This window comes from Rana temporaria, chromosome 8 (genome assembly GCF_905171775.1).
Source record: "Rana temporaria chromosome 8, aRanTem1.1, whole genome shotgun sequence".
Classification (NCBI taxonomy): Eukaryota; Metazoa; Chordata; class Amphibia; order Anura; family Ranidae; genus Rana; species Rana temporaria.
The window spans coordinates 162,598,852-162,726,544 of record NC_053496.1 but is presented as its reverse complement, the minus strand read 5'-3'; the positions used below and the strand labels follow the sequence as shown (position 1 = coordinate 162,726,544).

General features: G+C 44.2%; 1 protein-coding gene across 1 annotated transcript; it reads left to right on the top strand.

The window, feature by feature from the left end:
* Positions 1 to 6,626: 6,626 nt before the first annotated feature.
* LOC120910461 lies at positions 6,627 to 72,093 on the top strand. The gene is made up of 8 exons (XM_040322219.1): positions 6,627 to 7,313; positions 7,822 to 7,906; positions 21,658 to 22,145; positions 27,625 to 27,744; positions 34,986 to 35,042; positions 37,776 to 37,919; positions 43,627 to 43,803; positions 70,678 to 72,093. Exons 1-7 carry the CDS (start codon positions 6,627 to 6,629, stop codon positions 43,765 to 43,767), a joined length of 1,722 nt encoding a protein of 573 aa, XP_040178153.1. The 3' UTR covers positions 43,768 to 43,803; positions 70,678 to 72,093.
* The last annotated feature ends 55,600 nt before the right edge of the window (positions 72,094 to 127,693 follow it).

Below are 127,693 nucleotides of genomic sequence, written 5' to 3'. Positions count from 1 at the left end.
TGTAGTTAAAGTGGAGTTCCACCCATAAATATAACATTACATCAGTAGTTTTAAAAAAATGTCATTAGTCCTTTACAAAATATTTTTTTTTTAGATGCCTTCAAAGTGTTGTTGCTAGGCAGAATAGTTAATTTTCCCACTTCCTGCACCTAGGTGCTTAATGCTTCCTAACCTACACCGCACAGACTCCTGGGAATGTAGTGGGTGTAACTTTCCAGGAGTCTGTGCACTCCCCAGTCTCGAAGAATCATGTGGAAAAAAATTTGTGGGAGCAACTGCGCTAATAAATATAAAAATGAACAAACTAATGCTCATAAAAAATACACGTGTATAAACAAAATCAATGTAGAAAAAGCTGCACCTTCCTGTAAATATTGTACAGTAATAACATAAAATGGAAAAAACAAGATGCGCTATATAAAAAAGAAAAAAAATTTTTTTCTCTAAAAATCATGACATAGATCAATGTCCATATATGATCTGAAAACATAAAGAAAGTCCAGATCCCCAGTGAAGTGAAGGAAACGGAAAAATTAGTCCATAAGTGATGATCTAAGGCTGTGGTGACGATCCAATGAATAGAAAAACCTCCACCAAAAATCAATATGTCTGCTTACCAGATGACCAGCGGTCTCTTAGTTAAAAGAAGACCATAGAAGGCGTGTAGATAAACACTATGGCAGTTGAATTGTAGAAAGACTGTATAGCAAGTACACCTCCGTCTCAAGCCAATCGATGGAAAATTGGGGTCCCGATAATCATGAAAGACACATAAGGGCCACAATAGTGTAGTAACGTAGGTAACATTTATTAAAAAGAAGAAAAAAACGCACTTACATATAAACGATGTAAAATAGGCATGTCAAATTTGGAGCTCCGGCCGGAAGCCAACCAAAAAGACCCGTCCAGGTAGGTAGGGAAAGGTGCAGTCAACGGGGGGTGATCCGATACGACACTCGTTCCGCCCGACCGGTTTCGCGAAAACTCGCTTCCTCATGGGGCACGGGTAGCATACCGAATCACCCCCCTTAAATAACAAAAAATAGTGGCCACTGGGCGTCATCGTACACGCGTGAACGCGCATGCGCGCGCACCGGAAGCAATACAGGTCATACCAAGTCTGACTCTAGTGTGCCCCAGGCGCCATTGCGCATGCGCCCGCGCTCCGCGGAGCCCAGGGCCGCAAAAACATGGGGAAAGGCCCGATCCGGATAAACAGGCATTAGATATAAGAATCTCCAGCCGGATACCACGAAAACGGGGCCCGTGACTGAAGTATACCTGGCCCCAAGACCGCACCGTGACGATCGAGGTGACCTCCGCATCACATGACCGAGACGCCGACGTCACACGTCGGCGTGCGGCCACAGTGATCCCAAGCCACCAGAGAGCACGGCGCGGACCAGAAACAAGGGGGCCAGGCCTCGTTGTGGATTGCAAGCTCCACCTCCCTGACGCACTGATTGGTCAGAGAAGCCAAGCCTCGTTGTGGGTGCGGTGAAGCTGCCGCACAGTCACAATAGCATCCCCAGGAAACAAATGGGGAAAATAAATGTATAGAACAGCAGAGCACATCAATACTCTAGCGGACTAAAATTATGGCTGGCACAGCTATGCACCGCAAGACCCAAACGAATAAACAATAAATGTAACTAAAAAGTTAATAAAAACATTAGTGATGTTTAAAAAGTGCTGACATTCTCTAAACATATATTAACCCTCTCTGGCATGACCAGCATGCATACAGTGAAGATTAAACAATAATACCTAGCCAATACAGTAAAATTATATAAAAAGTCGTTCCTATAATATTATGAGCGCCAAAATATAAAACTGTATCAAACTGTAACTAAAAAAATTAATACAATTTAATACATTCGCCAGATTAATAAAAACAGCTGGGCGCAGCAGATGGAACTGAAGGACCTACTAAACACAATGGCTCTAAATCGCATATTGTCAGAAAGATCTCTCGGGATTAGGCACATATGGATACGATAGAAAAAATTTCTTTTATGAATTATTAATGAAAGCATTAATATCCGTATCAATATTCAGCCCAAAAGGCGTATAGGTTTTGACCCGATGAATCCAGGCCATTTCCTGTCTCGAAATCTCACGGACTAGATTGCTACCTCTCCAATGTGGGCGATATTTATCAATTCCGATGAACAAAATATTGGAGGGATCTCTATTGTGCTTTAAGTCAAAATGTCTGGAAACAGAATGCTTGTCAAAACCACTTCTGATTTTGGCAATATGCTCATTAAGCCTAACTGACAGGGCCCTCTTAGTGCGGCCGATGTACTGAAGGCCACAAGGGCACTGGATAAGGTATATCACACCTTTCGTCGAACAGGTTATAAAAGGTTCAACTTCAAATGTTTGTTGGGTGGCTGTGGACTGGAAAGAACAAATTTTCCTCTCCCTGCACCTATTCAGGGTACAAACCTGGCAACGTTTGCATCTGTAGTATCCTGTAAGATTCTCAAGGAAAGTCCTTGATGCCTTCGGAGGGTCATGTACACTAGGAGCGATACGACTCCCAATTGTAAATGCACCCCTGAACACCACACTAGGCCTTACTGGGAGAATTGGAGCTAACACCTGGTCAGTAGTAAGAATATGCCAGTGTTTCTGGATGAGTTTCTTAACACTAAAGTGCTGTGCAGAAAATGTTGTAATGAAGGGTAGAGAGAATCTGTCACCTTGATCTCCCTAATTTTGTCTACAAGGAGTGATGCTCTGTCAATGCTCCTAACCTTCTCCATTGATTGGAGTAGACTGGTACCATCGTATCCCTTCTCCTCAAATCTTTTGGAAAGAATCGAGGCCTGCCTCTCAAATGTCAGGGGATTGGTACAGTTTCGTTTAATACGCATAAACTGTCCCAGAGGAACAGATTTTAACCAAGTTGGTAAATGGCAGCTGTCTAGAGGTATATAGGCATTGCGGTCAGTTGGTTTGAAAAAAGTAGACGTAACATATCTGCCATCCTCAATAGTAATCTGGAGGTCCAGAAAGTGAATAGAATGTTGACTAGTCTCAAAATTGAATTTAATTCCCCTAGTATTCTGATTCAGCTCAGCCATAAAGTTGAGGAGATCTGCCTCGCTACCATCCCAGAGGAGGAGGACGTCATCGATATACCTCGACCAGAGTAGAATCTCGGGTCGGCGGTGATCATCGACGACGTCCTCCTCCCACTTGGCCATGAAGAGGTTGGCCAGACTGGGGGCATATTTAGCCCCCATGGCCACACCCCTATCCTGGCGGTAAAACATGTTATCAAACATGAAATAATTATGGGAGGCTGCGTATGTTAGCAAGACCATAATGAAACCTATTTGGGCTTGTGCAAGGTCAGACTGTCTAGCCAAGTACATCTGCACCGCCTCAAGACCCAAATGATGGGGAATAATAGTGTACAAGGAGGTCACATCAGCTGTGACCATCCATATACCTGTCTTGGGGAAAATGCTAGCAAGTGTATTAATAACCTGCTTCGTATCCTTGATATACGAAGGAATCTTCTGTACGAGTGGCTGCAAAAAAGAGTCTATATACTTGCCCACCCGGGACGTGATAGAATCAATACCACTGACAATAGGTCGTCCCGGGGGGCAAGTCAAGCTCTTATGGATCTTAGGTAGGTAATAGATCACGGGTGTCCGTGGGGCACTGGGCACCAAATAAAGGGCTTCCTTGTTAGTCAAGATGCCACTTTGGAGGCCCTGTTTGACCAAAACCTCTAGTTCCCTTTTATATCCACTCATTGGATCCCTAGCAAGGGGGGTGTAAGTGTCAACATCATCAACAAGCCTATGCAATTCTTTAAGGTAGTCACACTGGTCGAGAACAACTATACCACCCCCCTTATCCGCCGGTCTGATGACCAAAGACTTATTCTGAAGAATCATGTGACTTGGACAGCACAGGTGCTGAAACCTGATCTGACACTGCTTGTGCAGCACTGAGCATGTGCGAGATCTGCAAGGCTGAAATGCAGGAAGTCATACAGTCTGGCTTCATGATGCCCACACTTAAGATGGCCCCAGTCAATTTCTATTTTATAAAGTGTCTAAATGCTGTAACAACCTAACAAAACTGACCTTAGTTTACAGACTAACTTTACTAGAATACATTAAGCTTGTGTATTACAGGGGTATTTATATTTAAAAAGTGAAATTGTGGCCGGAACTCCGCTTTAAGTGAGTAGGAGAATGGGTAGTTAGTAGGAAAAATGGATATCATCCCATCCCCATGATTAAAGCAGGGTTCCAACCACAATTAGCATTTTTTAAATGTATGTCCTTTCATCATGCGTTTTTATAATATAAATCTGGTCACTTACTATTCTACAATCCGCCGCCGCTCCGCATAGTTATTCAAAAAAGATAGTTTATAAAACTATGTCCACACCGTTGTCATTTTGCTTGTGGGCATTGTGAAGCCTACAGGCACTTACTTCCTGGAAGTCTTGGATGGGGAGTGATAATTGGACAGTGCACTGCATCCTGGGAAATGATGACACACATTTCCCAGGAGCATTAGAGGGAGATGATGTCAGAATCCTAGGTGGATCCAAAGGCAGATTTCGTGGGACCGCATAGCAACAGGCATTTCCAAATGAGTAAAAACATTTTTTTTTTCTTTTTTTCTTTTTTAGGTCTAATGAGCACAATAATGAAAAAATATTTTTGGGATGGAAACTCCACTTTAAGCACCAAGGGGTGGAGCGAAACACGTTGGTTGAGTAGCCTTGCTGGAGTCCGGGCTGAGGCTGCCATTCATCTTTCTCCATGCACATGGCCCTTCATGATGTACGGCTTATGGATCTTTTCCTACTGTAGGAAAATGGATAGTTAAATACATAGTTCTATGTAGCTCGGTGGCTATGAAATGGATAGTTGGGTGAGTAGGAAAGTGGGTAGCTAATTCTATGTAGCTGGGTAGGGGAGCAGGTACTTGGGAATCTAAGAACATGAGTAGTTATGTAGTTGGGAGGGTAGGATGGGTAGTTAGTTGAGTATGTAGAAGGATGTGTAGTTAGGTGGGTAGTTCTTTGTAGCTGGGTGGATAGAACAATGGGTTGTTAGGTGGGTAATTCCATGTAGCTCAGTGGGTAGGAGGCTGGGAAGCTAGGAATGTAAAAACACAAGTAGTTATGTAGTTGGGAGGATAGGATGATTAGTTAGTTGAGTAGGTTGAATGATGTGTAGTTAGGTGGGTAGTGTGGTGGCTGTGGTATAGAAGCTATGGGCCAGATCCACATATAATTGGATAGGCGCAGCGTATCAGAGATACGCTACGCCGCCGTATCTTACCTGGCTTTAAGTCAAATCCAGGAAGATTTTGCGCCGTAAGTTATGGCGGCGTTGTGTATTTATGGCGGCGGAATTCAAATCGGTGGGTAGGGGGCGTGATTCATTTAAATGAAGCGCGTCCCCGCGCCGATTGAACTGCGCATGCTCCGTTTCTAAATTTCCCGCCGTGCTTTGCGCGAAATGACGTCGCAACAATGTCATTTTTTTAACTTAGAAGTGACTTACGTTCATCCCTATTCACAGACGACTTACGCAAAAAAAAAAAAAAATTCAAAATTCGACGTGGGAACGACGGCCATACTTTAACATGGCAAGTCTATCTATACGCCGCAAAATAGCAGCTTTAACTATACGCCGGAAAAAGCCGACTAGAGACGACGTAAGAGAATGCGACGGCCGCGCGTACGTTCGTGAATCGTCGGAAAAGCTAATTTGCATACCCGACGTGGAAAACGACGCAAACTCCACCCAGTGGGTGCCAAAGTATTGCACCTACGATCCGAAGGCGTACGAAGCCGTACGCCTGTCGGATCGAACCCAGAAGCCGTCGGATCTTGGTTTGAGGATTCAAACTAAAGATACGACGCGGGTAATTTGAAAGTAAGCCGGCGTATCAGTAGATACGCCGGCGTACTCGCTATGTGGATCTGGCCCTATGTGTTCTATCACACTTTGGAAAGCTGTATGACAGGAGCAAAGCTTGGATTGTTTCACATTAGGGAGAGCTGTGTGATGGGAGCAAGCTTGGGTTTTATCACACTATGGAGAGCTATGTGATGGGAGCAATGCTTGGGTTTTATCACACTATGGAGAGCTATGTGATGGGTTGCTATAATTAGGTTGTATCACACTAAAGACAGCTGTGTGATGGGTGCAATGTTTGTGTTCTATCACACTATGGACAGCTGTGCGATAGGTACAATGCTTGGGTTCTATCACACTATGGATAGCTATGTGATGGGAGCAATGATTGGGTTGTATCACACTATGGACAGCTGTGTGAGGCCCCGTACACACAACCGGATATGTCCGCTGATATTTGTCCGCAGACCAGTTTCAGCAGACAAGTTCGGTCGTGTGTACGGCCTATCGGACCGTTTTCCGGCGGCCAAAAATTTCTTAGCATGCTAAGAAACCTGTCCGCTGGAAATCTGTCCGTCGGACATGTCCGGTCGTCTGTACAGACTCACCGGACATGTCCGATCGACCGCCATCCCTCGCATTCGTCGAAGTTTTCATCGGACAGTCCGTCCGTGTGTACGAGGCCTGATGGGTGCAATGCTTGGGTTCTATCACACTATGGAGAGCTGTGTGATGGGAGCAATGCTTGGGTTGTATCACACTATGGAGAGCTATGTGATGGGAGCAATTATTGGGTTGTATCACACTATGGACAGCTGTGTGATGGGAGCAATGCTTGGGTTCTATCACACTATGGAGAGCTATGTGATGGGAGCAATTATTGGGTTGTATCACACTATGGACAGCTGTGTGATGGATGCAATGCTTGGGTTGTATCACACTATGGAGAGCTGTATGATGGGAGCAATGATTGGGTTGTATCACACTATGGAGAGCTGTGTGATGGGAGCAATGATTGGGTTGTATCACACTATGGAGAGCTGTGTGATGGGAGCAATGATTGGGTTGTATCACACTATGGAGAGCTGTGTGATGGGAGCAATGATTGGGTTGTATCACACTATGGAGAGCTGTGGGACAAGAGCAATGCTTGGGTTATATCACACTGTGGAGAGCTGTGGGACAAGAGCAATGCTTGGGTCATATCACACTGTGGAGAGCTGTATGATGGGAGCAATGATTGGGTTGTATTACACTATGGAGAGCTGTGGGACAAGAGCAATGCTTGGGTCATATCTAACTGTGGAGAGCTGTATGATGGGAGCAATGATTGGGTTGTATCACACTATGGAGAGCTGTGGGACAAGAGCAATGCTTGGGTTATATCACACTGTGGAGAGCTGTGTGATGGGAGCAATTTTGGGGTTGTTTCACACTGTAGAGAGCTGTATGACGGGGGCAATGATTAGATTTGTATCAAGCCTGGAGTTTCTGTTTTACAGGTGCAGAAATTAGCTCAAATTGTTTACAGCAGTGCGATATGCTGTCACTGGGGGTGTAGCTTCAGATTGACAGGTTCTGTAATAGGTGGACACATTGTGGTATGTTGCGGTGACGCAAAATGCTCTAGCTGCGTGGGTACGCACAGTTGTACTTTCTGGGAGAATCCGTTTTGAAGGGTGGCTACGGAGAGTGAAAATTGCAAGGAAATAGTTCACAGCCACCATTAAAGAGGAACTTGCCCACCTACCAGAATCCATTAGTAATATATGAAATATATTGGAACCATTTTACTAACCAAGGCACTGCCAGAGATTAACATGCAAAACAGAAATGTTTAATGTTTGATGATAAACTGTAATGAGCGATCTTGTCATAGTTGTAATTTGAGTCAGTTATAAAGGTGTGACAGAACGAGGCAACAAACTTCACTCATAAAAAGGTGAATTCAGTTCTTCACGGAATTCAGAAAGACAGTGACAAGCGACTTTTTCTGGGTGAGTACATCCTATTCTTACATCTCAGGTACAGATTTCATATAGTTTGATGACAGCTAGCTGAATATGAATACCAGTTGTGATAATAAAATAAATACTGATAGATTAGAAGGTCTGTACACCAGTGGCTTAACCCCATGGTGCCTGGCTATGTTCCATAGAGCCTGGCTATGCTCCATTGTGTCTAACTGCCTATCAATGACTGTGTTCTACAGAACTTTATTAATAGCATTGGGTAGAACACATCAGAAGAGAAAAATGTTCTCCTTCATCCTATTAACATATACGGTGGTTCATATTCACTGATGAGTACAAAGGATCATAGGGCCAGATTCACAGTCGAGATACGACGGAGTATCTCAGATACTCCGTCGTATCTCTCAGAGTATCTATGCGACTGATTCATAAAATCAGTTACGCATAGATAGCCCCTAGATCCGACAGGTGTAATTGTTTTACACTGTCGGATCTTAGGATGCAATACCGCGGCCGCCGCTGGGGGGAGTTTGCGTCGTAAACCAGCGTCGGGTATGCAAATTAGTAGTTACGGCGATCCACGACGGATTTTCGCGTTCGCTACGTCGCTGCTAGTCTAGTTTCCCGTCACAAAGTTAGTCGTCGTTTTAGGTGCCCTAACTTTAGTCAGCACACGTATGTGCTGTATAAAGTATGGCCGTCGTTCCCGCGTCGAAATTTAAAAATTCACGTCGTTTGCGTAAGACGTCCGGGAATACAGAAGTATGCTACGCATGTCGCCGTTCGAAAAAATTACGTCACTTCACGCAAAGCACGGCGGGAATTTCGAAACGGAGCATGCGCAGTAGGTCCAGCGCAGGAGCGCGCCTAATTTAAATGGCACACGCCCATTTAAATTATGCGGGCTTACGCCGGAGGCCGCCAGCGTAGGTTTTCATTGCAAGTGCTTTGTGAATTAGGCACTTGCGATGAAAACTTGCGGCGGTGTAACGTATCTACGATACGTTACGCCGCCGCTAGTCTACATGAATCTGGCCCATAGTCACTGACATGGAGGCCTTCTGATTTATTGATATCCTGGAATCAGGGAAGCTCTTGGCCTGGTTCTCATAGAGGGAATTCATTATCATCAAGGTTCCATTATATTCGGAGCAGCTGTGTTTGAAAACTGCAAGGTCACTTGAAACAATTCTTTACTACGTTCTTGGTTGCTGATGGTCATTTTTACTGTTTTGTATCCTTCCAAGAAGCCACAAAGATGATTAGCTGACAAAGAGTTGAGTCAAGCATGAGCAATACCAATTATTCCCAAGTTGTGATTCTGCTGAACAATTAGCAAAAAAAAGGGCCTCTTCTTACCCCTTAATTACGCCTATTTGTTTTTTCTTTACTTCGACATCTCCTTTTTCCCTTAACTTTTTTTTTGTTCTGACTTTCTTCTGTTCACAATTAAACCTCTAAAATTAGCATTTGTTGCTTTTTGTAGTGCCAGATTTAAAAATGCTTTGCAGTAGAAACATGATTCTACTATCTTTATAATAGGGACAAATCATATAAAAAAAAATGTACTTTTAATGAGCTTTTTTTTCCCCAAAAGATTTTATTGAAAAAGAAATCCATACAGAATATAACAATAGTATTAAGATCAAATCACAAGTTAACAGGAGTGAGCCTTGTAATCCAGGGGGGTCTGTATATGGGTCGGATAATTGCAGAGGTAAAATACAACAAACCAAGATAATAACTACCATTTAGAGCAGTGGTTCTCAACTTGAGGGTTGGGACCCCCTCGGGGGTCGAATGACAGTTTGCCAGGGGTCACCGAATCCTGGGCTGTTCCTGAAGCCCGCACCACTCTCCCAGCCTTTTCATGTCCATTCAGCAGGACTATCTCCATGGAGCTTGTGGAAGCCCAGATGGGCTGTCCCTGGATTCTGTGGCCACCCACTCAGCCTTTTTGGATTCTGTTCCCGGCAGGGGTGGGGGGCAGAGACTAGAGGTCAGCTGACTGGGAAGGGCTGGAGGAGACCCTATCTTCTGATTTCGGCATAGGGGTCACTGCTGGAGAGCTGGAGACACAGTGAAGCCGGAGACACAGTGAGTAACACTACCTGTGATTAGAGTTGCCATTAAAAGTCCCCATTACAGTTCTCAGGTGACCTTGATCAAGATCACCTAAGTTGGCTGATCAGAACTTCCCCCATCACTGCCACTGATCCCAGCCCCCACCAGCACTGCCACTCATACTAACTTCCTACTAGCACTGCCAATCATCCCAACTCCCCGCCAGCACTGCCACTCATCCCAACTCCCTGCCAGCACTGCCACTCATCCCAACTCCCCGCCAGCACTGCCACTCATCCCAACTCCCCGCCAGCACTGCCACTCATCCCAACTCCCCGCCAGCACTGCCACTCATCCCAACTCCCTGCCAGCACTGCCACTCATCCCAACTCCCTGCCACACATCAGGAACAAAAATTGTTCTGGACAGCCGTACTCTGAACAAGTTGTAGCCTTTATTAAAAAAAAAGGACAGTACTACAAGTCACAGCAACATACAAAAAAACCCGACTGCTGATGCGTTTTGCACTGAAACTAGTGCTTAGTCAACTTTATGTTGCTGTGACTTGTGGTGCTGTCCTTTTTTTTAATAAAGGCTACAACTTGTTCAGAGTGCGGCTGTCCAGAAACAATTTTTGTTCCTGCTTTGCTAAGTGCATTGCCTGCACCTGAGTTGTCTGCAACGGAGGATATTCATCTGGGTTCCCACCTGGAGCAGCTACTCCTACACTGCCACTCATCCCAACTCCCCGCCAGTCATCAGGAGGGATGTGCTTGAACTGAAGAGAGTCCAGAGCAGTGCAACACATCTAATAAGGGGACTAGAGGTTATGAGGAATGATTGCAAACAAACTTATTCTGCCTGGAGAAGAGACGCTCAAGAGTGGATATGAAAGTTACATAGTTACATAGTTAGTCAGGTTGAAAAAAGACACAAGTCCATCCAGTTCAACCACAAAAAATAAATAAATAATAGCGATAGCGATAGAGGGCTAGATTCAGAAAGATCTGTCTATCTTCAGGCAGGCGTAACGTATCTCATATACGTTACGCCGCCGTAACTTAGGGCGCAAGTTCCGTATTTATAAAGAACTTGCGCCCTAAGTTACGGCGGCATAGCGTATGTGGTTTGGCGTAAGCCCGCCTAATTCAAATGTGGATGATGTGGGCATGCGCCGTCCGTGAAAGAATCCCAGTGCGCATGCTCGAAATTATGCCGCAAATCGCCAATGCTTTCATCGTGAACGTAAATTACGCACAGCCCTATTCGCGAACGACTTACGCGAATGACGTAATCGACGGAAAATTTGACGCTGGCCCGACGTCCATACTTAACATAGGATACGCCTCATATAGCAGGGGTAACTTTACGCCGGAAAAAGCCTAACGTAAACGACGTAAAAAAATGCGCTGGGCGGACGTACGTTTCTGAATCGGCGTATCTACCTAATTTGCATATTCCTCGCGTAAATCTACGGAAGCGCCACCTAGCGGCCAGCGTAAATATGCAGCCTAAGATACGACAGTGTAAGACACTTACGCCGGTTGGATCTTTGGGAAATCTATGCGTAACTGATTCTATGAATCAGTCGCATAGATACGACCCCGCAACCGGAGATACGCCGTCGTAACTCCTATCTGAATCCGGGACATTGTTTTTTTGAGTTATTTTTTTAACCAGCACTTGTTTTGTTTCATTAACAACTAGCGCTATCCCGAATTAAACCAAACGGGTGCCGAAGATACGAAACAAATTCTGAAAACGAATAGGTTCATTAACAAATGCATTCGAAAACAAATTTTTCAATTCATGAATGGATCTGAAAACGAAACAAAAATTTCTGGTGTGCACATGTCTAATAATGGGTGTTTGCGGATTTTGGAAGAACCCCTAGGGTGAGCAAGATTTTTTATGACAACCCTGAAGCCTCGTACACACTGGGCAGAATCTCGTCAGGAAAAAAACGTTGTTTTTCCTGATGAGATTCTTGGCAAGAATCTCTAGCCGCCCGAGTGTACAGACACTCCTTTCAAAAGAACTGTGGTTCTTTTGAAAGGCAAGAACGCAGTGACGTCATTGCGTATGACGAGCATGAGCTCATCACATTTGATGCCATCGCCGCCACCTTGCTGCACCCTACTACCTATGCCTAGGAAGCTACGGGGCATGCATCAAAGTCATTTTCAGCATTCGACAGGTAAGTATACACACTCGGGTTTCTCGGCAGGAAAACACTGCTGAGAATCACAACAAGAAAATAGAGAGCAGGTTCTCTATTTTTCTCGTCAAGATTTTAAGCATTTTTTTTGACGAGAAACCTGAAAGCCTCGTACACACGCACGGTATACTTGGCAAGATAGCTCTGCCAGCAGTTTTCTTGCTGGTTCTTCCGAGCGTGCGTACGAGGCTTCAGTGCCACATTGTTGGTTTATTCATTTCTGGCCCCGGCATTTCAGTATAGGTATTTTTTAGTACAGGTTTTTGCATGGTTAGGGTAAGTACAAATTTGAGAGGATTAATCTGACATTAGAAATTAGGGTAAAGATTTATCTATGACTGTGCTTATAAAGTTTTAGAACAAGTACAAGCTTCTGATTGGTTACTGTTAGCTAGATTCACGTAGGGCGGCGTATGTTTGAGCCGGCGTAGCATATCGTATTTACGCTACGCCGCCGTAAGTTAGGACGCAAGTGCTTTGTGAATACAGCACTTGCCTCTCTAAGTTACGGCGGCGTAGCGTAAATGTGCTGGCATAAGCGCGCCTAATTCAAATTGTAAAGAGGTGGGCGTGTTTTATGCTAATGAATCGTGACCCGACGTGATTGATGTTTTTTTTTTACGAATGGCGCATGCGCCGTCCGTGGACATATCCCAGTGCGCATGCTCCAAATTACGCCGCAAAGACTTATTGGTTTCGACGTGAACGTAAATGACGCCCAGCCCCATTCACGGACGACTTACGCAAACAACGTAAACATTTCACAATTCCACGCGGGACCGACGTCCATACTTAACATTGGCTAGGCCAGCTTTTTGTTGGACTAACTTTACGCCTGAAAACGCCTTACGTAAACAGCGTATCTTTACTGCGACGGGCAAGCGTACATTCGTGAATAGGCGTATCTCGCTGATTTACACATTCTAGGCGTAAATCAGTGTACACGCCCTTAGCGGCCGGCCTAAATAGACAGCTAAGATACGACGGCGCCCGCCGTCGTATCTTAGCTACATTTAAGTGTATCTCAATTTGAGAATACACTTAAATTTAGGACGCCGCAGATTCAGATTTACGACGGCGTATCTACTGATACGCCGGCGTAAACCTCTCTGAATCTGGCTATGTGATTCACTTAGAAATAGAAACTCATAAAACAACAACAGAATTTTCATCTCCACATATTCCTATTCTTCACCTTTCAGTCAGTAGTTTTATTGCAGCAGTGGAATGTACTTATAAACAACAGTACACACAATATATCCACCCATACAAATCTATACAAGTTCCTTGTTCTCTGTGCTGGAAAATTCTCTTCCTCAAGTACATTCATAATGCAAGTTGTAAATGTGGTCCTATAGATCAGTATATCCGTTCGGACTTGGTACAGGTTTAATCAGCCACCACCTACATTTAAACAAGGACTATTGCCTCCCAAAGAACTTTAGTTATATGCGGGACCTTAGGACAAACACTAATTTAGTCATTTAAACAGTACATATTTTCTTCCGGTATCTCCAACATCTGACATGTGCTTTACTTCTCAATTTCGTGACTCTATCACCAGCTTAGAATCTCTATATCTAGTGGAGACTCATATCAACGTTTTGCAACCACCTTATGCTGCCCCCTGCTACCACACTGGCCTACCAATTGAAGCCCCACTGGATGATGGATGTAGGGAAGGGGGACGTGGGAGGAGGTTTTAGCAACATGTAAAACTGTACCCCCCAAGTTGTCTGACCCTCTCACTCATTTACAGTATACATACTACACAGGTCCTATTTAACACAAACCCGCCTCTCTAGATTACGGGCGGTAGCGGCATGTTGGCGCGCATTCGCGGTAGCGGCGCGCGCTGATGGCTCTTGGCGCCAAACGGAGCTATTTAAAGGGACTGACGCCTGGGCTCCTTGCTGTTCGGTCTACAGCGTTCCTGAGACCCACCTGCTACCCGTTTAACCTGTTTGCCTATCCGTTTCTGTGACCCGGCTTGTTCCTGAATGTTCCTGACTTCTGCCTGCCTTTGACCTCAGCTTGTTTGACTACGCCTCTGCTTCTCCCCCTGGCCTGACTGCTGCCCGCCTGTTGCTGACCCGGCTTGAACCACGACTCTGCCTTTGAATCTGTACCTGATCTGTCTGCCCGTGTATGACCCGGCCTGTCTGGACTTGCTTGTGTCCTGTACTACAGAACACCTTCCAGCTTCCTGCACCTCTGCCTCCAGCTTGTCAGCTGTTCTAGTCACCACCTGTACCACTGACATCTCTCCAGAATTTCCAGAAGTCCAGCTCAGCTCCAGCAACAGTGTTCCTGTCAGGCGTTTGTGCGACTCTGCACTCTCAAGCTCCCTATCCGCACTACCAGGGGTTCTGGAGTCAGAGGAGTAAGAGTAGCCACTCCCTGCATATCGGGCTCTACCATCAGGTATGTGACAGGTACTGGACACAGGTGGTCAGATTTCTACATGACCGAATAGCTTCACCCTTGACCTTATGTCCTCGCCAATGCATACTTGGCCTCCTCTCCACCTCTGAGGAGGACAAGGCCAAAAAAAAAAATGGCATGCCCCCCCATAAATCCATACCAGACCCTTATGCGAGCATGCAACCTGGCAGACCGCAGGAAAAGGGGGGGACGAGAGAGCGCTCCCCCTCTTAAACCGTAGCAGGCTACATGCCCTCAACATGGGGAGGGTGCTTTGGGGTCCTCTCCAAAGCACCTTGTCCCCATGTTGATAAGGACAAGGGCATCATCCCCACAACCCTTGCCCAGTGGCTTTTGGGGTCTGTGGGCAGGGGGCTTATCAGAATCTGAAAGCCCCCTTTAACAAGAGGGGGCCCCAGATTCTGGCCCCCCCATGTGAATGGGTATCGGGTTCATTGAACCCCTACCCATTCACCAAAAAGATGTTAAGAAAATGTAAAAACGACAGGAGACAGCCTTTGACAATTCCTTTATTAAAAAAAGTAAGAGTCCCGCGATGTAAAGCTGTAAATCACGACATCCAAAAGTCCTAAAAAAAAAACACTCTGCCTCCATGGGAGGCTTCCCTGTGACTGCTGTCTTGTCGCATTGACAGCGGTTATATAGGCAAGGGCAGGGCCACCCGGTGACATAAACTGGTGACCCTGTCCCCTCTGACGTCACTCGGTTAAGAATGCCTCTGCTCCAAGTCTGAACCACAACAGCATGATATATCTATGCTCTTTGCTGACAGATCCACTAATATCGGGATAATATGTATAGCCTGGGAACATGACCTAGGTATAACCATCTCCCCTGAAGGATGGGAAAACATCTTCAATAACACTCATAAAGAGTCTATTAACCACTTAAGACCCGGACCAATATGCAGGTAAAGGACCAGACCCCTTTTTGCGATTCGGCACTGTGTCTCTTTGACAATTGGGCGGTCGTGCGACGTGGCTCCCAAACAAAATTGGCGTCCTTTTTTTCCCACAAATAGAGCTTTCTTTTGGTGGTATTTGATCACCTCTGCGGTTTTATTTTTTTTGCGATATAAACAAAAATAGAGCGACAATTTTGAAAAAAAATCTATGTTTTTTACTTTTTGCTATAATAAATATCCCCCAAAAATATATATAAAAAAACATTTTGTTTTTCCTCAGATTAGGCCAATACGTATTCTTCTACATATTTTTGGTAAAAAAAAACCAACACAATAAGCGTTTATCGATTGGTTTGCGCAACATTTATAGCGTTTACAAAATAGGTACTTAATGTCGGCGGTCAGCAATTTTTTTCATGACTGCGACATTATGGCGGACACGTTGGACAATTTTGACACATTTTTGGGACCATTGTAATTTTCACAGCAAAAAGTGCTATAAAAATGCATTGTTTACTGTGAAAATTACAATTGCAGTTTGGGAGTTAACCACTAGGGGGTGCTGAAGGGCTTAAGTATGACCTCATATGTGTTTCTAACTGTAGGGGGCGGGGCTGGACGTGTGACGTCATTGATCGTCTTTCCCTATATCAGGGAATAGACGATCAATGACAGCGTCACTGTGAAGAACGGGGAAGGTATGTTTACACACACCTCTCCCCGTTGTTCAGCTCCAGGGACCGATCGTGGGACTCCAACGGCGATCGGGTCCGCGGGTCCCGCGGCCGCGGGTCACGGAGCTTTGGGTCGGGGCGCGCGCCGGCGACCCACAGCTGGGCATTTAACAATCACATACAGGTACGTGATTGTGCCCTGCCGTGCCATTCTGCCGAAGTATATCAGCGTTAAGCGGTCCTTAAGTGGTTAATGTCTCTGCGCTTCTCTAGAGACTTTTGTCACAGGGTCATTTAAAAAATGACAGGCAGATGAAGAACAGGCCTTTCCGCAGGGGTGGTAGGGGTAGGGCAGGAGCACCAGGCCGGAGCCAAAGTGGGAAGTGGCATACTAATCGTTCGATTACGTCAAAGGACGCACCAGACTTGGTTGAGTGGCTCACCACCAACACCACCACCACCACCACCACCACATACCCTCCGCTTGAGTCACAGGAATTATTTTCCGATCCATCAGAAGACATTTCGGATGCACAGTCATTCTTGTCATTGGATCAGGAAGAGGAGGTAGCAACAGCCGGCACTCAGCAGTCTGACGACAGTACTCAGATCATCCTAAGGAGGTTGGTGCATGCTGTTACTGCCTACTCCGAGATCTCTATTGTTAGTGATGGGGAAGGTGACGTCAATGATGACGTGTCTACAGACGTGACGTGGGTGCCCACAAGAGAGGAAGAGGAGGGGAGTTCAGAGGGAGAGATGGACCAGCAGATAGGGAGGAGAAGCAGGCCAAACTTACATTGCACAGGAGGGACAAACCAGACTCATAATGTATCAGGAGTGAGCCATCAACCATGTACGGTCACATCTGGCGCTCCCAGGATGCTGGCCCATGGCTCTGCAGTGTGGGCTTTTTTTAAGTGTCCGTTGCAGACAATAGTGTTGCCATCTGCAGCCTTTGCAGTCAACGCATAAGTCGCGGTAAGCCCAACACTCACCTAGGGACGACCACCTTAAGAAGGCACCTGGCCTCCCATCACCGAGCCCAGTGGGAGCAACGCCATCAGAACCAACAAAGTCACAATCCAGGCTCTCACCGTCCAGCCTCTTCTCCTTTCCCTCTATGCTCACAATTGTCCTCCACTCCACCTTCCATCATGCCGTCCTCATGTTTCTCTGCAAAAAGGCAGGCTTCCGTGGCCCAAATGTTCGATCATAAAAAACAATGACTCTGTATAACCCTCTTGCCCAACGGTTGACCGCTGACTTGTCAGAACTGTTAGCCCACCAACTACTGCCATATAAACTGGTGGACTTGGAGGCTTTTTGAAAATTTGTGGCCATTGGAACACCACAATGGAAGGTCCCAGGAAGGAATTTTTTTTCACAGAAGGGCATCCCAGAGCTACATGGCCATGTTCAGCGGCAAGTGAATGTATCTCTGGCACACAGTGTCAGTGCCATGATACATCTGACCACAGACACATGGTCTAGCAAACACGGGCAGGGAAGGTATATAACTTTTACTGCCCACTGGGAGAACCTTCTGACGGCCGTCAAGCATGCAACCCGTGGCACCCATGTAGATTTGGTTTTACCGCCACAGATTGCATGCAGGCCTGCCCCTTCTTCTCCTCCTCCTCCTACTCCATCCTCCCTCTCCTCCTCGGCTGACTCCTCATTTTCCGATGCTACCGTCTCTTCCGCTGCGCCGCCCAAGATCCCCAGAACCTATTCGACATGCCAGGTAAGACGTTGCCATGCTGTGCTGCGTCTGTTGTGCCTGGAAGACAAGAGCCACACTGGTCCTGCACTCCTTTCAGCTTTGCGTTCACAGGCAGATCAGTGGCTAACACCGCTCAATTTGACAGTTGGTAAAGTGGTGTGCGTCAACGGTGCCAATCTGCTGAGCGCGATGAAACAGGGCAAAATTACACACGTGCCATGCATGGCACACGCCCTGAACTTGGTCGTGCATCGATTTGTTGTCAAATACCCTGGGGTCCAGGACCTCTTGCGGCAGGCCAGGAAAATCTTGGGCCATTTCAGAAGATCTTACACGGCCATGGCTCGCCTTGCTGACATTCAGCAGTGACACAACCTGCCCATCAGACGTCTTATTTGTGACTGCACAACACGATGGAACTCAACATTGTATATGCTTGATAACTGCATGTTTCTGCTGGAGCAGCCTAACGACTACCTGTACGAACTCAGCAGCAGGACAGGTTCTGGGGGGGCTTGTTTTTTTTTCACCACGCCAGTGGCTGCTCATGCGCGACTCATGCAGACTTCTGCGGCCATTTGATGAGATCACCAAACTGGTCAGTCGCAGCCAGGGTGCCATCAGTGGCATCGTACCTTACGCCTTTTTTCTGGAGCGGGCATTGCATCGTGCCTTCGAGGAGCAGGAGCAGGAAGATGAGGAAGTCGCAATGCTGGATGAATTCCCAGGGGGGGGCTACTCCACCTGAGACAAGTCAACAACGGGAGTCTGAAGAGGAGTCAGAGGAGGATGGTGCCGGGGCGGAGGAGGAGGAGCAAGAAGAGCATGCTTTAAACCTTTCTGGGATCCCTGGTGTTGTCCGTGGATGGGGGGGCGACATTATCCTGGATGATGAGCAGGAGCCAGGCCAGTACAGCGCTTCCAATTTAGTGCAAATGGGGGCCTTCATGCTCCAGTGTTTTAAGAGGGACCCCTGTATAAAAAGCATAAAGGGCAAGGACCAGTACTGGGTGGCAACGTACTTAGACCCCCGGTACAAACAAAACATGGCGGAAATGTTACCACCATCACAGAGGGCTATCAGAATGCAGCACTTCCAGACCTTGCTTCGAGAAATGCTGCATTTTGCTTTTGCGTCCGCTGGCAGAAGAATTTCCACTCACAGAGAAACAGTTTTGGGTACCAATCCAACAGCACCTGCAAGAAGAGGGAGGTTTGAAGATGTCTTGGTCACTAATAATATGAGATCATTCTTTTAGCCGACCCATCAACAGCTGTCCTCCGGATCCAGCATCAGGGAACACCTAGACCGACAGGTGTCCGACTACATCGGGTTAACGGCCGTTGTGGACGCACTGAGAAGTGATAAAACCCCCTGGACTACTGGGTGGGCAGGCTTGACCTCTGGCCAGAGCTTGCACAATTTGCAATGGAACCGTTGGCTTGCCCCTTGTCCAGTGTCTTGTCCAAAAGGACATTCAGCTCAGCAGGGGGGGTCATGACCGATAAGCACACTCGCCTAGCTCACAACAGTGTTGACTACCTCACATTTATAAAAATGAATGAGGCATGGATCTCGGAGGAATTCAACACACGTGACCAGAAGACCATGTTTCATTCAAATTCAGGTGAACACCTGTGGGCTAATTTTTTGGGCCTGTACTGGCCGACACTTACTTCTGTATCCGGTGAATGCCTAATGTACCACCAGCCACAGAATACAAAGTTGTTTGCTGTCAGGTGAATGCCTGTGGCCGTGGGCTAATTTTTTGGGCCTGTACTGGCCGACACTTACTTCTGTATCCGGTGAATGCCTAATGTACCACCAGCCACAGAATACAAAGTTGTTTGCTGTCAGGTGAACGCCTGTGGGCGTGGGCTAATTTTTGGGGCCGGTACTGGCGGGCACTTACTTCTGTATCCGGTGAATGCCTAATGTACCACCAGCCACAGAATACAAAGTTGTTTGCTGTCAGGTGAACGCCTGTGGCCGTGGGCTAATTTTTGGGGCCTGTAATAGCCGGCACTTACTTCTGTATCCGGTGAATAGCTTAATGTACCTCCAGCCACAGAATACAAAGTTGTTTGTCAGGTGAATGTCTGTCGGCTAATTTTTGGGGCCTGTAATGGCCGGCACTTACTTATGTATCCAGTTTTTCACTTAATACTTCTGGTAGGTCAGTGTCCATGTTGTGGGACTATTTGTGCACAGCTAGTAAGTATTTTGTGGCTGCAAATATGACCTGCAGGTCTTTAATATTTGCCTGCCATTAAATTGGGCCCACCGCAAACTTCCGGTTCGCAGACATTTGTGAAAGTTTGCGGTTAGCGTTCGCGAACCGTCCCATCAGATGTTCGTCCATCACTATTCTCCACCACACCCCAGCACAACTTCTTCTCCAGCACACCCCAATTTCCCACAAATTACTTGCTATGCACATGATAAACGCCAGAATGTGTATTCCGATTCATTGGGGTACAACTCACACGCCCTCTATAAAGAAATGGCTCAGACGCCTACAAAAAATTGCTGACATGAAAGAACTCATTAGCCTAGCTAAAGACTCTCCTACTAAATGTTCATCCACCTGGGCCTGTTGGCGTCACTTTCAAACTACTGATCGATATAAAAAAAATTATAGGTCATACCCCTTGAACCATCATTAGATAAGGTCTCTTACATTAAATCAACAATGGCAAATCTCCGAATTGGGGCTTTCTTAAAAGGCAACCAACATAACAACCATGCATATATGTAAAAAAATATGGTTTTATTGAAACACTGAAAAAACTACCACATGGGTCAATTTAAAAACAATGTAGTACTGGAGCTGAAGTGTAGAGGTATACTATACAGGAAGTGTATATAGTTGTGTCCTGTATACCTTCCTCAATCAAGTAGGCATCCCATACTCCCTTACCCCATCCAAGTTTAACACCCCTCAATAAAGAAACAAAAACAAAGTTCAACTGATTTCCTGCCTGAGGGTGAATGAGAACTGTGTGCCTAAATAGGCAGGGTGACAGATCGACCACAACACTCAGCAGCCTTTATGGGGATACCACTACAGGTTAAAGGTTTCATCAACATTTGGTGGAGGACTATGAACTTTATTGAGCGCTGCTATGATTATTGTGACATTTGTATTTCTGACAAGTAATATTGCTTTTTAACTAGCTGACTCCTAAGCCTCGTACATACGACCGGTTTTCCCGTCTGGAAAACTGCCATGAGAGCTTTTGGCCGGGAAAACCGGCCATGTGTATGCTCCAGTTTTCCCGACAGGATAACTGACAAAAAAAAGAGAACCAGCTCTCTTTTTTCCCGCCGTGATTCCCGGTGGTTTTTAAGCTGGCAGTTTTCTCATGGGAAACACTGCGATGGAGCATACACACGGCCGGATTCCCGACCAAAGCTCCATCGCAGTTTTCCTGTTAGAAAACCTGTTCATGTGTAGGGGGAAAAAAGTTACCGAGCAGGTTCTCGGTTTTCCCCTCGGGTTTCCCGACCAAAGCTCTCATGGCAGTTTTCCTGTCGGAAAATCCGGTCATGTGTAGGGGGAACAAAGTTACCAAGCAGCTTTTTTTAGCATATATTGTAATTTGTTGTTACTTTTTCATACAATGCCTGTGCAAATCAAAGTTTTGCATTTTTATTTTGTATACAATTGGTTCTAAATAATTTTCATGGGTAGTACTTGCCACTATAGATATGATAACATTACATTTTGTTCTATCTTACAGAGTTATTACTGGGAATGCCAACACCAATGCATGACGCAGTCAGCCAGGGCCAGCTTCAACAAAATATTGCAACATCTGCACCTCCTGCTTACTCTGATTCACAAGTGTGGATTGTCCCTTTAACACCATGTGATAGTCGACAGTGGCCTGAATCTCCCCCGGCTTATGACACTCTTACTGATTTACCATTGTGGTGTGTTATTCCCCCAGAATCCCAATTACAGCCACCAGCCGTTGTTCCACAACGGTGTAGGCCACCACAAGTTGCCTCACACGATGCATCCTCAAATGTATCAGCTAGGTATCCTCCTCAAGGTTTGGTCAATAACACACCAACTGCTCAACAACACAACACACCACCAACAATCCATGTCAGCAATGTCTCCAATTCTCCAACCAGGAATCCCCGTATTGTCAACACAACTGAGAATTCCATGGTTATCACAAGATTCTTGAAAAAAAGGCATTGCAACCCAAGAATTTTTGGGGTAAGCAATGAGTAATTTTTAAGCATAAATGTTACATTTTAATTTTCAACAGGAAAGACATTGGGATGGGTAAAAAGAGAAAAGTAGGTCTAAAGACAAAGATGGGCCCACCTAGCTCAAGAAGTGTAGGAATGCTTAGTGGGTTTATAACTAGGGATGAGCTTCAAGTTCGAGCCGAACTCATGTTGGACTCGAACATTGCCTGTTCAGCGAACAACGAACAATTTGGGGTGTTCGCGGCAAATTCGAAAAGCCGCGGAACACCCTGTTAAAGTCTATGGGAGAAATCTAAAGTGCTAATTTTAAAGGCTAATATGCAAGTTATTGTCCTAAAAAGTGTTTGGGGACATGGGTCCTGCCCCAGGGAACATGTATCAATGCAAAAAAAGTTTTAAAAACTGAAGTTTTTTCGGGAGCAGTGATTTTAATCATGCTAAAAGTGAAACAATAAAAGTGAAATATTACTTTAAATTCCGTACCTAGGGGGGGGGGGTGTAAAGTAAGCATGTGAAATATCGCATGTTTCCCGTACATAGAACTGTCCCTTCACAAAGTGTCATTTCTGAAAGAAAGCATTTAAAACCGGACTTGCGGCTATAATGAATTGTCGGCTCATAGGGAATTCATTCATAAAAAAAATAGCGTGGGGGTCCCCCCAAATTCAATTACCAGGCCCTTCAGGTCTGGTATGAATATTAAGGGGAACCCCGCCATCAATTAAAAAAAAAAAAAGACGTGGAGTCCACCCCAATTTTTTTTAAAAAAATGGCGTGGAGTTCCCCCAAAAATCCACACCAGACCCTTATCCGAGCACGTTAACCTGGCCAGCCGCAGAAAAGAGGAGGGGACAGTGTGTGGCTCTGCAATGTCATCAGTGTCTCTCCCTTTGGGGTTTTTTTTTTTGTCTTTGTGAGGGCTTCTCTCACCCACTCTCTGCAGTTCTGCCAGGTAAAGGACTTAACTCAGATTCTGACTGAGTCTCCTATCTGTCTCTATATGTGTTGTCCCTGCTCCCTTGTGTACTCCTGTGGGTTTGACAGCCTGACTGTTTTTTGTCTCAGACTCTAAAGCCTCGTACACACGATCATATTTTTCGACAGCAATTGTGGGATGGCAGGGTTTTTCTCGGATAATCCGACAGGTTGTACACTCCATCGGTCAATTGTTGTCAGAATTTCCGACAACAAATGTGGGATTGCATGCTCCCAAAATTTTCTGACAACAAATGTGTGCCATCAGATTATCCGATCGTGTGTACACAAGTCCGTCGGACTAAAATACCAAGTACAAACAAGCACGCTCCGAACCAATGCTAACCATAAGACAACTGTAGCACCTGGCTACTTTCAGAGCCGGTGCTATTGTAAATTTAGGGGAAGTTCAGAGAGGTAGTTGGCTCTGAATCTGTTTATTTTGTTACATTTCGGGCCTCTGCTCCAGCTTTGGCTGTACTGTCTGTGCATACTGTCGTTGCCTGGGGAGTGAGTTCCACCCCAGGCCGACAGGTGGCAACAACGAGCCGAGATCAATGAAGTTCAATAGGTAGTTTGGCTCTTTGGCTTGATTCTGAGCATGCATGCTTTTTTTCCCCGTCGGAAATTGCATACAGAAGATGCTCTTAATCTTTTGTTGGCGGAAATTCTGACAGCAAATGTCCGATGGAGCCTACACACGGTCGGAATTTCCGACCATAAGCTCACATCAGACATTTCTTGTTGGAATTTCCAGTCGTGTGTACGCGGCATTAGTCAGTTAAGGTTGGTCTTCTTGTCATTGTCAAGCTGAATCAACGGATATTCCGACCGGGTGTATGCTCCATCAGACTTTTTCTGTCGGAATTTCCGCCATCTGAAAGATTGAGCAGGTTCTCAATTTTTCAGATGGAAAAAATTCCTATCGGAAAATCTGATCGTCTGTAGCAATTCCAACACGCAAAATTCCTACGCATACTCGGAAACAATTTGACACATGCTCGGAAGCATCAAACTTAATTTTCTCGCCTCGTCGTAGTGTTGTACGCCACCACGTTCTTGACGGTCAAAAGTTCATAGACCTTTTTTGTGTCCATGTGTATGCAAGCCAGGCTTGAGCAGAATTTGGTCGGAAAAACCATCCAAGGTTTTTCCGACGGAAATTCCGATCGCGTGTACGCGGCATTAGGCTTGGATCTGAGACCACCCTTTGCTCCAATAGGTTTCATTTCCATTGAAGTACCTCATGGTAAAACTAGTTCACACAGAAGGATGTTGAAGATTGCAACACTTTCCTGCAAGGGCTATTTGGTGTCTTTTTTTGTTTGTTTTTTTAACAGAGATAGGGATCTATCTCCAAAGTTCAATTTAAAAGTGGTATCCAGTTTCCAGGAAAACTGGGAAGTAGTCCCTCTGAGTTTTCACACGAGAGTCACTGAGTGCACAGCAGGGAGACTTCAGTTTTCTTAGGCCCCGTACACACGAGAGGATATCCTCTGGCGGATTTGGATCTGATGGCTGTACTCACCATCAGATCGAAATCCCCGCGGAATCCATCCGCGGTGACGTGTCGCGCCGTCGCCGTGATGATGACGCGGCAACGTGCGCGACGCTGGAAGGTAAAGACTTCCACGCATGCGTCGAATCATTACGACGCATGCGAGGGAGGGGAGCGGACAAATTGATCCGGTGAGTCTGTACAGACCACCGGATCAATCCGCTGGACAGGATTCAAGCGGATAGATTTCTTAGCATGCTAAGAAATTTTTATCCGCTTGAAATCCGTCGGCTGGATTTTTTTTCGCCGATAGATATCCGCTCGGACGTACACACGGCCGGATCTATCCGCTGGAACTGATCTGCGGATAAATCCCAGCGGATAGATCCGGTCGTGTGTACAAGGCCTTACACATGGTTGAGTTACTAACAGTGTACTTGATCAACGGAGGAAAGTGTACAATCTTTTTATTTAGCCATCAGGCCCTTAGGAGTCATCCACTCTTGGGTTACCAGGGTGATTAGATTGACATGCATAAAGTACGCTTTTCTGCAAGCCTATTTGACTAGCGGGGTGGCAGCCTTTGAGGCGGTTATGCCAGGATTGCTTGGAAGATATAGGTAAGGGCTAGCTTGAAGGTCTGGTGTGGCCTTCATTCAACCTTACAAACTATGGGCTAGATTCACGTAGGGGGACGCAAGTTTGTGTGGGCGTAGCGTATCCTATTTACGCTACGCCTCCGCAACTTAGACGGGCAAGTGCAGTATTCACAAAGCACTTGCTCCGTAAGTTGCGGCAGCGTAAATCTGCCGGCGTAAGCGCGCCGAATTTAAATTGTCAAGAGGTGGGCGTATTTTATGTAAATAAAACATGACCCCACGTAAATGACGTTTCTCACGAACGGCGCATGCGCCGGCCATGAACGTATCCCAGTGCGCATGCTCCTAATCACGTCGCAAATAGTCAATGCTTTCGACATGAACGTAATTTACGCAAAGCCCTATTCGCGAATGACTTACGCAAACAACGTAACATTTTCAAAATTTGACGCGGGAACGACGTCCATACTTAACATTGGCTATGCCTCATATAGCAGGAGTAACCTTACGCCGAAAAAAGCCTTACGCAAACAACGTAATAAAATCCGCCGGGCGCACGTACGTTTCTGAATCGGCGTATCCAGCTCATTTGCATATTATACGCTGAAATCGACGGCATCGCCACCTAGCGGCCAGCGTAAATATGCACCCTAAGATACGACGGTGTAAGAGACTTACGCAAGTTGGATCTTGGCCTAATTTCGGCGTATCTTGCTTTCTGAATAAAGAAAGAAGATACGCTGGCGCAGATTTGAATTTACGCGGCGTATCAATAGATACGCCGGCGTAAATTCTTTCTGAATCTAGCCCTAAATGTGTGACCAGTATGTTTGAGACCAGAGAGATCAATTCCTTCTGGCTTTAGCAGCTTTTCTTTGAATGTCAGTGTCTCCAGGAAAACGGAAAATTGCTATCAAATACTTACCGTAATTTTCCTTTCCTGGCCCATCCTCACGTCAGCACAGGACTCCCTCCCTAGTGACCTTTCGCAGGCAAAGTTATCAAACATCTTAGTTGGGGGGGGCTGTCTTTTATTCAGCTAGGTACAGGTGGTCATGTGGGGCTCCAGAGGAGATGTTAACCCGTTGTGTGTTGACATGAGGATGGGCCAGGAAAGGAAAATTACGGTAAGTAATTGATAACAAATTTTCAGTTTTCCTGGCCCATCTCACGTCAGCATACAACGGGATATACCAAAGCTAATATAGGGTGGGAGAGAGACACCGTTTTTCTGTTTATTTTATTAATATTTAATGCTAGTAATATATTCAGGTCATACGTGCAATGACATTACTGGTTTACAGTTTTTTTTTTGCACTTCTGTTTGTCAAAAAAGCTATATATATATTTTTTTTTTAATAAAACCAAGTTTCATAAACAGACAATGTAATTTATGTTAATACGGTTTGAACGTGCACTACAGACACAGATTTATCCTTTTTCATATATAACAACATGTGATTTTATTTTTAACCCAGGAGTATAGAATGAGTTTTGCAGTTCTAGAGAAATGCTTAAAAAATGCATTACAATATAGCTAAATCGAGTCGACTAAAACATACTGGAAAATGTAGTCGACTAAAATACGACAAAAACTAAAAAACAATTCAGATGACTAAACTACGACTAAAACTAAAATGTCATTTTAATCAAAAGACTATAGCTAAAACTAAATCAAAATTTGACATAATAACAAAACAATACTAAGGCCTCGTACAAACGAGAGGATATCCACTGGAAACGGTCCGCCGGACCGTTTCCAGCGGACATTCTTCCTCCGGATTTTGATCTGATGGCTTGTACACACCATCAGATCAAAATCCCAGCGGAAAACATCCGCGGTGACGTGCCGCGCCGATGACACGGCGACGTGCGCGACCCTGGAAGGTAAATACTTCCACGCATGCGTCAAATCACTTTGACGCATGCGAGGGATGGGGATCACTTGGACTTATCCGGTGAGTCTGTACAGACGACCGGATCAGTCCAACGGACAGGTTTCCAGCGGATAGATTTCTTAGCATGCTAAGAAATTTTTATCCGCTTGAAAACCGTCGGCTGGAGAAATCTCCGCCGAAAAATGTCCGCTAGGCCGTACACACGACCGGATTTGTCTGCTGGAACTGATCCGCGAATCAATCCCAGCGGATAGATCCGGTCGTGTGTACGGAGCCTGACTCTCCACTGGAGCATATTGGATCATGCTTTATAGGGTTTGTTTTGCCTTCCTCTGGATCAACTGTGGATATAGGGTTCTGTAATAGGTTGACTGAACTAGATGAATTTGTGTGTTTTTTTTTAACCTATGTATCCATAAAAGATACATACAACTGTAAATCACTGTGTCTTAAATAGTCATATTATATTATTTGATGATAGAGGAGTTAATTACTATTTTCTTTGACCTGTAGAAATTGCTGAGTTTTGTAGTCTTTATACAGCTTGGAAATGCCATTGCATTGTCATTTGATAAATCCAATGCTGGGTCTCGGTCACGATCTTCTGGAATCATCTTCTGGGCACCGGTGTTTGTAAGTATTAAAAGCAAGCTGTAACTTACATTTCGCTGGCACATAATCTCTTTATCTTTTGTTGTTTTTAAGGCTAAGTCCATCCGAAATTGATATTTTAGATAAAGGTGGAGACTGGTGGGCCGGGTCAGCCCCTGGGTTCTTATATATCTTGGATACTCCAACAGTGAGATCTCCCTGCCGTAATTCACAACTCTATTCCTGACCACCTAGAAGTTTTGGGTGTTCCCCCAACTCCTCTTGTTACTTTCTCCATAATATCAAATACATATGTAGTGCCCTGCTCCCAACAATGGGGGCACTATTGTAAATTTAGGGGTGTCTGAGCCAATAGTTGGGCTCAGACTTTACTAACTCTATGCAAATTAGCCTCTGTTCTGTCTATGGTTGTGCTTGGTAGAGATTTCCCCTGTTGCCTGTAGGTGGCGTTACCACCTCAGGCCCATGTTGGGCAAGACAGTCATACGAGTGTGGATCCGACTTTGCCCTACGACTTGAAGTACGACTTCAATGACCAGGGACGCAACTTTGATCCCCCAATAATTGGGGGGGGGGGGGAATGGCGTGGGTTCCCCCTTCATGAGCATACCAGGTCCTTGGTGTGGGGGTCCCCCCAAAATTCATACCTAAACCTTATTCGAGCATGCAGCCCGGCAGGTAAGGAAAGGGGGTGGGGCAGAGCAAGCGGCCCCCTCCTGAACCATACCAGGCCCGTGCCCTTAACATGGGAGGGTGGGTTATTTGGGGCAGGTGAGATTCTGCGCCCCCCCCCACCCCAAAGCACCTTGCCCCCGTGTTGACGAGGACAAGGGCTCCTTCCCGACAACCCTGGCCATTGGTTGTTGGGGTCTGCGGGCAGAGGGGCTTATCGGAATCTAGGAGCCCCCTTTAATAAGGGAGCCCCCAGATCCTGCCCCCACCCTATGTGAATAAGTATGGGGTCTACCGTTCACCCGGAAAAAAAAGTGTCAAAAATAAGGTTTTTAAAGTCTTCTTCTCTGCTCTCCCCGGCCTCTTCTCCACACTCTCCGGTTCTCCTCCCGCCATCTGGTCATCTTCTGCCGAGTTCTTCTGCTCTTTTGCTAGCTCTTGCCCAGTCTTCTCTGTCATCTTCTTCCCTTTTCTCTTCTTCCAATGTTGACGCAACGCTCTCTCCTGCTGTAATGCCGTGTACGCGGTACGAAATTCAAATTTTGGAAGATGGTTATATTTTATTGTGTTCTATTCTCTTGTTTTCTATTGTATTCTTTTATATTATTTTCTATTCTGTTCTAATCATTTCTATTGAAATTCAAATTTGATTTCATGCTATTTGAAATTCTGATTTAAAAAAATAAGTTATATAATTGTAGCGCTACCCCCTCAGGAGCCACTGATTGTTGTTGGGATCTACTATCTCTATTGCTTGGCTCACCCCTATTTAATTGTCTCGAACCCTCCCTTGACACATCAGAAGTCTGGTGGGAATATTGTGACCTCTGCTGGGCTGAGGTCACAATAGCAGACATGCAATATTCTATAACAATGTAACAGTGATATTACCTGCTTTATGGATGGTCCCTCCAGACGAGAAAATACACTTCACACAGTAGTATATTTAAACCAAAAGAATGAGTGTACTTTATATGAACTTGAAGAAGATAAGAATAAGTTTGAATTAAACAAACAACTGTTAGGTAATAACTCACTATGATTCAGCAAGGGCCCTTGCAGGAATCAGCAATTAATATAGGTAGGTAAAGACATAAACTAAAGAATGGTACCATTCACTGAAACTAAAGTAAGCAGTCTATGCTCGCGAGCACCCTCTAGCGGGCAATCCTACAGACAGTGAATATCCACGTTGCGGCCGGTTGGTGCACGTTAGAATTTGTAATCCACAAGTGGCAATCAGTGAAGGATTACACAACAAAGTATCTTGAACAGCAAACGTTGGTGAATTGTTTGCTCGTCAGCGTCAATCACTTCCGTAAGGCGCTAAACAATTAACAGGGCCTCCAAGTTTCAGCCGGAGGCAAAACACGTGTCTCCGGCCTGTGAGGTGGCTCTACAGTGTCTGTCTAAAGGGAGAGTTAGAAGTTGAGCATGTGCTCTCTCACCCGACAGGCCGATCCGCCTGAGTTCCTCTCAGAAGGCGTGTTGATAAGTCACTGCTCCACAGCACAAGGATCCCGAACGAGGGTTCTCCACTGTTTCAGTTGTCAGCTGGGTTACCTCTCCGATCTTCGGGAACACGGGCTGAATACTGGAGTCTTGTTTCCTTCCTGATGGCTGGCCTCTCTGTGGATTTAGGCCCAGGCCTCTGGCCTAGTCGCACGGCTGGGCTGTGTCAGCAGCTCCGCAGAGGAGAAGATGCAGGTCCCCAGAGAGCGAGATCAGCTGCGCTTTCCTTAAGTAACCTCCCCCATAAGTCTGTGCGGAGGTGTCACATGTTCCAATGCTGCAAGGCATTGTGGGATGTATAGTCTGTTTCTCCTAAGAGTCAATGGAGTCCATATCTCCCGCTACTTGCAATCCCACAATGCATAACTTTCTTAAAGGTATCATACATATTTACAAGCGTGAGCAAAGTTACGGTGGGGATGGCCTGTCATTAGACTCTGACAGGATGACCCCGCTACATAATTCTATTATGTTCTTTTTTATTTTATTCTCTTATTTTCTATTCAAATTGTTTCTATTCAAAATTAGAATTTCAGAAGATGGTTATATACTATATTCTTTCTATTTTATTCTATTGTTTTTCTATTCTATTGTATTCTCTTATTTTCTATTCAAATTCATTCTATACAAATTTTGAATTTCGGAAGATGGTTATATATTATTCTGTTGTATTGTTTTTCGATTCTATTCTATTCTTTTTATATTATTTTCTATTCTGTTTTAATAATTTCTATTGAAATTTGAATTTGAATTCATTCTATTTGAAATTCAAATTTCGGAAAATAAATGTTTATATATATTTTCTTTCTATTTTATTCTCTAATTTTCTATTCTGTTTTTTTCCATTCTATTATAATCTTTTATATTCAAATTCATTCTGTTCTAAATTGGAATTCATTCTATTCAAAATTCTAATTTCAGAATATGAATATCCTTTCTATTTTATTCTATTCTATTATTTTCTTTTCTATTTAACATAAATAAAGCAGTTGTTTGATTTAAAGTACTAATTTTCGAATTACCAGATAGTCATCAATAATAATCTAATGCAAAAGCTGCATTTTAAATAAAAATGCAAATTTGAATGCGGTTTCAAAACCCGATACAGATTCTATACGTTTTAAAATTTGTTAAATTAGTTTGAATTTGGTTGTTTTTTTCTAATGCGGTCAATTTTCTTTAGAGTCCAGTACAATTATTTTCAAATGCAGCCGAATACAAAACAAAATGACAAAATGAATTCCGAAAACGAATGTAACTAATGCAACTAATTTAACTAAACTAATTTAGTAAAACAATGAATTGAAACAAAATGAATGTAAACTATTTTTTTCATTCTGCACATATCTACTGGTAACGTTGGACTCAATGGTTTCTTATGAAGCAAGTGATGCCCCTCTCCTCCAGCTCACAGAATCTCTCCAACAGCCCCAAGCCAATGTGGAAAAACTTAGCAGCACTTCAACGGTCTCTTCTCACTCCCTACCCTTACTACGAAAAAAAGAAAAAAATCAATTGCAGCCTCACTGTGCCCATCAATTGCCGCCACTGTGCCCATCAATTGCCGCCACTGTGCCCATCAATTGCCGCCACTGTGCTCATCAAACGCAGCCAATGTGCCATAAAATTGTCGCCACAGTACCATGCCATCAAAGGCACCCACTGTGCCATGCCAAACGCAGCCACTGTGCCCATCAATTGTCACCACTGTGCCATGCCATTGTCGCCACCGTGCCCATCAATTGTCGCCACTGTGCCATGCCAAATGCAGTCACTGTGCCATGCCATTGTCGCCACTGTGCCCGTCAATTTTCGCCACTGTGCCATGCCAAACGCAGCCACTGTGCCATGCTATTGTCACCACTGTGCCCATCAATTGCCACCAGTTTGCCCCTAAAATTGCGCCAGATTGCCCCCCGTCTGGCACTTACCTTCCTCGGTCAGCCATCCTTGAATCCTCCCGCCCTCGATGTCGCTTCAGCCAATCAGGTTACCTGTCACCAGATCCGGTGAACCTGATTGGCTGAGATGCGTGTAAGTGTTAACCAAGGAACGCGCACCCCGTACGTCCCCTGGTTAACTATTTGGAAGCGGAATTACAGCCCACAGGTCAATATGATGAATATGGTGATAGACACTTCCACAGCCAACCAGCTGCATGAATCTATGTATTGTTTTCAGTGGCAGTGCAGGAGCGAGAGGAGGCGGCGCTCCTGCGCCCTCTATGGACGCACCACCACTGCTCCTGGGACTGGTAGTCCCATACAGTTCTCCAGTTAATAAAGGCTGCCTCCCGGGACTACACCCTACATAATTCCAAGTGGTTTCTAGCAGTCTTTTTACAGTTTTCTTGGATGGGCTCTTTCTTTCCCTGGCTGCACTGCAGCCAATCACTGTGTCCTCTGTATTCTGAGGGCTCCCCTCCAGGGTCTGTGGCTGCAAATGTATCTTTGTCACAGTTCTTGTATCCTCTCTTTCTTCCTGCAAAGCCGCTCCTCACACTTTACTTGTGACTAAGAAGAGGGGAATGACAGGTGCAGTGTGAGGGCAGAAATGACATCCCAGACCATGTAGCAGTAATCCGGGCAGTGCAGCGGACCTGAGCTACATACAGTTACTTGCAGTTCCCTCAGTAAGAGGCTGACTGTAGCTGTTAGTTCAGTGGGTTGCAGGGATTCTCAGGAAGGATCCACAAGGCAGTATGGAAACAGGTGCATTTGAGCTGCTACCTCCTGTGCAATGCCTGGTGAGTCTCAAGAACAAAGCACTTAGCCTGTGAAGTCTCTGTAAACCTTCGTGTAACCCATGCAAAAAAGAGAGAAAGGCTGGTGCCATGAAAGTGATGAATCTCAAAATACATCCCTGGGAATTAGACCAGTTAGCCTAACATCAATAGTATGCAAGCTCTTGGAGGGGATGATAAGGGACTATACACATGATTTTAGTAATGATAACGGTATCATTAGCAGTAATAAGCATGGATTCATGAAGAATCGTTCTTGCCAAACCAATATATTAATCTTCTATGAGGAGGTGAGCTGCCATCTAGATAAAGGAAGGCCAGTAGGCGTGGTGTATCTGGATTTTGCAAAAGCATTTGACACTGTTCCCCATAAACGTTTACTGTACAAAATAAGGCCCATTGGCATGGATCATAGGGTGAGTACATGGATTGAAAACTGGCTACAAGGGCGAGTTCAGAGGGTGGGGATAAATGGGGAGTACTCAGAATGGTCAGGGGTGGGTAGTGGGGTCACACAGGGTTCTGTGCTGGGACCAATCCTATTTAATTTGTTCATAAATGACCTGGAGGATAGGATAAACATCTCTGTATTTGCAGACGATGCAGGCAATAACTTCTCCGCAGGATGTGGAAACCTTGCAAAAAGATCTGAACAAATAAATGGGGTGGGCAACTACATGGCAAATGAGGTTTAATGTAGAAAAAATTAAAATAATGCATTTGGGTGGAAAAAATACAAATTCAATTTATACACTGGGGGGAGAACCTCTGGGGGAATCTAGGAGGGAAAAGGACCTGGGGATCCTAGTAGATGACAGGCTCAGCAACAACAAAGCAAACAGAAAAATGGAATTAACTCCAGAGATAAAATGATAATTCTCCCACTATCTCTTCTTATCACTGATACCATCGGAGAGATATCATTTACAAACTTTTCTTCCATCGTATGTCTTCCTATCCTTTGGAGTATTATCCTTTAGAGAACAAGATGTGTATATCAACATACCTCTTGCTTTCATGATTGAGAACCGTAATTTACAAGCCTGATTTGACTTCTGGCGACATACGTCACCATAAGTCCACTAGCTCTGGTAAGCCTTCATTTCTACTGGTGGTGGTTAATTTCACATAAAGAAGAAATCATCATTCCATGTTTTGATCAACTTTCATTCACGTGGTGGAATCCATCTATATGGACTTTATTGTGTTGTACTTTCCACGTATTCCATGTTTTGATGAATTCATCATTTCATTTGGTGGAATTCATTCACATGGACTTTATCCATTTATAATATTGTGTTGTACTTATTATTTACCCAGTGATATACTATATATCACATATATAATGTTCATTGTCACGATTTATATTGCATAAGTGCTACACTCTTTTGTACTCTCCCACTCTACAAGACTCTGGTCCGACCGCACCTGGAGTATGCTGTCCAGTTCTGGGCACCAGTCCTCAGGAAGGATGTACTGGAAATTGAGCGAGTACAAAGAAGGGCAACAAAGCTAATGAAGGGTCTGGAGGACATTAGTTATGAGGAAAGGTTGCAGCCATTGAACTTATTCTCTCTGGAGAAGAGACGCTTGAGAGGGGATATGATTTAAATTTACAAATACCGTACTGTGACCCCACAATAGGGATAAAACTTTTTCGCAGAAGGGAGTTTAACAAGACACGTGGCCACTCATTAAAATTAGAGGAAAAGAGGTTTAACCTTAAACTACGTAGAGGGTTCTTTACCATAAGAGCACCACAGGCGGTGGTTTCGGCGGGGAGCATCAATAGTTTCAAAAGACAATTAGATAAGCACCTGAACGACCGCAACATACAGGGATATACAAGGTAATACTGACATATAATCACACACATAGGTTGGACTTGATGGACTTGTGTATTTTTTCAACCTCACCTACTATGTAACTATGATGGTACTTCCCTGGCACCAGCTTTTCTTATTTTTTTTCCACAAGGCAGTATGCCAAAGTCAGTTGGCACAGTATCCACTGTGACTGGGGCCTACACTCTGGTTGGAAAGTTGAAAAAACATGACCTTGGAGACAGCTGATATGCCCAGTCACCGCTGTCCCATCAGGCATGGTCACTTTGAGCATCAGAGGGCAGGAAAAGCTAGAATCTATATCAACTGCACATGTCCAGGAGTTCAGGGGATTGTGTGTACATATCCCCTGTGCCCACTGCTAAGGAAAGCAAGTGAAGAGGCACTCCACTACACTATATGGATTGTATATACTGTACAGTATGTATTGCATCTTTCAGAACATGTAGAATCATTATAAGCATATTAACTTTTTTTTTGTCTTTTTACAGAACCTAATTACAGGATCTTTCACTGCTTTAGCAAGCCTTAAACCCACAGTCTGCAAGGTAAGCCAGTCACAAAACTGATTTAATGAAAGAAGTAAATAAATTGGGCCTGATCAAGATTTTTTTTGTTTTTTTGCATTATTCATACAGAATAACGTAATTCTGAGCATGCGCATTGGGAAGCGTCCACGGGACGGCCCATCAATTGCATGGGGTCACGGTTCATTTAAATGGATCACGCCCACTTCCACCTACTTTGAATTAGGCTGGCTTACGCCGAAGAATTTACGTTACGCTGGCGCAACGTCGGGAGCAAGTGCTTTGTGAATACACGGCTTGCCTCTCTGTGTTACGTCGGCGTAGCGCATATGAGATGCGCTACGCCGGCAGAAATATGCGACCAATGTATCTGAATCCGGCCCAATATGTACAGTGGGGATCGAAAGTTTGGGCACCCCAGGTAAAAATTTGTATTAATGTGCATAACGAAGCAAAGGAAATATGGAAAAATCTCCAAAAGGCATCAAATTACAGATTAGACATTTTTATACAGTAACATGTCAAAAAAAGTTAGATTTTATTTCCATCATTTACACTTTCAAAATTACAGAAAACAAAAAATGGCATCTGCAAAAGTTTGGGCACCCTGCAGAATTTATAGCATGCACTGCCCCCTTTGCAAAGCTGAGACCTGCCAGTGTCATGGATTGTTCTAAATCGTCGTCTGGGAAGACCAGGTGGTGACAATCTCAAAGGTTTTAAATGCCCAGACTCATCTGACCTTGCCCCAACAATCAGCACCATGGGTTCTTCTAAGCAGTTGTCTAGAAAACTGAAAATAGTTGACGCTCACAAAGCTGGAGAAGGCTATAAGAAGATAGCAAAGCGTTTTCAGATGTAAATATCCTCTGTTCTAGATGTAATTAAGAAATGGCAGTCATCAGGAACAGTGGAAGTTAAAGCAAGATTTGGAAGACCAAGAAAAGTATCAGACAGAACAGCTCGCAGGATTGTGAGAAAAGCAATTCAAAATCCACGTTTGACTGCACGATCCCTCCAGAAAGATCTGGCAGACACTGGAGTTGTGGTACACTATTCCACTATAAAGAGATACTTGTACAAATATGGTCTTCATGGAGGAGTCATCAGAAAAAATCTCTTCTACGACCTCACCACAAAAATCAGCAAAATAGACAAGCCTGATGCATTTTGGAAACAAGTTCTGTGGACCGATGAGGTTAAAATAGAAATTTTTGGCCGGAGTGAGCAAAGGTATGTTTAATGAAAAGAACCTCTGTCCAACTGTTAAGCATGGGGGTGGGTCAATCATGCTTTGGGGTTGTATTGCAGCCAGTGGCACAGGGAAAATTTTACGAGTAGAAGGAAAAATGGATTCAATAAAATTTCAGCAAATTTTGGATGGTAACTAGATGCCATCTGTGAAAAAGCTGAAGTTAAAGAGAGGATGGCTTCTACAAATGGATAATGATCCTAAACACACCTCAAAATCCACGGGGGATTACATCAAGAGGCGTAAACTGAAGGTTTTGCCATGGCCTTCACAATCTCCTGACCTCAACATAATTGAAAATCTATGGATAGACTTTAAAAGAGGAGTGCATGACAGACAGCCCAGAGATCTCAAAGAAATGGAAGACTTTTGTAAGGAAGAATGGGCAAAGATCCCTCAAACAAGAATTGAAAGACTCTTGGCTGGCTACAAAACATGTTTACAAGCTGTGATACTTGCCAAAGGGGGCAGTACAAGATATTAACTCTGCAGGGTGCCCAAACTTTTGCAGACGCCATTTTTTTGTTTTCTGTAATTCTGAAAGTGTAAATGATGGAAATAAAATCTAACTTTTTTTGACATATTATAAGAATGTCTAATCTGTAATTTGATGCCTTTTGGAGATGTTTCCATCTTTTCTTGGCTTCGTTATGCACATTAATGCAATTTTTTACCTGGGGTGCCCAAACTTTCGATCCCCACTGTATATATAACAAATTATATGCCCATTGGGCGGCACAAATTATGGTACTTAGAAATCCCCATTGGCGACGCTTTATTTTTATTTTTTTTAACACTTACCAGTTAAGAGTTACAGAGGAGGTCTAGTAATTATTGCTTTCGCTCTAATGATTACTCACATGTGTGGTTTAAACATTGTTTACAATTGCAGGAGCAACTTGCGTATGCATTCACTTCTGCCCACAAGCACAGGTGGATGAAGTGCTTTAATTTTTGTTTGTTTATTTTTTTCTTGTTTATTTTATTACATTTTTTTTTCTTTTTCACATTGTCCCTTTCAATTTTTTTTATCACTTTTATTGCTGTCACAAGGAATGTAAACATCCATGTGCACGAGAGTCACTGTTAACAGATCTGAAGGAATGGCACATGTACGCCATTCCTTCAGAATGCACGCACCGATGACGGCACCAGCTGCATCTAAAGTAAAAATTTCCTAAACGTAGCACATTTTGGAGATATTTACTGTACCCATAGGTAAGCCTTATTATATATATTTTATATATAAGTAAAAATCATACCAGGGAGTTTTCTCCCACTTTAAGTGAGATTGTTGCTTACCTGTATGGGTAAAACATAGGTTTTCTTCAAGTTTGCAGTAATGGGTTTGGGTTAATTCTTAAGAGCTCTGGCTCAAATTTTGCATCAGGCACGTCAAGTTAATGGGTGAGGTGGGGAAAGGTGATACCTTGTGGTGGGAGGTCTGATTGATGAAGGGGGTTAATGCTGTCCTTACTGATGCCTTAAATTTCTCTCTGTAGGTCAAGAGTTTGCTTTCCTTGAACTTAGTGTCATTGGCTCTCAGTTGTGTCGGATTGGCACTCAGCGTCCTCGACCTGCAGGACCTGAAGAACCTTGAATGTGCCCCCTTTTCTTATTTCCAATCCATGTGCGAATATCAATTTGTAAGTTATTGATACATATGTAGTGCACCCCCTAAGGAACCACAAGTATACTGGGTGTTAGGACTCTATGTTACACTGGATTTGATCTTTATGGAATTGGATCTCAGCTGAGGAGGCCTCTCAGATATCAACCACCGGTTCACTCTCGCAGTATAATAGAGAGTTTGGGGTTTATAGCATCACATCCTCCAATGAGAACAAACCATAGAAGTAATAACTTAAATACTCTTAGGCTACTCTGAGTAACCTTATATATGAACAGTCCTGGTAATACAAAGGAAACGTAAACATTGGATAAGGTCAGCAACTAGGATAAACGTAGCAGTCTCTGTTGAATATCTCCTCTCTTAATGAATATCATGCAGAAACACTGAAGTAACATATCACAGTATGTGAGTGACAATAGAAAGGTATGATCATACAGTCCTGGACAGCATTAGTATTCACTGTAAGCATGAGATATTAGCTTGAGAATACTTGCGGTTAGCAGGTTATTCTTGGGTGGTTCTCCTGAGTGCAGGATGGGACTACAAGGGTGTTCATCCAGTAAATGATCTGTATCAGCAGGCAGTTCAGGGAGAGTCTCAGTAGGGAGAGATCCAGGAGGTTGGATGAGCAGGGATCCTCAGTCTGGGAGTGTGCAGAGAGGAGGTTCCAGGGCTCAGAGATCAGGGAGCGAGTCCAGAGAAGAGGGGTGCTACAGAGGAACTCTGTAGCTAGGTTCCGGGTTCCAGGTGGTGGCAGGGTCCAACGAGAATATCCGAACACCCTGCCGCCAGTCCTGGGAGTTTAAATAGCCCGGGCAGTGGGCAGAGCCGAGCGCCGCACACTGGAGCGCACTTCCGCGTTCCAGCATGGAACGCAGACGTCCGCGCACCGGAAGTGACGTGGACGTCTTTCTGAATGGAGCGCAGCTGTCAGAAATGACAAGGCTGCGCTCCTTGCGTGAGAATTAACGCTGACGGCGTTACACTGGGATTCCCCCCTGCACAGCCAGGGACACCAAATTTCCACAGACACTCAAAATGAGAGAACAGTCCATGATTTTTTATTTTTTTTGAGGCATATAAACTTGGATTGGGAAGGGAGATTATGGGATGCCCACTTGACTTCAACAACACTTCAAGGGCAACTCTTCCTATATACAACTCCTCTTCTTTATCCAGCACTCACTCATTTGTTTACAGAACTCATCTGGGACACTGAATTATCCAACAGTTACTCAGTCAGATGAACCCGGGGCCCCTTAGTTGTGTAGCAAAAGTTCAGTGTCCAGCATACGTTCCTCCTGTGGCTTCTGGTTCCAGCACCCCCTCTTCAGGCACTGCCGACCAGCCTAGCTGCTGCTGCCCCTTTCACTAGCCCTCCAGACTATCTTCCCTCCACAGTCCTCCAGCCTGACACTCACCAGCCCACCCGGCTGACTCTCAGGAGATATCCCAGACGTGCTGATCTGCTCCTGCTTTCCTCTCCTTGCTCCTGCGCCTCCAGGAAGTATTTCCTCTATGTGTTTTATGGGAAATCTTCCAGCACCCGAGCCCCAGGCCCAAGGTCACCCCCCAGACTAGGGGCAGCCTCAAGAGCCACCGACAGACACCATCTTCCACCTCACTGCCCCTTGCTGGCATGACTCATGCCCATTTACGAGGCCTGGCCCCTGCCAGCCCTATACTGGGGATTGGCTTAGGTCCTTATGAATATTCCTAACAGCCCACTCTAGCTTCCACCCACTATGTCTAGAACATTCTCCAATGTTCCAGAGAAGAGGATGAGCCATCCAGCCCGAGTCACTAATCCCTGACCCAGGCCTGGCTCTCAGCCGAGCCAATTTGCCTACACTAATAAACCAGGTATTGGTATTTCTGGCAGTGTGGGCAGGTGCCGAGTCCTGCTGACAAATAAAATCAGCGTCTCCATACAGAGGGAAGCATTAAGTGCTCTAGAATGTCCTGGTAGGGGGCTGTGCTGACTTTAGACTTGATAAAACACAGTGGACCAACACCAGCAGATGACATGGCTCCCCAAATCATCAGACTGTGAAAACTTCACATTGAACCTCATGAAACTTGGATTCTGTGCCTCTCCTCTCTTCCTCCAGACTCTGGGATCTTGATTTCCAAATGGAATGCAACATTTTTCACAGTCTGTGATGATTTAGGGAGCCATGTCATCTGCTTGTGTTTGTCCACTGTGTTTTATCGAGTCCAATGTCAGCGCAGCCCTCTACCAGGAGATTCTAGAGTACTTAATGCTTCCTTTTGCTGACCAGCTTAATGGAATTGCCGATTTCATTTTCCAGCAGGACTTGGCACCTGCCCACACTGCCAAACCTACCAATACCTGGTTTAATGATCATAATATCACTATGCTGGATTTGTCAGCAAACTTGCCTGACCTAAACCCCATAGAGAATCTGTGGGGTATTGTCACCAGACACCAGACCAAAAAGGAGCCCTGACCATGTATTGAGTGCATACTATACTGTACATGGACATACTTTTCAGTAAGCCAACATTTCTGTATTAAAAATCCCTTTTTGTTATTGGTCTTATGTAATATTCTAGTTTTATGAAATGTACCTGTATATAAATATATACAGTACACACACACACACACACATTTATCTGCCAAAGTATTTGTAAGCCATGCACCCCTGTTGTGTCATATTGCTACAAAAAATGCAAAGCCCTGGCCTGGTCAGTGCCACTGTCCAAACCTCTGTCTGTTCTATGGACAACTAATGAAGAACACCGTTACAGCGATGCTTGCCTGAACTCTGTTACTCTTGAAATTACAGAATATATTTAACAGTTGCTGCTGAGAAATGTAACTACTAGTGCCACGTACACACGATCGGAAATTCCGACAAGAAAAGTCTGATGTGAGCTATTGGTCTGAAATTCCGATTGTCTGTATGCAATTCTGACGCACCAAAAACCATGCATGCTCGGAATCAATTCAACGAATGCTCAGAATCATTGAACTTTATTTTTCTCGGCTCGTTGTAGTGTTGTACGTCACCGCGTTCTTGATGGTCGGAATTTTGTGTGACCGTGTGTATGCAACACAAGTTTGAGCCAACATTCCGTCGGAAAAAAATCCACTTTTTTCCGTGTCGGATTTTCCGATCGTGTGTATCCGGCACACGTACACACAATAGGTTAACCAGAGGACAACGGTCTAAAGGACCGTTTTCATCGGTCAAAACCGATCGTGTGTGGGCCCCATAGGTTATTTAACCATAGGTTAAAAAAAGCCAACTTGCTTTAAAATTAACCTATGGATTGGTAACCGATAGGTCAAAACCGATCGTTAGTAGGCACAACCATCGGTTAGAAAACCCACGCATGCTCAGAATCAAGTCGACGCATGCTTGAAAGCATTGAACTTTGTTTTTTTTCAGCACGTCGTCGTGTTTTACATCACCGCGTTCTGACACAATCGTTTTTTTAACTGATGGTGTGTAGGCACGACGGACCATCAGTCAGCTTCATCGGTTAACCTATGACAGCGGTCCTTCAGACCGTTTTCCTCTGGTTAACCTATCGTGTGTACGAGGCTTTAGTGTGCTGGTAATCAGTCAATGTTAGAAAGCGGTAGAGAATAAAATTGCCCTAGCTTTAAGTGCCTCCTAAGTCCACCAGTCCTTTTATAGAGGAGGGGGCAGATCCACAAAAGAATTACGCCGGCATATCTATTTATACGCCGCGTAATTTTAAATTTCCTGCGTCGTATCTTTGCTTTGTATCTACAAAACAAGATACGACTGCATCTCGGATCGATCCGACAGGCGTACGTCTGAGGCCTTGTACAGACGGACGGACTATTTGCTGAAAACGGTCCGCCGGACCGTTTTCAGTGGACATGTCTGCCCGGAGATTTCTGTCTGATGGTTGTACACACCATCAGACAAAAATCCGCGCGTACACGATACGTGGGGATGTGGCCGCGCCGTCGTGGCGACGATGGCGCGGCCCTGGAAGTTCAAAGCTTCCACTCATGCGTCGAATCACTTTGACGCATGCGAGGGATGGTGGCCGATCGGACATGTACGGTGAGTCCGTACAGACGACCGAACATGTCCGACGGACAGGCTTCCAGCGGACATGTTTCTTAGCATGCTAAGAAACATTTGTCCGCTGCAAAACGGTCAGCTGGACAAATGTCTGCTGGAAACCTGTCCGGTCGGCCGTACACACGACCGAACATGTCTGCTAAAACTGGTCCGCGGACCAGTTTCAGCAGACATGTTCGGTCGTGTGTACAAGGCCTTAGTACGCTGTCGGATCGTAGATGCATTTTTCCGCCGGCCGCTAGGTGGCGTTTCCATCTAATTCCGCGTTGAGTATGCAAATTAGCTAGTTACGGCGATCCACGAACGTACGTCCGGCCGGCGCATTTTTTTACGCCGTTTGCGTTCGACTTTTTCCGGCGTATAGTTACCCCTGCTATTATGAGTCGTACTCAATGTTAAGTATGGCCGTCGTTCCCGCGTCGAATTTTGAATTTTTTACGTCATTTGCGTAAGTCGTTCGGCGAATAAGGACGTACGTCACTGTCAGAAGCATTGGCTTGTTCCGGTTTATTTTCGAGCATGCGCACTGAGATACCCCCACAGACGGCGCATGCGCCGTTAAAAAAAACGTTGTTTACGTCGGGTCACAACGTATTTACATAAAACACACCCCCATCACATCCATTTGAATTCCGCGCCCTTACGCCGCCAAAGATACACTACGCCGCCGTAACTTTCGGCGCGAATTCTTTGAGGATTCGAAAAAAAAAGTTATGGCGGCGTAGTGTATCTTAGATACGCTACACGTGGCGGATATATGCGCCAATCTACATGGATCTGCCCCGAGATATTCAATTTACAACCCATTTGATAGCTTAACATAAAGATAGGGTTCTGTCAAATATGCTAGATCAACTGAAAAACTAGTTAATGGATGTTAAAAAGAATACATAAAGCATGAGCTTTTCTGTACAGTGATAGATATATACAGCAGAGGGCGCATCTGAGTATAGTGGGTTAAAACATATTAAATGAAGTAGCCATTAGCAACTTACACAAATCATAAGAAGTAGCTTGCGCATCAGAAAATAAATGCCCCTGAGGTGAGTCAATACGCTGTATGCAGTTCCTCAATTGGGACAAGCAGCACATGCAGCTGAAATACCAAGAGGACACCCCAGGGAGGGCAGCAGACTAAGGCTGGCCATGCATTACAATTTTTATGTACAATTTTCATTTATATTAAACACTTTTTAAAATTGTATGCAATCAGGCAGGACCTTGCGCTACATTTGAAGGTAAGTCTAAAGGAAACTGAACAAGAAAATTGTATAAAATGTATGGCAAGCTTAAAGCGGAGTTCAACCCAAAAGTGGAACTTCCACTTTAACCACTTAAGACCTGGCCCAATATGCAGGTAACAGGACCTGGCCCCTTTTTGCGATTCGGCACTGCGTCGCTTTAACTGACAATTGCGCGGTCGTGCGACGTAGCTCCCAAACAAAGTTGGCGTCCTTTTTTTCCCACAAATAGAGCTTTCTTTTGGTGGTATTCTGCGGTTTTTATTTTTTGTGCTATAAACAAAAATAAAGCTATGGGATAACGAAGAGTCTGGCTGTCTATACTTAACAAAATGAATGTTAAATGTAGTTAAACTATGTTATAAATCCATAGTTTTTTTTTTTTTTGCAGACGAGTACATCAATACCTTACTATATTTTAATCGTTGTGAACGTGCTGGTCATCACCTTATCCTTGTTGACTGTCAGTGTTTCAAGCTGCATTTTACACTATACCTCTAAGCGTTATCCTCCGCTAAGGACTTTTTCATAAGAAGATCCGTTGTTTTTAAAGGATGTGAAAATATCGGTAGGTTTCATTTTTATTTTTAAAGGGTTAGTTTATCTTTACTAAACAAACTGCCTATGCAGGTAAGGGGTACCTGTAGATCAAAACAAACTGTCTAATGTTGCCAAGAAACTCGCAGCCTTTACTGATCACCCCCCACCATCACAGGGTTCTCAAATTCCCCCCGCCCCCACATATATGGTTCATTATCTCGCCTATAGCCCTGTACACACAGCCGGGAATCTCGTCAGGAAAAAAACGTTGGTTTTCCTGATGAGATTCCAGGCAAGTTTTCCTGCTCGCCGAGTGTACAAAAAGCTCTCCCAGCAGCTTTCTTGCCGAGAAAACCGTTCGTGTGTACGATGCTTATCGCTGATTTGCTGAGCTCAGAGCTCCTGCGACGGGAAAAAGAGCACACGCGAGGGAATTTAATTTGGCTAGGGTGTGTTAGCAATGTCCTAGCAACAAGGCAGGACGGGATGATGCCATCTCTGGGAGTTTTTCAACAAAGGCCTTGGGAGGTACATAGTGATAGCAAACAAATACTCCTCCGCATAAGTGTGATAGCCGGGCAATATATTGCATTACTGTATGGCAAACCGTTAGACAACATCCTTAATACTCATGCTGCGGGTATCATTTTAAATGGTGCTCACGTTGAAAACGCACTAAGGACACATTATATAATAAGAACTAAGTGTCATCATTCATTCATCACGATACTCCCACCCCTTTTAGTGGGAGGTGGCTTGAGTCTCTTGTGGGATGTGTCTCATCAATGTACAAGTGTATATAATAAGTTGAAGAAGCCATTACTGCTAGGCTCTGAGGAAGAAGGTACTCCTTTGAAACGCATCAGCCAGCAGTGGTTCTGAGGTCTTCTCCTCTGCTTTCTGGAGATGATCGGTTCCAGGACTGATTGCCACATTTTAGTGGCTTCTACAGGCTTTTGTGTTTGTGAGTAGTATTTTACAGTTTTTTTATCAATAAATTATCTTGGGATAATGAATAAGGCTGGTGCCCCTCTTCTTTGTATCTTTCTTGGGAGGTACATAATTGACCTACACCTATAGTGAGGGCATAATCCAACTTTAGTTAAAGCTGAATAGTATTTTTTTTAACTTACCTGCATTGGTAGTTTTTTGGTTAAGGTTAACTATCTCTTAAAATTATCTTTTATGCTCACCCTAACCTTTTTATACTGTTCTCTCACCACTCGTAGTACCAGTAGGTTATCTCTTTAAATAAACATTCTCATTTAAACAGATAACCTTAAAGTACTATAAGGCACAGAGAACACAAATGCTTTTTTTGTAAATGATAAAACAGGTGGGGGAATGGCGTGACCTGGGGTACCTAAAGTGACAGAAAATACCCTATGTATAACATATCAAATAAAAAGTGGAAACCGTATCCCTAAAAGGGATACCTCAGTGTAAATACAAACCTTCTATTAACAGTGAATGAACTGTAAGTGATTATGCATAAATAATCTGTGCAACAAAAAACCTCTATAAACAGTGACCATAGAGCCAAAAAACACAAAGGGATTGCAATAGACAGTTGACCAGGCAACCAGCCAAGAGAGAGTTAAAAAGTTAAAAATGAAAAAATAGTCCGACTAATATATACACTACAGACCAAAAGTTTGGACACACCTTCTCATTCAAAGAGTTTTCTTTATTTTCATGACTATGAAAATTGTAGATTCACACTGAAGGCATCAAAACTATGAATTAACACATGTGGAATTATACATAACAAAAAAGTGTGAAACAACTGAAAATATATTTCATATTCTAGGTTCTTCAAAGTAGCCACCTTTTGCAGCAGACACATCTCTAGAACTGGTAAGAGGAGACTGTGTGAATCAGGCCTTCATGGTAGAATATCTGCTAGGAAACCACTGCTAAAGAAAGGCAACAAGCAGAAGAGAATTGTTTGGGCTAAAGAACACAAGGAATGTACATTAGACCAGTGGAAATCTGTGCTTTGGTCTGATGAGTCCAAACTTGAGATCTTTGGTTCCAACCCCCATGTCTTTGTGCGATGCAGAAAAGGTGAACGGATGGACTCTACATGCCTGGTTCCCACTGTGAAGCATGGAGGAGGAGGTGTGATGGTGTGGGGGTGCTTTGCTGGTGACACTGTTGGGGATTTATTCAAAATTGAAGGCATACTGAACCAGCATGGCTACCACAGCATCTTGCAGCGGCATGCTATTCCATCTGGTTTGCGTTTAGTTGGACCATCATTTATTTTTCAACAGGACAATGACCCCAAACACACCTCCAAGGTGTGTAAGGGCTATTTTACCAAGGAGGAGAGTAATGGGGTGCTGCGCCAGGTGACTACCTCTTGAAGCTCATCAAGAGAATGCCAAGAGTGTGCCAAGCAGTAATCAAAGCAAAAGGTGGCTACTTTGAAGAACCTAGAATATGAAATATATTTTCAGTTCTTTCACACTTTTTTGTTATGTATAATTCCACATGTGTCCATTCATAGTTTTGATGCCTTCAGTGTGAATCTACAATTTTCATAGTCATGAAAATAAAGAAAACTCTTTGAATGAGAAGGTGTGTCCAAACTTTTGGTCTGTACTGTATGTATATAAAAGTGAATGTCCAGCAAAGTTGATAAAAAACAACAGAAAAACCCCAAAATGTAATTGAATTGAGTTGGAAAAATTCTCATAACAAGTTCAGTGAAGTAATCCAAAGTGACTTGGTGTAGTATGAAACAGGTAATCAGGTAACTAGCGTGCTCCCCCTCCTGGGTCCTCACTCACCAGATGCCACCATTCCTGCAGGGGTAAATGGCGTGTAGTATCTGAAGCTGCTGGAAACCTAAGGCTCCATGCACACTGGGCTTAAAAAAAGTCTGTTCTTTTTGGAGTAAAAAACTTCCATATAGAGCATTTTGTGTACAAAGTTTAGACGAGTTTAGGAGAGTTTTACGTTTTTTTATGCCAGTGAGCTCCAATCAGAAACGCGAATGAGAAGGTTTTTTTTTCCTGCCTCTAAATATTGTTTTTAAAAAATATGCTTGTAAACGTCCTAATGTGTATGGACACAAAGGATAACATTGAGTTGCTTCTACAGGTAGAACACAAAACTCCTGTAGAAGCAACGTTTTTTATTCCAGTGTGCATGGAGCCCAAGGCTTCTCCTCATCAGCTCTCCTCCAGCTGTCCCGCTAGATATCCTGCGTTACCGAGTCCTGAGCGAAGCTGGTATGATGGTAGCAATTCCTCAGCAGTAAATCCTCATAGGAAGAGACAAGAGCTCCAATAGTGTAGTACCAAGGTGTTTATTAAAAAAAAATTAAAAACAAGGGGTTTCCCAGCAACAAAACATAAATACCAGCTGGTACTAGCCCCAAGGTATACACTAAAAAAACTTGGGTTAAGGTAAGCGTGTCGGAGGCCAGGACAAGCAGCGTGATGTTTTTTCATTGAATCCTTGCAATTTTTTTACTTACTGTTGCTGGTCAGATGACCAATGCTTCATTGTTGGTCACATGGTGACAGGTTGTGCCTGAATGTGACTCTTTAAGGTGCCTTTAGCAGAGACCATATAAACGTTACTGAGGGATTAGTCAGGGTGCCTGGCATCCAGAAGAAGTGCAAAGACGCCACTAATAATAATATAGACGTGACCTCTCTGTACCTATGTATTGGTTTTAATTGCTAGTAGTATTTTAACCCCTACAGTGGAAACATCACACTAATACAGTGATAAAGTGAAACAACTTAATAAGCAAAGGTTAATATGCAAAAGTTAATGTAACATTATCACCCTGTGACAAGTGAAAAAAATATATATATAAAAAGTCCATAAGAATAATCCAATGAATCGATTTATCCACCACACCAATATTATGTGCAAGTGATTCCGCTCCCTTCAGATAACGCACTCACTAACTTTAAATGCCTTATGCCGCATACACACGATCATTTTTCGGCATGAAAAAAAACATTGTTTTTAAAAAATGTCATTTAAAATGATCGTGTGTGGGCTTCACATTATTTTTCGGCTTCTGAAAAACGACAAAAAAAAATTCAAACATGCTGCATTTTTTAACAACGTTTTAAACAATGTAGTTTTTCAGGTTGTAAAAAATTATCGTGTGTGGGCTAAAACGACGTTAAAAACCCGCGCATGCTCAGAAGCAAGTTATGAGACGGGAGCGCTCGTTCTGGTAAAACTACCATTCCTAATGGAGTAAGCACATTCATCACGCTGTAACAGACAGAAAAGCGTGAATCGTCTTTTACTAAAACGGAATCAGCTAAAGCAGCCCCAAGGGTGGCATCATCTGCATGGAACTTCCCCTTTATAGTGCCGCCGTACGTCACCGCGCTTTGCTAGAGCATTTAAAAAAAACGATGGTGTGTGGGCAACGTCGTTTTAATGATGAAGTTGGAAAAACGTTGTTTTTTTTCATGCCGAAAAATGATCGTGTGTACGCGGCATCACACTCTCGTGCTTGGCTCAAACGCTTTAAACCACCCATAAAGGGTTAAACTATCTCCGATATCCAGTCGTGAACATGAGTAAGGATCTTTCTACATGTAAATAATAAAGAGTGCTCCAATAGTGTAATACGTAAAGACTGTTTAAAGATCGCTGTCTGCAGAGGAAGGAGTCTAGTAATGGTGTGGATGAGGCTACAGAGCACGTAGCGGGAATACCTGGTCTCCTAACCCGTCTGCCAGATGAACCAAGGAGAAGCAGCTTGACCCCCCGGAGCACCACCCATAGGTCCTCTCCTCACCCCCCACTACTCATTCCCTCCCTGTGTGCCCCCACTTGGTGTGTACCTTCCCCCGTTATACCCGGCAGCATGACGTGGGGATGCTGGTTTGAGCCCACTGCAGCATCAGACGGCGGGAGGTTAGAAGGCGTTCCCTAGGGCAGGCGGATTCTCGTGGAGCTCCGAGGCGGGGATCTGCACCTAGCCGCAGCCACGGCTTCATCCATCCACCTGGTCACCTCTCCCCCTTCTTGGCCGGATACCACCGAGTGATAACAGCACCCGGGGAACCGAATCGGAGGAGTGACGGCTCGCAAGGAGACAGCGTGGAGAGCGGATCTCAGACGGGACCCTCGGCCCCTGCACGTGGAGGATGGGAAGGAGAGGAGAAAGGGGGTAACCCCTGTGAGGCACCCCTGCTTGCCCCCCACCCATGAAATAACTGCAATAACTCCCAAACATCTCCCTCAAATGGAGGACAAAGAAATAAGAAAGAACACCTAAACTGATGTAACAGTACTCGTGGAGATGGCGAGTACCTCAAAGAGCAACTAATATGTATACTGTATAAGAATTACCACACCATTAGAATATTGTGAACAGATAAAAAGTTTACTGTGTAGTGATGCTGTGCTGATACAGAGACACTGAGATTATTGGAATTGTCTGCACACATTTGGAACTGTCTGCACACATTGCTGTATAGTGTAAAATGGACCGGGCTCAGCAGCAGAACTTTGTCTTCTTTCCCTTGGAGCTTGGAGGACAGAGGTTTGTAGGGACCCTACACACATACAGCTAAGCAGAGAATCTGAGACCAATTGCCCACCACCCCACTAACGTACATAAGAACTGGGAGTATACCTCCATATGCAGAGCTGTTAAATATAAAAATGGACAGAGGAGAGAGGGAGCGGAAGAAGAAAGAGGGTAGAAAGGGCAAAAAGCAGGGGTACACATGAGGAGAGGGGCAGTAGTGAGAGGGGGAGCGATCCCTAAATCACCCCGTCTGACACCTAGCCCGAGCCCAATGAACAAATACGTTACTCATGCAGTAAATGGGGATAAGCCCATAACGAAAAAACAGCAAGGAGCTAAAAATAGCCAGACGGAAGGTAAAGAGAGTAAGGAGAAGAAGGAAAAGAACAAAGGTCAAAACAAGTGACACACTCTCAGAATCCAGAATAGAGCAAGATTCAGATATAAAAGACGAGCGCCAAAACAAAGAACTATTACCAACTAAAACTGAAATGGAATTTATGTTTGCGGCTTTGGAAAAATCACTAAAAGCAGAATTGGAGATGCACAGAAATTTTGGTCATGTGTTTGAATGAGTGGAAGTAGTTGAAAAATTAACAGACTGTAATGAAACCAGAATAAAAAGTTTAGAAGGAGAAATAAAATCCATGAAAAGGGACCAACAGGAGCAAGCATACAAATTTGATGATCAAGAGAATAGGGACAGAAGAAAGAACTTGAGAATCAGAGGAGTTCCTGAGTCCACTCAGCAAGGATTTAACAGAAATAATTAGGAGGATTTTCAACCCAGTGATGAATAAAGAAATAACAAACCCAATAAAAATCGAGAGAGCACATAGACTAAGAAGACCGAAAGATCGTAATTAGCAAAAGTACAAGAGGGCATTTTTTTAACCAAAGCAGACCCTGCCCAGACCACTTTTTAGATTGTGTAGTTCTCAGATACCATAATGTATTTTTAATTATGCAGAATACAGAAGTGGTACCTAGTGTCCCCGATTCCTCTTGGGAAATAAAAACATTCAGTTGGGGGATGTGACCTCTGTTTCTAAGGACACATGTCATGGTCTACAAATGTGATACCCAACCCCAGCTCAGTAAACTCCTCAAACAACCTTGGTGCCTGTGTTATCATTCGGATCAGTCAGCCAGGATTCATTGCAGGTGTGTTGTCCTGCTTTAGGCTGGGTTCACACTGGTCCGACAAACGCTCTGACATTGGGAGCTCATGTCGCATGATGTGTGAAAGTCATTGTTTACCTATGAGAGCCGTCTTAACTGGTCCGACACATGTCGGTCCGACTTTGAAAATGCTACCTGTACTACTTTGGTCCGACATTGATCCTACTTCAGCCCATTGAATATCATTGAAGTCAGACCAAAGTAGGAGCCTTGTCCTTAACATCCGAATTTGACATCCGACATGTGATTACAGCAGCAGGAATTTATCTCACTCTGGGATTGTTTTGATTGGTCAAAGAACAAGTCAGACTATCACAAAGTCGGATCAAAGTAGTATCCTATTCATGAAAGTTGGATGGATGTAGGACCAATGTAGGACCGATGTCGCAGAGCAAAGTAGGATGAAAGTCATACTGCTGTCCTGTAGTATAGTGTGAACTCAGCCTCAGCTGTTTTTGCATTACCAGAGGATAGAAGCAGTTTTGAAGCAAGCAACCAAAAGCCTCTTCACACTGGCCCTTAGTATTTTTCTAAACAGACAGCAGCTAATGTAGTAAGATGCTGTGTAAGTGCAAGTAAAATGACAGCATCCATCCAAAAAGTCTGTCTTGTAAATTGGAACTGAATGTTTCAGGACTGATACCAGATGACATTATGCCTACAGGAGACCCTAGGGTTAGTGCTTCTACTTGTCAAATCATACCTGTATTAGTTGTATTGTATTCTAACAGTCCTAGATTGATTAATCTTTCACCGATATGCTGTGTCCTTATAACACTGTAAAGAAAAAGACACTATAGAAGTTGGTGTAATGTTAGCCCTGTCCATTTTTATACATATATATATATATATATATATATTTAGTACTTGCCCAATAATTTGTGTTACTGTATATTACCAAACGTATAGGTGTATTTTGTAGATGCTGTACTACATTGTGTGTATATATATATATATATTTAAAATGTATTGCATACATAAGCTTAATTTTTTTGAGGATGAAAAACACAAGTGGCAAGCAGTGCTATGATATTCTGCTTTACTTCTTGGAGAAGAGCAGTGCATTGGTCAGTAGGTTTTATATTCCTGTTAGCAGAAGTTACGTTTATTTGCTGAATTTATTAATAAAAAGTTCCCCCCCCCAAAAAAAAAAAAAACAGTTTAACCACTTGCTTACTGGGCACATATACCCTCTTCCTGCCCAGGCAAAATTTCAGCTTTTGGCACTGTCACGCTTTAAATGAAAATTGCGCAGTCGTGCGACGTGGCTCCCAAACAAAATTGGCTTCCTTTTTTCCACAAATAGAGCCTTCTTTTGGTGGCATTTGATCACCGCTGCGGTTTTTATTTTTTGCGCTATAAACAAAAAAAGAGCGAAAATTTCGAAAAAAAAAACCACAATATTTTTAACTCTTTGCTATAATAAATATCCCATTTTTAAAAAAAAAAAAAACTATTTTTTTTCCCAGTTTAGGCCAATACGTATTCTTCTACATATTTTTGGTAAAAAATTTTTTTTTGCAATAAGCGTATAGTGATTGGTTTGCGCAAATGTTATAGCGGCTACAAAATAGGGGATAGAATTCTGACTTTTTTTTATTATTATTTTTTTTTTACTAGTAATGACGGCGATCTGCAATTTTTGTCAGGACTGTGATATTATGGGGGACACATTTTTGGGACCATTCACATTTATAGAGTGATCCCTGCTATAAATATGCACTGATTACTGTATAAATGTGACTGACAGGAAAGGAATTAACACTAGGGGGCGAGGAAGGGGTTAAATGTGTACCCTAGGAGTGATTCTTACTGTGGGAGGAGGGGATTGACTGGGGGAGGTGATCGATGCTGTGTCCCTATGTACAAGGGACACAGCATCGGTCTCCTCTCCCTGACAGGACATGAATCTCTGTGTTTACACACAGAGATCCACATCCCTGCTCTGTCACTGCCGATCGCGGGTACCTGGTGGACATCGCGGCCGCCAGGCACACGCATCGGCATCCCAGTGATGTGCCGGGTGCGCACGCCTCCCAGTGGCCGGAGGACCCAAGGCCGTAAAAAGACGTCTTTTTTACTATGGCACGGGTCTGAAGAAGTTAATAAAACAATGTGCAATCTTCAACTATTACACTCACATCAAAGTATTTCAAAGTAAGCAGAAAAACCACAGCAAATCTTCTATTAGATACCTATAGTGGTGTATTGCGGACCCGAGGTGTGCAGACTCAATCTTAGCCAATCTCTCACTTCCTGGTTTAGTGTATTGCGTCAAATGTTACAGATGATTGTCGTACAGCCACACCCCGACACGTTTCATCACACAGACTTATTCATGGGATTCAATGGAATGGTGTGGTAGATGAATAGAGATATACTGCACCAAATCAATTTATTGGATTATTCTTATGAACTTTTTTTATATATATTTTTTTTCACTTGTCACAGGGTGATAATGTTACATTAACTTTTGCATATTAACCCTTGCTTATTAAGTTGTTTCACTTTCACTGTATTAGTGTGATTTTAGCACCATTATTTGTTTCCACTGTCTAGTTTTGATAGGGGTTAAAATACTACTTGCATTTTCCTAATTATTAAAGTGGCAACTTTATTGTTAATATTCACTTATTCTAGGGGCACAGTGGTGGGACTTAAAGTGTGGGCGTGTTAGACTTGCTCACCATCAGTTATAGTTTTCTGTTCAAAGTTTTTTATTAAACATAATCGCAAAATACATCAACAAATAATCTCAATGGAGATTGGGAACAAATCTTACGGTACATCTTGTGTGAGGATTGTACAGTTATGGCAACAGAACATTCTAAACAAACACAACGTTTAGTATAACAGTTCAGAGTTAGTGTTGAGCAGAATATGCCATATTCGATTTCGCGATATATCTCGAATATATATTCGAATATTCGAGATATATTCGCTAAATTCGAATATTCGTGATATTTTATCGAAATTAATTGAATGCGATTTTTCGCTATTGCGAATGCGAAAATAATTGCGATTTTTTAATAACTGCGGTAGGAGCGCTCTGATTGGCTTAGAATATTCGTGATATTTTATCGAAATATCGCAACATGCGAATGCGATATTTATTGCGCAATTTCGAGATATGCTGGAGGAGCGCTCTGATTGGCTCAGAATATTCGTGATATTTTATCGAAATATCGCAACATGCGAATGCGATATTTATTGCGCAATTTCGAGATATGCTGGAGGAGCGCTCTGATTGGCTCAGAATATTCGTGATATTTTATCGAAATATCGCAACATGCGATTGCGATATTTATTGCGCAATTTCGAGATATGCTGGAGGAGCGCTCTGATTGGCTCAGAATATTCCTGATATTTTATCGAAATATCGCAACATGCGAATGCGATATTTATTGCGCAATTTCGAGATATGCTGGAGGAGCGCTCTGATTGGCTCAGAATATTCCTGATATTTTATCGAAATATCGCAACATGCGAATGCGAAATTTATTGCAGATATTTCGAAAACTGCTGTAGCAGCACTCTGAAATCGAATATGTATGATATTTTAACCAAAATACATATTGCGATTGCGATTTTTCGATCGCGCATGCGCAATTGCGCGAACAACACGCGACCATTTCCTGGAGCCTTGCCAGTTTCCCAATATTACAGCAACATGGTGGGAAGCAATTTCTCAAAGTCTGAGGAAAAGTTGCTGATTTGTGTAAGTATTTTGACCACTGTTATTTCATCATCTTCAACTGCATTTAAGTCTAGTTTAAAAGTTAGTATATATGATCAGATATTAGTATTTAACCAAAAATGTGTCTCCTGCTTTTACAAAACTACAAGTCCCAGCATGCCTGGACAGCTGCAGACACCCTGGTTGGCAAATGTGTATTTAGGCACTTTTCCTTGTTATTTAGCATAATGAATTTAAAATTTTTTTGGACATAGGACGTATGCGAACGTCCTGACTTCAGTGTCCTCAAGGCCCAAGGACGTTCGAATACATATTGCCCTTTAGATGTTGCAGAACTACAACTTCCAGCATGCCTGGGAATGCTGGCACTTCTAGTATTGTAAGTTCTGCAGGCCCACATTTTTCAGGCCTTTATGCACGGGTCTCTAAACTGTGGCACCCTAGATGCAGCAAAAGTAAAATTCTTAGCATGCACTGACAGACCGTGGCTGATGGGAGTAGTAGTTTTGCAACAGCTGGAGGTGGACTGGTCTTGAAACCCAGAGTTAGGTAACAAACCCGTAGTGTTTTGCAACCATTCTGCCTCCAGCTGGTTATTTTCTGTTGAAAAGCCTGTGGCGTGCAAAACACAACCCAAAAACTCCACCCGGTGCAAGGAAAAATTTGCACACACCTAAAGAGTGACATCACAAAAAACTGCGACGGTTGCATACGTCAGTGGTCCTCCGAAAAGGTCCCGTCTCTGACCCCCCGGGGCGTTAGGCTCCTGACAGGGAAAAGAGTTACTGTGGTCCATACAGCCGAAGCCATATGGACCCATCTCGGTCCAAGCAGCGCAATCAACACGCGAACAACACGCGACCATTTCCTGGACCCTTGCCAGTTTCCAACTTTATGATCGCAACGCAATCGCAGAGCAAGATGGTTGGAAGTAATTTCACTGTATCTGAGGAAAAGTTGCTGATTTGTGTAAGTATTTTGACCACTGTTATTTCATTATCTTCAACTGCATTTTAGTCTAGTTTAAAAGTTAGTATATATTCATAATTATGCAAATGATAATGGCTGCTATATTTATGTAAAAAAGGTGGCGACGGAAATGGCAGTATATAAAATCTGTCATGTTACCCCTGTCATTGATTAATAAGGCGAGAATGCTTCCAATTGTTGAATAGCATACATTTATGTCATATATCCATAAGGCTGTCAACAAAAGTATTACAATATACTTTGTTCTTCATCTTGCAGAAGTTCCTGGAAACAGGATACGATGAGCTGCGGAGGCAGCAAGAAAAACAGGGAGTTATAAGCTCCCTGATTGAGGAACTAGGCGAAGAACACACTCGCATGGCGATCCTCAAAAAGTGGTCCGACCTGAAGAGGCGCCAGATGAACCGGGTCAGGCGTATCCGGAATAAATATCATCCTGGTAAGTTATTGGTCACAGTTATGTTTTTTTTTCCCTAAAGTGTATTTTGTGCGTGTACTCGAGAGAGGAGCCGGACTGCAGGAGTTGGGAGTAGGCAGGCCTCCCCCAGAGGTAATCTGCCACCTTTCTCCATGCCCCGGGTGGCAATGGCGGGTGTGAGGGGGTCCTCCCACACAGACCGTCCTACCTGCTCCGCTTCGAAGCCCCACGGGGCAGAGGGACTCCCTATAAGGGAGTGAGAGGATTTGCCCGCTCAACCAGCCCCGTTAGTCCTTCGCCTCTCTTTTTAGAGACCGCATGGTCAGAGTGCGTGCATGTTAACCCAATTGCGAGTGCGTGTGTAAGTGTGGTGGTTTTTGTGGGAGGGAGGTGGGCATACTAAGCGCAGGCTTACCTCGCATAGCACACCCACCGGGGGCCGAGCTGAGACCACCAAACTCAATTCACATGTAGCCGAGAGCGGGATCCGAACCCCTAGCTGCAGAGGTGAATGGCTTGTCAGCGCAGTGGCAATCGCGTTGAGCCAGCCCGGGTCCCTTGGGGACAGTTATGGAAGGTCATATGTAATTAATGTAAGGTCAGATGTTGTTAACCAAGACGCCATGTTGTTGTAACATATATCACCACCAGCCAAGGTATTCATAGTACTGTTGGAAAAAAACATGGGACAGCAGACAGGAACACAGAAGTTATGTGGGAACATACTTTTCCCATTGCTTTGCATGGGACTTTAAACAAAAAGCCCGACCCTCACCAATGGGGTTAGTTAAGGGATAAATTAACGATCCTATACTTTAAGTGGACGTATAGATAACATGTGACCAAGTGTTATCGAAATATCTACAGCTGTTATGAAATAACATGTATTTCCCATAGAGTTGAATGGGACTTTAAAGAAAAACCCTGACCAAGGCAAATGGGGGTGGGTATGGGTTAAACCACCAATCCTATATTTGTGGCTGACATATAAGTAACCTGTGTGCCAAGTTTCATGTAAATATCTTTAGCCGTTTGGACGTGATGGTGGAACATACATACATACATGCACACACACGTTGAGTTTTATATATATAGATTCCCACTAAATTCCTGTGTTAGGCGTGGGGTTGTTATAGTAATCCTGTGTACTCCATCAAGTACTTTTTTTTAACATGAGATCGTCTGAACAAAACAAAGGAGACAAAAACAGCTCATTTTACCATGGTGGCAGCCCAGCTCACGCTCAGTCCCCTGTAGTGCCCACAAGACCCTTTAATATAACATTGTCCCATTGGTTAACTGTCTATATAAATTAATTTGTATTCATATACAATACAGTAGAGTACACAGAATTTGCATACGTCATTAGAAAACATTTTTATAATATATGAACATTGTGTTATTATAGGAGCTCCGCTACCAACTGTGCGCCCCAAGCGCACAAGGCGACAGGCCGCAGAGGAGGAGCAGGAGGAGGATGTGGAAGAGGAGGAGAGGGATGAGGAGGAGCAGCCAGGGCCATCCACATCACCACCCCCAGTTCCTGTGGAGGAGCAAGAGGAGGAGCTGCACCCCCCCCCCGAAACTTCTGGTGGAGTAGTGGGTGACGAGGAAGAGGAGCAGGATGAGACGGTTAATTATACCGTCAATCAGGAGGGTAAATATGTGCACATATATTAATAAAATTTCAACAATAAAATGTAGCTCTAAAAATGGACAGCATTTAAAGCAGGGCTGTGGAGTCGGTAGATAAATTTTTCGACTCCGACTCCTCAGTTTTATGTACTTCAGACTCCGACTCCCCGACTCCCCGACTCCGACTCCTCTGTATTAATATGCGAATGTATTTTATAGATTCCTTGAGGGAAAGAAACGCAAACTACCACAGGACTACTGGCTGGGAAGCCAACAGTCTACTGTATTGCACAGTTTAAGCAAAAGACAAACACAATGAAAACAATCAAGTGACTGGATAGTAGCAGCAGGCTTAAACATCAGGAACATGATCTTTAACAGTTCAAAAATACAGACCACATTATTTGGCTGTTTTAGAACCAAAACAAAGCTTATCTATAATGAACCCAAAAAAAAAAATATGAAAAACCTAGAAATGGTTTATATTAATCTTGAAATGTAGTTCTAGGCTTAGCAAATGCAAATAAATGCAATGTAGAGTTCTAAGGAAGAGAATTGCCTCTGCCAGATCCTCTTTCATAGAGTCTCTTAAGTCAGACTTTATTATTTTTATGGCTGAAAATAATCTTTCGTAACGGTCTTTGAAATCCAAATGTTTTTTTCTTATATCCTAACAGTTCTAAAAAAGCTAGAGGTGAAGCAAGCTGCCATGAAAAACCTCACGAAGAGAGTAATGGCAAATGAGCAGCAGATACTGTTTTTGATGCGCCAAAATCAACAACTGGTGCAACAACTGGCGAAAAACATGGATGAGGTGACAGAGCTTCAGAAGTTAATGTCCTAATTTTTTTTTTTTTTTTTTAATAAAAAATGTTATATTTTGCAAAGGTTTCATTTCTTATTGAAATTGTTAGTTTTTTAAACACATCTAACTTCACATCTAACTTCACATCTAACACATCAACATCAACATCAACACATCTAGCTTAATAATAACCGAAAACATTTTATACTATTACTAGCTGAATACCCGGCGTTGCCCGGTCTTCCTATCTTAACCTTTTGGGGAGGAAAATCATAGTAATATAAATATACCCATCTTTTATATAAGGGTGTTGGTAAGGGTTAATTTAACTGTTATATATTTTTATTTGGCATATAAGTAATATGTATAGCGGGTATTATTGAAATATCTCCAGGCGTACAGAAGTTATGTGGGAACATACATTTTCCATTGATTTGCATGGGACTTTAAAGGAAAACCCCGACCCTCACAAATGGGGGTAGTTAAGGGATAAATTAACTATCAGTGGTATCAGTGAACAGCAGTGGTAATAGGAGTATATATAGAGTGGGAATTAACTTTTTACATAGGTGTCTTGACAGAGCAGCAGCAGCAGCAGTAGTAGTAGTAGTAGTAGATACAGAGTCATATCACTTGGGCAGGAGGTGCCATGATGAACAGCAGTGGTAATAGGAGTATATAGAGTGGGAAATTACTTTTGACATAGTTGTCTTGACTGAGCAGCAGCAGCAGCAGCAGCAGCAGTAGTAGTATTAGCAGTAGTAGTTGATACAGAGTCATATCACTTGGGCAGGAGTTGCCATGATGAACAGCAGTAGGAATAAGAGTATATAGAGTGTGAAACAACTGCTGACATAGGTGTATTGACTGGGCGGCAGCAGCAACAGCAGAAGCAGCAGTAGTAGTATTAACAGTAGTAGTTGATACAGAGTCATATCACATGGGCAGGAGTTGCCATGATGTACAGCAGTCTTAATAAGAGTATATAGAGTGTGAAATAACTGCTGACATAGGTGTATTGACTGGGCGGCAGCAGCAGCAGCAGAAGCAGCAGTAGTAGTATTAACAGTAGTAGTTGATACAGAGTCATATCACATGGGCAGGAGTTGCCATGATGTACAGCAGTCTTAATAAGAGTATATAGAGTGTGAAATAACTGCTGACATAGGTGTATTGACTGGGCGGCAGCAGCAGCAGAAGCAGCAGTAGTAGTATTAACAGTAGTAGTTGATACAGAGTCATATCACATGGGCAGGAGTTGCCATGATGTACAGCAGTCTTAATAAGAGTATATAGAGTGTGAAATAACTGCTGACATAGGTGTATTGACTGGGCGGCAGCAGCAGCAGAAGCATCAGTAGTAGTATTAACAGTAGTAGTTGATACAGAGTCATATCACATGGGCAGGAGTTGCCATGATGTACAGCAGTCTTAATAAGAGTATATAGAGTGTGAAATAACTGCTGACATAGGTGTATTGACTGGGCGGCAGCAGCAGCAGAAGCAGCAGTAGTAGTATTAACAGTAGTAGTTGATACAGAGTCATATCACATGGGCAGGAGTTGCCATGATGTACAGCAGTCTTAATAAGAGTATATAGAGTGTGAAATAACTGCTGACATAGGTGTATTGACTGGGCGGCAGCAGCAGCAGCAGAAGCAGCAGTAGTAGTATTAACAGTAGTAGTTGATACAGAGTCATATCACATGGGCAGGAGTTGCCATGATGTACAGCAGTCTTAATAAGAGTATATAGAGTGTGAAATAACTGCTGACATAGGTGTATTGACTGGGCGGCAGCAGCAGCAGCAGAAGCAGCAGTAGTAGTATTAACAGTAGTAGTTGATACAGAGTCATATCACATGGGCAGGAGTTGCCATGATGTACAGCAGTAGGAATAGGAGTACATAGAGTGTCAAATAACTGCTGACATAGGTGTCTTGACTGGGCAGCAGCAGCAGCAGAAGCAGCAGCAGTAGTATTAACAGTAGTAGTTGATACAGAGTCATATCACATGGGCAGGAGGTGCCATGATGAACAGCAGTAGGAATAGGAGTATATAGAGTGTCAAATAACTGCTGACATAGGTGTATTGACTGGGCAGCAGCAGCAGAAGCAGCAGTAGTATTAACAGTAGTAGTTGATACAGAGTCATATCACATGGGCAGGAGGTGCCATCATGAACAGCAGTAGGAATAGGAGTATATAGAGTGTCAAATAACTGCTGACATAGGTGTCTTGACTGGGCAGCAGCAGCAGCAGAAGCAGCAGCAGTAGTATTAACAGTAGTAGTTGATACAGAGTCATATCACATGGGCAGGAGGTGCCATCATGAACAGCAGTAGGAATAGGAGTATATAGAGTGTCAAATAACTGCTGACATAGGTGTCTTGACTGGGCAGCAGCAGCAGAAGCAGCAGTAGTATTAACAGTAGTAGTTGATACAGAGTCATATCACATGGGCAGGAGGTGCCATCATGAACAGCAGTAGGAATAGGAGTATATAGAGTGTCAAATAACTGCTGACATAGGTGTCTTGACTGGGCAGCAGCAGCAGCAGAAGCAGCAGCAGTAGTATTAACAGTAGTAGTTGATACAGAGTCATATCACATGGGCAGGAGGTGCCATGATGAACAGCAGTAGGAATAGGAGTATATAGAGTGTCAAATAACTGCTGACATAGGTGTATTGACTGGGCAGCAGCAGCAGAAGCAGCAGTAGTATTAACAGTAGTAGTTGATACAGAGTCATATCACATGGGCAGGAGGTGCCATCATGAACAGCAGTAGGAATAGGAGTATATAGAGTGTCAAATAACTGCTGACATAGGTGTCTTGACTGGGCAGCAGCAGCAGCAGAAGCAGCAGCAGTAGTATTAACAGTAGTAGTTGATACAGAGTCATATCACATGGGCAGGAGGTGCCATGATGAACAGCAGTAGGAATAGGAGTATATAGAGTGTCAAATAACTGCTGACATAGGTGTATTGACTGGGCAGCAGCAGCAGAAGCAGCAGTAGTATTAACAGTAGTAGTTGATACAGAGTCATATCACATGGGCAGGAGGTGCCATCATGAACAGCAGTAGGAATAGGAGTATATAGAGTGTCAAATAACTGCTGACATAGGTGTCTTGACTGGGCAGCAGCAGCAGCAGAAGCAGCAGCAGTAGTATTAACAGTAGTAGTTGATACAGAGTCATATCACATGGGCAGGAGGTGCCATGATGAACAGCAGTAGGAATAGGAGTATATAGAGTGTCAAATAACTGCTGACATAGGTGTATTGACTGGGCAGCAGCAGCAGAAGCAGCAGTAGTATTAACAGTAGTAGTTGATACAGAGTCATATCACATGGGCAGGAGGTGCCATCATGAACAGCAGTAGGAATAGGAGTATATAGAGTGTCAAATAACTGCTGACATAGGTGTCTTGACTGGGCAGCAGCAGCAGCAGAAGCAGCAGCAGTAGTATTAACAGTAGTAGTTGATACAGAGTCATATCACATGGGCAGGAGGTGCCATGATGAACAGCAGTAGGAATAGGAGTATATAGAGTGTCAAATAACTGCTGACATAGGTGTATTGACTGGGCAGCAGCAGCAGAAGCAGCAGTAGTATTAACAGTAGTAGTTGATACAGAGTCATATCACATGGGCAGGAGGTGCCATCATGAACAGCAGTAGGAATAGGAGTATATAGAGTGTCAAATAACTGCTGACATAGGTGTCTTGACTGGGCAGCAGCAGCAGCAGAAGCAGCAGCAGTAGTATTAACAGTAGTAGTTGATACAGAGTCATATCACATGGGCAGGAGGTGCCATCATGAACAGCAGTAGGAATAGGAGTATATAGAGTGTCAAATAACTGCTGACATAGGTGTCTTGACTGGGCAGCAGCAGCAGCAGAAGCAGCAGCAGTAGTATTAACAGTAGTAGTTGATACAGAGTCATATCACATGGGCAGGAGGTGCCATCATGAACAGCAGTAGGAATAGGAGTATATAGAGTGTCAAATAACTGCTGACATAGGTGTCTTGACTGGGCAGCAGCAGCAGAAGCAGCAGTAGTATTAACAGTAGTAGTTGATACAGAGTCATATCACATGGGCAGGAGGTGCCATCATGAACAGCAGTAGGAATAGGAGTATATAGAGTGTCAAATAACTGCTGACATAGGTGTCTTGACTGGGCAGCAGCAGCAGCAGAAGCAGCAGCAGTAGTATTAACAGTAGTAGTTGATACAGAGTCATATCACATGGGCAGGAGGTGCCATGATGAACAGCAGTAGGAATAGGAGTATATAGAGTGTCAAATAACTGCTGACATAGGTGTATTGACTGGGCAGCAGCAGCAGAAGCAGCAGTAGTATTAACAGTAGTAGTTGATACAGAGTCATATCACATGGGCAGGAGGTGCCATCATGAACAGCAGTAGGAATAGGAGTATATAGAGTGTCAAATAACTGCTGACATAGGTGTCTTGACTGGGCAGCAGCAGCAGCAGAAGCAGCAGCAGTAGTATTAACAGTAGTAGTTGATACAGAGTCATATCACATGGGCAGGAGGTGCCATGATGAACAGCAGTAGGAATAGGAGTATATAGAGTGTCAAATAACTGCTGACATAGGTGTATTGACTGGGCAGCAGCAGCAGAAGCAGCAGTAGTATTAACAGTAGTAGTTGATACAGAGTCATATCACATGGGCAGGAGGTGCCATCATGAACAGCAGTAGGAATAGGAGTATATAGAGTGTCAAATAACTGCTGACATAGGTGTCTTGACTGGGCAGCAGCAGCAGCAGAAGCAGCAGCAGTAGTATTAACAGTAGTAGTTGATACAGAGTCATATCACATGGGCAGGAGGTGCCATGATGAACAGCAGTAGGAATAGGAGTATATAGAGTGTCAAATAACTGCTGACATAGGTGTCTTGACTGGGCAGCAGCAGCAGAAGCAGCAGTAGTATTAACAGTAGTAGTTGATACAGAGTCATATCACATGGGCAGGAGGTGCCATGATGAACAGCAGTAGGAATAGGAGTATATAGAGTGTCAAATAACTGCTGACATAGGTGTCTTGACTGGGCAGCAGCAGCAGCAGAAGCAGCAGTAGTAGTATTAACAGTAGTAGTTGATACAGAGTCATATCACATGGGCAGGAGTTGCCATGATGTACAGCAGTCTTAATAAGAGTATATAGGGTGTGAAATAACTGCTGACATAATTGTCTTGACTGATCCAAAGGAGTCATGGGAGAAAATCATGTGGTCAGATGAGACTATAATATAATTTTTTGATCATAATTTCACTAACCGTGTTCGGAGGAAGAATAATGATGAGTACCATGCCAAGAACGCCATCCCTAATGTGAAGCATGGGGGTGGTAGCATCATGCTTTGGTGGTGTTTTTCTGCACATGGGACAGGGTGACTGCACTGTATTAAGGAGAGGATGACCGGGGCCATGTATTGCAAGATTTTGGGCAACAACCTCCTTCCCTGAGTTAGAGCTTTGAAGATGGGTCGAGGCTGGGTCTTCCAACATGAGAATGACCCAAAGCACACAGCCAGGATAACCAAGGATTGGCTCTGTAAGGAGCATATCAAGGTTCTGGCGTGGCCTAGCCAGTCTCCAGACCTAAACCCAATAGAGAATCTTTGGAGGGAGCTCAAACTCCGTGTTTCTCAGCGATAGCCCAGAAACATGACTGATGTAGAGAAGATCTGTGTGGAGGAGTGGGCCAAAATCCCTCCTCCAGTGTGTGCAAAGCTGGTGTAAAAATAAAAGAAATTTTTGACCGCTGTAATTGCAAAGAAAGCCTACTGTACCAAATATTAACATTGATTTTCTCTGATGTTGAAATAGTTATATTCAGCACTGTAAATACATCAGGTCCGGGGCTTCATCAGGGAATGCATGGCAAGGGACCCTTCAGCGCCCTGAACCGACGACGGGTGCCAGAAAGTCACCGCCGATCCAGGACTCATTCATCTTTATGAATGTGAGTCTGTCCACGGACTCTGTGGACAGACGGGTCCTCTTGTCCGTGACCACCCCACCTGCCGCGCTGAATGTCCGCTCAGATAGTACGCTGGAGGGGGGGCAAGACAATAACTCCAGCGCATACTGAGCGAGCTCGCGGCAGGTGTCCAATCTGGCAACCCAGTACTCCATGGGGTCGTCGGTGCTCATACTGTCAGAAGCACCGACGGACGCCATGTAGTCTGCCACCATGTGGGCCAGCCGCTGGTGGTGACTGCTGCTGCTGCTGCTGGTGGTGGTACTGGGTCGCTCGGTTTGGAAGAACATCCTCATCTCTTCCATTAGGTCCCCTGCTCGGCTGCAGCTGGGTGCAGCCACCTGCTGGGTGAGATGAGGGGGGACAACTGGAGGCCGGGGAGTTGCCTGCTCCAACCGTCTGACAATGGCTGCCTGCAGTTCCTCCATCCGGTGCTGCCTCCGGCTGGCTGGGATGAACTGCTCCAGTTTCCCCTTGCACCTGGGATCCAAAAGGGTGGCCATCCAGAAATCATCCCTCGTCTTGATGGTCTTAACCCGGGGGTCCCTCCTGAGGCATCTGAGCATGTGGGCAGCCATGGGGAAGAGCACAGCCCGCTGTGACTCCTCAATGCTGGCCAGGTGAATGAGGTGCGACTCTTCTTCCCTGAGGCGCTGCTGGTCAAACTCAGACATGCCCAACCCCCGGACTATCGGTGCCCCCAACACCGGCTCTCCCTCCTGACCAGGCCCTGACTCCGGGACGACACCAGCAACCACCTCCTCCTCCTCTTCATCATCATCCTCCTCCTCCTCCTCCTGGTCCTGGCCCTGGTCTCGGTGGAGCATTGCTGACTCCTCCTGCTCCACCAAGGCACTCTCCCCAGCCTCGAGCAGGCGATCTAGTGTCCTCTCCAGCATGAACAGTATTGGCAGCACGCTATTGAGGCCAATTTGCTCACTGCTGACCATCTTGGTCGCCTGCTCGAAGGAGGACAACACTTGGCAGACCTGGTTTATCTGCCCCCACTGCGCACAGGCGATGAAAGGGAGTTGTGGTGAAGCCCTCTGAGTGCCTAGTTCCATCAGGTACTCCCTCACCGCCCTTTGCTGCTCCCACAACCTCTTCAGCATGTGGAGGGTGGAGTTCCACCGCGTCACACTGTCCACAATCAGCCTGTGAAGGGGCAGATTGTACTTCCGCTGCAATTTGGACAGGGACGCGGTAGCGGTTGGGGAGCGCCTGAAGTGGCTGGCAATCCTACGCGCCTTTGCCACAATGTCACTCAACCCTGGATAAGTGCGCAGGAACTTCTGCACCACCAGGTTGAGGACATGTGCCAGACAGGGCACGTGCGTCAGACTGCCAGCATGGAGGGCGGCGAGTAGGTTGCTGCCGTTATCGCAGACAACCATACCTGGCTGGAGCCTTCGGGGTGTCAGCCACTTCTGGACCTGAGCTTGAAGTGCTTTCAGCACTTCTTCTGCAGTGTGTCTCCGGTCCCCTAAACTAACAAGCTGGAGCACGGCCTGACAGCGCACGTGCCCCACACTTGAGTAGCTACGGGGGCGCTTGCTGGGAGGCTCAGCAGCTGCGGAGACAGTGGCTTGAGGGAGACCAGCAGTTCTCCCCTGGACACCCCGGGGCGGCACCACAAGATCGGTTGCCGACGATCCCTCACCGACGCCTCGGAGGGAAACCCAATGGGCCGTGAAGCTGATGTAGCGTCCCTGCCCATGCCTGCTGGTCCAGCCATCCATTGTCAGATGAACCCTGTCGCTGACAGCGTGATCCAGCGACAGGGTTACATTCTGAACAATGTGCTGGTGTAGGGCAGGGACACCAGTCCTGGCAAAGAAATGGCGGCTGGGGACACGCCATTGGGGTTGGGCCTGCTCCAACATCTGCCTGAAGGGGTTGCTGTCAACTATGTTGAAGGGCAGCAGATGTTGGGCAATAACCCTTGCCAGGAGCCCATTGAGGGAACGCACACGTCGGTCTCCAGGGGGGAAGGGAGTGGTGCGGTCAAAGGCGTCTGAAATCGACGCCTGGCGCCGGACGGCAGTGCGGGACACAGACGTGGAGGGTGCTGTGGAAGTAGAGGTCTGGCTGCCGGTACCAGTACCTCTACTAGAGGGAGCGGGGGGGCATGACCTGCTGGAAACAGATGAAGATGTGGCAGGGGCTGCTGTACCCTGCTCACTTGTGGTGGTGGCGCTGCTACCACCACCACGCTTCATCTCCTCATACAACGCCCAGTGGTTTATCCTGAGGTGCTGGTTCAGGGCTGTGGTACCCACCCGAGCCAAACACTTCCCTCTCTTCACCCTCACTTTACAAATCCGGCAGATGGCCACGGTAGGGTTGTCGCCACCAGGGTAAAGAAATTCCAGACAGGTGACTTCAGCACCGCCCTCCTGTCAGATGGGGTGACGCTTACTTGCACCTGCTGGGATTCGGTGCGCACAGGTGGAGCTGCCTGCTGCTGCTGCTGCTGCTGCTGCTCCTCCTCCTGACACCTCCTGCTGCCATCACCAGTGGAGACCCTGACGATGGTCTCCCTGGTGGTGACCTGGCGCACCGTTTCACCAGGGTGCCTACCTTCCCCGTCGTCACTGACGTAGTGAGCCGACGCGTCAGATGGCAACCATGATGGGTCACCCTCTTCGCCCCCAGAGATGTCAGACCAAGGGCTGAGATGTGTTGGTCTGAGGGAACCACGTGACATGGAGCCTCTAGCCTGGCTCCGCTGTCCCCTCACCCACGCCTGGGTCTGACTAGGTGCTGCTGTTTCCTGCACCAAAACAGCAGCACCAGTTTGAAGGGATGTCTCTGGGATACTGCCAGCAGGTATCCCATCCTCCTCATCCATCCCTTCAAAAAGGTCCTGACCATCAGGACAGAGCTGGAGGTCTGCCTGATGCATGGCCTCCCCCAAGAGATCCCTATCACTGTCGCTGTCGAACAGTAAGATGCTGGACTCTTGGGGGCTGGGGGGGGGTAGTACAGGCAACGGTGTAATGGTGGTACTACTGTGAGTCGGGACCGACGACTCAGTGGCACTGCTGTGCCCCATGTAGTCCACCACTACTTGAGCCTGAGATGGCAATATCGGGCGGCTGCCCGATGGGAAGAACTCCCGGATCAGGCGTACTCCCCTTGCACCCGATCCTCTACCACTAGTAGGGGCACGAGAGGTACCCCGTGCTGGCAGCGATCCAGCACTGGGAGTAACTCCCCTACCCCTACTGCCACGGCCACGGATGCCGCTCATAATTGCTGATATGTGTGTGGGGGGGTTAAACTTTATTGGGGGGGAAAATGTGAACAAAATGTGTTTTTGTGTTTTTTTTACAAGACAGGCACGCAGACAAAGACGTACACAGACAGCTACTAAACTATAAGAAAAGTAGTACACCAGACAAGGACTACAAAATTAAAGAAAAAAAAAAAAAGCACTAAACAAACACTAACTTTTTTTTTTTTTTTTTTTTTAAACACAAAACACAGACACTAAACACACACTAAGCTAAGCTAGATGAAATAAATGTACACTAACAGTGTGTACACTTACTACACAAAATTTAACTAAACTGAACACAAAACTTAGCTTTTATAAAAGCTCTTTAGGGAAAACTAAACAAAATTTGAACTGAGATGCCTATCAAATATCACTGAACAGTGAACCTGCAAGATCTGACAGTAACACAAGATGAACAAAACTTAGCTTTTAGAAAAGCTCTTTTATAAAGCTCAGATCAATATGTGTTCTGAAATCTCTTGCAAATATAACTGAACAGGGAGGATTGCAGGATCAAACAGTAACACAAATGAAAAAAACAGCACAAAACAGCACAAAACGTAGCTTTGAAAAAAGCTCTTGGGTCTATTGCTTTGAAAAAAGCAGTTGATATACTGGAAAAGATCCACTGGAATCACTAAATAGCAATGCTGGTGATGATCTAAATCAATCAAGAACAAAGACACAGGAAACCAGGAAACCAGGAACACAGAAACAGCCTCCACACTCTATAGCAAGCTTCTGAATCTGCAATGAAATGGTGCTGGGAGTGAGCTTATATAATGTCCATGCAGGCAGGTTCCTATTGGTTGCTAACCTGTGACGAGTGTGGAAGGAGAACTCTGATTGGCTCTGATGCAAAAGGGCGGAGCAAATAATCGCGCAATATTCCTATTGCCGAATATTCGCATTGCGATTATTCGGCAATATAAAATGATCGCTTCAGCTACTCGGCCCAATGGCTCTAATCATACCAGCAATGCTTTCAGACGTCTATGGAGATCACTAGGATGTGATCTGTTTTAAAAATGAAACTGTAAAAATCGCTCTGATGCGGAAGATCGGGGCGAGGAAAATAATCGCGCGATATTGCGTTTGCCGAATAATCGCATTGCGATCTTTCTGGAAAATTCAATGAACGCTTCAGCTACTCGGCCCAGGGTCTCTAATTATACCAGCAATGCTTTTAGACGTCGATGGAGATATCTAGGATGTGATCTGATTCAAAAAAAAAATTGTAAAAAATCGAATATTCGGAATTGCGAATATTCACCGCGAATTTCGAAATATAGCGCGATTTCTCGAATATGCTATATTCGAGTCGAATATTCGCAATGCGAATATTCGTGAGCAACACTATTCAGAGTAAGATGGGGGTAAAGAACTTCAAACAGTATAAAGTTTCAGAGGATGTTTACGATAGGAAGGGAAATTAACCCAGTCAAATAACGGTACAAAACAGAAACTTTCCTCTGCCAATAAGCAAGGTATAGATCGTAAAATAGGTCCAGTCAAAGAACCTTATTTCTGCGGTAGAGATTAGGGATAAATAATTTAAATATCAATTATAGTTTTAATTGCTGTCCGTGTACACATTAAGAAAATTAACTTCTCTGTATTTCCTGATGACCTTTGCCTCCGGGGCTGAAATAGATGGGAAATCAAAAATTTGGAGTTGTCACCAGAAAAGAAAAAGAGGGACAGTCTTACAATTAGGACTATTGTTCCAGAGAGGGGAATTTCCCTTACTTTGGCAAGATTTGTGTCACGTCACCTGTGGCCAGGTGACAAGTGCACCCCGTTGGGGTCAGGGATGCACCTCAGGGTAGTGAACCCTATAGCCGACTGCTGCTATCTGAGAGAAAGCGTGAACCCAAAATCACCCAGGGCGCGGAGTCTAAGACCCAGCTTTGTGTTCACCAGAGCCTCTAGTGGTGAGGATGGCCTTCGCCGCAGCTGGATCCAGGTCGCGACCCCTGGGATCCCCTAGGTCACGCTCCACAGAGAGAGAGGGGAAGCAGCAAGCAGGAAAAACGGAAGTGATGTGTAAGCCGAGGTCAGGGCAACAGGCAGACAGGGTAACCAAGGGACAGGCAAAAGGTCAAGGGCACAGGCAAACAGGAGAAGTCAGGGACGAGCCAAAACATTACACAGAGAGGAAATCGTAGCACACTGCAGACAGGAACTTAAGCAAACAACACTGTTGAACAGCACTGCAGGCCTGTAGTGCAACAGTTAATATAGACTTCCTGGGATGGCCTGGGTGGGGCCATACAGGAAGTAGAGGAGATAAGAAGATAACCAGAACAGAGTCAGGCCTCTTAATGGACAGATGGAAACAGGTAAGCTGCCAGACTATTGCATATCCATGACAATTTGGGAAAAAGAGATGGGAAATCTTCCTAATAAGATACAGATGACGAGAAAAACCTCAGTGGTTTTAAACATACCTTACTTTTTCCAGATAGATACCACAGAAATAAAGAAACATCCCATCAGCAAGTTTCTTTTTATGTATAAAACATTTTCTGACAGTCTACAGATTGACAATTTCAATTACATTTGGTTGACTTAGCTACATTTTAAAGAGTTCAATGTATTCAAAATTGAAAACACATTGGGTGTTCTACTTCCTGTTGACTCCATGCGCATAGTACTACCCAGACTCTTCCCTTAAGCTCCCCAGGATACTCTTCTCACAGCATTGGAAAACACTTCCAGGGCAGCACTAGTTGTATGCCAATTCACCCACCAGTTTTTCAGTTCTTGGAGAAAACGAGAGCATCCATTGGAAGTAATCAATAGAGAAAGCACTTTAAATTTCATGGACGATGTAAGAATAAAAGAAATAGCAAATGAAATCAATTTTCTTAGTTTTTAACAGAACAGGGAAAGAAGAGCCCCATGCCAGGTTTTATTGCTGTTTGTGTCACCATTGGGAAGATTAAACTTCTTTATCTGTCATGTTGACCATTGTCACTGGGGCCAAAAGTGAAAGAAAAATCCCAAATTTTGAGCTGTGAAAATTAAAAGAGTGGAATTTTTTCCAAGCGAGCATCTCTTCTGGGGGTGCCTAAGATATGATTTCCCTCACTTTGGAAAAAAATGATTTGACTTACTGTTGTGTCTAGGGAACAGGACATTTAGGGAGATCACCCAAATGGGACAAAGAAAGCAAAACAACTTAACCTTGTTTTAATTATTTTCTACTCTCTACGAAAAGGTTTTTAGCTTTCAGGATGCATGTCAAATCACATCAGGAACTTCTGTGAAAACTAATATAAATTTGTTTCCATTTAATATGAAACTGTGAAACTATGAATAAGTAGAGTCATGTCATGTCATTGTTTCTTTTCTGCAGGTGATCGCACTTGAGAATCGTACAGTATCACCATGCCTCCAGTATCTCCACCAAATCCAGAACTTGTTTTCAGAAGGTCTAAAAGCACTTATGATAAAAAAAACTCAGACAAACCCAAAACACCAACCGGGCTTTCCCAGGAGCTTCACTAACTTAAACCTTACAGCTTAATCTTAGTATCTAGCATTTGAAGCTCTCCATAGTGTATACACATAGAGAAAGCTGAGAGAGATTTCCATGGTGCACTTTTCTCTGTTGTAATTAAGGGTAAACCTCAAAATTGGAGCATAAGAGTTCTTTATGTGAAATCACATAAAAAAAAAAGCTAATGCGTCTCATTTAGGGCTTAGTAAACACTAAAACATGGTATTTTGGACGTCAAACTAGTGACTGGAGCAGCTCTACACGTTGATTTGTCTTTTAGGATAAAATCGTTTTATACAGTTCAGGGCATGCAGCTTTATCCTTTACCAAGCCCTAAGGAAGAAGGTCCCACAGGGCCTACTAAAACATGCTGGCTTTTTTATGACTCCAAACACCTTTTTTGGATGACAACAATTTTGACACTTTACTTTATACACTTCCATTCTTTCTGAGATAAGAGCCCAGTTTCACAGGTTTCAAAGAAACCAGATGAGAACCCATTCAGGGTCCTTAAACTCTACTAGAGTAGGGTGACCAGACTTTCCCGGTTTCCGGGGACAATCTTTGGATTGAGGATACTGTCCCCAGTTTTGTCCCCGGATTGGATTTGAACAGGGGCTGGGTGTAATGCTTCAGGCAGAGTTACTATAATGGTTGGTGAGGATCACAGCTTCGGAAGTCTATGGGTATGGTATTTTTAACAGTTAACTTTAATTTGGCAGAGATCAGGTAGGAAGACTCAGATAATTTGGGAATGCAAGTGGTTTTATTTAGTTTGGTAATACACAGCCACAACGTGGAGCATCAGGGTAAACTTAAGTATAGTAGCAGTTCACAGGAATACAGTGTATCGTGAACGTAGGGATACTTGCTGTGCATGGTCTTCTGTCGTTAGTGCCACCCAGTGGTTTCTGGAGAGATATACGGGTCACCTTGGAGTAGTGGTGTAGATAAGAGATTCTGCCTGCAGAGTAAGCTGCCTGAGGATAGGGCAGAGGAGAGCCTGACTACCAGAAAGGTAGGGGCTCTGCCCGGCCCTAAAAGCTGGAAGTTGGAGGGGCTCTATCCGGCCCAATAGTTGGTAGTTGGAGAGGCTCTGTCCGGCCCAATAGCCGTTAGCTACTGGAGCTATGTGCCTGGCTTCAGGTTCCTAGCACGAACATCAAGCAATGGGTGTTGGCTGTTTAAATAGGGATATGAGTAGTGTTGAGCAGAATATGCCATATTCGATTTTGCGATATATCACGAATATATAGCCGAATATTCGAGAAATATTCGCTAGATTCGAATATTCGTGATATTTTATCGAAATTAAATGTTTGCGAAATTTCGCTATTGCGAATGCGAAAATAATTGCGAAATTTCGACAACTGCGGTAGGAGCACTCTGATTGGCTCAGAATATTCGTGATATTTTATTGAAATTTCGCAAAATGCGAATGCGATATTTATTGCGGAATTTCGACAACTGCGGTAGGAGCCCTCTGATTGGCTCAGAATATTTGTGATATTTTATCGAAATTTCGCAAAATGCGAATGCGATATTTATTGCGGAATTTCGACAACTGTGGTAAGAGAACTCTGATTGGCTCTGATGCAAAAGAAGGGCGGAGAAAATAATCGCGCGATATTCCGATTGCCGAATAATCGCATTGCGATTTTTCGGCAAGATAAAATGATCGCTTCAGCTACTCGGCCCAAGGTCTCTAATCATACCAGCAATGCTTTTAGATGTCGATGGAGATCTCTAGGATGTGATCTGTTCTAAAAATAAAATTGAAAAAATTCGAATATTCGGAATAGCGAATATTCACCACGAAATTCGAAATATATCGCGAATACTCGAATATGCCATATTCGAGCCGAATATTCGCAATACGAATATTCGTGAGCAACACTAGATATGAGGAGGAGCCAGGTGATGTCGCTGTGATGTCATCACCCTGCGCCGGAGATCCGGTGGAGAGATAGGAATATTACAGGCCCCCCGGTGGAGAGATAGGAATATTACACTGGGGCAATTTCAAAGACAGTCAGTGCAGAATGAAAAAAAAAAAAATCAGAATTACACACCCCCCGCGCCACCGCTCCTACTAGCTTAGGGGGGTGTATTTTTTCCATTATCTGTGCCCCTTTCTGTCATGATCTGTGTCATGACTCTGGTCACCTGCTGGTGGCACTGTTCTCTTCAGTAACAGGGGTGCAGTTCTGGTGGCCTCCAGCAGGTGTCGCTCAATACAGATTTGCACAGGTATTTAAGCCCGCCCTAAACTGGAGTTCAGGGCTTCAGTATTTGCTTGTCAGCCTGTTCCCTGCCTGACCTGTTGCCCATCTGTTCCTGCTTCGCTCCCTGCCCTGGATCCTGTCGCTTATTGACCCCGGCTTGTATTTTGGACTTCGCTGCTCTCTCCTATCCTTGACCCCTGGCTTGGACCTCGGACTTGCTTATGCCTTATCCCTTGCATTACCTGCTTAGTGGTTTTTGGTTGCTGTGTCACGCTTGCTTCCATTGATTGTTTTTCACGTGTGCTTTAACTTAATAAACATATATATATTTTTCACTATGTTGGTGCCTGTTTCCATTAGTGCAGCCCATTGACCTGTACTCAGTACTCGGATGCCTGCGTGGGCATCCCCTGACACTTTCTGATGATCATGTGCTGGCCGGAGCGGAGTGAATATTTCCGCTTGCATGTTCTTCTGCCTTGGCGCAAGTCCCGGGCCAGCCGCCTGCCTATCTCCTTGCCTTTCCTGGCGGAGTGATCTTCATCCACTCTCCACCTAGTAGTAGCCGGGGACCAGAGAGTAAGGTTGACAGGCTGTGAGGCGGGCGGCAGGGGTGACAGGCAGAGAGTCGCTGATTACCACCATTACTAGTAAAAAATATATATATGTCCCCGGATTTCATTTTAAAAATCTGGTCACCTTATACTAGAGATCTTGGGCTCCACTCCACATACCTTTAATACAAATCAGCATTTAAAATTCAACGTAAAACAAAATTCCCAAACCCTTTGTGGCATAAAATGGCTCCCCCCTTGCGTGTTTCATATAATAAGGCTCTACCAGGGCTTCCTAGGATGCCAGGATTTTTTAAAAAAGTTACAATTATCACACCTGGCAACAACAGTCATTCCACATTTAAAATTGCTTAGATTATTTGTTTTATCAAACATTAGAAAAAGGGTGATGATGCGAAGGAATGTAAATAAATTATACCAATGATGATGCTTCTCTAGTTCACAAATTTAGAGTACCGTATTTCCTTTCACCTGTGAATGCATCCAATCCAGACTATAAAGCAACAACTAACCTTTTTTTTTAAAAAAAAAGCTAATTTCCCCGCTGTAATATTTTATCTGTAACAAGTTAAGGGGCTTCAATATACATCAGCCTATCAAGTTGTATTTAAAGGTAGTATATTGTTCTGCTTGAATTACTTGCATTATTTATGGTCCAAAATACTTTTTACATTTTAAATCTGGAAAATTATCATCAATAGTGAGTGTAAATAAGATGAAATGGCACAGGAGCGGCAGGACACAATGAACATTGATTTGCAATTAAGCGTTACCTTTTTATTTTTTGTATGCAAAAACTGACCTTCTCAAGTATGATGATGGCTTATATATTTTATTAATCAGAGTTTTTGTTTAAATTAATAAACTTTTCCTATTTATTATAATTTTGTTATTGTACTGTTGAAATTAAATTATTATAATTCTACAATGGTCCGTTTTTATTGTGCTAAAGATTTAAGGGGGGAGTTGGATATTTTATTACAAAAGATTGTATAGAGAAAAAAAATAACTAATTTTTATTTCTCAAGATGCTACAAAATAGTTTAAATTAAGAAACAACTAGGTACAAAGTATCTAATTTCCTATATGCTCTACTTTAATTACTAGGAATATGAAACATTGTGTTAATTTTATGCTGTCTACAGTTTGTTTTTAGAAACTGCCATTACCTATATAATATATAACCAACCCTTAAATGTGTCACCCAAGTTACCTTTCTAAAGAAGTGGGTGGTCACAGGCACCCAGCTGGTCTGCAGTGGTTGTCAGGTAGGAACTTCAGCTTAAAGTTCTGTCCTTATAGTAAAGCAGGTCAGAATAGGGGCAGGGCTAGTAGGGCCAGGCATTAGATTTAACTGTGCTCAAGGTCTCCTAACCCCACTCTGCCATCCTGCTACATCTTGACCAGGCGGGCATCTCTTCTCCAGCTTCTGGAGCAGAAGAAAATGATGAACCAAGTCACTCCCATGACCAGCATTTCAATCTAAGCTTGGCAAGATTGCAGGCTTTACAGTTGTTCCCACTCCAGCTAGTGGAATCAGCCCCCTTCCACAAGTTAGTAGCCACCATGGAACAGCACAAGCTGCAATTTGTTTTAATTTTAGACAGAAGACCATCCTTACTCTCTACTAGCACGTGTCCCCTTGTTGCTTGAGAAAATAGTCAGTGGCAGACATGTTGTCCAGGGAAGCATGGGCAGAGACATTACATCTCCTTCATGCTCCACTGTGTCAATTTGCTGGCAGCTGGGGAAAACAGGATGGGGTTACTTATTGATGGTGACATCTAAGTCACCTCTACCCCCTTCTCTATGCTCTTCAGAGTAAGGCTGAAATGTAGATGATGCCATGCCATCTTGTGCCACGCAAGATCATCTGTGGCAAGGACACCAACCTGTTGTGGCAAGGACGGTGAGCAGGGAGGGGGCAGGGTGGTGGTAGATTGTCATGTCCTCCATGTTTTTCTATTTACTCGTTGGGTTCCAAGTACTAGGTCACATTGAAGACCTACCCCACGTGGGTTCTTCTGGGCTACATTAGGCACTTTGTTATAGGGTCACTTTACTCACGCACCTTTTGCTTTGTGCTATTTTCATCAATGCTCGAGACAAGGCAGAGGTTACCATGGGGGAATATTCAACCATAAAGCGGACGTCTACACTTAAGCCTCGTACACACAATCGGATATCTGATGGAATCTAATCCGATGGATTTTTTCCTCGGATATCCAATGAAGCGGACTTTCATTAGTCTTGCCTAGACATTATCAGTCAAAAATCCGACCATGCCAAAACGCGGCCGGTGACGTAAAACACTATGACGTGCTGAGAAAAATGAAGTTCAATGCTTTCGACTTGATTCTGAGCATGCGTGGATTTTTGACCGATGGACTTTTGTTTTTATCCATAGGAAAAATTAAAAACATGTTCTATTATTTTTCACCGATGGAAAACAAACTGATGGGGCCCACACACGATCAGTTTGTCCAATGAAAACAGTCCATCGGTCCGTTTTCATGGGACAAACCAATCGTGTGTACAGGGCTTTAGAGATGAATGTACCATCAGTGTGCCACCTACAGTACAGTATAACAGGTATACGCTATCGACAGGCTGCTTGTTAAACTTTGTTACTCTTGGCAGCCACATATGTCTTCACATTACTTCATTCCTCACTAATATCTTCATAACCCAATTTGTTAAGACCCACTCAGTGAACTATGTATGCATCGATTACTTACAATACACATCTTTGGTAACCTCACACCAGGCAGGGACAATGTTTCAATACTTTACTTGGCAAAAGTTCAAAAATATAGATTTTACAGTCCAACAGGCAAGACGTGATACTTTCCTAATTCCCTAACTATAACTGCAGGCTTGTGTGCTGCCCTGGCATACCTGCAAAAGTGCATTCCAGTAATCATAGTCTTCCAAGGCTCTGGCACAAGTGTGAATCCTTATGATGCACATTCCAGCACTGGTGTCTTTGGTATCCCCATAGTGATATGCAGCATCCTACTGGCTCCCTTGAGAACATACTGTATATACCCTGACAAATCCCAGGCTGTGGAAGCCTGCCTTTTGGGCTACGGACCACAATCCCTTTTATATGCCACAGGACCAGTGGGTTGGACCCAACAAAATGACCCACCAAAAAGCAAAAGGACCGGGAAAGGTCTTAACTTCTACCTTCCTGGCCGGGACAACACCAAAGAAACTGGCATAAACGTACTACCTGCTTACAGGCCGGAAAAGTGTGCAGCCATCTGACTGGCTGAAATTCAGCAACATCATCAGCTGCTTGCCACTTGCTTTTTGTGATATTCCTACCTGCTGGAATTTGACCTTGGTCATGCTGCAGGGGCTACAATTTCATCAGCAGGCTGTAAATGTGTATTTGTGTGAATATAAGGACCTATCTTGGGAACAGTTTTTTTTCACATTAGTGGCTTAGTGGATTAGTTGTCTCTGCTGTCAAAGAAGTGATCAGAATGGTGAGTTACAATTAAGCGGGAATCAGGGACACAATTCCTCTGGTGTTCCTGCTGGAGAATATACAGTCTGGTGTAATGAACTGGGCACTGAAATTACAGTAGCAGCAGTAGGAACCAGAGGATTTACTTTTGTCTCAGGAACTGCTATATCCTCACCTCAATTATGTGAGACAGCACCAGTCCCCTGAGGAGCATAAGGAAAAGGAGGAAGGTTGGGGTGTCAGAGGTCAAGAGGATGCCATGGAGCAGACTTTCAGGGGCATGTTCTACCCCTTCCTTATCATCGGTAATTGTACATGGGTAGATGACACCATTACTCTCAGTGACATCAAGGACTGTGATGTCACTTCCACTGCCACCCGAGATTTGTTGAGGATGGGCTTATTCATGCTGCAGTGCCTAAAGAAAGACCCCAGGATTTGGACCATCAAGGGGAATGATAATTTCTGGTTGGACACTATTTTGGATCCATGTTAGAAGGGGAAATTACCAGTGCTCATACTGCCATCATAGAGGAAACAACAATGTGCCATCTGGTTCTGTAGAGGAACCTCTAAATGGTTTTCCAATGTATTTCCAGTGGCAGAATTCCCTTTCAAGACCAACATGCCTCAGATGCTCATGATGGAAACAGGAAGATCAGCGGTGGCAGTGGCTGCCTAAGCATGGCTTTCATGATACAGTGGGTGACCGCGATATTGTGTCAATTTCGCTCCCTTTCTCGGCGAGATTGACCACCTACGAGCCCCATGGTGGGAGCCAGCGCCGAGCCAGCTCGCTGTGATGGGGAAAAAGCCGTCATTGAAGCGACAGGGATCCGACTAGGATTCCCGACCATTCTAGCCACGGCGTTTGGTATGAATCATGAGGGGGAACTCCACGCCAATTTTTTAATAAAAAAACGGCATGGGTTCCCCCCCAGGGGCATACCAGGCCCAAGCCTAGCTGCTAGCAGCACTCACAGCACATACTCATAACCCATATGATCAATGATTACATTTTGTCAAGGACGCATGTGAACACCCTGAAAATGGACCACCCACTTGACTAATAGATATCAAGGCTAGACTGGTGGGCCTGAGCTTGTCCAGTTGAGCTGCTGGGCTGCTCTGTAGCCAGTAGGGATGGTCCCGATGTTTGTTTGTTCATATTACAAACAACCTAATGGGGCACTCGCGGGACGTTCGCCCGCCAACGAGTGACACATAATGCACAACTAGATCGCAGTGCATTGAAGGCTGCTGATTGGCCAAAGCATGCACCTGACCTGTATGCTTTGGCCAATCACAGCGCAATGTGCTGTGAGAGCCCTGATTGGCCAAAGGCAGGGTACCACGGCAGTCCATGCTTCACACTATATAAGGCTACTTACACGGTGGCCATGTATAGTGTAAATGAATGAAGACTAGGCAGGGTAGTTAGTGTATTGTGCAATCAGTCAGTGTAGAATATATAATACAGTTTAGTGTGGAGAATATATAATATAGTGCAGTATAGATGTATATACAGTGTAGTGTAGTGCAGTGTATATAATACAGTGTAGTGGTGTATATAACACAGTGTAGTGTAGTGTGAATAACATTGTGTTGTATTGCTAATAAAGTGTTTAAGAGGGAAGTTTCAGGAAAAAAACTTTCCACAGCCCCCTGTGTATAACACGCAGGCACAGTTTACCCTCTATTTTCAGGGTAAAAAAGTGAGTGTTATATGCCAATAAATACAGTAATTTCTTGGTGGCGCAGCAGCACTAAGAAAATTTACGGCATACTTTCTAACCCCCTTCTGTGTCACAGGTGTTCGTCTTTCTGCATCAGCAGTGGTTCCCCTTTTTTTTGGAGGGGGGGGGCTTTTTGATTTTTTTTTTTTTCAACAGCAGCAAAAAAAAATCTCCATAATTGCTGTTCCTTCTTCTGAGGTGTTCTTCCTTCTGTGTCACCACTGTTTGTTTTTGGTCTTATTTTTTTTTGCAGCAGTAATAATTCTTCACAATTGCTGCAACCTTATTTTCTTTATTGAAAAAAAAAAACCTATAATAAAATGCTTTATAGTGCACCAAGCACAAAAGTATTGAACCCAAGCACCATATTACCATCCCACACTCTATAATAAAAAGTTAAAAAAATCCCCCCCAAAAAATCCTCATCGGGCCAGATCCACAAAAACAGGCGTATATTTAGGCGGGCGTAGCGCATCTCATATGCGCTACGCCGCCATAAATCAGAGTGGCTCGTAGGGTATCCACAAAGAACTTGCTCCCATATGTGGGCCGGCGTTACGTAAATCTGCCGGCGTAAGCCCGCCTAATTCGAAGTAGGCTTGGAGTGGGCGTGTTGTATGTTAATCTAGTATGACCCCACGTAATTGACCCTTTTAACGAACGGCGCATGCGCCGTCCGTGGACGTATCCCAGTGCTAATGCGCGAAAGCACATCGCAAATAGTCAATGCTTTCGATGTGAACGTAACTTACCCAAAACCCTATTTGCGAACGATTTACGCAAACGACAGAAAATTTTACGCTGTCCCGACGTCCATACTTAACATTGCGTACACCTCATAGAGCCAGGGGTAACGTTACGCCGAGAAAAGCCTTACGTAAACGATGTTTAAAAATTGCGCCTGGCGGACATACGTTTGAGAATCGGAAGCACCACCTAGCGGCCAGCGTAAATATGCACCTAAGATCCGACGGCGTACTAAGATGTACGTCGGTAGGATCTAGCCCACATTCAGGCGTATCTTGTTTTGTGGATACAAAACAAAGATACGATGGCGCATCGTAATAGATACGCCAACGTAACTCTTTGTGGATCTGGCCCATCATGTCCGAAAGGCCCACAAGGAGAGGCAGATACTCACAGGCCACTAAAAGAGGGCAAGCAGCCTCTGTGTCTACAGTGAAAAGTGATGGTCACGGACATACTCTGCAGGCAGGGCTTGCTTCTTCTTTTTTTTCTGGTGCTGGCCGTGTTATTGAGCCACAGCATGCAAAAGAGGCCCAATTTTTCTGTCTCTGTTTGACATCCATGCAGTTCTTTGAATGGTGACAGTGCTGAACGAGCAACGACTTATGGTCAGTGTTCTGAGGGGAAGCCACTTGGTGTAACACCTGGAAAATTGGATCCATCACTGTAGTAGCGCCAACTCTAATCCATCAGTATCCTCAGTGGCCCCTCAGATATAAGATATGCATTTCCAAGCTTGACTAATGTAAGTATGCAATCAAGATCACACCTGGGGTTCAGATTTGAAACTGCATGTAAAGTGGAGCATCTGTTTGGGGTACTACAGCAAAAGCGACATTAACCACTTCAATGCTGGGCACTTTAACCCCCTTCCTGGCCAGGACAATTTTTAGCTTTCAGTGCTGTCTCACTTAAATGACAATTGCCGGTCATGCAGTGCTGTACCCCATTTTTTTTTAAAGGTAGAGCTTTCTTTTGGTGGTATTTAATCACCACTCAGTTTTTTTTTATTCTTTTGCTAAACAAACAAAAACAATATTTTTGAAAAAAAAGTTTTTCTTAGTTTCTGTTATAACATTTTGTAGATAAGTAATTTTTATCCTTCACTGATGTGCGCTGTTGAGGGTGCATTGATAGGAACTAATAAAGCAGCACTGATGGGAACTGATGAGGAGGCACTAATATACAACATTGATGGGTACTGATAGGTGGCACTGATATGTAGCACTAATCAGTACTTACGGGCAATGATAGATGGCACTGGTGAGGAGGCACTGATGGGCACTGTTTGGTATCAATGATGAGGTAGATCGCCCCTGTGAAGAAAGCTTATTGGCTCTCCTCACATGCTGTCAGTGTAAATAGAAAATGCCTATAGGCATTCCCCTCATCACACTGTGATCAGATGTAATTGGACACAGTTGATCACATGGTAAAAAGCCCATGTCATAAGCTCTTTACTGAGGACATTGATGTGGCGTGTCTGAGGGACACACTGCACCACAGATCACCGCACACAAGCAGCCTGTTCTGAAGGACATCTTATGATGTCCACTGAAAAACGCACCTGGCCGTCTATCTGCTATATGTTGGGCGGGTAGGTGTTAAAAACAAATGTCCGTAATCAAAGCAAGGTTCAGGGCAGGCAACAATTTGTGATTCCTTAGGCTGTCCATACATGGGTCAAATTCCGAAAGAAGTTTCTTTTGAAAATCGTATCTAATAATTTTTGTTCGAATTTTGCACCTTTAGTGGCCTGCAGCAATGGCCGATTTTGGTGCGGCCATAGAATTTAAGTGAACAAGCATGTTGGAAATTTCTTTCTATCTTTACACCTGCTCTACTAACACAGTCACTAGGCAACCACAGATTCTGCCCCTTCTTTCGAGAACAGGAAGTATGCAAATATACTTTATAGTTTTACAAGAGAATAAGATTTCAGAATCAAAGCTGGTAGATAGGGCAGTTCTTTATTACATGCAATGGGACACAAATCACAATATGAAGCCAATGTGGAAATAAACATTTTACATGGAACATTGGGGACTTTCACTGAGGTTAGCATGAGCGTGTACTGGAATCAGTAGGGTAGCATACTGGGGTTGAACAGGGTGAAGGACAGGGGTCAGCAGAGCTGAGGATAAGGGACAGCAGAGCCAAGAATAGGTTCAACTGAGCCATAGACAGAAGTCAGCAGGGCAGAGGACAGGGGTTACTGTTGGCAGGGCAAAGGACAGGAGTCACTTCTGGCAAGATAGAGGACAGGGGTCACCACTCGCAGGGCCGGGCAGAGCTCTTTCTCCCATCCCTGCATGGTACACAGCCTGTGCACAGGCAATATGATGGCCTCCTCTACACACACTGTAGCCAAGGCTGTATCCTGGCCCAGGCCTAGGGCAGAACTTTGCAGGGGGCAGCACGAAAAGAGTCCCTGCCGGCTTGCGCTACACTATTAGTGTAACACAAGCTGCTTCTAATTTTGACTGTCCTATTATCCTGGACCACAAAACTTCCTCACTGTGCTATATGTTTTCTGCTGCACCATTGGCATGGCTATATCTTCTTAGTCCTCTCCATAAAATTATCCGAAATTTGTGCTTAAAGTAGAACTATAGGCAACACTTTTTTTTTTCATTTTGGATAGAGTAAGGGAGGGTTATAGCCCCCGTCAGTTTATTTTTTACCATCTCCGTCCCATTGCAGAGATTTCCCTTCATTTCCTGCCCCATAGCCAAACAAGAAGTGAGAGGAAATATATGCAAATTAAGGGAATCCATCTCCCCCCCCCCCAGGCCCTAAGAACTAGTGTCCCCACTCAAAAATTTCAGGACAGGTCTTAAACGGAAAGGGGCGTGGCCTTGACAGGAAGGGTGACTCATATTTAAATTAGGGGGTGCACAAGTTTAGTCAGGCCTAGGGCAGCACTGATTGTAGCTGAAATCTGATTCCTTTACACACAGCTACGGTCTACACAGTGTATAGCTGGCTGTGTTGCAGTTCTGACCTGTGAAATTCCATGGTTGGAATGGCAGCTCAGCTGCAGTAGCCAGCTATACATTTTGCAGACCATCTGTGTTTAATGGAATGGGATTTCAGCTACAGTCTGTGCTGTGTGGACCACCCTGCTGCATGTGCTAAGGCTCGATTCACATCTATGCATGTTGCTTTTGAGCATTTCTGTAGTGCTTTTTGCTGTGCTTGGGGTGCTTTCTGTCTTCTTTGTCCGGTGTTCTTCTTCCTCTGCTCCCGCCAATGACCCTCCTCGGATGCTGCGCCCCACTGATCTGTCGGCGCCAATATCCTGCATTTCTTAAATAACGATGGGGGCGTTACGTCACATCTCAGGGGATTTTTCCCTCTCCCTGTATAGTGTTGGCCGCTTAATATCTCCTTACCATCTTGGAGATATCTTTGTACACCACTAGATGGAGCTACGTCCTGGTGTATTGCCTCCCACGTAGCGCGCCGCATATGTTTATGCAACGCCTATGTTTGGAAGGTTCTCTGCGGCCTTTGCGAGTGACGTCAGATGGCTGCGTCGCGCTGTACGTCTGTATCGCATGGAGCGGGGCTCTATTTAAGCCCCAGTGTTGTAGACGCTCATTGCTGCAGTCTCCTGGGAGGCTTGTGGATGTAGGGTGTCAACGCTACTAAGAACTAGGGGGGTTATCCTCAAAAGAGATACTCCGACTTAACTGCTGTTCAGTCTGTGTGTAACTTTGGAAACGATCCTCAAAAGGCTTTTTCCAAAGTTACACAGAAGATCCGGCATGTGTAATTGAATTACACTGCCTAATTTTAGGATGCAGTACCGCATCCGCCGCTGGGGGCATTTCGAGTCGAAATGCCGTTGCTAGTATGCAAATTAGCACTTAAGGCGATCCACAAAGCTTTCTAGCTTCCTTTTTGCGCCGTAAGTGTTATTTTGCAAGTGTAAAATTAGGGCTCGTTTTACAAAGTGTAAAGTTAGTCACACCTTGTAAAGGCCCATTCCAGCGACGGCATTTGGTATGCTTTCCCGAGGGAGAACTCCACGTCAATTTGTAAAAAACAAAACCGGCATGGGTTCCCCCCCAGGAGCATACCAGGCCCTTAGGTCTGGTATGGGTTGTAAGGGGACCCCCCCTACGCCGAAAAATTGACGTAGGGGGTCCCCCTACAATCCATACCAGACCCGTATCCAAAGCACGCTACCCGGCCAGCCAGGAAGGGAGTGGGGACGAGCGAGCGCCCCCCCCCCTCCTGAGCCGTGCCAGGCCGCGTGCCCTCAACATGGGGGGGTTGGGTGCTCTGGGGCAGGGGGGCGCACTGCGGGCCCCCCCACCCCAGAGCACCCTGTCCCCATGTTGATGAGGACAGGACCTCTTCCCGACAACCCTTGCCATTGGTTGTCGGGGTATGCGGGCGGGGGCTTATCGGAATCTGGGAGTCCCCTTTAATAAGGGGGCCCCCAGATACCGGCCCCCCACCCTAAGTGAATGGATATGGGGTACATCGTACCCCTATCCATTCACCTGGAGGCAAAAAGTAAAAGTTAATAAACACACAACACAAGGCTTTTTAAAATATTTTATTATTCTGCTCCGGACGCCCCCTGTCTTCGTTATTAGCTCTTTTACCAGGGGGGGCTTCTTCTTCCACTCTCCGGGGGTCTTCCGCTCTCCGGGGGTCTTCCGCTCTCCGGGGGGGCTTCTCCGGACTCCGGGGGGGCTTCTCCGGACTCCGGGGGGCTTCTTCCATCTTCTCCCCTCTTCCGCTCTTGACTCGGCGAACCCCGGTTCTTCTGCAGCTCTCCGGTGCCTTCTTCTTCATCGCTGGCTGCCTGCTATGTTTGTGTGTTAGCTCGATTTCAAACAGGCAGCCGGCGCGGTCTTCTGTGACGCCAGGGTCTTCTGTTCTTCCGATGTTGCCTCGTCGCCTGTTGTCGCTGTAATGATGGAAGCGCGCCTTGCATCACATTTATATAGGCATCACCGTCCCATCATGCTCCGGTAGGTACCCACGTGGTGGGTGCCTACCCACGTGCACACAACCACGTGGGTACCTACCGGAGCATGATGGGACGGTGATGCCTATATAAATGGGATGCAAGGCGCGCTTCCATCATTACAGCGACAACAGGCGACGAGGCAACATCGGAAGAACAGAAGACCCTGGCGTCACAGAAGACCGCGCCGGCTGCCTGTTTGAAATCGAGCTAACACACAAACATAGCAGGCAGCCAGCGATGAAGAAGAAGGCACCGGAGAGCTGCAGAAGAACCGGGGTTCGCCGAGTCAAGAGCGGAAGAGGGGAGAAGATGGAAGAAGCCCCCCGGAGTCCGGAGAAGCCCCCCCGGAGTCCGGAGAAGCCCCCCCGGAGTCCGGAGAAGCCCCCCCGGAGAGCGGAAGACCCCCGGAGAGCGGAAGACCCCCGGAGAGTGGAAGAAGAAGCCCCCCCTGGTAAAAGAGCTAATAACGAAGACAGGGGGGGCGTCCGGAGCAGAATAATAAAATATTTTAAAAAGCCTTGTGTTGTGTGTTTATTAACTTTTACTTTTTGCCTCCAGGTGAATGGATAGGGGTACGATGTACCCCATATCCATTCACTTAGGGTGGGGGGCCGGTATCTGGGGGCCCCCTTATTAAAGGGGACTCCCAGATTCCGATAAGCCCCCGCCCGCATACCCCGACAACCAATGGCAAGGGTTGTCGGGAAGAGGTCCTGTCCTCATCAACATGGGGACAGGGTGCTCTGGGGTGGGGGGGCCCGCAGTGCGCCCCCCTGCCCCAGAGCACCCAACCCCCCCATGTTGAGGGCACGCGGCCTGGCACGGCTCAGGAGGGGGGGGGGCGCTCGCTCGTCCCCACTCCCTTCCTGGCTGGCCGGGTAGCGTGCTTTGGATACGGGTCTGGTATGGATTGTAGGGGGACCCCCTACGTCAATTTTTCGGCGTGGGGGGGTCTCCTTACAACCCATGCCAGACCTAAGGGCCTGGTATGCTCCTGGGGGGGGAACCCATGCCGTTTTTTTCTTTGAAAATGGGCATGGAGTTCTCCCTCAGGAATGCATGCCGCTGTCATTTTTTTTATCCCCGACGCAACTTTAAGCCGTCGCGATCCTCAAAACTCGGCGTAACGTAACTTCGCGCATGCGCAGTACGGCCGGCGCGCATGCGCAGTACGGCCGGCGCGGGAGCGCGCCTCATTTAAATGGGACTCGCCCCATTTGAATAGGAACGCCTTGCACCGGCGGAATTTTAGTTACACAGCCTGAAATTTCTAGATAAGTGCTTTGTGGATCAGGCACTTAGGTAGAAACTTTAAGGCAGTGTAACTTAAATTGGATTTTTTAAGTTACGTCAGGTTTTTGTGGATCTGGCCCTAGGTAAGTCCTATCCAGCCTGACCTCCTTTTGACCCCTTTCAGTCCTTTTTTTAAAACTATACTGACAGCAATTGTCATTCTTTGCTTCTCAATCTACCAGGTTGAAAGGTGCCTCTGGCTCAGCAGCCTTTTAAGGCTGATTTCCAGGCTCAAATACTACCATTGTAGTTTTGCTTATCAGGGATGCCAATTGTGGCTCCCTTTCTTTGTTGGCACCACTACTATCCACTTAAGGTAATTTGCAGCACTTTTACTTTATAGCCTATTCTATAATTCTTTAATGAACAAATAGTTAACTGTGTTACATATATCTATTTTCTAGATTATTTGCCTTAACAGGGTTTGTCCATATACTTATCTAACGTCCAGCAGCCGGGACCTAGCTAACCCTTTATAGGAAGCAAACCCCTCCTATATTGTGTACTCATTACCACTTGAAGATATAAATGCTTTACAAACTATTTGTGAGTATATTAACCCTTTGAATTAACCACCTTCTTATCAATATACAAATATTGTATCCCTTTTTCCTTTTTACCCAGTCAATATTATTATATATCCTCGCCCCCATTATACTAATGAGTGAATGCCCTTGAGATGGTTTTACACCGTACTTTTCTTTTTGGTCCGTTTTTGAGGATCACCTCTATCCCCTGTTCCTTTTTCCATTTCCTCCCCTTTCCCCTTTTCTTTTTCTCTTTTCTTTTTTCCTCCCCCCCCCCCTTTTTTGCTTTTTTCAATAAGAGTGTTTGGTTTTACTCATATCCCCATTTGTTTTTTATATATTTATTAAATCTATTCATTGTCTAATTGATCTATTATGTTTGTTTTTCCGATTTTGTTTCTCTTATTATTGTCCTGTAGTAAACCATACTTTTGAGACTCCGTGAGGAAGCGCTGCAATAGGCGCGAAACCGGTCGAGTCAGAAAACACTGCAAGTTCCATCTCCTCAGACATCTATATGTCTGCACCTCCATCACTACAAAGGATAATTATACCTTCTAATGGGTTGTGTTGTTCTGACAAGAAAGTTATTGACCCTAATTGTTGAAACTTTGTAATTCCATATATGATCACCAATTTATCAATTCCTTTTGTATCTTTGGAGGTATCTTGCTTTGTCGAGTTGGTTTACCAAATAGCTCTGTTGGAATATTTATTCCTTTTTATATGTATTTTGTATGTCTAAATAAATCAATTTTTTTTTGAGAAAACTACTTTGTGTGACTATACTCTGACTAGTTTATAGTGCCTGAAAAGTCCAACAACTCGCCCCTAGTTATTCTTTTGTTCATACGTATTAGGACGTGGCACATTTTTCTATATGATTCAATATCCACATGTACACTACATGTGAGGATATTTTTCCATTCCCCTCTTTTTCACACCTATTTCTACACCTTCAGTCCTATCAGTGCAGGCTTCAGAGAGGACTGAGGGTCTTGTGGGGTTGGAGCTCCCAGCTGATGAGGGGCAAGGGGAGGTCCGCTTTGTTCTTTGGTGTGGGTCTTTCTGGTATGCTTGCCGTCGAACTGAATGGCAGGTCAACATATGTCTGGTCAAGCATGTGGTGCCCAAGCTGGTGATGTTTTGGCCACGCGAGATACGCTTGAGACATATGTAGCAAATAGCAATGGTGCGATCTGATGCACATGTTTTAAAAAAGGCCCACACCAAAGAACTTTTGCAGTACCGTTGAGACGCAGCAGCGCCCTGCACAGGCGTAGCTCTGCGATGTAATGCAGTTGGTGTGCTGCCCTTAAGCTGTCCCCTGGAGGGCATCCTGCCTCTTTGGAGATGTGCCTGTGCCTCTTCCTCCTCCTCCCCCTCCTCTCTCCTATCAGGCACCCACGTAGAGTCAGTGAACTCATCATCCCCTCCCTCCTCATCACTGTCAAAAACCTGGCAGTATGCTGCAGCTGGGGGAACATGACTGCCAGATTGCTGTCCCTCTCGGGCACCCGCTCTCTCTGGGCTCACATCAATGCCTTCCTCTATCTGTGTTCCGTCATCGGAGCCTTCAAAACGCTGCGCATCTTCATGTAGCATGTACCCAACACTGTGTTGAAACAGTTCGGGCGACTCCTCAGGAGGACATGGTGGGTCTAGGGAAGAATTGTGTGATGCCATTGGCAGCTGCTTTGCCAGATAAACTAAGCTCAGCCTGGGTGAGAGAGGATGAGGAGGATGAGGACGGCTTGGTCATCCACTCTACTAATTTCTCTGCTTGTTGAGGCTCAACACGTCCAGCTCCCAAAAAGAAGGACGAGCGTGTCAGACGGCCACGTCCTGAAGAGGATGCACCATGTCCACCTCCAGCGTTGCCTCTAGATGCAGAGCCTGCTTGCCCTCTCTGCCTTTCTTTGTTGTCCTTCCAGACATTTTAATAGCCTGCACAGGATAAAATCAGAATTAAACAGTACCTGTCCAGTAAAAGCAACTGCTTTATGGGCAAAAACACAGCAAACGTGCAGTAAGATCGACTGAGTTTATGGGCAAAAACACAGCAAACGTGCAGTAAGATCGACTGCGTTTATGGGCAAAAACACAGCAAACGTATAGTAAGATCGACTGAGTTTATGGCCAAAAACACAGCAAACGTGCAGTATGATCGACTGCGTTTATGGGCAAAAACACAGCAAACGAATAGTAAGATCGACTGTGTTTATGGGCAAAAACACAGCAAACGTGCAGTAATATCGACTACGTTTATGGCCAAAAACACAGCAAACGTGCATTAACAGCGACTGCGTTTATGTGCAAATAAATACACGCATTAGCTGTTACTGCACGTGTGTTATGTGCAATTATATAGCACACATGCAGTAACAGCAACTGCGTGTATGTGCAATTAAATAGCACACGTCCACTAACACTGAGTACTATGTTTAAGTTTAAACTAAACTGCATGCAGGCAATACAACACGTTAGAGCACTGCAGCTAGCACAAAGAAATTGCCTAACAATAGGAATAGCTGATCTAGCTAAGCTATACAGTGTATAAATATATGTACAACGCTAGGATGTATATATATCCTCTACACACTGCAAATTTAACTATACTGACTAGCCTTCCTGCTCTATCTATCTATCTATCTATCTATCTATCTATCTGGTAGAAAATACACTGCCGGTCGTATCTATGTTCTGCCGGTCGTATCTATGCGACTGATTCAGAGAATCAGTTACGCATAGATATCCCTAAGATCCGCCAGGTGTAAGTGTCGGATCTTAGGCTGCAATTCCTTGCCGGCCGCTAGATGGCGTTTCATTTTTTTTTTACGCGACGAATATGCAAATGAGGATTTCCGCCGATTCAGAAACGAACGACCGCCCGGCGTTTTTTTTTACGTCGTTTGCGTTCGGCTTTTTCCGGGGTATAGTTACCCCTGCTATACGCGCCTGATTTAAATTTTACACGCCCCCTACCCGCGGAATTTGAATTCCGCCAGGGGATTTACGATACGCCGCTGCAAGTTTACAGGCAAGTGCTTTCTGGATAAAGCACTTGCCTGAAAAACTTTCGGCGGTGTAACGTAAATCAGATAGGTGAGCGGATCTAAAGATCCGCGTAACCCATCTGAATCTGGCCCTGTGTCTCTATCTCTCTCTCTCTCTCTCTCTCTAACTGACTGTCTGACTTGTCTTTAACAAAGCCGGAACACACTACATGAGGCCGCCTTACAGGCGGCCTTATATAGTGTGGGGCGTGTACTAAACCCCCTGAGCCATAATTGGCCAAAGCCTGGCTTTGGCCAATTATTGTTCTTTGTTTTTTGCGCCTTGTGATTGGCCAAGGATGCAGGGTTATGATGCATGGTTGACCAATCATCATCGTGCAATGCCGCAGTGAATTATGGGCTGACGCGCATCACTCGAATTTGGCGCGAACGACCCGTTTTGTTCGAAATTCGTTTAATATACGAACAGACGATGTTCGAGTCGAACATAAATTCGAGTCGAACACAAAGCTCATCCCTATTCCTTAGCGATTAGTCACAGCTCACATACAGATGTCCACTACAGAGATATATATATATACATATATGCAACAATTATTTGTGATTGGAATAATCTGTGTGAAACAATTGGTTTGCGGCTGCCAATAATTGGCAAATGACTGCCCTTGTTTAGGGATGCAAATACAGAAATTCTAACATATATAACAGATATAAAACATCATATGAATCATACAAAAAACAGACTTGACTGAATAAAAATTGAAAACACATGTTTAATCAGTGTCACTACTAGCAAAAACCTAGGATGCACTTTATTCATCATAAAAATGTGACACAACCCGTTCATGGTTGAGCCCTACAGGTTTCCTTGTACCCAGTCGGAAGATCCAGAAAATTTCCTTCCTTTTTGCACAGAAGTCTGAACTTATAACCGCCTCTTCTGTGCACTATGATCTTTTCAACACCTTGTATAGATACAGATGGTGAAAAAACTGTGGTGAAGTTTTAATGCCTTAGATACGAATACAGTATACCTGCACAGTGGACTGAATATATTGTTGCATGTTTATATTGAACTTTAAATCACCATAATGGTGAAGTGATTACATTGAAGCAGCATATCGATCACTTATCTTACATATTTTTACAATAATTTTACAACGTTTTGATAATAGCATTTAAATACTGAGGGCCAGATTCTCAGTGGAGATATGACAGCGTATCTCCAGATACGCCGTCGTATCTCTGAGTCCGGCCGGTCGTATCTATGCGCCTGATTCTTAGAATCAGTTACGCATAGATATCTATTAGATCCGACAGTCGGATCGTACGCCGTCGGATCGTAACTGCATATTTACGCTGGCCGCTAGGGGCGTGTACGCTGATTTACGCATCGAAATATGTAAATCAGCTAGATACGCGAATTCACGAACGTACGTCCGGCCGACGCAGTACAGTTACGCCGTTTACGTTAGGCTTTTCCCGGCGTATAGTTACCCCTGCTATATGGTGGCGTAAGTGCGGCGTACCAATGTTAAGTCGAAATTTGAAAAAGTTACGTTGTTTGCGTAAGTCGTCCATGAATGGGGCTGGACGTCATTTACGTTCACGTCAAAACCAATGACGTCCTTGCGGCGTACTTTGGAGCAATGCACACTGGGAAATTCCACGGACGGCTCATGCGCCGTTCGGGAAAAACATCAATCACGTCGGGTCAAGCTTGATTTACATAACACACGCCCACCTCTTCACAATTTGAATTAGGCGGGCTTACGCCGGCCTATTTACGCTACGCCGCCGCAACTTTTTTTTGAGAATACAGCACTTGCCTGTAAAAGTTGCGGAGGTGTAACGTAAATAGGATATGTTACGCCCGCACAAAGTTACGCCATTCTACGTGAATCTAGCCCTGAGTGTGCTAATTTATGCAGCCTACAAAAATATTTTTTTTTTTTTTTTTTAGTAGGTATATATGGTAGTACCTACATACTTAAATTGGTTATCTTGACGTATATTGCATCTATCTAGGCTAGTTTCACCTGCCTTATAAGGGCTTCAAGAGGTCAGTTGAATCTACAATTGAATCTACAATTTGGTTTTGTATAGATACAGCTGAGGGGTCACCCGCATGACAACCATTGAAGTGGTTAGCTACATTGGTTGAATGCAGACCTTAAAATTGAGCCAAAGATGCACAGGACTCTTCTGCAGTGTGCTCCGTGGCCGCCCTGAACCCCCCGAACCAACTCCATTGAGAGCCGGTCACACTCTCCTGTCATGCAAATATAAATAGGTGGAAACTCACAATAGTGTGAACCCAGCCTGAATTAACAGGCCTCTTATATACTCCTTATGTGCGTTCCACAGAACAAACTGGTTAGTGCCAGGAAGACTGGTGTGCAAAAAGTATTCCTGTATATGTTTAGCAATAAACTTCTGATATTCAGAGTTCTGTAAAATCAAAGTGTTACAGCGCCATACATACACTGATGGGCAGGTGTTCTCCTCCTGTATTTTTATTGCAATAGCAGTGTGGACTGAGGATGAGGCCACTTTTTGCAATAACCACTTGTCTAGCAAGAACATACGGATTGTGTCTTGCTGAAAAATAAGTGAAATCACGTTAATATGCGCAGTGGCATCACCAGACATAATGGATGTCTTCTGTGTCTAGATGAACACACAGCGAGGGAACATGGCCTTTTGGCTTAGAAGATGCTCCCATGTGCGGAATTGGCTATTAACCAGTTAAGCCCCGGACCAATATGCAGCCTAAAGACCCAAGGTGTTTTTACAGTTCGGGACTGCGTCGCTTTAACAGACAATTGCGCGGTCGTGCGACGTGGCTCTCAAACAAAATTGGCGTCCTTTTTCCCCCCACAAATAGAGCTTTCTTTTGGTGGTATTTGATCACATCTGCGGTTTTTAGTTTTTGCGCTATAAACAAAAATAGAGCGACAATTTTGAAAAAAATGCAATATTTTTTACTTTTTGCTGTAATAAATATCCCCCAAAAACATATATAAAAACATTTTTTTTCCTCAGTTTAGGCCGATACGTATTCTTCTACCTATTTTTAGTAAAAAAAAATCGCAATAAGCGTTTATCGATTGGTTTGCGCAAAATTTATAGCGTTTACAAAATAGGGGATAGTTTTATTGCATTTTTATTAATTTTTTTTTTTTACTACTAATGGCGGCGATCAGCAATTTTTTTCGTGACTGCGACATTATGGCGGACACTTCGGACAATTTTGACACATTTTTGGGACCATTGTCATTTTCACAGCAAAAAATGCATTTAAATTGCATTCTTTATTGTGAAAATGACAGTTGCAGTTTGGGAGTTAACCACAGGTGGCGCTGTAGGAGTTAGGGTGCACCTAGTATGTGTTTACAACTGTAGGGGGGTGTGGCTGTAGGAATGACGTCATCGATCGTGTCTTCCCTATAAAGGGAATGACGCGATCGATGCGCCGACACAGTGAAGCACGGGGAAGCCGTGTTTACACACGGCTCTCCCCGTTCTTCAGCTCCGGGGAGCGATCGCGACGGAGCGGCTATAAACAAATAGCCGCGCCGTGGTCCCGGATCGCTCCCCGAGCGGACCCGACCTCCGCATGTAGCGGGGGGGGTCCCGATCGGACCCCCCACCCGCTAATAGGCGAGGACGTACATGTACGCCCATGTGCCTGTACGTGCCATATTGTGGACGTATATGTACATGCGGGGGTCGGGAACTGGTTTTAAGTCAGCTCAGTTGGACATAGCTTCCCTCCACAAGGAATGGTATTTGGCTGGAAGACTGAGGCCAGGGACGTTTTAAGATTTTTTTTTATGTTCCATGTTGAATAGTCCAGCTGATATGTAAGCCGATACTTGAGGTTTGGAGGTATTCACGGGAGACACTTAAATTGGACACTGGAGAGGGACAACAAACAATTGGACCTGGGAGTATGGATACTCACCAAAAAGAATCCAACTCAAACTAAAAGTAGTCCCTGGAGTACTAAAAGCAGCAAAGTGAGCTAGTGGGATAAGATGAGCTTCTGTAACAAACAACAGTGTGAAGGAAAAAATATTCAAGCAGTCAAAAGCTACTGGTAAGAAGATAAAAAGAGGTCATTATAAAACCAACTTGCACACAGTATCCACTGCAAAACTATAGAGGGTTCAGGGTACGTTGGCGGTACGTCAGCGTGGCGCAGTGTTTTACGCCCGGCGTATCACGAACTGCGCATTCGCTGTGACGTGGACGCATGCACAGCACCCCCTGCACCTGCTCACAACCACGCCGGCACAATCGTCTAAGGTACGCCGGATCACCGCGTACATAACGTACGCCCAGCCAGACACATGTTTAACGCAAATGTCAGACAGTGACATTGAGAAGGAGAAGAGGAAGAAAAACTTCTCTGTGGATGAGAGGGCGATCCTGACCTCGGCCATTGCCAAGTATGACACCTACCTCCACGGAGCACAGAGCGGGAGGACCAGCAAGGCCAGGAAGCTAGAGATCCTGCAGAAGGTGACCCTGGAGCTCAACACCCTCGGCCATGAAACCAGGACCTGGAAGGAGGTCTAGAAAAAAAATGATATGCGTCGGCGTGTCAGGGAAAAGCTGGCAAAGATGAAGAGGCACCTCAGGGCCACGGGAGGCGGATCAGCCAGTACTTTAAAGCTTACTGCTGAAGAGGAGGTGATAGCCAGCTGCCTGGAGCAGGAGCAGGTGGAGGGCCTGGAGGGCTTTGACTCCAGCGAACAGGACTTGAGGAGAGGTAAGTGTGTTTCTTCCCCCATCCGGTGTGGAGCATGTGAGGGGGTGCAAGGGAACATGTGACAAGTGTGTGGGTCCACAAACATGTGAATGCTGTGTGTCATCCACAGATATGCTGGAGGGAGCTGGGCCATCATCTGCCTCTGGACGACCCATGCCAGGCAAGCAACATCTTCCTCGGTCTGACCCCCTGGGAAGCCACGAAGCTGGGCAACACGCTGTGGCTGCAGAAACGGTGCAGGGGAGTGCACACACATGTGCATTGGAGGTCGTTGTTGAAGGGGGGCCGTAGTGCCACATGTGTGCAATCAATGGCCCCGACGGTACGTGGGAATCCGGCAATGCTGTAGAAATCCTGCATTGACTTCTGCCGCAGGTGATGTGGTGGGAAATGCGTGTGAGGATTGCGGGGACAACCTGGGCCACGCATCTGCTCATGGTGGATTGTGACATCCCAGACACGACTCCACTTGTACGTTGGAAAGATCCACTGGCGAGGAAATGGAGTGTTGCCAGTACCTTAAACAGTGGCTGCACTGCATGTGAGCGTCCCGTCTGGCTGGTGATTTCATCATGCAGGGCTGTGGCTAATTCCAGGATGGCATCAGGGCTGAATCTGAAGATGCGGTACACCTCCGATTTCCCCATGCCGAAGACGTTCATGTGCGTTCGGTATATCCTCTATGTGCCTGTTGACGCAGTAGTGCTATGACCATGGCTGCCCCTGGCATGTTGGCATACGGATGTGTTGTCCTGGAGTGGTTGCTCTGCTCGTCCGTAACGGTGCTGCTGCAGCTGCTCTCCAGCTGACCTGTGCATGTCTGTTGCCGGGTTGCACCTCATTTATGGGGAATAACTTACGCTCACCTCGCGTAGCATACGTCGGGCGCACGCAAATTTGTGAATCGCCCTCATTTGCATGTTTGAATGGCTAATCAATAGGCGCGGCACTGTGCGCCCACCCTACGTCAGCATGAGCAAGCTACGTCAGCGAGGTGTAGCCTGTTTTTAGGCGCATGTCTGTTCGTGGGTCTGGCGCACAGATACGATGGCGCAGATTTGCACTTACGTCGGCGTAACTTGTTATACGTCGGTGTAAGTGATTTGTGAATCTGGGCCATTTTGTTTAGGGTGCATGGTGGGGAAAAAGCTGGAGAGTTTCTTCAGCGATGCAAGGTCTTGGTGGTGATGCTGCATATGGCCGGGAAGAGAGGAAGTTCAGCTATCCAAGGGGCTGCAGATCGTGCCTAGCTGGGGATGGCTGGGGATGTGGATAAGCCCAGGAGCAGAGCGGAGCTCCGAAATTAAAGACAAACTGCAGTCTGCACACATAATTTTTAATAAAACATCTTTGCCATTCTGAAGCTTCCCTCCAAACACTCTGCATATTATTATACTGTATATATACTCTGATTTTGTACTTGCTAAATATGCTGCAGAGATGTCCTTCCTCTCTGCTGTGCGATGATGTCATAAGCCTAGGCTTTTTACCAGATAAGAAACCGGAAGTGGACTGTATAAGGTATTTACTGGCAGAAAAAAAAATAATGTTTTACTATCCAAAGTTAAAACAGAAAATTTAATAGATGGAAAGTTGAAAAAATTACTGAAGATCCGCTTTTAAGTGACCATATACCAAATTGAACTAACTTAGACCAAGAAATTGTATCCTTACAGGTCACTAGCGACAACCTAAAAAGCAATGCGCAATTTAGAAAAAAACTGGCATGAGGTAAAAGATTATGGCCCATATTCTTAAAGAAGTTCCGCCGGCGTATATGGAGATGCGCGGCGTAAGTGTAAAGATGCGCCGTCCTATCTAAGCGCCGCAGTCACAGAACCAGATCCGCCAGAAACAAGGCTGCTCCCGTCCGTCCTAGCTCGTTTAAGTTTACGCGGCGTAGGCGCATATTTCCGCTGAAGGCATCCTACGCGGCCATAGAATTAGTATTCAAATATGCAAATGATGTACATAAGCAGATTTCCGAACCTACGCGCGATCGGCGTAGGCTACGCGCTGTGCGCGTAAGACGAATGTCCGGCTGAAAGTTACTCCTCATAAAGCTCGGATAACTTTGCTCCAGACCTGAGTAAGTCAGCTTGAAAGCCAATACAGCAGCACCATCCCGGACGAGCTGATCAACCAAACTTCTCGGACAACACATTCGTATGCCAACATGCCAGGGGCAGGCGAGGTCTTAGCACTACTAGTGTATGCAGAGGCAGAGGAAGAGGAAGAGGCAGAGGCGCGTAGAAGGAGGAGGGCACGTAGGAGGGCACGTGAGAGGATATACCCACAGCGCATTAGCCTCTTTGGCATGGCTGATGTGGAGGTGTATCGCCGTTTCAGATTCAGCCCTGATGCCATCCTGGAAATTACCAGAGCCCTGCAGGATGACATCACCAGCCCAACACAACGCTCACATGCAGTGCAGCCACTGGTGAAGGTCCTGGCAACATTGCATTTCCTGGCTTCTTTTCAAAGAACAAGTGGAGACGTGACTGGGATATAACAAACCAGCATGAGCAGATGAGTGCACCAGTTTGTCCCTGCAATCCTAAAACGCATGTCCCACCACATCATCAGACCCACCCAGGAGGTCCAGCGGCTGAAGGTAATGCGTGAGTTCTGCGAAATTGATGGATTCCCACGCACCGTCGGGGCCATTGATTGCACCCATGTGGCAATACAGCCCCCCCATGAGACACAGCACATTTATGTGAATAGGAAGCACTGGCATTCCATCAATGTGCAGGTGATCGTGGATGCCCATGGCCTCATATGGCACGTCCGTGCCAAACACCCAGGATCCAGCCATGACAGCTTCATATACCGTCAAAGCGACATCCCAAGACAATTTGAAGAGAACGTGTATGGGGACAGCTGGCTGGTTGGTGAGTGACATGGGTGTCAGGTATGACTGTCCCCCCCCATGATGCAGACATCACGAGGGGCACATGCATGACTAACATCCTCCTGTCTTTTCCCTTACAGGTGACTCTGCATATGCCCTGGGACCCCACCTGATGACCCCATTCCGGAACCCACAAACCCCAGGAGAGGAAAACTACAATAAAGCACATGCACGTACCCGTGGAGTGGTTGAGCGCACATTTGGCACCCTGAAGACACGTTTCCGATGCCTGGATAAGACTGGGGGTACCCTGCTGTATTCCCCAAACTTCGTGTGCCAGATCATCGCTGCATGTTGCGTGCTGCACAACTTTGCTGTGAGAAAGGGCCTGGAGATTGAGCTACGTGATGACCTGACCCCCCAACCAGACATTACCCCCCTAACCGAGGCTACCCTGTCTGCTGAGGGATCAGCAATCAGGAGATGTCTCGTGGAACGAATCTTTGAACGTTAAAAATACACATTAAACATTGCACAATGAGAATGCACGCATGCACACCACTGTGGTCCCTAGCACACACTCCCCACATGCACATCCCATTGGATTAGACCGAAGTACACTGCACGGTACTAAGGAGCAGCAACGCCGCGTCAAGGATCCAATGATGTTGCTGTCCATTCATACACCTTTCACACGGACCTGGGGAGAACTTATCCCCAGCGACCAAGGGTGACACCCCTTACTGGCAGGAGTGTCACCCCCCCCCCCACATTCACACACCATTCACACTGTACTATGCACTACTTTGTGCAGCACCCAAAAAAAAAAAACTCTTACTTAGAGCATAAATAATACAAAAAAACTCTTACTCAGAGCATAAATAATACAAAAAAACTCTTATTCAGAGCATAAATAAAAATTAAAAAATCACTAGCCCCGGCGCGGACTGCGCCTGGTGCCCAGGTTCCTGGCCCTCACTTGCCTGGGGGGAGCCTCATTTGGGGGGGTGGGGCATCAGGTGGAGGAGCATCCCCAGGTGCCTCCCTGGCTGGCTGTCTGCCCTCTACAGCCACTGCTATGCGGGTGAGCAGGGCCTCCTGGCAAGCAGTCTGGGCCTGAACAGCCATCCGCAGGCACCTGACCTCCCCCACAAGTTCGGCTGTGGTGGTATGCAGCTCACCCAGGCTGGTGATTGTGGCTGCAGAGTTTCCAGCCACATCCTGGAGAGCATCGGGCACTGCTCCAGAGGAGGACAGGCTATTATTCAGCCGCCTCAACTCCTCCACAATGTCCCCCATATGGCGGCTCTGCTGGTCCTGCTGCCTGGCCAGCTTTTCCTGCAGGACTCCTGCCACACCCCTGGTCTTATGAGTGGCCTTCCTGGGGACAGGAGTGCCTGGGGCCCTTGAATAGGGGGAGGGCCGTGAGGGGCTGGTGGTGAGGGACATGGGACGGGAGGGGCTGGAGAGGGTGTTGGAAGACCCTGAGGGGCTGAAAATGTGGTGGCGTTGTGATGGTCCGGCCACCTCATGCGAGTTTTCTAGAAATAAAAAGACCTCCTGCTCGCTCTGGACCACCTCCTCTTCATTGCCCACCACCTCCTCATGGACAATCTCCTCCTCAACCACCTCCTGCGCGGAGGACTGCCCACTCCCCTCCAACAAAGCCTGTTGGCTTCCCAGGGGGTCAGCCACTGAAGCAGGCTGCTGGGGGGATGGTGTTGGACGGACACTGCCAGCAGTAGACGGCCCAGCTCCCTCCTGCACACCTGTGGATGACACAAAAAATTCACATGTTGGTGGACCCGCACACTTGTCACATGTCCCCCCCCCCAAACATGCTACACACCAGATAGAAGATAAAACACACTTACCTGTCCTCATGGGTGGCTCACTGGAGTCATGGCCCTCCAGGCCCTCCACCTGCTCCCTCCGCAGGCATCGGGCTATCACTTCCTCCTCCTCTGTAAGGCGGATCGGACAGGGTGGCCCACCTCCAGTGCCCCTGGCATGTTTGGCAATGGTGGCCATTTTATTTCGGACCACACCCCGCAGGTCATTCATTTTCTTTTGTATGTCCTGGGGGGTCCTCACCTCATGGCCAAGGGCATTGACCTGTGCCGTCACTCTTCTTAAAATCTCCTCCTTTTTTATTTTGCTCGTGTTGCCACTCTCAGCACCATGGAGCCTGGCATCAAAGCGCTCCATTGCTGAGACAATAACTGCCCTCTCAGCATGGGTGAAGTTTTTTTTTCGTCGGTCTTTCCTTGGGCCTGGCATAGCAGCAGCAAAGTGTAAACTCCAAAAAACGAAATCCAAGGGAGTCACTTTGCACTAGCTGGGCGGATGTGCTGAGGCTTTTATACACTGGGCCGGCCCAACTCTGATGAAGATACTGAATCCGATTCATCTCTGTCAACTTTTTCTTCACAGCTACCAATAGGACGAGGACTCATCATTACACACGACAGTGGTTGACATAAGAGAACTCATGGTGGTGGGCACTTTACACTTTACTCTAAAAAGAGACCTGACAATCATGACACTAGATCATTTGACCATCCCTCGTGTCACAGCGTCACACCCACTAAAGGTAATGGAAATAATCCACAAACTAAATATATGGGCCCCATTGCACAAAAAGCACTCCAAATGTTGACTTCACAAAACCAGACTCTAAACACTCCCTCTACATCATGCCCTTCGGGGCTAGGACCCATAAATATGCAAGCATCTACTGTAACATGGTGATGAATACCACATCACAATCGTCACTTTCCAACCCTCCCATGACACCCAGTGTACACCCATCAGTACAATTACAGATATTTAAGAACCAGAGCACTCTTGATCCTTATATTAATCCAACTAATGCCACGTACACACGATCGGTTCATCCGATGAAAACGGACCGATGGATTTTTTCATCAGATATTCGATGAAGCTGACTTTCATCAGTCTTGCCTACACACCATAAGTTAAAAATCCGATTGTGTCCAACGCGGTGACATAAAACACGACGACGTTCTGAGAAAAATGAAGTTCAATGCTTCTGAGCATGCGACGACTTGATTCTGAGCTTGCGTGGATTTTTGACTGATGGATTTCCCCACAGACGATCGTTTTTTTCCTATCGTTTTTTAACCATCAGAAATTTTTAAAACAGGTTCTATTTTTTTTTCACCGATGAAATAAAAAACGATGGGGCCCACACACGATCGGTTCGTCCAATGAAAACGGTTCATCGGACCGTTTTCACCAGATGAACCAATCGTGTGTACAGGGCATTACACTCAAATTCTAAATATCGGCCTCACTGAAAATGCCAGGAAACTTGTGGACTCTGTCCTTATGCTGCATGTCACAGCCTTGCCCTCATATACCAGAGACACTTTGGCCCTCCTCAGGCAAATTGAGGGAATGGTCGTCCCTCCCAACTCCCTGCTTGTGACTTTGGATGTGGAGGCCCTCTACTCCAGCATCCCTCATGAGCAGGGAGTTGGGATTATCTTCACCTTCCTTCATGAGGAGGATCACCATTGTTGGCCCTACAATTATTTTATTCTTCGGTTGCTACAGTTTATCCTCACCCACAACTGGTTCAGCTTCAACGACTCCCACTACCTCCAGATACAGGGTGTGGCTATGGGCACAAGTTGCGCTCCTGCATATGCCAACCTGTATCTGGGGGGGGTGGGAGAGGAGCTTGTTCTCCAGCGAACCAATGTCACAATATACCGACCATATCCTATGCTGGATGCGCTATATCGATGACATTTTCATTGTATGGACAGATAAGAAAGTCGCTGGTTGAATTTATTGGACTACTGAATATCAATCAATATAATCTGAACTTTACATTTAGCTGTTATACTCACACAACAAATTTTCTGGACCTTACCATATTCAGGGATATGGATAACTCTTTGGCAACTGATTTGTTTCGCAAAACTACAGCAGGCATCCCACTGCTACATGCAAGTGTAAATCCTCCAGCTCTGATCCGTAGCATACCGTGTGCTCAATATATTATATTTCAACACAATTGTACTTTGTTTTTGTCCTATGTCTCGTTTGTTGTCCTAGCCGTCATCCCCATAGAACCCCAGGGGAGGAGAATGGGACAAAATCATTATTCAAAAAGAAACCATTTGAATTGAGAGACTGAATGCCATTCAGCCACCAGGATTGAATGAGACGCAGTCTTACAAGCCATTTTTGTAGTCTGTCACTGTGTCCAATATTGCCATACTTTATTCCATGTCCCCTCTAATTGTTTTTTGACATAAATGTTTTTGTGTTCTCATTACTGTGTTTTTGTCCACCCAGGTCATTTTGCGGCTGTCAGGCAAGTCATATATTATTTTATGTATAGTATTTATATTTATTTCTAATCACTATAATACCTAATTGAATTACTTGGGTAATCTCTACATGTATATTTACCAATTTAGTTGGTAGTATACCCTCTATTCACCTTTCACTTATTTATTTTATTATAGCGCCATTGATTCACTATTTTGGTAATATATAAAAAAATAATTTCATTTTTCACCATTAACTCTCAATTATGTTTCATTTTGTGATGTGATTATTCACCATTATAGTGTATTGTATATTTAATTTTGTTATATAATTTCACTATCACTTACATTGTATTTACTTTTATTAATAAACTCTAGCCATACCTAGGTGGGCATCCCATGTCTACTTCCAATTATAGATTAAAATTCCTGGTGTCCCAGTATTCCCAGCCCCTTCCTAAATCTCTATATTCATAAAATACAATCTTTGACTCAATATTTTTAAACCATTTCGGAGTTAAGGATTTGTATAGTTAGGTATATGATACTATTCTGTAACAATTGATATATGTTTATGCATCTACGTTTTATGACTTCTTCTGTATGCTATGTCAAATTGTCTTTCTTGCTCCTATGTGACTGAGTGCTGCCTATGGGTGCCTCGTCTGTGCCCTCGATTGCAATTTAGGCACCTTTGCCCCCTATGTTCTGGCTGCACAGCGCCGCCCTTCCTGTCTCTTCCAGACTGGAAGTGCGGCGATTGGCGGAGATCTGGGGTGACGTGTTCGCCCTGTGGGCTTCGCCTCTGCTTCCGCTGCATTGGGTAGTTCTAGCCATGCCAGCGGCCTAGACCGGACTGCGTCACTTCCGGCCGGCGGCGACCTCCTTCCGGTAGAGACGCATATAAATGTGGAACTCACTGCTCCTTAATGTCAGATCACCACTGGGGATCCAGGAGGCTCACTGCTTAAACTATATTATCCAGAGACCAGGGTAAACACTGCTACTATCCACATATGGGCATATCTTCGCCAAAGTCACTAAACACGGTTATGACATTCAATTTTTTTTATTATTTATTTCTATTTTTTTGTGTTTACTCTCAGGCTCTAAATACAACGCTGGGCATTATACTGGACCAAGGTCCCTCTGCCCACAATATATACTGACTTACCCTGCCAGTTCATATACCCTGATGTACTATCCGAGCCTCTACTGGATTCCCCCTCAGCTTACCAGCATAAAATATATACATTTTATTTTTGTGACTGCACTATTATGGTGAGCATCCCTTTCTTTAACTTTATAAGAACTATACACATTATGCCAGTCTCACATGTGCTGTGTTACACACAGATATATGTGTCGCTGTAACTACCCTAAGTCACCCTCTACCCTTACTCACAGATCACTTATCCTTGACTGCCAGTATGTTCTAATACAACGCCAGTGTCTCGGTGTCAAGGCTGACTGTTGGATCATCTAACACGGCCATTACTGTGAGTACTTCTTGGTTTTTTCTGATGTATCTGGTAAACTCCAATCGATATTTATACATTATGTCACAGCTATATGTGTCTCAACTGGGAACTTAGCCTTTCTGCTCTCTGGGGCCTAGACGTGGGCTCTCTCTGTAGATACTACATCACATACCAGCAAATATTAATATGTAATGTTATATCTGTATTTTATTTCCTGTATTAAATTACATTACTTATTTTTTGTCTGTATGTATTTTAATAGATACTCATACTCCTGAAGAAGCGTTTCTACATGCATAACATGTAGAGCGATTTCCTTCTACATCTGGACCCTCCTCATGGTTATCCATTGCACATTTGTATTTCCTATTTTTATTGTATTTTTTGAGTTTATGCAACTTTATACTGTTGGAAATGCTATGATAACATTCAAGAGGGCCAGTTACCAATGTTGTTACAGACAATTTTATTATTGTTTTTAAAATAATTTTCTACAATAAAAACCTTTAGTGTTTTACAATACTTACCCGTGTGCCTCTAAAAGTCAAAACCTTTTTAGTTCTTAGTTCAATTTATACATCTTGCCGAGCATTCACCACGCCCCTCCTCAATTTAGTTTTATTTTTTATCAGAATCTCCCTTTAAAGCCACAGCAGTGCCAAGGATAACAAGAGAATAGTCACATCCGCAGTAGAAAGATGCCTTTGCGCAACATGATTTTATATTCCAATTAAACCAGCTGCCAGCTCGGTATTCTAAAAAAGAGGTCAGGTAATATATAACTGGGCAGAGTAATAAAACAAAGGCAACAGACGCATTAAAGCATCAGAAACAGCAATCATATAAAGAAGACATTTCCAGTCGCACAGCAATCAATAGGATCCATAGTTAAACGGTGAGTATAGGGGTGAAATGCTCTTGTTATTCCACTGGGTGAGTGCACCATAGGTATGGAATTAAGAGATACCTAAGGCCAAAACTATTTTATTCCCAGGTGGATCACCAGAATTAAATGTGAAAGGGCGTATGTCTCCTGTCACACATAAGGTCCCAGAAGACACTGCTCCCCATTTCCCAGAAGGCAGCACGAGGAGGAGAAGAAAGCAGACCACCGCGGACGAGGAAGTGGCAGATTAGGACAATCTGGCAAGTATATAAAAAAAATTGTAACCTTTTTGGCAATTTTTGTTTTTTAGGGTGGACCTCTGCTTTAATGTGGTAATTGTTAGGTATTCTTGGTAGTAAATTGTGCCGAAGACAGTGTAGGAGCAGCTGGAGGTTTGAGCATGGATGTGGACGTTTGTAACAGATACAGCAATATAGGCCCAGATCCACGTACCTCGACGCATCTGTAAGTCCGGCATAGCGTAGCTCATATACACTACGCCGCAGTAACTTACAGCGTATTTTCCGTATCCACAAAGAATTTGCCACGTAAGTTACGGCGGCGTAGTGTAACTGTGTCGGCGTAAGGGCACGCAATTCAAATGGATGAGATGGGGGCGTGTTTTATGGTAATTCCTATTCACCCCACGTAATTGACGTTTTTTTTAACGCCGCATGCGCCGGTCGTGGGGGTATCCCAGTGCGCATGCTCGAAATTAACTCGCAACAAGCCAATGCTTTCGACATGAACGTAATTCTACGCAAAGCCTTTTTCGCGAACGTTTTATGCAAACAATGTACATAACGGAAAATTCTACGCTGTCCCGACGTCCATACTTAACATTGCGTACGCCTCAGAGACCCAGGGGTAACGTTACGCCGAAAAAAGCCTTACGGAAACTATGTGAAAAAATGCGCCGGCCGGACGTACGTTTGTGGATCGCCGTATCTAGCTCATTTGCATACTCTACGCGGAAATCAACGGAAGCGCCACCTAGCGGCCAGCGTAAATATGCACCTAAGATCCGACGGCGTACTAAGACGTACGCCAGTCAGATCGAGCCCACCTTCAGTCGTATCTTGTTTTGTGGATACAAAACAAAGATACAACGGGGCATTGTAGAAATTACGCTGCGTATCAATAGATACGCCGGCGTAATTTCTTTGTGGATCTGGGCCATAATGTGTGCCTTCAAAGTCCTTTGACCTATAAGGAGGTCAGTTAATTATATTTGGGGTGGGGGTCATGGAAAGGGATTGCCTTTTAAAGCAGACATTTCACTTAAAACAATTACCCATTTAAATCCAACTCACTCCACAATATTAAAAAGCCAACTTTTATCTCTTACCTCTATTTATCCCACTTTTTTTCCTTCTGTTTGCACTCATCCCCTTCCGCAACTGTCATCCAGGTTAATATGATATGTCAGCCTCCTCCTGGAGATTCCTGGGATACTCATGTCACACATCCCAGGATGCAACAGGTTCACAAACAGAACATATACTTCATATCTCTCTCAGCTAGGAGAAAGAACAAAGAGAGACTGCACATGTGCAATATCTTGCACCATGTCATCAGGGGGCTGACTGCAAGTATTTAGAAAAGACAGAGGGTCCCAATAATGGAGAAAATTATTTAAGAGAGGAATGAGAAGTACGCTATAAGGGGAAATGCTGGATTCAATGGCTTTCTAAGTATATTTATTCTTCTTAATTTAGGGGGACATTTATCACTTCAGTTTTTTTTCTTGCACAAGTGGTTCAGGGTCAGCCTTTAGACCAAAGATATATGTTGCACGATGGTTAACAAGAACCAAGAATGCAAATCTGTATAATAGCTGCTAAAAGTTTTACTACGTTTTTATTAATGTTGAGCTAATTTGTTCATATTCCATTTTGTTTTGTCTGAGCAATTTACAGTAGTTCCTTTTTACCAACAACCATGTACTGTACTGTATATAGAGGATTACCTTATTGGTGTTACATTGCTTTAGCTGTGTTTAGATTGTTATGGGTTTTAAAGAAGCTCTATTGACAGTGTGAAACGCGTTGCTGTGTCTTTGTCTTGGTGGCTGACATTTGACACTTTGTTGGAACAAATTACGTTGGATAATTTTTGGTGTGCAGCCTTTCCTTCTTTTTCACATTAGAGAGATTGCTTTAGCTGTGCTTGTTTTGTTAGCCTGACTGTGGTCCTTCTATACATTTCCAGAGTTGTCAAGAAATTTCCCCTTCGTTATGACTTCACCAATTTATGAGGCCGTGCCAACCAACACCTCTTCTCAAGAACCCATTCTGAGCTCTTCAAATCAAAATCCCACGGAGATTGCCCAACCAGTGTCCAGTGTGTATAATGTCCCTCAAGGTCCTCCCACAGTGAATATGTCTGCTGCCGCTCCACAATGGAATGTCAATATTCCTTCACCACAAGTTCCACTTCCAAACACTTTTCATCAGACCTTTCTGAAAGGGAAACCTTTTGCACTGGGTGTAAGTACTAACGTCTTCATAAAGAAACCAACTTCTATTATTTCCTATTCTACTTTGCTGTTTGCAGTTAAAAGATTGTGTATTAGGATGAATAATTGTAGGTTGAGATTTTATTTGACAATGGCCCATTCAAAATACAATATGACTTTAGCTGGAACTATAAATTTACTGTACGTACCGAATGTAATAAAGGCTGCCTATCGCCGTGACAGACTCTTTTTTTCTCAGTAACCCTGCAACATTCTGTAAATACCTATTGACCCTGCCAGTAGAACAATTGATAGGGTGAAACTCTTTTCCTTCTGCTGTGAAATCATTGCAGTCTTGTCACCCTTGTTGCTCCTGAAGCTGCTTAGATATTGGCAACAGTGATAGCATTCCTAGATTTATCCACAGCCCTTTAAATTAACAGTACTTCTCTCTATTTGCAGAAGGTTAGTGAAGCTATGTAAAAGCTTTACTCCCTCCCACCCCCTCCAGCACTGCCTAAAAAAGATGCAGGTGAAATCAAGCTTCCATGCTGCATTTGTTTTTTTTTTTAAAGGGCTAATTATATTTCTTTTAGACATTTAATATACCATCCTGTCTTGAAAATGCTTTATCACTTTGAAGCCTCTTACACACGTACGGGTTTACTGCCGGAAAACCCGAGAATCTGTTCGGTAACTTTTTCCCCCTACACACGACCGGGTTTCCCGACAGGAAAACTGCCATGAGAGGCTTTGGTTGGGAATCCCGGCCATGTGTATGTTCCATGAGAGAAAAAAACTAATTCCTTGAACCCTTTTGCTGCCACAGCCATGTTTGCATAGATGCTTAAAACATTTTTTTTAGCCCTGAAGATTACATAAAACCCTCAAAATATCATATATTTTATGAAAGCAGACAACCTAGAGAATAAAATAGTGGTAGGTTTAATTTTTTTATGTCACACAATGATAGAGCAAAAGCTCAAAGAAATGCAAAATTTCATTTAAAAATAAACTAAAGTAAATTTTAGGGCACACAAACTTATTAAGTTACCCAATTCTTTGTTAAAATATAAAAGATGAGGTTGCACTGAGTAAATACATATCCAACACGTTAAACCTTAAATTTGCATGTGCCACAAACTTCAGTATCCTATATTTTCTTTTACAAAATACTTTATTGGCATGTAATCCAACATATAACAACATTTTCCCTCAGATGGTTATATTGCTTGGTAGTCAAACAAGTAAACAAGGCAAAAATAATTCTCAACGATATGTAGAGGCATGTATTATACACTCAAGCAGGTAACAAACCTAATGTCCCCTAAAATTGAATGGAGAAACGGTTGACCAGAATTTGCCCTTTAAAATGTCCCTGGGCGGGTAGGGTGTCTATGGTCAGAATGTCCCACTTGTCAGCGAAGTGTCATGGCCAGGGATTTTTCCCAACAGGCAGGGTACATTATTTACGGTTAACGGTAGACAAACGTGAAAGATATAATATTTCAATGATAACCAACTCGGCCCGGTTCATACCCGACGGCCTAATAAAAATATGGATTAAATGCATAGAACTTAGTAAAATAAGAATAAGAAGAAGGAAACGTTTAAAAGGAGAGAGAAGAAAAAAGGAAAGTCCAGTATAAAGGAGAAGAGTGAGGAGAGAGGATGGGAGGAAGGGGGTCCACAGGATGTGCACAGGGGAGTATCAGATCAGAAGAATTGTGCCGTCAAATCGAGAGGGTTGAGAGTACATGATCCAGGGCTTTGTAGGGGTCCCTTTTAAGGTTTACGTGAAACATGTTACGAAAAATAGTATAAACTCTGACCCATATCCTTGGACATGACCACCATATAGGTGCCATAGAGCCTTCCTACGAGCATCCTCGAAAGCAAAGTGGAGAATAGGTTGGAATGAAATCGGGCTAATCTAGCTAGTGTATAGTGCCACCAATAATATACTTTATAGGCATTCTCAAATATAAGGACATTTCTAGAGCACATGGTCATAGTCTGCCAGTCCTCTGGGTCTAACTATCTCCCAAATTCCTTCTCCCATTGGAGATGGTAGGGTCGCAACAGAGGTTTTTTTGTAGAAATTATAGATCAATATATTAGTGATATCATACCTGGGGAGTGGGGTTTGGCTCTACATAAGCTCTCAAAAGGAGTCAGCGTGATGGAGTGGGAAGGGACCTAATAAGTTGTTGGAAGAAATGTCTCAGTTGTAAGTATCTATAGTGTTCTCTCAATGGGATATCATGAAAAGAGCGTAAAACATCAAATGTTAGTATCCTAGCGGGGGGTAAACATCTTCAAATCCATTTGTGGTCCACCAGGATTTTCACATCCCGGAAGGACAATGGGCAATGAAGGAGTTTCAATAGTGGGAGATGGGGGGAGATCAGGCCAGCAGTATCCTATATTTTCAATAGGTAACACTTTAAAAGCCCCCTCTAGGTCATCAGTTTAGTGTTGCAGAGGAGGTCTAGTGCTAGAAATATTTCTCTCAGTCCAGTGTGTGAGGCAAAATGTAACGTGTATCACAGTCAATGTTTTCAAGCGTAAGCCACCCTCCATGTGTATATTTACATTAGTACATGCATATACTGTATGTGGGGGTTGAAAAATATTTTACTTTAAGCATTTAAAAAAAAAAAATCACTGCTTCTGGCCTAACGGCATTTGTAAAAACGTATTTTCATTGGTACATGTTCCCCAGGTCAGAAAGAAAAATAGTGATCAGCGCTTACATAAGACAAAGTACAACCAAATCATATATATCAGTGCAAACCTGTCATAAAGTGAGTGCTATGCTTAAATGATTGGCTGCAGCAGCTGGTCACCCTAGGGTGATGAACCAATCAACTGTCAGACCAAATATAACAGGACAGTGATCTCTAACTGAAAAAACACAGTGGATAAAATGTATGGAAAAAGAAGGGAATAGTCAATATAAGTATATGACTGCAGAAGTCACTGAGCTAGTATGGTAACACTCATTGGTGAAGATGGGGATGGGTCTTCTATATCTGGTGTATGCATCCAACAGCAGTCTCACAATGCCCTTACCTTCATTCAGTAGTAAAATAGCATAAAGGGCAGATGCTGTCTTCACCTGTGGATTCACCGTCGCCAGTCCCCTGTTCCTCCAAAGCTCCACTGTTATCCTAATCAGACGGATGGTCCTCGAGTGTGGTGTCCTCCAGTCCGTCCGTATGTGTGACAAAGGTAGAGCCCGGTGTGAAGGGAGATGTATCAAAAAATAGTGAAGCACGTCCAGGCGAAGGGTACAATTTTTATTCTAGATAGTAATGGTACAGTGCGGTTTGAATTCGCCGCCCAGCACAGAGCTCGGCATCAGACTAGCCTGCTACAGTCTGCTGGCCTCCGGTTGGTTGCCTGTGTCACGTGGTTCCTTGTCCTACGTCGTTGCCTCACCGTCTCGTGACTTCATCAGGGATCCCCAGGTCAGTGCCCACCCTTTGCTATTTTATTGACGCCCCTTGTCTTTTAGCCCAGAAAAATGGGCATTTTAATTTGACAGATGTGGCTCCCATTGATTTCGGGTTCACCATCTGAACTTCTGTGAAGTCTGCGAACCCTACTCCAACTCCAAGAATTTTAATCCATTATCGGCAGTAGGAATGAGCCAGAGAAAATTAAAAGCTGTTTCTTTAACAGGAACAAGGTAGAATACATTTTTTTTGAACATGCTCTTAAAGCAGAGGCTTGCCTAAAAAAAAAATATTAAAAGCCAGCAGCTACAAATACTGCAGCTTACCTGTCCAGGGTGCCCGCGATGTTGGCAGCCGAAGCCGATCAATCGCTCGGCTCTCGGCTGCCCCGCCCCCATTCTTAGTGAGGGAATCATGAAGTGAAGTGTTGCGGCTTCACTTCTTGGTTCCCTACTGCGCATGCGCGAGTCACGATGCACGTCCTAACTGGCCCCCGCTGTCGGGACAGGAAGGGGTGTGACCCCCGCGGGAGTCTATGCCCGGAAGTGGGTGCAAATACCTGTATTATAGCCCCTCCCCCCTGAAAGGTGCGAAATGTGACACCAGAGGGGGGGAGGGTTCCGAAAAGCGGAGGTTCCATTTTTGTGTGGACCTCCACTTTAAAGGGGAGGGAGATATGGAATTACATTTGGGTGATAACAGAACTTACCTACTAAATGAAATAAAAAAGGGCAAAACAGAACCAGAGTAATGCCTTGTACACACAACCAGTTTTCACAACGAGAAAACTGTCATTTTTTATATTTGTTGTGAAAACCGGTCGTGTGTATGCCCCCTAGCAGTTTTCTCGACAAAAAAACTGCCCCCAAAAAAATTGAAACCAGCTCTATTTTTTCTCATCGTGTTTCCCATCAGTTTTTTTCTCATCGCGAAAAACCGCCGTGTGTATACTTTTCCGGGGGAAAAACAAACACGCATGCTCAGAATAAAGTATGAGACGGGAACGCTCGTTCTGGTAAAACTAGCGTTCAGAATGGAGATAGCACATTCGTCGCGCTGTAACGGACTAAAAAGCACAAAGACTGAAAAGCGCAAATCGTCTCTCACCAAACTTTTACTAACACGAGGATCAGCATATGCAGCCCAAAGGGTGGCGCCATTTGAAAGGAACTTCCCCTTTATAGTCCCGTCATACGCGTTGTACGTCACCGCGCTTTGGTCGGACGTTTTTTTGCATTAACATGTATATGCAAGTCAGGCTGGAGAGGAATCATGTCGGGAAAAACTTTTTTTAGGCTTAGCAATACTGGTTAACAGCAAACTAATGGCACCAGCCAGTGTTTAGCTGCAGCTGCATAAGCCAACATTCTTGAGATGTATAAAAAGGGATACAAATATGTGATGCTAATACAGTATTATGTATTAATAGCTAATGCATTCATCAGAAGCATGATTGTAAAGAAATTAGATACAAAGGAAATTGATTGAACTTAAGGGCTGTCCCTTTAACAGAAGGGTGGTTTGGAGGTATTCAAATGGTGACAGTGCTAGTGGTGGGTTAAAATCTCCTAAACCTTTGTAGCCCTCTTTTGGGGGGGGGGGGTATGAGAAATGGCTCTCACCTAAAAGGATATTGCATCTAAATGAACCAGAACCTTCACTAAGTGGAAAACGTGGGATTAATAATAAAGTAACATAGTTAGTCAGGTTGAAAAAAGTCACAAGTCCATCTAGTTCAGCCAAAAAAAAAAAAAATTATATATATGTATATATATATATATATATATACACACACACACACACACACACATATCTACTGAGCTTTGACTAATAACTAACATAACTAACAATACATATCAAATGGGGAACACTGAAAAGCAGGGGAAAACTGGAGGTGCAGGGAGCAGATGGGAAAGGGGAAACAACACTGAGATTAGGAACAAGAGGTATAAGGCAGGGTGCAGGGTACAGGGCAAGCAGCAAGAGCAGGATCTAGGCAAAAATAATCTGGCAGAAACACAACACTGGAGTGAGAGGCACTTAGTAAGGCTGGGTTCACACTTGTCTGACAAACGGTCCTACATTGGGAGCCTCATGTAGTATGACGTGTGAAAATCAATGTTTCCCTATTAGAGCTGTCTTAACTGGTCCTACACAAGTCGGTCCGACTTTGAAAATGCTCCCTGTACTACTTTTGGTCCTACATTGATCCTACTTCAACCCATTGAATATCATTGAAGTCGGACCAAAGTAGTATCCTGTTCATGAAAGTAGGATGGATGTAGGACCAATGTAGGATAAATGTAGGACCAATGTAGCAGAGCAAAGTAGGATGAAAGTAGTGTAGTAGTGTGAACCCAGCCTTAGGCTGGGTTCACACTACTACACTACTTTGATCCTACTTTGCTCTGCTACATTGGTCCTACACTGATCCTACATTGGTCCTACATTGGTCCTACATTGATCCTACATCGGTTCTACATCCATCCTACTTTCATGAACAGGATACTACTTTGTTCCGACTTTGTGATACTCTGACTTGTTCTTTGACCAATCAAAACAATCCCAGAGTGAGATAAATTCCTTTTACTGCTGCTGTAATCACAAGTCGGATGTCAAAAGTCGGATGTCAAAAGTCGGATGGTTAGGACAAGGCTCCTACTTTGATCCTACTTTAATGATATTCAATGGGCTGATGTAGGATCAAAGTAGGTCCAAAGTAGTACAGGGAGTAGTTTCAAAGTCGGACCGACTTGTGTCGGACCAGTTAAGACAGCTCTCATAGGGAAACATTGATTTTCACACGTCATGCTACATGAGCTCCCAATGTAGGACCGTTGTAGGACAAGTGTGAACCCAGCCTAAGTCTAGGTTCACACTACTACACTACTTTTATCCTACTTTGCTCTGCTACATTGGTCCTACATTTATCCTACATTGGTCCTACATCCATCCTACTTTCATGAACAGGATACTACTTTGGTCCGACTTCAATGATATTCAATGGGCCTGAAGTAGGATCAATGTAGGACCAAAAGTAGTACAGGGAGCATTTTCAAAGTCGGACCGACTTGTGTAGGACGCTACAAGACGCTCTCATAGGGAAACATTGAACACAGAGCAAAGTAGGATGAAAGTAGTGTAGTAGTGTGAACCCAGCCTAAGGGAGGACATAAATACCCTCCTAGCAGCCAGCATCAGGTGGAAACTGATTACTGGGGTCTGCTGGCTGCTGTAAGACACCTGCTGGTGGACACTGGAATTACAACTTTCCACTTGGATCACATGCTGGTGGCATTGTGATTCCCTAAGTCCTGACAATGGGATAGTAAAGCTTCACAATCAGAAATATGTTAGGAAGTTAGTTAAAAGGAAACAACAATGGGTAGTATTGATGGGGGTAAATATAAGTGAGTGCAAGTGACAAAAGTAAACTGGAGCCTGATGTATATTGAATTACCTAAAAACAAGAATTGCCTTTTTTTTCTGTAGGTGGTGCTGATTTGTGCAGCCACATTTAATGTGATCATGGGAATTGGCATGATCTTCTCTGTTTACAGACTTTCTCTGATAAGTGGAAACCCCTTTTGGGCAGCAGTGGCTGTAAGTATCACTTCAGCTTTATTCAACTAGTTTAGTGTTTCAATGTTATAATTAGAATTTTTATTATTACATGTATGTATTTATTTTGTAGCATATCATTACAGGAATAATGACCCTTTCAGCTTACTCTAAGAAATCCATTTGTTGGGTACGTACAATTTTAACAGGGATTTTCTAAATTATCCCTTAAAGGCTCAATTCTAATTTAATTTATTATTTTCATAAACAAGTTTTCCAAGGGCCTAGTGATGATTTTTAAAGGACCCTCGTCCATGTTTTTTTTTTTTTGCATGGTCCCCCATAAAATGCACACTAGATCCAAAGGGTTGAGTATGGATTTCCTAGGGAACTTAACGCATATTTCCTTTGTCAGATGTCTCTATGCTGCTGCAGCACTTTCTGTACAAGACAGAGATTCACCCTTTCGCAGGCAGGAATAGGGCTCCCCCTTGGCATGTTATTTAAAGGAATTTTATATTTTTAATTCAAGTTAAATACATTTTCTTTTTTTTTGTTATATGTTTTCCAGGACATTGTTTAACTCCCTTGCCTATTAGCCCAGATGTGGTTCTATATATATATATATATATATATATATATAACAGAGTGGACTTCAGAATGCATGCACCGGTGACGTCACCAGCTGCATCCAGTGTGAATATCTCCTAAACACTGCATGTATAGGAGATATTCATTGTACCGAAGGGTAATGCCGGGTACACATGACGATAAAAATGCAATTTTTTTAATTGGTCGTTAAAAATGGTTGTGTAGGCTCAAGAGCATTTTTCTCATCGATGGGCATTAAAAATTTAGAACATGCTCCATTTTTTCTCGTCGTTTTTCACGTCGTATTTTTTCTCATCGTGAAAAACGGTCATGTGTACGCTTTAATGACGGGAGAAAAACGCACATGCTCAGAAGCAAGTTATGAGATGGAAAATTAGCATAAAAAGCCCAAAGGGTGGCGCCATTCGAATGGAACTTCCGTTTTATAGTGCCGTCGTACGTGTTGCACATCACTGCGCTTAACTTGAAAATTTTTTATCGCGATCGTGTGTATGCAATGCAGTCTTGAGAGGAATTACGTCGAGAAAAACTTTGTTTTTTTCCATGACATGAAAAACAGTCGTGTGTACGTGGCATAAGCCTTATTATAAGCTTAGCTGTAGGTACAAATGCAAGAGAACAGTTAACTACCACTCTAAAATGGTACATTTTCTAATTTTAAACATTTGATATGTTTTATATTTTCTATTGTGAATAAAATATGGGTTTATGAGATTTGCAAATCATTGCATATTGTTTTTTTGTACATTTTACACAGTATCCCAACTTTTTTGGAATAAGGATTGTAAAGTGTTTTAAATAAAAAGTTATCGAATACTCAACTACAACACTTAATAATATAAAGTAAAAAAAAAAAGCCTAAAGTCCTAATTTACTTTTTTTTTCTCTTTGTAGGTGAGAGGTTCTCTTGCTACGAACGTCATAAGTGCTCTCATGAGTGGTGTTGGCATCATTCTTGCCTGCCTGGATCTAGTAGAATTGTCATCTCTGAGGTGCAGAGAACATAGCTACTACTACTGCTCAGAAAATGTAAGCATATCTTTGTAATCAATTAAAATGTTTCTCTCTTTGAGAAGCAAACATTAGGGAGGAGGAATATATAGGTGGCAGACTCACGGTTTACTCAGAAATAGAGATAGTTGTGTATTTACAGAATGTTTGGAGTTCACGTGATACCCTTTATTGGCTAGCTTTGGGTATTAAAGATGTATTCTTTTGGGACCTTCCTTGGGTTCCAAACGCAGGCATTATGAGACAAGAAGCAGCATAAAAAGACAGTCAGTTGTGTTGTAGTACAAGGAACATTCTGATAGCATACCTCTCAACTGAGATGGGAACTGAGATGGGAATGAGGACAAACTCCCTGCCGCACCCCCTTAAAAGAGAATTTTACAAAGAAATTATTGGTTAAATCCACAAGTGTTGTTTTTCAAACACTTTCTAGCGGCGGCCAGAGCAGCGTATTCCATCATTGGAGATCGGAAACCATGCCTTCCCTGGGGGATTGGACTACTGAAGTGGGCAGCATAAGGGACCTTGAACATCTTTTGGCAGAGGAATATGGTAAAGATGAACAGTTTTCTCTCACCTGGACTTCATGGTCCAGGTTCCGATACTCCTCTGAGTTGATCTCATGGGCTGAGAACAGCCTAGATGATGTCGCCCTGGGACCATGATGGAGTGATTCTTGTTCCCTATCTTTCTGCCCCCTCTTGTCTGCCCCTGCTCCTTTTTCTTTTCTCTATATTTAAATACACCCTTAGGAATCCATCAATCCATCAAGCCAACGTACCATGGCTTCGACTTATCTATTGTTACTGATTCGATGTGTGACCCCTATGACATATTTTTCATAGACAGTTTTATTTTTATTTTACTGTATATAACCTTTCCTGATGCACTACGTACAGGGCACCTATGATCCCCTTAACCGAAATGAGGATGAAGGTTACTTTAACTTGTATTGTTCACAGGGTTTGCTATCACAGAAGGTCTCCTGATGGGTTATGCTTTCAATCCTTCTATATGTAACCTAGACAAGTTTATGTTCTGACACACACAATACCTATTGTTGGTGTACCTTATCACTGTTTGTAATGTCTAAGGCCCCTTTCAGACTGGGGCGGGAGCCGCGGTGGCGGTATAACGCCGCTAAAAGTAGCGGCGCTATACCGCCGGGATTGCCGTGGAAATCAGCCGCTAGCGGTGCGGTATTAGCCCCCGCTAGCGGCCGATAAAGGGTTAATACTGCCCGCAATGCGCCTATATAGAGGCGCATTGCGGGCGGTATTGCCGCGGTTTCCCATTGTTTTCAATGGGAAGGAGCGGTGAAGGAGCGGTATACACGCCGCTCCTCTCACCGCTCCAAAGATGCTGCTGACAGGAGATTTTTTTGTCTCCCGCCAGCGCATCGCCTCAGTGTGAAAACCCTTCGGCTTTCACATTGAGGTAGCTGGGCAGGAGTTTTTCAGGCGGGATAGCAGCGCTATTTTTAGCGCTGTACCGCCTGAAAAAATCCTCAATGTGAAAGGGGCCTAAGAAAATGTAAGTATGTCTTTTTTTGCTTCTCTATTAAGTAAAAAAAGATTGAATTAATATCCACAAGTGCTTTTTTACCACTTTACCTCTCACCGCTCCAAAGATGCTGCTGACAGGAGATTTTTTTGTCTCCCGCCAGCGCATCGCCTCAGTGTGAAAGCCCTTCGGCTTTCACATTGAGGTAGCTGGGCAGGAGTTTTTCAGGCGGGATAGCAGCGCTATTTTTAGCGCTGTACCGCCTGAAAAAATCCTCAATGTGAAAGGGGCCTAAGAAAATGTAAGTATGTCTTTTTTTGCTTCTCTATTAAGTAAAAAAAGATTGAATTAATATCCACAAGTGCTTTTTTACCACTACTATTCCTTTATATTGGCTTTTGGAATTTACAAATGCAGCAATTTAGAAATCGGATGAAAGGTTTAGCACTTTTTGAAAGATAGTGTATTTTATATACAACTATATAGAGGGACAAAGGAACTTTCCTCAAAGAGGGACCATCCCTCAAAATCAGGGACAGTTGGGAGCTATGTTATATTAGAGAGCAGAGAGACAGAGAGCTGAACTCATCAGGGTTTGGCTCCTCCTTTTACTGTCTAGCAAATTGTTGGGGGTATGAAGACCTGTAAGTGACAATAAAACTGCAGCAGATTCCCTCCCCTTATAGGAAGAATCATGTGGAATGTAGAGCTGTGTAAATCTCATAAATGGATGGAATAGAATCCTCTTTAAATTATTTAATCTTAGTCATCAATACAGAAAGTTTAAAGTATAACATAAAAAAAAACCTACTAAGAGCCGGTTCACACAGCCGCGGCACAACTTCGGGGGCGACTCTGCAAGTCGTCCTGAAGACGATTTCAGAGGCGACCTGCAAAACGACTTCTGTATAGAAGTCAATGCAGGTCGCCCTGAGCCGCCCCCGAAGTCGTACAGGAACCTTTTTCTAAGTCGGAGCGACTTGCGTCGCTCCTATTAGAACGGTTCCATTGCATTGAATGAGATGCGACTCGTCAGGCGGCTTAGCCCCAGTGTGAACCGGCTCTAATTGTATATTTTTTTAATTTGTTTAAAATGTTTAAAAGTGAACCCATGCTTTGACTTGCAAAGGAACAGACTTCCTTAAATGTATCTTAAACCTTTTGTTTGTTTTGTATTGAAATGTGTCCTGCTGGCCTGGGACACAGCGTGGGGATTGAATGTAGGGGAATATCCAAAATGTGTAATAGTCACCAGAATAGAGGGGACATGTGCCAAGCTAAGAAGGGATTTTGTCACGATCAGGCTTCAGGCTTGAAGTCCAGTAGCTATAGCAGCTGCAGGACAGGTATACAGGCAGTTACTTCTGGCAGATGACACAGGCTCACCTGAGGTGCAGAGTCTAAGTACTAGCTGGTGTTCACCAGAGCTCCTGATGGTGGAGATGGATTTAGCTGCAAGCTACTGTAGTACCAGTTTGCGGTCCTCAGGTTTGCCCCACCAGGGTGTGAGCAAGCCAGGGTCCAGTAGCGGATAAGCAGATAAGGATTAAACAGCAGCGTGGGCAGTAAACAAGCTGAAAAGGTCAATCACAAGTGGTTGCAGGTTGGGATCAGGCAGTAGGGTAGTCAAAGAACAAGCCAAGAGTAGTAGCAAATACAGAGATGGCAGCAGGGAAGTCAAGAGCAAGGCACTGGCTGAGAAGGCACAATAACCTGGCAATGAGGAAGCACAGAGACAAGGCTTGTATAGGAAGTTTATGGGAGGAGCAAGGGGTTCAAGGTTCAACAGCAAATCAAGACACAAGGCAGAGTTATCCAATGAATCAGATAGGATTTGCCCAATAGATCAGGCAGGGAGCTGTCCAGCATCCCAAATAGCTCAGTGGGAAGCATCAATGCCAGACACAGAAGAGGTGCCAGGTTCAAGCCCAGGTCCTGACAGATTTCCTTCACTTTGGAGAGATCTTCTCTCACTTTCTGCTGGGTATATGGGCCAAAAGGTGAATGGGAAATCTTGCCAACATGACGCATATGGTATGAAAAACAGATTTCCCCACTCTATCCAAAATTAAACTGGAGATTTTTCTGATGCACACTGACTTTTAGGCTGCATATCTGAAATTAGTTTTGTTGCATAGCGCAACCCTAGGTTTCAATTTTGCTGAACATGCCACTTTTCTAATTTTGTATTTATATTTTTAACTTTACCTTACTGTTAATGCTAATTTCCCATGAGTAATACATAATAGTAATTAGAAGGGGTTCCCTGAGACTGGAACTATTTCAAGGGGTATTCTCTGTTAAAATGGTGGCGAAAGCCTGCTGTAGACAGAAATCAGGGTTATCATACAAACATTTGCACAGAATAGGTACTTTAGAATCCTGAAGAGGATTGATCAGAGAAAACAGGCAATGAAACTATTTACCAAGTCATGATACTGAAGCCATTAAAATGTGATATTAAGATCAGGTAGTCCCTTATTGATTTTCTTTAATCCAAGTCCATTTATTTGACAGGTTGGTGGCATTGTCGTGCATGCTATGCTTCTAGTCAACAACCTGCTAATCCTCTGTGTGTCCCTATCTCTTGGTGTTTTTGGGTGCCTCTCCCTAGGCGATGTTCCAAGTATTCAACAGGTAAGAGAGAGTCAAAAGTCATGCTGTGTCAATGAGCTATATCCTGTGAATTATGTTAGCTACCCTTGCACTCAATCTTTAATGAAGCTCCATTTCTACAGAAGAAAAAAAATAGTTTGTGCTTTACTCCTGTTTGACTAAGTGCCAAAACTCATAACCAGCTAAAGTTTATTTTAATGAAGGCAGACCAAAATATATTCTAGATGGTTGCCATTGATAGTGTACTTTCTTCCACCAGACTAACTATGTATAAGAAAAGGCACAAGTCCATCTAGTTCAACCAATAAAGACAAACAAAAAAAAAACAATCCCATATACACAATTCTATACTCAGAGGTTTATCCAGAGAGTGGGAAAAAACTCCTGCAAAGCATGATATAATTTGCTCCAGCAGGGGAAAAAATCCTTCCTGATCCCCTGAGAGACAATCAGATATTCCCTGGATCAACTTTACCTATAAACTGTTTGGGAACCACTGTTTGGCCTTGCACGCCATTATTAAGCTTATGATCTACCAGAACACCCAAGCCTTCTCCATCATTGATTCCCCCAGTTGTAGTAGTATGTAGGATGCATGCATATTCTTAGCCCCCAAGTGCATACTTTTATTAATATTAAAGTGATTGTAAAGGCAGAAGGTTTTGTAACTTAATGCATTTGGATAAAAAAAAACTTCTGTGTGCAGCAGCCCCCCTCAGCCCCTCTAATACTTACCCGAGTCCCATCCCTATCCAGCAATGTTGCAGGACTTTCTCGGCTGCCCGGGACTCCCCTCCTCATTGGCAGAGACAGCAGTGCGGCTCCATTGGCTCCCGCTGCTGTCAAAGTCAGTCAGCCAATGGGGATAGAAAGGGGGCAGGGCCCGAGTTGCGGCTCTGTGTCTGAATGGACACAGGGAGCTGTGGCTCAGCTCGGGTGCCCTGATAGCAAGCTGCTTGCTGTGGGGGCACTCAACAGGAGGGAGGGGCCAGCAGCACCAAAGTGGGAGAAGGGGAGGATCTGGGCTACTCTGTGAAAAACCACTACACAGAGCGGGTAAGTGTAACATGTTTGTAAAGTCTCGTATTTATTTTAGTTAAAAGTGACAATTACGTTCAGCTCATTCAATTCAATATGCAAAGGAGTTAAGTTTAATCAGATTTAAGTGAGTTGCTCTTTGCAGGGTAAACAATATATAAATTTGGATAAAACATATTTTTTCATAAGTTCAGTTCAAACGTTTTAAACCTCACACTTTGGATATACACTATGGGCCAGATTCACAAAAGAGATATGACGGCGTATCTCCTGATACGCCGTCGTATCTCTGTGATCCGCCCGTCCTAACTATGCGGCTGATTCATAGAATCAGTTCCGCATAGATAGCCCTAAGATCTGACAGGTGTAATTGAATTACACCGTCGGATCTTAGGATGCAATTCTAGGCCGGCCGCTAGGTGGCGATTCCATAGCGGTCGGCGTAGAATATGCAAATGACTAGTTATGGCGATTCCCGAACGTCCGAGTTACCCATCGCTCTAACTTTCCGTAGTTTACGTCGAGATACGCGTCGTAAAATTAGGGCTGAGCCCTAGGTGTTCTAAGCCATATTGAGTATGGCCGTCGTTCCTGCGTCAAAATTTAAAAAATCACGTAATTTGCGTTAGTCGTCCGTGAATGGCGCTGGACGCCATTTACCTTAACGTCTAAACAAATGACGTCCGTGTGACATCATTTAGCGCAATGCACGTCGGGTAATTTTCCCGACGGAGCATGCACAGTACGTTCGGCGCGGGAACGCGCCTAATTTAAATGGTGCCCGCCCCATTTGAATTAGGTGGGCTTGCGCTGAGCGGATTTACGTTACACCGCCGCAAGTTTACAGGTAAGAGTTTTGAGAATCAGGCACTTACGCTGTAAACCTGCGGCGGTGTAACGTAAATGGGATACGTTACGCCGCCGTGGAGTAACGTAAATCTATGTGAATCTGGCCCTATATTACCAAAAGTATTGGGACACCTGCCTTTACATGAACTTTAATGGCATCTTAGTCCGTAGGGTTCAATATTGAGTTGGCCCACCCTTCGCAGCTATAACAGCTTCAACTCTTCTGGGAAGGCTGTCCACAAGGTTTAGGAGTGTGTCTATGGGAAGGTTTGCCCATTCTACCAGATGAATATTTGTCATGTCAGGCACTGATGTGGACAAGAAAGCCTAGCTTGCAGTCTCCCATCTAATTTATCCCAAAGGTGTTCTATCAGGTTGAGGTCAGGACTCTGTACAGGCCAGTCAAGTTCCTCCACCCCAAACTCACTAATCCATGTCTCTATGGACCTTGCTTTGTGCACTGGTGTGCAGTCATGTTGGAACAGGAAGGGACCATACCTAAACTGTTCCTACAAAGTTAGGAACATGAAATTGTCCAAAATGTCTTGGTATGCTGACGCCTTAAAAGTTCCCTTCACTAGGAACTAAGAGGCCAAACCCAACCCCTGAAAAAACAACCCCACACTATAATCCCCCTCCACCAAATGATTTGGACTAGTATCCAAAGATTTAGATACTATCTACAGTATATCAAATTATCATTTAATATTATAACACAGAATTGACAAAGGGACAGCGCAGTTAAATCTTCTTGATTTCAGATTCTTAATCTATTTAAAGCTTTGTATGGAGTCTTATAAACAGAGAAGAAAGTGAGGGGGAGGAGTTACTACTCTTGTCATTTGTTGCTGCAGCTATTGAGCTCTATAAACATGCTGTTTCACAAACTCGGGTAAGACTAATCTGGAAAATTTGAAAAGTAGCCAAGAGCCCCATCTGCTGAATGAAATGAGAATTATATAGAAATTCTGCGCTGCCTTTCATTTTATTAGGGCAAAGCTCAGTAACTTGGTGTTATCTTCATTATAGGTGTTCCTGTTACACAATGGAGACATAGTTCCAGTTTCAGCCACAGCTCACCACCTCTGACACAATATTCGATTCCTTACTTCGTCCAAGGAGATGTCAAGAATCAGCCAACAATCACATAAAGTCCCTGAAAGTCCCAGGTGGAACTGCCCAGCTTTTTGCTCACATGAAACATGAAATAAAGAATAAAGTAACAATGCTCTTTCCTTTACACATTTTATTTTGCACTCTTTCTGCTGTTTGACCTCTATAAAGGTAATTATGTAAATGTCTGTGTGTGCAGAGAGTAAAAAGTGCATATGTTTTGCAGCTTTAGATTTTTCTGCTTTAAAAAAACATGAACCATACTTGTATATTTCTTTAATAAAACAATTTTAAAAACAGAAAAAAAAACAAAAAACAAAAAAAAAATGTAAAGGAAACAATAAATAAAAAACAAAAAAAAAGAAAAGAAAGGGGAATAAAATACATGAAACGCAAGTGTAAAGGAAATAAAATAGTCTTTCATAATTATAGTGACTGGATTGAGTAGGACTCAAAGATTTGGTTTGATATGATCACTTTCTAGTGCCTTATTTAAGTGAATCTCTAGTTTGAGATGGTATAAAAAAATAAAAAATAAAAAAACCTCCTGGATTAAATGAAAAACTAATATAGTCAAAATGTGTTCAAACCTCTAAACACGGCCTGTATCATAGTTAGGCAATAAACATGAAGGTCAAAAAGTGGGTATTTGCTATCCAGTACATAAGTAGGAGGGACCCTCACCATGCCAAAAAATTGGGAGGGAGAATCAGTAAAAAAAGTATACATTTTATTACAACATAGTTAAAAAACATATAAACAACATACAAACACCCTGTATAGACACAGTTACCAGTTACTCAATAATGCAGTTATAGAGGACTGAACCTACGGTACAAAGATTTGTTTAATAATGTAACAAGTGTGACAGGAAGTCAGGTAAATCTGTGGGTGTTGTCACAGACGGGACATACATTTCTGCCTTGTTTAGACAATACACCAATTGTTATTAGGCGTTGGCTGCAAACGTAGCCAGAAAAGGGTAAAGGCCGTTGGAAGACTTCAGCTGTTCAGAATGAGGCAATTAAGGCCTCTATAAGTAGTCCAGAGGATTACCACTAATTTGCTGCATGCTGAAGCTTTCTGAGTGAAAGAGAGCAGTACTGAAAGTCTTTTGAGGAGGTGAGGAGAGGATTGATTTTTCTGTGTGATAAAAATCAAAAGACTATTGTTTTTCTGCTGTATGACCAGCACTGTCTACCCAGCAGTAGGCTGTGCCAGACTCCATAGATAGGTTCCTGTGTGGAAGGTAGACGCCCAAAAGTGGCTAGGGTTTATTTTATGTTTGATTTTGTTTATGCTGTTTGGATGCTTGCACTTGTTTCCAGCAAGATAAAAGAATAAACCAAAATCTTTGTTTTCAACCGTCTTCGACTGCCTGTCTGTATAAATTCAGTGTGTGGTGAACCCATCCGAGGGGTCACACACCCCGCTACCGAGCTAACCTCTTACACAAGGTAAGAGAAGAATTTCTGATCCAGTAATCCATAAACTCCATAATCCATAAACTCGCTTGTCTACGCGTTTCACTAAAATATTAGCTTCCTCAGGACAGATACTGGGTAGGTACTGGTATATTTAAAAACAAAAAAAGTACATTTTAAAAGTATTTAATGTAGTATATAGCTATAAAAGTATGAATTATAATTGTTACAACATTTCTCCAGGAGGAGTACATATACACAAGGACTAATTACATATAAACATAACAATGTGAATGGAAAATACGAAGGGGGAAGGGGGTACCAATAGAACCCTGGGGCTATTAAATGGTGCAAATAAAGATTGAAGAATCAAAAAATAGGTAAAAAAAAACATTTTATTAAGACAATTTTATGACATCAATTACGATCAATAGGTCCGATCTCCATTGGATGAAATTTGGAGAATCGAGATGAAGCATTGGTTTATCAATTCGCTCTACATGTTTCACTCACTATGAGCTTCCTCAGGAGCGTTTAGAGACAATGCTGAGTATCTAAAAGAAACACACATAATTAATTGACTGTAAAGAAATTTTACATAGCAGTGGATAGATGCAAAGAAAGGTGCAAACATTTTCTGAAAAGTATATAAAGGGAGATTAATTACAACAATTGAGGCAGAAGGTGCAAGTTCAACAATTTTAGCCACAAACAAAATAGGCGCTGGGGTATACACTTACCGAAAGAGAAAATAGGTTATCAAAGAAACCTCTATAAAATACCAGACATGAACGGACAGCCTCCGCACAGGGGGAGAGATCACAGCCCTATTGAGAACCATGGAAACACAGCAGGACCATAGCTGATACAAAGCAACCTAATAAAAATGTATAGAAAAAGAGAAAAAATATATATTCCTTACATCTAATTTATGCAACAGAATCTGCAGTTCAAGAATTGCTATCAAACTGGGCGCACCATTTGATTATATCTAGACAATACACTTTTCAGTGTTTACTATCTTTTGGTAAATCTATAATATAGTGTATACATTTACATTATATATTTTTTGTATATATATATATATATATATATATATATATATATATATATATATATTTCTCTACCAGCTGTGGATGTGGATTAGCCCAGGAGCAGAGCATAGCTACAGAGTTAACCACTTGCCGACCTCCTCATGTACATTTACGTCAGCAGAATGGCACGGACAGGCACATGTACGTACCGGTACGTCCTCTGCTTGACGTGGGTCCGATCAGGACCCCCCCCCGGTACATGCGGCGGTCGGTAAGCCTCGGGGAGCGATCCGGGACGACGGCGCGGCTATTCGTTTATAGCTGCCCCGTCGCGATCGCTCCCCGGAGCTGAAGAACGGGGAGAGCCGTATGTAAACACGGCTTCCCCGTGCTTCACTATGGCGGCGCATCGATCGAGTGATCCCTTTTATTAGGGAGACTCGATCGATGATGTCAGTCCTACAGCCACACCCCCCCTACAGTTGTAAACACACACAAAGTGAACCCTAAATGTTACAGCGCCCCCTGTGTTTAACTCCCAAACTGCAACTGTCATTTTCACAATAAAGAATGCAATGTAAATGCATTTTTTGCTGTGAAAATGACAATGGTCCCAAAAATGTGTCAAAATTGTCCAAAGTGTCCGCCATAATGTCGCAGTCACGAAAAAAATCGCTGATCGCCGCCATTAGTAGTAAAAAAAATTAAAAAATAAAAATGCAATAAAACTATCCCCTATTTTGTAAACGCTATAAATTTTGCGCAAACCAACCTATAAACGATTATTGCGATTTTTTTAACCAAAAATAGGTCGAAGAATACGTATCAGCCTAAACTGAGTAAAAAAAAAAAATATATATATGTTTTTGGGGGATATTTATTATAGCAAAAAGTAAAAAATTTTGCATTTTTTTCAAAATTGTCGCTCTATTTTTGTTTATAGCGCAAAAAATAAAAACCGCAGAGGTGATCAAATACCACCAAAAGAAAGCTCCATTTGTGGGGAAAAAAGGACGCCAATTTTGTTTGGGTGCCACGTCACACGACCGCGCAATTGTCTGTTAAAGCGACGCAGTCCCGAACTGTAAAAACCCCTTGGGTCTTTAGGCAGCATATTGGTCCGGGGCTTATGTGGTTAAGTGACTATCTTGCCGAGAAGTTACCACACCCTCCTTAATTTATTTTTATTTTTGATCAAAGTCTCCCTTTAAAGCCACAGTAGTGCCAAGGATAACACTCTTCAAGAGGATAGTCACATCCGCAGTAGAAAGATGCCTTTGCCCAACATCATTTTATTTCCTAACTAAACCAGCTGCCAGCTCTGTATTCTACAAATAGTTCAGGTAATATATAACTTGGCAGAGTAATAAAACAAAGTCAACAGAAGCATCCAAGCATCAGAAACAGCAATCATATAAAGAAGGTATTTCCAGTCGCACAGCAATAGGATTCACAGTTAAGCGGTGAGTATAGGGGTGCAATGCTGCTATGTCTATTGTTGTTCCACTGGGTGAGTACACATATTTATATGTACCATAGGTATGGAATTAAGAGATACCTAAAGCCAATTGTTTTTTTCCAATGGATTGAGCAGGAAAGGATTTTTAGCCATCTACGTCCTATTGGAGAGATCTCTCTTCTGGTCCTTTCGCTTGCAACAGAAAGGCAGTATACTGTAAATCTCTCCAAAGTGAGGAAAATCCTGTTTTAGACAATTGTCACCATAACAGGTGTCCCTAGGTGGATCTCCAGAATTAGGCCAGGAGCTGTAATGTGCAGCATTAGCGAGAGGCTGACATGACTGGATTTGTAGGAGAGGCTGGGGCCAATAGAACGTTAAATTATTAGGAGGAGGGGTGGGGCAGGGTGCGGTCTTGGTGGGTTGTTTGGAGGGAGGTGCTCTTCTTCAGGATCAGTAGGAACATGTTTCAACATCCGACAAGCTTCCTCCACCTTCCCTCCCCTAGATCATTTACTGATGTTGCCTTCTTTCACTCTCCTCTCCCCATCCTTCAATTTATGTCATGTTGTTATGTGAATAGTTGGATTTACAGTACACCAGAATTTAAAGGAGGGGTTTTGATGATATCTAGGACGTCATAGCAGCTGGCAGGCGTCTCAGGGTCTTTGAAGGCATGATGGATGAACATTTTTGGAGAACTATGGGTTGGGCCCATCTCCGTTGTGTGTGTGCCTTCTCCCACTTATAGTTGCACTCAGGGTGCTCTGCTGGTAAACAAATCTGGTGAAATAAAGAAAAACTGCGCTTAGACAAATGGAGAAAAAACAAAGGCAATAGCACTAATGAGATACACACGTTCAGGCAAAATAAAAAGAAGAGAAGCTGCGCAATATGGAGTGGAAAGGGTTACACATAAGTCCTCAGGATGACATATAATTATTAGTATTAATGGTACAACCCATCCCCATGATGACATAGGCATTAGTGTATACCATATACCAGGGATATGCAATTAGCAGACCTCCAGCTGTTGCAAAACTACAAGTCCCATCATGCCTCTGGGTGTCATGCTTGTGGCTGTCAGAGTCTTGCTCTGCCTCATGGGACTTGTAGTCCAGCTGGAGGTCCGCTAATTGCCTTTCCCTGGTGTATACCATATACCGGGGATATGCAATTAGCGGACCTCCAGCTGTTGCAGAACTACAAATCCCATGAGGCATAGCAAGGCTCTGACAGTCACAAGCATGACACCCAGAGGCAGAGGCATGATGGGATTTGTAGTTTTGCAACATCTGGAGGTCCGCTAATTGCCTATACCTGGTGTATACCATATACCAATGGACCAGTAGGTAAAAAAAATCCGCAGGTTAATAAAGTCCACAGGCTATAAGACAGTCCAAAAACTTGTATGATGACACCACTGTGCTTGATACCAATATGGAGTGCCCCCCACCGCAAAATAAATGGCTGCTTACCAGAAGGCAAGCAAAGACACGCATTCGGCTATAGCCCACCCGTGGCCTTTGACTTGCAGGCAGAATAATAGCAAAACACCAACCAGACACGCAGGGTGCTTCTCCAATACAACTTTCACTCCCTGGCTATAACTCAAAACTCTGGGCCGGATTCACAAAGAGTTACGCCGGCGTATCAGTAGATACGCCAACGTAACTCTGAATCTAAGCCCGTCGTATGTTTAAGTGTATGCTCAAACTGAGATACACTTAAACATGCCTAAGATACGCCTGCGCCATCATATCTTAGGGTGCAATATTTACGCTGGCCGCTAGGTGGCGCTTCCATCGAGTTTGGCGTAGAATATGCAAATGAGTCGTTACGCCGA

Bases quoted from the DNA above. Each gene is read 5' to 3' on its own strand.
- LOC120910461 (XM_040322219.1), top strand. From the start codon at position 6,627: ATGGAGAGCTGTGTGATGGGAGCAATGCTTGGGTTGTATCACACTATG. The intron at 7,314-7,821 runs GTGATGGGAGCA...AAGGTGTGACAG, and splicing joins ATCACACTGTGGAGAGCTGT to AACGAGGCAACAAACTTCAC. The intron at 7,907-21,657 runs GTGAGTACATCC...TCTATCTTACAG, and splicing joins TGACAAGCGACTTTTTCTGG to AGTTATTACTGGGAATGCCA.